This window comes from Lynx rufus, unplaced genomic scaffold (genome assembly GCF_022079265.1).
Source record: "Lynx rufus isolate CCGP_SWC_20201006 ecotype Redwood Valley unplaced genomic scaffold, mLynRuf1.p SCAF_1, whole genome shotgun sequence".
Taxonomy (NCBI): Eukaryota; Metazoa; Chordata; class Mammalia; order Carnivora; family Felidae; genus Lynx; species Lynx rufus.
This window is the reverse complement of record NW_025814823.1, coordinates 198,067,240-198,195,030: the sequence shown is the minus strand read 5'-3', so window position 1 is coordinate 198,195,030 and position 127,791 is coordinate 198,067,240. Positions and strand designations below refer to the sequence as shown.

The 127,791-nt window shown below is 43.8% G+C and overlaps 1 protein-coding gene across 1 annotated transcript; it reads right to left on the bottom strand.

The window, feature by feature from the left end:
• Positions 1-34,647: 34,647 nt before the first annotated feature.
• Positions 34,648-97,598, bottom strand: HTR4 (5-hydroxytryptamine receptor 4). Its single transcript, XM_047076935.1, has 8 exons — positions 97,575-97,598; positions 94,595-94,665; positions 84,566-84,691; positions 83,109-83,309; positions 63,531-63,684; positions 62,359-62,400; positions 59,079-59,647; positions 34,648-34,738 (listed from the first exon to the last, which is right to left on the bottom strand). Exons 1-8 carry the CDS (start codon positions 97,596-97,598, stop codon positions 34,648-34,650), a joined length of 1,278 nt encoding a protein of 425 aa, XP_046932891.1.
• Positions 97,599-127,791: the final 30,193 nt, after the last annotated feature.

The window sequence follows — 127,791 nt, the reverse complement described above, 5'->3', positions numbered from 1 at the left end:
AGACGACGATAGTGACATTTGGTCAGTGTCTATGGAATGAAAGGCTGGATAGCGATCGCCCTAGAGCAGGGGTCGGCACACTTTTCGCACAGGGCCAGATAGTAATTACCTGAGGCCCCACATGGCAGTTACCCTGGTGTTGGAGCATGAAAGCAGCCACAGAGCCTGTGTCAACCAGTGGGCATGGCTGTGCTACAGTGAAACTTTATTTGCGGACACGGATTTGAATTCCCCACAATTTTCACGTGTCACGAGATACCTTCTGTCTGCCGACCACTTTACAGAGTAAAAGCCATTCTTAGTTTACCGACCAGAGCATCTGGCCCCCGGGCCACATACCTGCCATAGACAACTGAGCTGCCCCGCCATCCATTCAATTGCTTGTCACCAGCTTGTGGTGCAGTGTCTTGGCACAGCTTTAAAAGGCTTTAAGAAACATTTTTCTTGGACGGATGACTGCATTAATGTCGGTGTTCGAGACCATCGTGTCTCTCCTCCAGTGCGGCCGGATGCAGGCCCTAACGGTCTCTGTAAATCACAGCTGGCACACAGCTCTTACGGGGACTTCACCGGGGGATCCAAGGATGTGGATGCAAATTCTAACCCCCTCAAATGACCGCCAAGTGACCTGGAGATGGTCACAGCCTCTACCCTGGAGCCTCGGATAAACGCGCCCACCCCCAGGGCACCTGTGAAGGTGCAGCGAGAGCCTCCAGAAACCGCAAAGTGTGAGGCAAGTGGACATAGTATCGCTTCCACTGTAATTCCCTTTATTATGAAAGGGGTTCTTTTTTTAGTGATCTTCACCTTCTGTTCCTTCGACCATATTCCAGGGTGATAGGAAACAGAACTGGTGAGGCCATTAAGGAAATACTGGTCCTATGAAAGCATTTTTAAGAGCATTTACCAAGGGCTTTCCGTGCATCCTCATTCTGACTTTCGGTGTGGCTGATCATTATGTCCCCTGCTTTACTGTTGGGGAAATTAGGGTTTAGCGGGTTAAATATCTTGCTTAAAGGCACGCGTCTAGGAAGTGGTGAAAGCAGGATGCTGTCAGTCTGCCTCCAAAGTCTGTGCAACTTGGGCAGAGTGTCTCAGTCCCTGGAAGGGAGGCTTGGCTAATGCCCAGGCAGGGGCTGGCTTCCTCCCGCAGGCAAGCTGCCCCTTAAACTTGAACCCATTCTGGCTGACCTTCATATGCTTAGCACAGTCCCGGGAAAACAGAGGCTGCTGATTTTGATGCGGGCCTCAGGTGCCCCACTCAGACACGGGATGCGGCCAGACGGTGACGGAATCAACACCGCAGGCCGTGTGGCATCCGTATGGCATGCACACAGCAACTAAAAAGAACCAAGAATCACATGTGTTGATGTGAAACGACGCTTCCGGTGTCCCGAAAGAAAAGCCGAGTTGCAGATCATGATACACAAGGATTATTTATGTATAAGAACAAAACAAGACCATAGATTTTTATCTGTACATTTATACATATGTGGATACACAGGACACGTCCGTGAGTTACAGAAGCCAGATAGAAGAGCGGTTACTTCTTGGGAGGGGAGGGGGATTGAGCTGGAGTCCAGGGGCATTTTGCTGTATCTGTAGTTAGAACTCCTTATAATGGGAATGGACTGCATAAATACATTATGTGTGTAACCCATCATTTATGTTGTCTAAAAATATATAATTTGTATATTTAGAAACACACGTGAAGAAGGGGAGGAAGAAAGCACTCTTTTAGAATAGAGTGGTCCAAAGTGTTTCAGCCCTGACTCCTGTGTCCTTGGGCAAAACACCTTCCCTGACAGTCGGTTTCCTTTTCTATAAAATGCTGTCAGTAATCCCTCCCCGCTGGTTGCTGTGAGAGGCCCAGGGACCTCGCTGGGAAAATGCCGAGAAACTTGTAAAGTGCCTGCAGTGGTGAGCTCTGGGGACAGAGGAGCCTGTCCAGATAGCGTTCCAGGCTCCAACTACAGATTTGGCAAAGTCAAGCTGCCTTCCGCCGGAGCCACGCCTGGAGGGTCTGAGATACAAAAGCCAAATGCTCTCTTTGGCTCACTTACCTCGTTCTCAGGGCCCGCTGCTGGCTTTTCCGTAGCCTGGGTGGCAGGGGAGTTACCGCAAAGAGGGGAGAGATCAGCGCAGGAGGGCCTTTCCTCCCCGACCAGCGGTCTGCCAGATCCCTCCCGGGTTTAAAGACAGTAATTGAGGCTCAGAGAGTGAAAGGGAACCAAAGAAGACACCAGAGCGAGTGCCAGGCAGGGGGGCACACAGGAACAGTAAGTCCCCATGCCTCTCCAGGCCCCAGGCTGAGGCTCAAAGGAACTTCCCATCAACAGGAAGGGAGGGGCCGCCCTTGCTTGCTCACTCCTCTTCCAGCATCCGGCCGGCAGGGGACAGTGGAGTGAGTTCACCCCGGTAAGGGACGAGGGGCCCGTGGTTGGGACTGCGGGCTGGGCTCGACCATCACGCAGCCCAGGGGGCGCTCCCCAGACGCACATTTTCGGCCCGGGCTATTCACCAGACCTCGGCTGAGGTCGCTCTGCTGCAAAGCCGGAGAATTTTGGGTACTTCTTGAAAGGATTTTATGAGGATTGAGATAATCCCCATAAAGCACTTAACACAGAGCCTAGCAGAAAGGAGCTCAGTAAATGTTAGCTTCTCTTATTGCTATATTATTATTTTCTGGGGTGAGCTAAAAAGAGGGGAAGGGAAAGGAGAAACTGAATCACATATAATAGCCATTAAAAGTATCGTCAGTTTCATGGGGGCGCCTGGGTGGCTCTGTCGGTTAAGCGTCCCATTCTTGGTTTCGGCTCAGGTCACGGTCTCATGGTTTCGCGAGTTCAAGCCCCGTGTTGGGCTCTGCGTTGGCAGCATAGAGCCTGCTTGAGATTCTCTCTCTCCCTCTCTCTCTGCCCCTCGCCCACTCTCTCTCTCTCTCTCTCTCAAAATACATAAACTTAATAAAAAAAATTTTTTTAATATCATCAGTTTCACTTCTCTCTATGGTTCCAAAAGGTATCGAATGCCACTCGTGATTAGCGACATCCACTGGTAAAGTTTGGAAGTTGCCCTCTGGTGACTTCTCTCACAGTCCTTCCCAGCTGCAACAGTCCCTGGTGAGGTGGGTCCACCCACCCTCCAGTGCTCAGTCAGGTCCTTTCAAACAAGGAAAGCACTTGGCTTAAGTTAGAACTTAAAACTTTGCTTTGTGTTCATTTCTCTATCTCTATGCCTGCTTTCTATTTATGGCAAGTCATACTGGTTTTCTAGTCTGGGACTGATACATTTCTTCTGAAATGAGTTTATCTAAGTGAACACTTGAATTGACTTAAAGGAAAATATTAAGCAAATCGCAATACAGGCAGGACGCATATTTGGGGAGAATCCTAACAGTGGCCCTTGGATGACCCGTGTTGGAACGCTCCCAACAATCCTAGCGGCTCTGAGAGTTTCGCCATTTTGTGGATGAGACCAGTGAGGCAAGAGCTGGTTAAAGCCCAAAGCAGCACGCTGTCCCAAACCCAGGCCTTGAAATCCATCCCTGATTTGTTTAAATTTAAGCCAGATACTCGGCCTCAGTTTTCTAGACTGAATGGAAAAGAGATTGCAGAGCGTGGCTAGAAAAGGTAAATGCATTCATGAGTCCTTTCCCCCCAAACCTAGCTGTTACAAGGAAGGACATTGACCAGAGTAGAGTAATAAACAGAAAATCAGCACTGATCTCTCCCCAGAGAGAGGCACAACAACACAGCACCAAGAAGACTTTACTTTTGTTCTTACTCCAAGACGACATGAAAGGCAATTTAGTTATAGCCCCTCCCGGAGGCCCTCCCTCACCCACCCTATGCCCACCCCTCATTTCCCAGGCCGACAGCAACTGGCTCCCGGACACAGCAAATGAGCAGCCAGTGGAAATGTTGGTAAGATGGGAAGGGGAGATCTCAGAAAGAACGGGTTTTTCTACAAATACTACTTGGGGGCCAGTTGAAGAAGTTGGTTTTGATCTCTTTTGCTTTCCAGCTGCTGACCATGAGCTGGAAGGGGAGCCCCGGGGCTTCTACCTGGACAGTCCTGTGAGCTGGAGAGTCAAGTTGAGAAGAAGCGCAGGTAAAGCCCCTTTATCTCAGGCACGGGGTAGTCTGGTTACAATGGCCGTCCCCACCGTAACTGTCCAGACCAAACTGGCAGATGTGGCCATGGGCGTATGCCCTTCTCCCCAGAAGCATCTCTTGACACTTCAAGTTTCCTGGAAGAAGGTGGTCTTCTCAGAGAAGACAGCAGAGTACGTCTCCTCCTGCCTTGGACAGGCTCTACGTCTCCTTCTCAGTCTTCCATAAACATGCTTTATTACCTGGATTCCCAGAAGCCAGACATTTAAATAACGCCAGGCTAGCAGCTGTCCAGACAGAGCTCATCTGCCCCTGTCCTGTAAACCTCCAATGTGGCTGTTGGGTGCATTGCCCACATCATCCCAGCCTTGGTCCAAAGACATAGCAAAGTTGGCTTATGAGGCCTCCTCTGCAAAGGAGATTATCTTTTTGACAATGGCAAGGGCTTCTATTTCCTCAACCATTGTCTTTTTTTTTTTAACTGGTCTGGGGTGCTTATGACCTCTACAGACTGAGACACCTGTCATGGGCTGACCCACAAAAGCGTATCCAGAAGGTCCAAAAGATAATGGCCTGATGATATAAGATTTCATTTTCCCGCATATGATGTAATCTGAAGATCCCTGTCAAATCCAAGTTACCATTTAATATGGTAGACCTAACGGCAAGAAATAATATTTTACACAAGCAGACAAGCTTGTGAAGCTCCTGGGAAAAGAAGCATTTCACAGGCAAGAAATCCTACCGTATTTATGCATGTGCGTATGCATATATATATTAAATAGTAGATACTATCAACTTCGGGGGCATTAAACAAGGCTTACCAGCTGCCTCAAAGCACTAAGCCTATCCCTCCTCATGATGATCTCTTAGTCTTTCCCTAAGAAGTTCTTTGTGCTTTGAGATCAGCGACCTCATTCAGAGAGCGTCTGAAGCCCTCTGGACCCCCGAATTCACTCAGCTCTGCCTTTTCATTGAAAAAGTACAGAAAGAATACGCAACTGCAAGGAGGTCTGTTAGTCCTCTCTGGGAGGGTCCCGTAAGTGGGGTGACCAGCCAGCCTACTTTGCCTGGAACTGAGGGATCTCCCGGGATATGGGACTTGTAGTGCAAAAGCCAGGTGTCTAACCATCCTTCCCACCACATCTGGGCCCAAAGAAAAGAGGAGTATCAGGTATGTTCTGCTTTCATGGATAAAATAGGTGATAAGGAGGCAATTGTGGGATCACTTAGGAAGGAAAGTAGGGTCAACAGACCAAGCACAAGGGCAAGGAGAACTGGTGAGGCTAGAAACTTCGGGCACATCTTTATCTTGTAAACTCCCTCCCGCCACCCCCACCCCCACAGCTGCCACCCCCACCCGCATTGCCTCTTCCTGGGCTGGGTCCCTAAGGACCGGCAGGGGATCCTTTCAATAGAATTGTTATCAGCAGTCAAAAGAAAGGCAACTGGAAAAAATTTGCCCTCCAGAGTCTCAATCTGGGGGGATAATTCACCCCAAGATAAAATGATTTGCTGGTAGCCTTGACATCAGGGTCATCATCTCTTTAGGAGCTTGGAGGAAGTGAGACACTGAAAAAAGATGTAGAAAAATGTAGTCCCAGCAGCCTCCCAGGCAGGGGGGTCAGTGAGTTTTCCCAAGAAAGTAAGCTGGTCTGTGATTCTGTCTTGGCCCAAAGTGCCCAGCCCGAGACCAAGCACTGCCTCAGCACAGGGTCTTGAACGCCCCTAACAGGTGTCTTATTGGAGCAACTTTGTTTCCTTGCAAAATCTGAGTTGTAAGACCATCCTCAATCGGCATTCTTGGTAAAGATGCAGTGCTTTTCCCCATTGTCATGGAAGGAAAGTGAATCAAGATTCATTCCACATGACCTCAAAGCCAGTATGCCAATGAGAAAATGTCATCTTGAAGCACACATATAAATGAGACCAGCTGTAAAGATGCCTTTGGGTAATGGATCCAAAATCAACACCTGAGCAGTTTCCAAATCTCTCCCCAAGAAAAAAGTAAAAAGAAATGTGCATGTCTCCCAACCAGAAAACATTGATGTTTCAATTGTCAGCACTTGAAACAGTGCTTCCAGACAGGCATCTTGGCATTGATACCAACTTGGCTTCATTGCAAAAGCCTTGATTAATTCACCCACCAAAGCATGTCCAGAAGATGGTCACAGTGGAGAAGAAATTGGGAGCTGCTTAGCTTAGAGAGAAGACTTGAAAGAGTGGGTGGATGGCAGATCAGTATCTTCCAATATCCAAGGGCTCTCGAGGGGAACAGGGAGCTAAACCGCATGGGCCCAGATGGAAGATAGAGCAGAGACAAGATTGCGTTCCAACAAAGGGGAAAACTTTCTTACAATTAAAACTTCCCTGTAATAGAAGGAACTGCATTAGGAGGTAGTGAGCTCCCATCCCTGAAGGTGTGCAAGCAGAGTTCTGACCAGCGTCCAGGGATACTATGGATGGTGCTACTCCTGTGTTGGATTGGAGGCCAGATCTGATGATGCCTGCTGGCAGAGGCTACTCTTGTGTTGGACTGGAGGCTGCATCTGAGGATGCCTGAAGTCCCTTCTCAGCTCTGAGATTCTCCATACTCTGGCTTTGGGGCCTGTCCAACACTGTGCTCCATGTACCTTCCCTGGGCCCTCAGCCCTACTGCTTCGTGCCTCCCTGGTGGTGATGAGGGTCAGGAGAGATGCCAGGGTGTCCTGTTCATGCAGACACGAATGGGAATGAACGGCTTAGTCATGAGCCACGTTCTCAGTCAGAAGCATGATTCCAAGGATTCTGGGTCATTGTGTATGGGCAATTTCTCAAGTTCCTGGTGGTGTCCGCTGTGCAGAACTGTGTACCTAGGGAGGAAGGAAGGAAAGCATGAGAATTCAACAGGCATCCTTCAAAGGCACCAAAGAGAGTACTCTCACCACTGTGACTCCCTTTCTACTGCACGGTTCTGAGAGCATGGTGAGGTAGGGCTGGGCACGGGGGTACTTCAGTAGGCGGGAAGTCCAAAGAACTTCATCCAAAAGTGAGGAACTGGAGGCCTGGAGGAAATGACAGGCCCAGGATTACCTAAAGAGTGAGTGGCAGGTCTTGGACTGGAACCCAGTTTTCTTTCCTCCCAACAAAGCCTAAGTCTCTTGTTACTCATCAAAATGGACTCTGTGTGAATACGCCAAGTTTCCTCCACGAGGAAGGGTTCTGGATTAGAAGTATCAAAGCGCTGAGATTTGTAAACCACTCAGTCTGAAAGACACTATACCCGTTATTTGTTTCTTTGATTCCTTTTGGTGACCTTTGGAAGAGTCAATCGGCTGATGAATCAAACAGCAGGCTGACTCTAAGCATCACGGTGAAATTTACACTGCCGTATCACACAACTGCACGCATCTGTTAATTGCCTTTAAATCAATCTCAATTGCAAGTGGGTCATATCATCAGTAACCCAGATCCCAGCCTCTGGCAGTTATTCTTATGAAATTTCCAGAGAGTTTCGGAGCACTACCACCACTTGCTTCCCTAAGGCCAACGTTAAGCCTATTCAGGGGGACAAATAAACACACCGGTCAGTCATTTGGCATATGCTGATGATCAACGTGGTGGTGGCTTCTGATGAATTGCATTAATTCTGAGTTTGCTTTGAATCGTAATAAATCGTGGCTGACCTGCACGGATGGACTGGTACCGTACTAAACCCTCTCCGTGCATTACCTTATTCAATCTTCACAACAGAAGATAGTATTGCACTCGTTTTTCGGTTGAGCAAATGACACAGAGATCCAGTGACTTGCCCAAGAGAATAAAGGTAACATGTGAAGAGAAAGTCAATCAAATTTCTGTCTGTCTGATGCCAGCCCCCACGTTCTCACACAGCCCGTGGACCAGGTGTGAATTTAGAATAGTGGGTCCCCACCGGGACAATTTGGAGCCATTTTTCGTTGTCATGGCTGGGGCACCTAGTAGGTAGAGACCGAGGTGCTGCTACACGTTGTGCAACCCATAGCACAGTGTCCCGCAGCAGTTACCTGGCCCCAAATGTCAACAGTGCCAAGACCGAGAAACCCTGATCTAGAAGAAAAAGTCCTCTTAGCTGGCTAAAAAGCACATGTTAGCGGAGGGACACAGACAAGGTGAAAGCATGAGTCCGAGATCTCACAGAATTGTCCACTGTGGCTGCTGCTGGTCTTGAAAGCGAGTGGAGGGGATGCGGCTTGAAAACCACAAGCACCTGCTAGAGGAGTGTGGAGAAGAACAAGGTGGAAAAGACTACAGAAAGGAAGATCGTGCAGTCTTAATGAGGGTGAGCAGGGAGGGTCCGGGAGAGAGGTATGTGAGTAGAGACTTCAGGGAAGTTAGTGTTCCAGCTACTGAGTCATTAATGCTCAGCCTAGAAACCACTCCTCTATGCTTGGCTTGGGAAGAATGCTGCAAACGGAGAATCAGTTTCCTACGCCGGCTCCAATCAGGCTTCTCCAGCAGGGGGCGCTGCAGGAGGATGGGGGCTGGAAACAAGGAAAAGGGCCGCCGCCCCTCCTGTGGCCACCATCCCATTTCTCAGTCTTTCCAACTCCTGCATAACCGGCTTTGCGGCAGCGCCCGCAGAGACATGAGCCCCAGCTGGCCAGCATTTCCTCCTTGGAGTCAGTCTACATCTCTGTTCTGTGAGGTCCCTCCTCTGCGTTCCTATGTTATGTGTGTTTGTTTGTTGGTTCCCTTGTTCTCTCATCCCTAGAAGTTGCTTCGGACAGAGCTCACATCAGTGAGGAAGATGTGCACCAAGCACCATTTTCTATAATCACACGCATTGTTCCATTTGTATCCTTCGCTCTTCACAGCCCCGAGCGGTACCCGCTGTCCTCAAGCCTATTTTATGGATGAGACAACTGAGACTCAGAGAAGGTAAGCAATTGATACGAGGCCCCCAGGGTCCGCGAGGCCCACACTCTTCACCTCAAAACACACTCCTGAACCCCTGCCCTATTTGCGGCCAATGGGTCGCTTTCACAGGCGATCCATGGCACCTCCTCCTACACCACGTTCACATGAAGAAAGTGTCCTGGTTGAAAAGCCAAACTGATACATCTGACCGTGTTAGCAAACGTGCTTTCAGGGAACACAGGCACGCGTCTGCGGCAGCCTTTCACACACCTCTCCTCAGTGTCTGTGTCTCTCGTGCTAATGAGCAAGTTGTTCAGGAATGACCAGAAAAGAGGTGTGGAACCGGAGTGGATACTCTGAGCGGAGATTCCCTTTATCCGGAGCATAGCTGGAAGCCAGCAGCTTGTATCAGACATGGGAGGAGGCAGAAGGGCACGCTCTCTAGTTACAACACATGGTGGGGGGTATCGTTTACCATGCTATGGTGGCTGGTACACACAGGATGGAGGAACTGGTCTGAGATCTCGGTGGCAGGACTCTAGGAGAGGCACTGGGTCTCCAATGGAGCCTGGCCTGCAGAGGTTGGGTGTGCATTCCTGGGCTTAGGTATGGATCTTCACCTCGGTGTTTTTCACTTTCCTAGTAAATAGCAGGTATTTAAGCAGATCTGGGTTCACCTGAATGGCCACCTTATAAACTCACACCGCTTTGTGAATTCAGGTCATTTACATGAGGTCCACCCAGATATCACGGTGACAGGGGCCAACTTTATAGAGTGTTTCTGAGGAGGACGCATGAGCTCCCAGCAGTCTATAAGCACATACAGGGGGATCCACGCATCCTCGACTTGAGGAATACTGGGGAAAAGGAAACACACGATACCGCAGACAAACAGAACAGCGTTCAAACCCTGACTCTACCATCGACTGGTTCCGTGACCCGGTCACTTAGATCAATTCCATCTACTCCACAGCTTCTTTGTGGTAATAACATCAACATCTATAACGGGCTTAGCAAAGGGCTCTACCCACAGAAGATCCACTGTTAAGGAAACCGAGGCTCAGAAAGTGTGACTTTCCCAGGGTCAGAGAAGTAGTTACATACGGAATGGTTAAGAATACAGACTCTTAATGCCTGGCTAAATCCTGGCTCTGACACTCACTAACTCTGTGAATTACTGCAAATGTTCTGGGTTGTTGCGTGAGATGAGATAACGGACACAAAACGCTTATTAGAACGGTGACAGTCAAGTAATAAGCTCTTTATAAATGTTTATTAGTACTGTTGCTACTTGATGTTGGACGTAGAACTTGAACCCAGTACTGGGTTGCCAATTCGGTGCAGAAATCCATCCTTTAGTAATTGATCAGACATTTGTTCACTTAGCAACTGATCACGGGGCTGAAAGAAACCTTCATGAAGACCTTATATTAGCTTCCTAGTGCTTTTGTACAAATTACCACCAACAATTACCACGCATCTGTCAGAGTGGCAAATGTCTGTCAGTTCTGTTTGCTGTAAGATCTTACTCGCCATTTTTGCAGCTGTGCTGATGGAAAGCAAACCCCAGAGGTGTGGGTGTACCTGGGCAGTTTCAAGTCCAGATGAAAAAACTCGCTGCCGTTTCCCAAGCAACAGCAAGGCAGGAGGCAGCTCCCTTCAAGCTGGGTTGCTTCCCCCCTTAGCATTAATTTACTCAAACATGATGGGAGCCACATTAGGTTTGGTAATTACCTGAGTCTACAATTCATTCACTGAGCAATTAGCCTCGCACTTAGAGCAGCCTGGATGCAATAATTAGCCGCATAATAATAGCCCCCTCTGCCCGCCCAGCCTGGCAGTATAAGGAAATGATTAGATTTTATTACACATTACCCCAGCCCTCCCCCACAAGGCAGTGCTCAGATGGGGTGCCTGCAAGATGTTTTAATTATTAAAATATAAGGTACATGGGTTTCAAGATATTCAACTTTAAAGCAGAGTTTCCCAAAGGCTGGAGCCCCATCACCTGGGAACAAAGACCTCATATTTGGTGTTTTCTTAATGTTGGGAGGAATGAGACCTTCAAATCATAGGCATTTATTCATTCATCTACTTATTTTTTTAATTTATTTTGAGAGAGAGAGACAGAAGCAGGACTCACCCAAAGCAGGGCTCGAGCTCACCTGAAGCGGAACTCGAACTCACGAACCATGATTTCGTGACCTGAGCCGAAGTCAGATGCTCAATCGACTGAGCCGCCCAGGCACCCCCGCCACTTATTGATTTAAGGACATGCGCTGAACGTCCACCACAGCCCAGGAACCGTACCAGGCCCTGGAGACACGAGGGCGGTGAGGACATCTGCACAGTCCCTGTCCTCCCGGAGCTCACAGTGAGGTGCAGGAGCCCCACAGGTGGCTGCAAAGTCACAGCCACAAGGAGGTGTTGCAGTGGGAGGTATTTGGGCTTGCTATGAGAGCATGTCACGGGGAGACAGGCGAGGTTGTACGTCAGGGTAGCGTGGCCCAGGAAACAGTGGAGACGAGGACTGAAGGGTGGGTAGGGGTTAAGCGGGCAAGGGGAGGGGGAGGCCGGCAGGGGAGGGGGGAGGCCCACTGCCAGGGGAGCAGGTGGGCGCCACAAGAGTAGAACAGGCTGAGCGTCAGTCCAAGACGAGCACGAAGACTCGGGGAGGCTCCGCAGCCCGTGGACGTCTGTGCTCAGCCCACAGCAGCGGGAAGCTGGCCGCGGCTGTAAGCAGAGCAGGTTCAGGAGGACTTGATGTTTGCAAGAACAGTCTAGCTGTGGTGTGTAGAATGGACTGGAATGAGTTTGGAGTGGGAACCCAGAGGTAAATTAGGAGGTATGTTAGCTTCCTAGTGCTTTTGTACAAATCACCACAAACTCATTGACTTAAAAGAACACAAATTAATTATCTTACGGTTCTGGCGGCCAGAAGCCCGAAATGGGTCTCGCTGGGCTAACATCAAAGTATGGGGTGAGCTGCGTTCTTTCTAGAGGCTCTAGAGGAGGATCCCATCCCTGGCCTTGGCGAAGGCTGCCTATGGGAGCAGTGGGCCCACCAGACAATCCAGGATAATCTCCCCATCTCAAGATGCAGAACTCAATCACATCTACAGAGTGCCTTCTGCCACGCAAGGTAATATATTCCCAGGATTTGGGGGTGAAGAGGTAGTCCTCCTTGGACAGCCATTATTTTATATGCCACAGATGATTTTCAAGGTGTCCAGGGGTGTTGGTGGCTCAGAGCTGCAGGATGGGGCCAGCGGGGGTGTTGAGAAGTCAGATTCGGTATATATCTTGAAGGCAGAGCTGACAGGATCCGCTGATGCACGGGACGTGGGGGCGACAGGGACATTCGAGGCACAGCACGGGTGAGGCAAAAGGTGTGGAGGCCGGACAGAGTGGTATGCTTTGTTTGAGGAATGGCGGATGTTCTAAGAATATATCCCACGGGGTGAGGTGGGGGTGCTGGGAAACGAGGCTTAAGAGGAAGTTGAGGTAGCATTATTGGGGGTCTTAAAAGCTGGGCTGAGGAGGTTGGGCTGAATCCTTCGGTGATGGAGACTGAAATGAACACGGGCTTCACCGTGGGAAACGGGACGGATGATCAGCCACCGAGACCAGTGTGGAAGCTCTTTCCTCTGGGAAAGATGAAGTCATGGGCAAGGACAGTAGCAGTGAAAGGAGAGAGAGGATTTTGCAAAGAGCGATGGGAAGGACGTCACCACGGATTGCACGTGAGGACCCACTGAGAAGAGTCCCTAGCGAGCCTGAGTTTAGACTGGGCAACGAAGCAGGCGCCGATGCCGCTAATGAGGACGCCCCAACCACCCCAAGCCTTCTCTTCTCCGGTAGAGACCCCTCCGGTTCCTCAACACTCCTCACGGATCAGGGTTTCTACTCTCCCCGGCTCCTTGGTTGCCCCACTCTGGACTAGCTTATCTTTGTCACTTGAAAACAGATATCAGGGGGGACTAAGGGACCTTGGCCTCAGGCCCTCCCTCCCCTTGGTTATCAGTGGAGTCAGGATCAAAATCCACATTTATGGCCCAGGTGTCCATGTTTATACCGGCATTTATAACTCTTCCCAAAGGGGGAGTGTTTCCTCTGTGTCACCCTCGTGGCCCCCCACCCCATACCGTCAGGGGCTCACAACCTCCTAAATGCACTTCCTCACCCTAGGACCAGCTGTGGCAGCAGCCCCTATCTCCCACAATCTGGGGGATGATCCCCATCCCTGCAGCGGGCTCTCCCTGGTTGGAGCGGAGGCCAACGCTAGAGCGCTCCCCTCCCATCTCCAGGGAAGATGTGACTGGGGACGGCAAGATGCTGTCAGGCTCTTACTGCCTGAGCTGACAACGGGTACTGCCTGGGGGAGGCAGGTGTGGCCCACAGAAGCAGAGGAAGGTGGTCCGCGAAGAGAAAAGAATGAAGTCAATGTGCAGTGCACGGCAGGCCGGAGACGATGGCCTTGGAGAGACGGAAAGAGGAGTGCTAATCCCTGCAAGCATCCCATTCCTTGTTTGAGCCCCAGCGAAGGCCGGTCAACTTCCTGCTCTGGAGACCCGTGACGTGTCCCTGTATCTTTCCGATAGATCTCTCTTCATTTGTCTTCAGGAGGCGTGAGTGGATTTACAGCCTGTGGTAGACCCTCGGAATCCCATTATTTTAAAGCACGTGCTTCTTTCTTTCTGACAGAGCACATCTCTCAGTAGAGGCAAAAACGCTAGATGCATTGCAGTGAAGGGCGTGGCCTGTGATCTTCTCCTGGTTGATAGGACCTGATGGTCTGTTAGGGGAGTCTGCTGAAAAATGTTTCTCTCCTGAATGAAAGACAAGTACAAGGAGAGTCTGCCTTATCTTCTAGCATTTGGTTATGGTCATGGTTTGGGGAGGAGGATGCAACGTTTGGAGCTGTTGTAGCAATTTTGTGACTGTGAGGAAATCATCCTAAAATGAAAGCTATCGGGTTGAGAATGATAGAGTAGAAAGATAAAAAGCATCTGCATCCTGTATGCTGTTGTCGAATCGATGGATTAACCAACCCTGAAACTACCCAACTCTGGACTTTCTAGCTTGTAAAGGATAAATGACCTCCTCGCTTAAGTTGATTTTAGTCAGGCATTCTAGAATGTCCTTGCAGGCCAAAGTGTTCTAAATGATGTAATGTCCACGCTGCCTGTCTTCCATGTCTATAGTCACTTCCCATATTCTGCCACATTCAAATCCTACCCACCCTTAAAGACCCAGTTCAATATCCAAAACCTTCCTTCCAGAAGCTTTCTACACCATCCATCAGCATTTATTGTCTGTAGGAATACAAATTATCTGATGGTGTCTGATTGGACATATGTCTGGCCTCCTGACACTCGTGAAAGGGAGGGTCTATATCTTATGATAAGAAGCAACAGTCTTTCAGCCCTCTGTACCAGACCCTGCACTAAGTGAGTTTAAAATATTGTTGTATTTAATGCTTACAATGACTACGATGTCAGCGCTATTATTTTATATATCTCCACTCCACGGATGAGGAAACTGAAACTCAGGGAGCTTAAGATTGGCCACAGGTCACTCAGCCAACAATGCACAAAGCCAGGATTCAAATCCACACGTGTTAGAATCCTGAGCCCTTTTTAATATTTGCTATATACCTCACAACACCTCACGGAGCGGGCAGAACATCATGAAATCGATAGAAATGGGACGGAATGAATGGGCTATAGAAGGAGACCGTCCTCCCCAACGTTTCCTGGCATTTGTACTGATTACAAAGCATGCGGGCAACTATTCTGTCCCTGATCCTCACGGTGGTCCCGTGTGTTGCACCACATTTGTGATGCTGCTTTCCTTTTTTTTTTTTTTAAATTTTTTTTTTTTAACATTTACTTATTTTTGAGACAGAGAGAGACACAGCATGAGCAGGGGAGGGTCAGAGAGAGAGGGAGACACAGAATCCGAAACAGGCTCTAGGCTCTGAGCTGTCAGCCCAGAGCCCGATGCGGGGCTCGAACTCACAGACCGCGAGATCATGACCTGAGCCAAAGTCAGACGCCCAACCGACTGAGCCACCCAGGTGCCCCTCCATTTTTTTTTTTTTTTTAAATGTTCAGTGCCATAGCTTCTGGGAGAGGGAGGAATCCCCTCCCCATTTGGACACAGACCTGCTGTGGGTAGTTCTGGTTCTCAATCTATGGGAAGGACACTGAGAAAGCCCCCTTGGCATGAAAATCACCACATGGGCTGGGGTCGTTCCCATGGAAACACCCGGGGCAGAGGAGCTGGGAATCTGAAGACGAAAACGGGTATTTTCCAGCTGGTGGAGGACAGAAGGTGTTACAGACTAAATGTGTTCCAACCCCAACATGATAGCATTTGGAGGTGGAGATAATTAGGTTTAGATGAGGTCACGAGAGTGGGGCCACCATGATGGGGTTAGTGCCCTCATAAGAGGGACAGGGACCAGAGCACTTCCTCTCCTTCCCTCTCCCCCTCTCTCTCCCTCTCCCGACCCTCTCTCTGCCATGGGAGGACTCGTAAGAAAACAGCTGCCTGCAAGACAGGAAGAGGATTCTCGCTGGGAAATGAAACTGCTGGCACCTGGATCTAGAACTTTCCACCCCCCAAAACCATGAGGAAAGAGTGTTGCGTAAGCCACCCAATCTGTGGTATTTTGTTACAGCAGCCTGAGCAGACTAGTACAGATCTCACGGAGCCAACGAAAGAATGCGCACAGAGGGACAAAGAAACAGGACCGGTTGAAGAGATATGACCTTTTGCCTCTAAGTCATTAATTCAGAAAAACCTGAGGCCTCAGGAGAAACTGAACTACCAGAGGGGGGCGAACTACCGTGTGCTTCTGTGAATCTTTTACTAACAACGCTTCATTTATCCCTGGCCTCCGGGGACCTTAACTATCCAAAGACCTGACTGAGCAGCTTTTGTTTGTTTGTTTGTTCTTTTTAAGGGCTTCTGAATCTTCAGCATAGTTATCACAAATGTGTGGACTTTTCTTAGTCTTCCTTGGTTTTTCACTCAGAGAATAGTTAAACTCAGTTTGTATGTAACTCTAGAAAGCTTCTTCCCTACAGGGCAGAGCAGAGCTTGGGGGACTGGGGTGGGATTCGCTATGTGAGCGGCGGCAGACCGACTGCATGACAAAACAGTGGATGTGTGCAACGAAAAAAGAAAGTCGACAGACGTCAACACAGCACAACCCACAGGGGCCATTTAGTGCAGAGGAAAACGTTTCAATCGTCTCTCTAGGCCATTAGTGTAGTAGGCTAATGTAATAAAGGAGAGTCAGAATCACAACTTTGAATAAAGTGGCTCAAAATTGATACTGGGGGAATCCAAATAAAGTCTGTGGTTCAGTTGAGAGTTTTGGGAAGATGCTAATTTCCCGGCTCTGATGAACGCTCTACGGTTATATAAAACGCTAGCATTAGGGGAAGCTGCGTGAGAGGTATATGGGAGTGCTCTGGACTATTCTATGGATATAAATGTGTTTCCAAATAAAATGTTAATAAAGTACTACCAAAAAGCCCTCTCATCCTGATTTAGTGACAATCATTTGTTTAGGAAAGATGAAGGAGTTCACCGCTTGCAGCCAAGGGGATGCAGGATGAATGTGGACCTGGGATGACAGAACCTCCCAGGACCGTGATTTCATGGGCTGAACCCAGCTCTGTCGGGTGTTCCTCTCCCGCCGGCCTTGGGAAGGCTGTGCTCCCAGAACGGGGAAGAAGCTCCAACCAAAATTAAAAAATGAAAGGATATAAAATGAAATAAAACTCCCAAACCATATATTATCTTTGGCCTTCAGATCCATAGCAATCAAGGTCCAGGAGGAACTCCGGGCTCAGTGGAAGACAGAAGAAATAAGCAGAGACCAAGGCCATCTTGGAGGAGGAAGTGAACAGAGAGACACAGAGACGGACTCACAACACACACAGTGACAGACTTACAGAGCACGTTAGACAGGAACTGGTCTATGGCAGGAGAGCAGGAGGAAGCTGGAGACAGAGCAACAGCCACTTTTAGTGGAAACAGAAAACGGCCACAGATGAGGGAGAGCCAAGCAGAAGTCGCAGAGGAAGAAAAGAAAACACAGAAGTCAGTGGACTGGTTGGTGATCTTAGCCTCAAGCCTCGAAGTGCCCTTAGGGGAGGATAAAGAGGGGAGCATAATTACTGCACAAGCTGGTTATGTCCCACTGTTTGTCTAAAAGGCACTTTCACAGCTGGCACCTCATGTGGGTCTCACGACAGCCTGGGAGGGTCACTGTGCAAGTTAGTTCCTCAGTTTACCAAAGTAAGGACATGGGCACAGAGAGGTAAGTTACCCAGGTAAGGTACCCAACTAGTTAACAGCTAAGACAGACTGAAAGCCAAGTGTTCTGAGTTACCTTTCATGGTGCCGTGGCTAAGGGATGTGCAGAAATGCTCCTCCTCGCCTTCCTCCTCCTCCTCATTGGCTGCCATTTATTGAGCACCTACGTGGGCCGGATCTCATCCTGCACCCTTTACGTGAATGACCCCGTGTGATATTCCCCACAACCTTGGGAGGCAGACAGTACAACCCCTATTTTCTGACGAGGAGCCTGACACTTAGATGCACTGTGACCAAGACAATCTGGCTCGTAGGATGGCAAACGTGACTGACCCCAAGGCCCTCTGACTCATTAGCACTTGCTTCCAAAATCCTGGGTTGCCTGGGTCCCCACCCCTCAGTCAGATTCTGGGCCAGGGAAGCAATGAGGTTCTTTTTGCAATTGACCTCTGGGTCCCATCCCAAGAAGGAAGAGCCATCCATGGCTCCCTCCTGGTTCCCAGAGACATCCCAAAGCCGGGTACTGGGAAACCCCATGCAAATATCTAATCCCCGTCAGGGCTCTAGGCTCTAAAAGGCTCTCTCGACTCTATCCACATCTTCCCTTAGCAAACATCACATTCCACTTCTAATGAGACAGGAGGCCAAGCAGAAACCAGGGTCCTGCGATTAGGATTTTTAAGGGCAATCTGATTAAAATAATTCACCATAAGTTTAAAAAAAGCACAGAACATACCCTCTTGGGCTCTCTTGTCTCTTCTTTAGCTCATCTCCTGTGATTGTCTATGATGAAGAATCTTTGACAATACGGTTGTGTATATATGGCCACTGCCTCCATACAGGTGTCTCTGACCATCTCAGTACGGTAATCCCTTTCCTTCTTGTGAAAAAACATCGCACTTCCTGCTTCTGTAATTTATTTGACAATATAATCTGCCCTCTGACAGCCCTTGATGTAGCTTATTATTAAGTGCAAACTGTACGTGCATTTAAGTGGAATGTTTCTAGATAAATTGCAAGCCTTTTGGGGAGAGAAACCACAACTCATTTCTCTAGCACCGTCCAGCATTTTACTGACCATTATTAACCAGGCACTGCCGGTTGAGAGGCAAACGTCCAGAATTCTAATTTCAGTTCCACTAATTAGTGGCATCTCAACCTTAGACCTCCCTAGGCCTCAATTCCCTCATCTGTAACATAGAAATAAGCAAAGCACCTCGCTGAGCAAATTATGATGAGTGGTAACTGAAGGGGCGCATGCCCCTTGTGGGCTCCTTGCGCCCGGCATGGCGCGCCTTAAACATTAGCCGGCGCTACTCGAGGCAAACTTTAAGCGAATGACGTGATTAAATGGTAACTCGGACCCCCAACTTTTTCTTCCTTCAACTGGTTCTCTCTAGCCCTTCGTTAGTGCAATCACATGCCTTGGTATCTTGCACTGACAAAGCTCCCTAAACGTTTACCGGCGGAATATATGGAATATTCTGTGAAATTCTTCAATGTCAATAAGGCAGATGCTGCCATGAAAATTTAAGAAACTCAGAAACGTTCGCTGGGCCATCAACAATCAGCTGAAGACTTAGGTGTCTGGGTAGCTGTTGGCCAGACGTGCTTTCCCGGAAATCAGACCATCAGAACCCAGCGGCTCACACACTGGAAGCCATGGTGCATTTTAAGCAAGAGTTGACACTCCTCCTTCACTCTGGGTCTTCCAGCCACAATGCTGTGCTTCCAAATATTGGTGTAGGGCTGGGATTACACAAAAGGACAAGAGAACCGTAAACTATTGCAAATAACTAATATTTGAGGTGTGTGTGTACATATATTGTGTATATATACATCCACATATCCTCAATAATTAAATTTTAACTACTCTTACACATTTATTCATAACTTTTCCTTTTTTTAAGTGCAAGCGACAACATTGCTTTTCTTGGATATAACCCTTAATGAGTCCAGTGAGTGAACTTTCGAGAGTGCAACGTGTAGGTAAGTTTATAGACGTATCTGAACATATTGAGCCAATTCTGGCCAAACACAAACAAAAAAACCAAAAAAAAACAAACGCTAAACCCCAAACCAAAACCTTTCCTTGTGAAAAATCTCAGAATAGAATAGAATTCTTACAAGCACTTTTAATGTGAGATAAAAATTTAGATTTTCAGAAATTTTGGAATTTGTTTACTGAAGACCTTATCAACTGCCCCTGTCCACGTCAACCTTGCTGAATTAACAGTATGGTCTTCCTGTGACCTCTTGCTGTTTGCCATTTTCACTAGATGGAGGGATCACATAAAACCACGTCCACTTGAATCCGTGTTTTTATGTACAGAGATTGTTCCTTACATTTGTATTGCAGACCATGGTCTTACAAAGCCCTTTGACATCCATCGTTTTATTTTTTATTCACCCCAGACCCATGAGGTTGTGTGAAGATGTGAAGGAAGAAGAAGTCACACACCCCCTTCCTCTGCCCAGACAGGGTGGGAGACTTTATTATTTTTTTTTAATTTTTTTAAAAAGTATTTTTATTTATTTTTGAGAGACAGAGAGAGGCAGAGTGTGAGCAGGGGAGGGGCAGAGAGAGAGAGAGAAAGACCCAGAATCTGAAGAGGCTCCGGGCTCTGAGCTGGCAGCACAGAGCCCGACGCGGGGCTCAAACTCTCGAACCGTGAGATCGTGACCTGAGCCGAAGTCAGACGCTTGACCGACTGAGTCACCCAGGTGCCCCCAGGGTGGGAGACTTTAGATGATCACACTAGACTATGCCAATTGGTCAGTCTTACCTTTCTTAAGTCCAAGCATGTTGGGTCCAGACAGGGCATTAGCCTGGCAGCCTGGGACAGACCCAGGAAGGAACACAATGTGAGCTGCTAGTTGGATGGTGATGTGACGGGGTAGGGATTGGTTGGTGGTTAGCCAGCTGCCTGGCAGTAGATGTTAGGACACTCAAAGCCAAGAAGACAAGGCTTGGTGGCAGGCAAAGAGGCCCGGCAGGGAGCTGGGATCCTGGAATAATGACTCAGGGTGCTTTACAACACCTGGATAGCTCCCACAACCTGCTGTGACATTCTAAGAACCCTGGCCTTTTCTGATTAGCTCCACTCCTGTTACCCTTAGAGGAACTCTGTTACTTAAAAGGCTCTTCTCCACAAATATTGAGTTAATACCTTAAAATCATTGCCATAGACTCATAAGGGAAGACTGCATCTGGCTCAACATAGCGACCCCCAGGGCTGACTTCCCCGGGCAGGGAGGTCATATTGTCCTCGTCCTCAGACTGACAGTTCTAGGTCTCCTGGACAACAGGTGCAGAGGAAGTCACCCAGCTCTTTCTAAAGCAAGGCTGACTGCCACAATCAGAGGCAGATCGTTAGCTTTCGCCGGTGTGGCAACTCCTTCTCTACAAAACGTACTTCCAGCTACTCTGCCCTATGTATCAGGGGCAATGCTGAAGCGTCTTAAGAGTCACTTTCACGGGGGCGCCTGGATGGCTCAGTCGGTTAAGCGCCCGACTTCGGCTCAGGTCATGATCTCGCGGTTCGCGAGTTCGCGCCCCGCATCGGGCTCTGTGCTGACAGCTCAGAGCCTGGAGCCTGCTTGGGATTCTTCGTCCCCTCGCTCTCTCTCTGCCCCTTCCCCGCTCACGCTCTGTCTCTCTCTGTCTCAAAAATAAGTAGTCACCAAAAATTTTTTTTTAAAAAGTCATTTTCATGACTCTTGCAGAGACAGTATCAGGAAGCACAACTCTACACGCTGTCCAACAAGAGTCTATTTGAATCTACTGCCTTAAAGAGAATCTGAGCCACGGCTGATTTACAGCTAAAGTTGGTCGGAAATGACAGAGACTCTTCTCATGAACGAACTTTGAAATGTTACCTATTTTTATAGTTACAAACTCACTCTAACGCTGTACCGCTATGAGCCTCACAACCAGCTTTAAACCCCGCTTTGAGTGTGCACTTTGCTCAAATGCGCTTTGGCCTCTGGCCAAAACTAAATAAAATACGGCTCCAATCTGACCGCACCAGCTCTGTTGTCAAAAATGTCCTGGCTCATCTCACACTTCCTCACGGCAGGGTATTACCGCTGGTCCCTCGCGGCAGACTGAAGTCTGGCACATTCTGAAGCCATCTCTGTCCTGGATGGAACCGTTAGGAGGGTGTTGGCTGCTGCTGCTGAATTTCACTCTCTGCAGCACCAACAATGAGGTCCTGCGGGGGGGGGGGGTGGTTGTGTTCGTTTGGTCAGGGCTTTTTCCATTAGGCTTGGTCATCGGCAGTTGGCTGGTTACATACGCAGTCCTAAGATCAAATGGCTGGAATCCAATTATCCCAGCTTCCTGTCTGCACAGTCCCGCCAGGGAAGAACACAGTCCTGTTTGCCTGTCTTGTCAGGCTCCCAGGATTCAAAGTATATCATTTGGAGAAAATCAACAAACAACAGACCGTCAGATGTTTTAAGGGAGAATGAATGTGGCGTGGAAAGAGGAAGGGCCGGTCCAGGATGCAAAAAGCTACCTGATCCTTATTCTGCCTCCTCCCGGCTCAGTGTCCATCCTTTTGCTTCTCTGAGCTTCAGTCTCATTTGTTAGGGGGGGATCGTAACACCGACCACTGGGTTGTTGGGAGCTTCTGGTAAGATGATGTATGTAAGAGAGCTTTGAAAATTCTAACGGTGAAGGTGATGGTAGTAACGAGGTGAGCCGACATTTATCGAGGGTCTACTGTGAGAAGGGCACCGTGGTAGGTCTCTAAGAGACGTTGTCTCATTTAATACCTGCAAACATCTCTTGGAGAGTTGGTGATGACAGTAATGATTTCAATAGCAACGGCTAACATTTCTGAAGTGTTTATCATGGACCAGCCTCCAGTCTCAGCTTAGTATTCATATTAACACGTGTAATCCTTGCCTCGTGTGCAGTAAGTACTATTATCATCCTCTCCTGACGTGAGGAAAATGAGAGACAGAAGCTGACTAATTTGCTCAAGATCATGCTCCAGTAAGAGGCCACAAGGAATCAAACACAGGCATCCTTATTCTAGAACAGGAGTCGTCGACTTTTTCTATGCAGGGCTAGATGTAAGTATTTTAGGTCATTTTAGTATTACGGGGCTGACTTCCTTGGGCAGGGACGTCATATCCTCCTCAAACAGCCTCTGTCGCTTATCCCTCTTCTCCTTTTCTTTTTCCTTTTTTTTTTCCTGTCTAGTTTTTTGTTGTTGATTTTTGCTTGTTTTTATACCCTTTGCAAATGTAAACCCCATTCTTAGCACAAGCGTTGTGCAGAAATAAGCCAATGGCTGGATTTGGCCCACGGTACTCTTGGCTGACCCTTGCTTTAGAAATAATTTTACTTTTACAAGTGCAAAAACTAAAGCTCACGTCTTTAAGTTACTGAAGTTAGGGAGCTAATCTAGTTTGTCTGCCCCCAGAAACTGTCAACAGTTTTCACATGTGCTATTAAAATGTAAGGTACTATCACTGAGTTAGGGATGCTGTACTTATCCCAATTTCCAAACAGAACAGGCTTTTGGGGGCGCCTGGGTGGCTCAGTCAGTCACATGTCCCGACTTTGGCTCAGGTCATGATCTTGTGGTTCGTGAGTTTGAACCCCGCTTTAGGCTCTGTGCTGACAGCTCAGAGCCTGGAGCCTGCTTTGGATTCTCTCTGTCTCTCTCTCTCTCTCTCTCTGCCCCTCCCCTACTCACGTGCTGTCTCTATCTCTCAAAAATTAATAAACCAAAAAAATTTTAAAAATATTTTTTTAAAAAAGAGAACAGGCTTTTTTTCCCTCTTGGAACAGACTTGGGGACATGCCAGCAGTCAGAGATGTAGCAGACCCAGAGCCTAGCACAGTGCCTGACATACAAATTGCCACTGAGTGAAATCATTCTGATTTCCAACTGGATTCGGCGACTCACCAAGATCTCAGCCATTTTCTCAGACTCTTCCAGACCTTGCACTGGAGTCTGTAAGTGAAGGCAGTGACATATTCCTTTATCTAGCTCTTGGGGAATCTGTAACAATTTATGAGATAATTGCCACAGAACTATTTGGGGGAAAGAAAGATGTTACAAGAAGAAATACGATGTTTACAACAAATTGCTGTATAGACAGCAATGGCACTGGAGGTTGTATGTGAAATAAACACCTCACTGACTGGAGGCAGGACAGGGGAAAAGACTGTGACTTCATCAATATCATCGTATCCACCAATATAACCTCCCATTAAACAGGGATTTTCGGTTTAACCTTGGGTTTCTCCCTCAGAGAATAAATGAGTTTCTTGGGAACGTATCTAAAAATCTGTGCATACGTCCAGATTTTTAGGGGAAAGGCCATAGATTTTACTTGGCTCTCAAAGAGTTTTATTATGCCTTCAATGTTAGAACTACCATAAATTTTTGCAGTGTGGCTTACACGTGACGAGGGAAAGGGAAAGATGAAACGTTGTGGTATATAGTGATCAGTAGTAGGTTTTCCAGAATCCCTTGTCAGTATGATGCTTCATTAAGTTCTCAAGATACCCACTTGGGGTCCTACCTTAAGCAACTCGCCAGTTCCCCACTGGCACTGGTGTCTGGGTCTGCACATCCATCCAGAAGATAAATCACCAGTCCAGGCTGGCTGCAGTGACCAGCACTCAGGAAAGCCAGCAGGATAGAGCAGGCCCAGTAGGACGAGAGTCTCTTCCATTTCCTATTCAGCCCCACAGTGGGGCCCACAGAGACTGCCATGACAAGCCCTGAGGCTTTTTCCCCCATTAGTAGCGCCTAGCAGAACGCTTTGTATTGTTTACAAATACAATAATTGTACAAACTGTATTGTACAAATACAATAATCCTAAAGACTATTGCTGGTGGTGGTTTTACACCCAGATGGCTGTTTTGTTTGTGGGACTGACAGCATCCTTCCTGGGAGACTGTGGTTGTAGCCCCAGGGAATTAGGTACTGTGGACCAAGACCAGCCTAACCCCCTTAGGCTTCACAGACAAGGCTTCCCCGTGAACTAGGCCTTGGCTTTGACTGATAAGTGGTGGGAGAAAAGCACAGTGGGTTGCAGCAGAGCAGTGAACAGCCACATCTGGGCCTGACTGTCGGAGAAGGCCGTGGGCCTTGGCCCATTTGTACTCGTTCTGCCCAAGGTGGGCACCGTGTTGTGGGCACAGATGACATATTGGTGAGCAACTGTGAACCACTTTGAGTTTTTCAGAAATGTTGCTGAATAGGGCACAGTTTCAGCGGATGGAAAATTGGGGACGATGCTGCTTTATTGTTTTATGTTTGTTAGTTATCGTGTATATATGTGTTATTTAAAAACTACATTGACCTAGACAGATGCAAAGGGAAAAGAATCAGAATATAGTGTAGTTACCTAGTACGAGATAATGGGGAGTGAGCTCTGAGAAGTGGCAGCAACACTAATAGAGAAACAGATAATAATTAAGATAATAATTAATAATAATGATGATGATACTTAGCATTTGTTGCCCCGTCCTATACATTTTAGTGTACAGTTTCTTCATTAAGCTCACTGGACTTAACACTTTTCCCCTGGCTTTATAGTTTTGGGGACCATTACCTTTTCCCACCTAGTAACATGGAAGCCATCAAAGGCCAATGAACAAAATTGATTTATTTCTCTCCCCTCTAGAAGCACGAAAACCTTTTGTCAAGTGAATGAAAAATATGTGGTATCTGTCAAATAGGCTGGAACACTTGTTTCATGAGAAACTTGAGGTTCAGAGGGGTAAGTGGCTTGCCAGAAGTCACTCAGCTGGTGGCAGAATTCCAGGTGAAATCAGAATCCATGTTTTTGTTCCATCACACAGGCGACCGCAAGTGAAACCATCAGCGGCAATAGGAAGGTTTGAATAGCAAATTAATGCCAGGAAATTAGAAAATAAATAGAGATTGCTCTCCACTGAGAAAGCTACTATTAGATGAGACAGAATTCTGGAATGACTTTGGCCTTTTGCTTTTATAAGCTCAATGTTTCCGGAAGGCTCTGTGTTGAGGAGAGGAGACACAGTAATGAGGTTGACCCTGATAAGATTCCCCTTTCCTGGTTCCTTCCATTGACTCATATCCCCTGGACCAACTGCCCACTCACTGGCTGGCTGGGAAAAGAGGTCCCACCAGAAATGGTGTCTTGGCTCAACCAGCCAGGGGTTTTCACTTGAAATGATAAAGCCCTGTGGCTCAACTTCCCTTTCACAAAAGCCTTGGGAATGGATGATTCACAGTCTTGTCCGTGGCAAGTTCCTGAGGATGATAAAGAGATATTGCTACAGGCTTTGGAGGAAGAATGTGGGGTGAAGAGGGGGATGGTCTGTGTTCTAGCCGAGAATTTCATCATTAAGCAATGGCATACGGGCCCTCAGCTGGACCCTGTTGACAAGAAGACCATATCCTAAAGATTATCATGCTAATTCAGGGGACCAAGGCTGGAATGAAATGACATAACCCCCTAATGTCATTGAATACTGAGAAAGACTCAATTGAAATGAAATTATCTGGTCTCAACCAAGTTTTTTTAAAAAACACAATAATGTCTGACCTTTCATCCAAGGCTCCAGACCAATTTAAACAACCATCCATCCAGGCTACAGGTTACCCACACACGTTACAAAATATCTTCTAATTTCAGAGGGAGTATCTCTTTAAATCTGATGGCCTTGCTTCTGTCCCTTTCCTTCTACACAGGCAGGAAAATAGAGTAATGATTCTCAGGATAGGCAAATCTGGGTTTGTATCCTGGCTCTGCTCATTATTACTTGTCCGACCTTGGTTCCAGAACTTAGTGTCTTTAAGCCTCATTTTACTTATCCATAAAATGGGGATTATCATATAAAATAACCATGAAAGTATTAATAAAAACTGCCAGTTATCTGCTTGGTGCTGTTCTAATTGCTACCATATACACAGTCTGATTTAAATTACACAACCTCATAAGTTAGGTAACATTAACACCTCTATTTTACTCATGAGGCTGAAACTCAGAGAAGTTAATTAACTTGCCCAAACAAGCTGGCAAGTTGGGACGTCAAGATTCAATCCAGTATTCAATCCACACTTTTTCTTTTTTCTTTTTATTTTGAGGGGCAGGGAGAGGCAGGAGAGAGGGAGAGACAGAATCCCAAGCAGGTTCCGCACTGTGAACGCAACGCTCGACCCCACAGACTGTGAGATCATGACCTGAGTGAAATCAAGAGTCAGACGCTTGACCGACGGAGCCACCCAGGTGCACCAGTCAATACTCTTTTGGAAGGTTAAATAAGATATGTAAAGGGACAAGGAAATACTTCCATATGCCAGGTGCTCAACAAAGTCGAGTCCCCTTACCTCTTGGCAGGTAAAGTGTGACTATTCCTTAGGAAACTCCTGAATTGGAGCAGCTAGAGACACTTAGGTATTCTGTGGTAAGACAACCGAAAGACAACTCCACTTCCTGTCTCTGCTCATCACGTTACATCTTCTCTGTCTCTGCAACCAATTCCCCACACCATCCACATCTTCTCCTGCACGGTGGCCACAACCTGCCCGCCCCCTTTCCAGATTAGACGACCGACAGAGACACAACCACCTCCTGCCACACTCCCCACTACCCCACGCCCGGTTTCTCAACACCTTTTCCATAGGACTCTCCATGTGGTTTCGGAATTTCAAATCCCATGGAATCCAGAGTAATAACAGTAACAGCTACACCTCAGGGAGCGCTTCCTATAAGCCAGTGACCATGCTTCACTATTTACGAGCTCACAACAACACTCTGGGCGATGCATCATCATTATCCCTGTGAGAGGAAGCAACGGAGGCTCAGAGAGGCAGGAACTTGGCCAAAGTCCCACACAGTTGGCAACTGGTAGAGACTGAATGTAAACCCATGTCCATCTAGTGGACAAAGCCAACGCTTCTCAATTTATAGATGGCAACACTTAAGCCAGAAAGGGGCAGGGACGTGTGCAGAGCCATACAGCCAGTTAGTGACAAAGCAGAGAAAAACAGGCCACATTTTCTGACATCTCTTGAGCATGCTGTATCACGCCTTAGCCTGAGCAATCTCCCCGTGCCCATTCCACATCCAAGGTCTGGTCCACCCATCATTCACTCTGTCCTCTGGGCTGTCTCAGTAAATGGTGAAACGGTGGTGCCCAGGGTTCTCTGGTATGCCAAATAATTCAAGCAACTTCAGTCTGATTCCCCACGCAGTCTACAAAGACAAAGCTTTAAGCTTAATTTCTTTTTCAATAGACAGACCTGAACCAAAACAAAACAAAACAAAAAACAAACCTTGCCATAAATCAGGAAAATAATGGTATTTTAAAACTCTAATCCTTTTGCTACTTGCAAGAAATATGACAAACATCTTGATTTCGCTCAAAACTGTCACGGAAAAATTTTCCTCTTATCAGGAGGCTGCAGCTTTTACAGTGGGCGGAGCATTAATGGTAGAGCAGCAGAGGGATCTGGACGGCACTGCCGATGCTGCAAACAATGAAAAGCTCCAAATTCTTCCAAATGAGTAAATTCAATGAATTTACTGGACAGCTTCAGTGCATAAAAACCTGTGTTGGGCGCGAGGAAAAACAAAACACGATCAGTAAGAATTGGCCACTGTCTTAAGGGAGCTCAGGAATCTGGTAGGGAAGCTTGGAATGTATATAATTGATGACCCCCACAGGAAAAACACAGACGAACAAATAAAATGCTCTGGGGTTGGAACAGGTCAAAAACCTCATGCTGTTCTAGAGGCTGGGAAAGATTTCAGGTAGAAGGTGTTATCTGAGAAGTACCACGTAAGGGAGGTTGGGAGGGGATGCCCAATGGACAGAACAGCAAGACCAACAGCCTGATGGTGAAATGCAAAGCAAGAGTAAGGGGAGGGGCACCTGGGTGGCTCAGTCGGTTGAATGTCCAACTCCTGATTGTGGCTCAGGTCATGATCCCAAGGTTGGGGGATCGAGCCCTGTGCTGGGCTCTGCGCTCAGTGTGGAGCCTGCTTGGGATTCTCTCCCTCCCTCTCTCTCTCTCTCTCTCCGCCCCTCTCCACTGCTCATGCTCTCTCTCTCTCAAACAAAAAAAAGTAAGGGGAACGCAGAACATACTGTTTGCTTTGTAGGAATACAGAGGAATAACTGGAGGTAAAACTGAACAGTAGGTTTGGAAAAACTATGCAGAGCCCAGAATTTGGTAGGCGATGGAGAATCCTTGAGGGGATCTGATCAGGGAAAGAACATGCTCCCGGTTGTGTTTCAGAGCCAAACGCCCCGGTCCTGATGAAGATAACATCAGTTGTAGAAGGATGGTGTAGGATGATGTCAGGAAGGATGGAGAGAAGGAAATGTATGAGAAAAAAGAAATCTGATTATATAACCAGATCGAATTTCCTCTTATTTCTGATACAATGAATAGTTTTCATAGGAAACCACTTTCTGGCTGGCCAAGAATGGACTTTACTTCTAATTAGATGGTATTTGGAATTAGTTTACTTAAAATCAATGAGGAACCACTGTATAAATGCATCTTTATTTGTTTGGACAGCCTACACTCCATGGAGAAAGAAGGGAGGCAAAAGGGGAAAGATGTACAAGAGGAAGATTCATCTATTTCAAGAACGGTTCTTGCTGCTAAAGAGAAAAGGCCTCAGGGAGGGGTCAGGCTCCCTCAACAAGTGACTCGGGGGAGAAAGGCTAGCCTCGGCAGGGGTCGGGACCCATTTCTGGCTCCAGGCAATCTCTGCGTCCTTTGGGAAATTTCTGGTTAATTTGTCAGCTCATGTGGGTTGGGAAAATGATACTTACCCTTCAGGGTTTAATTTTTTTTTTAACATTTATTTATTATCGAGAGACAGAGAGACAGAGAGCATGAGCAGGGGAGGGGCAGAGAGAGGGGGAGACACAGAATCCGAAGCAGGCTCCAGGCTCTGAGCTGTCAGCACAGAACCCGACATGGGGCTTGAACTCAAGGACCATGAGATCATGACCTGAGCCGAAGTTGGTCACCCAGCCAACTGAGTCACCCAGGCACCCCACCCTTCAGGGTTTAATATAAAATGCTTCCCACCGAGCCAGTACAGAATAAGTAGCTGATGAATGGTATCTAACACTACTGAATTGCTATCAGCTTTTACTGACTTCTCTTACCCCATCTTCTGCCACGTTCCCCACGTTCACTACGCACCAGCCGCACATGCTAAGCTCCCTTCTGTCTCAGTCTTTGTATTGCATTTCCCTTTGGCTGACAGGATATTCCCCCAAATCAACACATGACAGACTCCTCTTTGGCATTCTTGTCCCAGGTCACAGGGCTGACCTCCTTGAAGCTTTCCTGGACTACTCCAGATAACATACACACCCCTGCCCCATCTCGATTTTTTATGTTCTTCATAGCACTGGTGAGTATCTAAACTTGTCTAATGCACCCACATGTGTCTCCTTGGTTATTTTCTGGCTTTCGACAAAAAAGCAGACATTCTCGGTATTATTTATTAATAGGCATCTGGCAACAGACCCCTGGAACATAGTAGGTTTTCGAGAAATTTCTGTTTCTCGAAAGAGTGTAGCGTAGTTGGCAGATAAAATACAGTAAGTACTAAATCCATGTCAGTTCCTCCTCCTTGTGTAGGGCCAGAGAATGGCTGGCTCCAAAGTGAAGAAAGAAAATTTGGAAGGAAAGCAAGGAAGAAGACAGTCATCCAAGGCTAAGTCAGTCGGGTTTCTGAGGTCTCGTTCTTGGCCTGGACACAGGGGATGCTTCACAGGGGTGGAGTCTCAGATTTTCCTTTTAGGGTACAAATTTCAGGAAATGGGGCATTTCCTGTATGGAGAAAGAGGTTTTGAAAGTAGGTGGACAGGTGTGATTCCGAGGAAAATTGTCTGGAGAAATCGTTCACGGGAGTCTTACGAATGCTTTACAAAAACTTAGGATGGCGGGAAACCAAGTATCATCACGGATTTTAGAACAAAAAGCCTGACCCAGCTGCTTAGGGTTTTAGGCTGCAAAGAAGGCTCCTGCCAGGGATATCATTCTATTATAGAATAGATATAATATTGTATATTATAATCATTCTATAATAATGATTATGTTATAATATTAATGGGTAGAGATGAGGGATCCAAATCTACCTACTATGTTCCCCATTCTACTTTGACCTATGTGCAGTGGGGTTCCCAGTAAACTTGTGTGTGACAAAAGGACTCTGATTTGAAAACCTAATTCTTGTCCACCCTCTGCATTTTATATGTAAGATGATGGAGTCCCCAAGGATTAAACAGAAGAGTTGAGATGAGTACCCTGCCCCTGAATGCTTATGGCGGTCTTTCCATTGCCCATACTCAGAAGAGATTGAGCCCGGATTTCATAGACACCTGCTCTAGGCCTGACATCCTAGTGGCTCCAGGGAAAGGGAGTTAGACTCCAGACTCTTGGATGATTTGTGACATCAAGGACGGTTTCAGTAAGGAAGCACATGCTTAATAACCTCAATCCACGACCTCTGGATATACAGGTGTCATGCTGCCTTCAATGGCTTCTATAGCGTATGCCCTGAGGGTGGCTGGGTTGGATTTTTCCCGATTGTCTGCTCTTGGGATGACCATGTCAGAGGAATCTGTCCTAGTGCATGAGGCCTTGACAAAGGTGTAGTAAGGTAGAAGCACATTATCTAAGGGTCCTGGGCTTCTGGTTTTACCTTTAGAGAACCCGATATTAGAGATGGAAAATTCCCCAGCTTCAAAACACCCAAAGCTTCTAAGAGACGGGCTGGGCTACCAAAGTGACAGAGAAGCTCCACAGAAGTGAGTCATGGGATTGACTTCGGCATTTTATTATAGATTCAAAATTCAGTTATTAGTTTTGAGACTTAAGATTTCCCTCAATGTATACTTTATCTAGACATGTACAGAATGCATAAGTATAAACATATGTGTAATTTATCAATATTTATTAATAAATAGAATTTATCTATTACAAAAACAAGTCTATGTAGGTTCCTGTTTTTCCAAGAATGCATTCCTGGGAACAGCATCAAAGAGTAGATCCTCATAAAGTCGATGATGCTTTCCATAGAAACAGATTAGAGGGAGCCCAGTACCTTCAAAGCTTTTGTTCAAATAAATCATAGGTATAACTAATAATTTCATAAAACCAAAGATACAACCATCATTAAAATTTATAATCCTTTCAAATTATAAAATTGAGTTCCATGTTCTATATAACAGGCCCACATATACATTACATGTTGATTACACAGACCACTCAGTGCATTTTAAACTATAAGAGTGGCCCCACTTGTAATTCTACTTTCTTCAAAATGTAAACAAAATTTAGGTGGTTACTAAATAGCATTAAACCATAATTCACAATAATTTACATAGACTATCAGATTAGAAATAAAATCTCAGTTATCTGGTTCAGTAGCTCAGTATATACTTTATATAACAGTCTTTTCAGCTGCTCATTCATAATCAGTCCATGTTTGAGGTTTTTATTTTCACAGAATTTATATATATATATATATATATATATATATATATGTGTGTATAAATAGCATTTACAGGATGGGGATAATTTCGATGACCCAGGTCATTTTTTTCTCCAAATGAATGCTTTCAAGGCAAAAAGGCATTTGAATTTAATTTCATGTGACTTTGAGGTTCCATGAAAGTGAGGCTCATTTTTACCAAAATTAGTCTGTGGTCACCATCCCTGTCCACTGACTCCTCCACTTTGAGAACAACAATACTCCTTCAAATGAGAAGTGCTTGTAATATACATAGTTGCAGTGTGGGTGTGTGCGGTAACCAAAGGAGGAGGGATAGACGCAGAAGGAAGAACCCCCGAAAGGTGTTCCCTCGGTATTGTGTTTCACCATGGGAAGCTCCTTCTCTAGATTGGTTCACATTTTGATGAAGAAATTCTTAGTCCTTGAGAGCCCAGGAGCATCCAAAGTAATCCAAAGGAATCGTGAACATACAAAATGGCATTTGATGACGTATGAAATGTTTCCACAAAAACGATCTTACTTATCTCCACAACAACGTTGCGAAGCAGGCGACAGAGTTTCTTTCAGAGGCCAGCGAGGTTGAGGCGAGTCAGCAACGATTCAGTGCCCATGGCGCTTCTAGGCTACACCCATCCACACATCCGTGCTCACAGAGGCGACGGGCAGCACGCGCAGCAGTCAGAGCAGAGACTTTGGCTTTATCATCGTGGCTTCGGGACCTTGGGACTCAGAACTCTGCTGCTCCCTCCTTTGTATTGTAAGAAATCAGCATCCTCAAGAGGGTGGTTGCCCCCCAAGTCCTGAATGTAGTCGGCAGAGAACAGGGACTTAAAAAAGGAAAGGGGGTTGGTCCGGCCAGAGTCAAGGTGCCAGTTATGACTTTACATAAACTGTCTTCCTACTGGATGGGACGAGATCTCCAGTTCAATCTGATCCCCACTGATCAGCGAGGGTTCTGGTCTACAGACGGAACATTTCAGCATTGGTGCGATATTTCTCAACAGCATTCAGGAATTCTATCTAAAGGACACTGCTCTTTAGATGTGTTTTCCCTTTCCCTAAGGCAAGACTTTCTCCCCGATATAAGCCTTCACCGGACAGAGAAATATTTTTTTTTTGGCATCTGGGTGCTTTGGGGGCAATCTTCTCTTCCTTATTCTCTTCATTATTCCTTATTCCAGTCTCTTTGTCTTCCTTATTCCAGGCTCTTTCTTGTCTGGTTCAATTCCAGAACTAAAGTCAACATCAATGGAAATGATAACTGACACATCTTAAGCAGCAGGATCAACGTGTAGGATAAAGTCCTGGGGTGCTAGCAAATCACAGCCAAGATCAATGTTAAAACCTCACACGGCTCATATGACACAGTTGGGTTTATTGCCCTGGGACCTTTCCTCTGGGGCAGTTGGCAAGAGCCAAGGACTCAGCTTTGAAGAAAAGACATCCAGGTTAATCTGAAGGGCAAAGTTGGCAAGACCATGGGTCTAGAAGGCCCAGATGAAGAGGGTAGCTCCTTTGAAACAGAGTCAAAAGGCAGGCAAGCCATGGCTTTTCGAGGTAGCTGACGGCTGTAGCAGCATCCTGTGGTCCTAGAAATGGAGAGGGATCTTGGCGATCCCTGAGTTCAAACTTCAGTTTACGGACGTAGAAAGTGAGGCCCGGGAATGGAAGGGCGGGGGTCAAGATCTCACAGCGTGTTAGGAGCAGAGCCAGGGCTGGAACTGGGGTCCCTGGTTCCAAGTCAAGCACTCTTTTCCCACCCCAGCACTGCTCAGTCCTGCCCTCCTGCACTTGGGGAGCTGCAGTGAGTGTCGCTCCTGTGCAGTGCGAGCTGCCCACAGTCTTCTCTGGGAGCAACAAGGCCAGATTCAAGGCTTTTGAGCTGCTACCGTGGGCTTCGCCACAAGTCTATGGGAAAGATTCCAAAGTCTTTAATACACACTGCGATGTTGGCGGCCCTACACAAGGCTCTTTAGAAGAAGATGCCCGGTTCTGGTCCAAGAGGGAAGCAAGCATCTCAGAGCTGCAGGGCCCGAGGCCACGGCACGGGGGGAAGCCATCTTCAGCCAAGCTGCAAGGGTGCCACAGAGACCATTCTCCTTCGAGAGCCCTGTGCTCCCGTCTTTTCCACGGTACATAAATGGACACCGGACTTAAGGAAGAGGGAGGGGAAGTCTGCAGCTGACATGGGGGCTGGCCAGGCGAATGCACGCTTGGACCCAGACACCGGAAGGAAAGTGTATTGGTATCTGGCACAGCACAGGACGGGGAAGAGACAGCAAGCACTTTGAACGTGGCCGTAACAGATGTGAACAAGCAAGTAACGCGTGCTTTTGGAACATGGCTCTGACCAAGACAGGCGTGGGGAGGATGTGTTCTGACAACGTCTGTGAGCAGACACAGCAAAGAAGGCTTATTTGGAGACATCTATGACTGAGATAGGACACAGCGAGCGATCGTGTTTCGAACATGAGAGAGACAAACCAGGAACAGTTAGGGGACATACTGGGGACAACAGAGAGTGTGAGGCACGAGCGAGACGCCAGGAAGAGGGAGTGCTGGGGAATGAAAAAAAAAATCCCTTCACAGGGGATCTCTGGAGGAGAAACCCCAGGCAACAAGGAGGTTGTCCTGTCCCCTGACTCCCTCCAGCGCCACCTGCTGAAGCCCCAGAGGAAATCCCTGGTGGCCGTGGGCTGCCTGGCGTAAGACACGGTGGAGAGAATGGCAGGTGCAGTCCCACACAAGCAGCAGTTTAGAATCTGCCCTTTCTCCGAGGGATCGCTGTCTTCTGAGTCACTGCCCCGGGGCCTAAGTGTCACTGGGCTGAGCAGCCACCAAGGAAGAAGTTGCTGGAGGGTGACAGTGACTCTCCCATTGGCCACCACACTCCACCGCATCCCTGGAGAGGGGAGATCATAGCACCTCAGAGTTGGAACGCACATCCCCGATGATCTCTGCAGGAGTGCCCCTTGTGCCACACAAGTCATTTACCCCCTACTCGGGAATCTCCACTGACCGGCCAGGCCATTATTATTTTTGAACAACTTTAGTTTTTACAAAGAACTTATTAACGTTCAGCCAAAATCTGCCTTCGTACAATTTCCACCCAGTGGAACTGCTGTGCCTTCCGGGGCCCACTCAAAATTCTTCCCTCTACTAATTATATCCTCCAAATTTTCTCTTCTCCAGGCTACACATTCCCATTTTCTTTAATAGTTCATTATATATTATGGTTTCCAGATTATTGCTCATAATGATCACTGTTCTCTGAAAACAATCCCTATCATGATGATCTCTCTTGACATATGGTACCCAGAACCAGCACAAATCTACACAGGGAGCCTGACTTGTATATATCATGCACTTTTCATCATCAGTTTACTTCTGTATGAATGTAGTCAACACTAACAATGGCAACTTGCTCTAGGCTTACAGGGAGCTTGTTAACAATTTGTATCTTTTTTGACACAAAGAGCTGTCAATTCCTGTGGTTCTTTATTAAATGGGTGCAGAGTGTTTATTTATTTATTTGTTATTTTATTCTATTTATGCCAAAATACAGGCCATTACGTTAGTCTCAGATAAATTTCATTTTATAGGTTTGGTATCATTTTAGTCAGTTGAGGTCATTCTAAATCGCAACATTCAAGATGCGATCATTTAGCACCTGTTCCAACTAGACTTTAAGGATTTCACAAGCACACAGAAGATCAGATAATTTATTGCTACCTAGACCTTTCAGTTTAGTGTCATTCTGCCTTCTAGCTCTTTGGTCTTCAGGGAGGATCAAAAACAAAAACAAAACGACCCTGTTGATTAGGGCAGGGCTAAAACAGAATTGTTTTGGGCATAGACTGCCTTCCCCGGGAACAGCTCACACTCAGTGGGCCTGAGAATAAACCCACCCATGGAAGGCTTTATCCAGAGCTTTGCAGAAATGAATCTGCCCCGCGGTAAATCTGTCCTCATAATGAAATTAGTTGGCATGAATTGTTTTTTTAATGAAACAACGCTGACTCTTGCTCACAAATCATTTGTGTAATAGCTGTCTTAGCATTTTGGTAAGGTCTATTTCAAGCTATGAGTCTACCGTTTCTGGAGTCTAGCTTTAGTCTTTTTTAAGAACTGGGGCAATATTTACTAGTCTCCCTCCAGGTTGCCCTCATTTCCCCCGCCCTCAAAAGAGCACCAGTCAGAGATCTTATCAACTAGCTTCTTTAATCCCCTGAGACAGAATACATCTTGGCTCAGAGACAGTTAAATATTTTTCATGAATCCTGGACGGCAACCTTCTCCCTATAATATTCTTGTCTTTCCGGATGGAAGACTATTCTTATTTCAATAGAATATGCAAGATTTCTTCCCTAAATATTGAGATCTAACTATTTCTGGATTTGCTACTTGCTCTGAACATAGCTTTGATTCAGCCTTGGCTATATATTCCTTCTTCTATGCTATTTTCAAGTAAAAGCTCTCTAGATAACTCAAGATGCAACCTCAAGTCTTCATATACCTCCCTCCATTTTTATGTCTTGATCACTAAACGTATCTATTAAAAGAAAAAAAATGAATAGGAAGGAAGGAAGGACGAAGGAAGGAAGGAGACAAGGAAGGAAGGAAGGAAGAAGGAAGGAAGGAAGGAAGGAGGGAAGGAGACAAGGAAAGAAAGAAAGAAGGAAGGAAGGAAGGAAGGAAGGAAGGAAGGAAGGAAAGATTTCTCATTTCCCACTAGCCACATTTCTTTTTTTATCACACTTTTTATTTCCATCATCAGCAACAATAAAACCAAGCCAGGTATTAGGCTAAGTGTGTTATATGTGTATTAATCTGTGTATTTTGTGCCCATTTAACACACGAGGAAACCGAGTTTCACAGAGTTTAAATAATTTTCCCAAATTTACTCAGTTAATAAATGGTAGGATCAGACCTTACATTTAGGTCATTTTTGATACCAAAGTCTGTGCTCTTAATTGTCCTGATATATTCTTACTCGTTGTCTCGAGAACTGTCATAGCTAAGTCTAGTGTTCACGTGCTGCTGCCCTAGCATTTCCTTGTCCCACTGTGACAGATTCCAGGGTAAAAGGAGCATGTGCAGGGGTTTGTATTGTATCTATTCCACCTGTGGGAAGCCTGCAGGGTGATGTGGCTCCTCCTTTTACTGAAACACAGTGCGACTGGGATGTTAACACAGGACTCGTTCCTGGAGACCCCTCCTGCCCCCTAAAAGAGAATCTTTGCCAAGTGGCACATGTATATTCCATGATGGGCAACTGGGGATACAAAGCTGAAAAGGAAAAAAGTCCTGCAAAAGGCAGGAACAAAGTCAGGAGGGCATAGTCAAAGAGAGGAGCTGGGTGAGGAGACAGCACAGAACGAGGACAGAGGACGGACAACGTGCAGAAGATAAGGGCTAACAAGAGCTACGGAGTCAGGTATGTGGAAGGCTTCAGAGCAGTCAGGGAGAATGGAGGAGGTTCTCCCAGAAGCGTTTCTCAAGGTTACACTGGCTCTCTCATACAATCCTTCCAGAGCGTCAGAAATAAAGATCGAGATGACCATGGAACCACCGTTGGATGTCTGCATTCCTATTCAGGCTACAAGAATGCACAGAGTATTGCAAGGTGAACGGAAGCCAGAACGCAGGGACCTGGGAAGTAATGCCTTTTTACCGCTCATCCGCACGTGCCTCCTCTCATGACTTCCTCCTTTTCGTGTGCCTCACTTTCCCCATTCGCTAAATGAGGAGGAGGATTATCTAGAAGATCCTCTGTGGCTCTGACATTCTGATTCTATGAGAGGCAGAGATGGTGGGTGACAGATCCAGACCTTCTGATTGGGCACCAGCTGTGTGTGGGACTGTTCTCCAAAGCTGTGGCTAATTGCTTGAATTTGGCTTTTAATATCCTATTGTTAGTATCTGATACTTTATATTCCGTATGGAGGGAAGAGGTTTCGCTGGAAACACGGGGAAGCTAATTTTTGGTTTGTATTAAAGAAGCTGAAAGACCTCAATTTCTGAATCTGTGAAATCACCCTGCAAAGCTGTTAAATGTATCTGGGGAGGATGGGCTAGGACAGCCGAAATGCCACAACTTAGAATGCAGCGAGACCACAACTGTCTCTCCTCAAACATATGCTTAGGCAAAACATTGGCAGGGCCGCTCAAAATCCCTGATGGAAAACCTCATTAAGAAAGAACCTCCGACATTTTAACACGCGAGTTCCTCAAGTGCCATTTCTTGTTTTGATGGTTTTAGTAAAATCGCCTACGATGTACAAAGCATTTTCGTATCTTTTTCCATACTTAATCGTTTACACAAATCCATAAGATAGGAGGGTATGGGGTTATCATTTCAATGTGAGAAGAGGAAGAAGGTCAATGTAGGGGCATGGGCTGATGGATGGGAGAGGGGGATCCAGGACTACAAATCGAGCATTCTGCCTCCCAAACTAGGAACCCTGTCCACCGGGGAATGTGGAAGTCATCTGTGTGCAGGGAAGAGTTTTGTGGCGAAGTTGAACACGAACAGTTGATGAAACAGACCTACAATTACTTGTGTTCCAGAAGAAGGAGACTGGCGAAGTCATCTTTCGCAAGGTGGTGTCCAGAGGTTATGTGTATCAGAATTATCTTGGGAACCTACAATCAATACAGAGTCCCAGGATCCACTCCTGACCTCTGTCAGCAGGGGTGAGAGGTCAGGGGTTGGGTGGGGAGAGAAAGCATCTTCATTTCTAAAAAAAAAAAAAATGCTCTCAGCTAATTCCTATGCACATAGGAGCAGAAGATTCCCTGAGCAGGTGGATATCCAGTATTGTACTCACACCTGAGGCCGTGCTTTGGGCCAGACACTTAGGGGGCTTCAAAGGGAAAGTAGAGGTGAGTGGGAAGGGTCAGAGCTACAACATGAGGCATTCAGCGGTGGTCCACAAGAGATCAGAATGGAAGCACTGAAATGCACACAGCAGTGCATTTTAGCCAAGTGGATCAGGGGGCACTTCTGGCTTTTTATGACATTGATGATGAAATAAGACTTGGCAATGAATCATAAAAATGAGAAGTTAAAAACGCAAAGGAGGGGCACCTGGATGGCTCAGTCGGTTAAGCGTCCGACTCTTGATTTCAGCTCAGGTCAGGATCTCATGGTGTAGGAGTTCCAGCCCTGAGCTGGGCTCTGAGCTGGCAGGGTGGAGCCTGCTTGGGATTCTCTCTCTCTCTCTCTCTCTCTCTCTCTGCTCCTTCCCGACTCTCTATCGAAATAAATAAACTTAAAAAAAATATGCAAAGAGCGAAGTTTGGAATGTGTTCTTTATGTGATGGAAAAATAAAATCCTCGGGTACAATTAGCTTATTGAAACTAATTGAATTGTCTATAAACAGTGAACACACAGGCTTGCACTATGTTATCAGTAAGTTCGATCGCTCAAAAGGCAAAATGCCCTAGGTCAATTTCTTCATTTGTCTTTAGATTCATTATCAACCACAATAGAATCTTGACTATGGAGGAGCCAGTATTTTCCAAACATGGGGTGTGATCCACAGGGGAATGTGTCAAACAGTGGGCACAGAATTAAATAATCTGAATCATAGTGAGGGTGTCTGATATCTCTTTAACTTATTCTGCTTATTTTTATTTATTTATTTTTAAAACATATATTTTTAGTATTTATTTCTTTTATTTTTGAGAGAGGGAGAACACACACATGCTTGAATGCACAAGAGGGGGAGGGGCAGAGGGAGAGGAAGAGACAGAGAATCCCAAGCAGGCTCTGCACTGACAGTGTGCAGCCAAATGTGGGGCTCAAACCCCCGAACCATAAGAACATGACCTGAGCTGAAAGTAAGAGTTGGACAGTTAACCAACTCAGCCACCCATACATATTTTTTATATTTATTTATTTTTATTTTTGAGAGTCGGGGGGAGATCATTCTGCCTATTTTAAAGAAAAAGACTCAGTCGGTGCCCCCTCTGGCTTTAACAAGTTTCTAATACCTAACACATGGAGAGCAGGCCTTAGGCTCACAGTCTTTGACAAGCAATGGGATCAAGTCAAATTTTAGTGATAATAATTTATACAAATAATAACTGATTTTGTTTTCATTGCACTATATTTAAAACAATCTTCTCTATATGGTTTTGCATTCGAGGTCATGATAGCTTCCTTTACAAATACATTTATTCAGATTAAAGATGTATTTAAAGGTAGTGGTTCAGTTGGCTAAGCGTCTGACTCTTGATTTTGGCCCAGGTCACGATTTCACGGTTCGTGAGATTGAGCCCCACGTAGGGCTCTGTGCTGACAGTGCGGAGCCTGCTTGGGATTCTCTCCCTCCCTCTCTCTCTGCCCCTTCCCTGATCACACTCTCTTTCTCTCTCTCTCTCTCAAAATAAATACGCATTTTTAAAAAAATGTATTTAAAGGTAAGTAGTAGATAAATAGTAGCATGGATAGAATGCCGATATAGTAGAAGTTGTGAAAGTAGCAGGCAAGTGACAAAAGTTCTTATCAGACAGATGGGAAAACGGACTTGCAGTGAACACAGAGTCTTGGCAAGGACATAAAGTGATGCGTCTGCAGGGTGATGGCTCTAAAACCACAGGCCAGCACCCCTTCTGCTATTTTCTGCTACTCGTCGAAAAGACCCAAATAGCTGAGTTTGCACAGTTTGAAATGCCTAACTTTTGCCTCTGGACACAATGTATTCCCAGAGCTTTTTCACCCCACCCCTGGCCTCAGATGTGTCTGTGTTTCAGTATGCCGAAGTGCAAGGTCAATCAGTGGGCACGGCTTGTTCCAATCCTGAGGCACCTCTCGCCCTACCTCTCATATGCGCATATGACTGAGGTCAAACCATTCTCCTGGTGAGACCTTTTTCCCCCCTCCTTGCCTACCACAGTTCCTAAATGACCAACAAAAGGATCAGAACGTTGAGCCTTTGGGGAATCAGACTGACAGCTTTTTCTGCTGAACTATTTCTTTTTTTTTTTTTTTAATTTTTTTTTTCGACGTTTATTTATTTTTGGGACAGAGAGAGACAGAGCATGAACGGGGGAGGGGCAGAGAGAGAGGGAGACACAGAATCGGAAACAGGCTCCAGGCTCTGAGCCATCAGCCCAGAGCCTGACGCGGGGCTCGAACTCCCGGACCGCGAGATCGTGACCTGGCTGAAGTCGGACGCTTAACCGACTGCGCCACCCAGGCGCCCCTCTGCTGAACTATTTCAATGTGGCTGAACCTGAAAATATCTAGGAGAAAATGCTTTAAAAGTGCGGACCCACAAGAAAAACAGCCACAATTTATTATGTGCCATTTACTGTGCTAAACAAATCATGGGTTACCTTACATAACTTTCACAGCAATCTCCTGACACAGGTTCTACTATTTGCAGGTTCTGGTTGACTGGAATGAGGCCGAGTAACTTGTTCCAAGTCAAACATCTGTCACCAGGTGGAGCCAGGATCGGAACCGGGCGATCTAACTGGCGTCTCACTGCACCAGCATGCACCTTGAATGTGCACCTTCCGTCAACAGGCACCCTCGGGTCCTAGCCCCTGCGGGTAAGAAAATGGCCTGCTCTTGGGAAGCTGCCCAGGTGAGTAGAGAATGTGTCAGGTGCATAAGAGTACTTCCGATCCCTCGGGGTGAACTAAGCTTCAAGAGGAGAAGCAGGTGGTAAGAGAGCCCGGAGGGGGAAGTGATTAGTTATTGCTCAGAGATTGAGGGGGTGGGGACCAGGAAAGTTTAGAGAGCTCGTGTTGGAACGCTGCCTTGAAGAATGAGTAGGCTTGTCCCAGGCAGGAAAGCGAGAGAGAGAGAGAGAGAGAGAGAGCATTTAAGGCAGCAGAAATAATCCAGAGGTGGGAGAACTCACTATCTGCAGAAAGCTGATCGATCTTGCATGCTTATTACGCAGGGAGTTAGGCTGGGGAAGAGTTGAGGGAAATGAGCTGGACAACCAGGTTGGGTGAGGCCAGGAAGGCTTTCTATGCCCTTCACTATCTGTCCACTACAAGTCCCACTATGTTGCTCAAGGTTGTTCTATTAGAACTCAATCCAGCTGGCATTTACAGTTTCAAATCCCACAGGTCTGAATGGCCTTTCCATCCTCTTGAATGCTACATATGAAATAGGTTGTCTCTCTCTGGTTATATTCTACCCATTGTCCCCAAAGAAAACCAGAGGCAGAAAAAATAAATTAGAATTTGCAATACCGTCAAGAAAAGGTCACCCTCAAACCACCAAATACGTGAATAGCCTTGAGTTCAGTTCTAGAGTCCATTTTTTGGCAAGTCATGGGCAAACTGGACTGAATGCAGAGAAAGTTGCCCAGGATGGCCTGATTATGTGTGTGTGTGTGTGTGTGTGTGTCTGCTTCCAAGGGCTCAAACCATCAAAAAGAAATGGGATGATACAATCTCAATTGTGAGTTCCTTCATGGCAGGGATCCTGCCTATCTAGAAATCTGCTGTGTCCCTACTGCCTGAAACAGTGCCTGACCCACATTAAGCATGTAATAAAAAGGCAAGAGATGAATGAATCAGGGAGAAGGACTCAGAGTTCTGAGACCTGGATTCAGATCTTTGTTCTGCTCATACAGCAGAATCGTCTTAAACATCTTACATCTTGGAGCCTCATTTTCTTCTCTGTAAAATATTGGGTTCGCTAGTCTATTTCAGGCATCTCTTAACAAGACTAACAACCCCATGGAGTGGCCACAGGAGACACTGGAGGGATGGGGTCGATGGTCACGGCTCTGTGCACACACATCCCCATATAAGCATCTGTTGTGATCAAAGCAGTTATACTTTATTGTTCACACGTCCAAGGAAGATTCCATTTGAACAAAAGATTTCCACGTCTGCAAAAACGTGTTTAAAAACTACTGGACTGCTCGAGCTCTGTTATCACTTCCAGCTATAAAACTCGAAGCTTTGATGACGCTATGATATAGAGAAGTAAAATTTGACCCAAATCTGCAACCACTAGGGCTGTTCCAACAGTAAAATGTCTTGCTTTGAATAATAATGAGCTGCCTCTCATGAGGGGGGCGATTGAAAACTACTTATCAGATAAGCTACAGAAGAGACCACTGCATTAGCTGGAATATTTGGTCAGATCACTTCTCAAGCCCTTCTGACGTCCAAGAACCAAAAATTCTATATTCTTTCAAGGGTTTTCCGTTCACTAGTAAGGAGCACAGTTTGGTGGTTTCCAGCAAGGGCTTCGAAATCAGATGAACATGCGTGAGAATCCTGGTCCTAACCCTCACCAGCTGTAAGACGCTGGCCAAATTAACCTGAGTCTCAGTTTCCTCATCAGTGAAATGGAAATAATAATACCTGCTCCATGGAGTATATTAAAGATTCAGTAAGATAGTGCATGTGATACACTCCGCATAGATGCGTCACATAAAAACCAGTGCTCAGTAAGTGGTAGATCTTACGATGACGATGATAGAGAAGGAGGAGGAGGAGGAGAAACGCGAGGGGGAACGTCCAGACTAGGAAACCAAATTATTCCTAACGCAACTGGCTATTATACGTGACAATATATTATATTACGACAATATATGACATATATTATTATATGTGACAATCACATATGTATAGGTGTGTGTGCCCAGGGACGTATGTGTATACACATGGACACACACACACACACACACACACACACACACATACTCCTTTCTCCAGAGGCAGAAACTTAAAGCAGGCAAGGCCAATTCACAAACACAGGAACAAATTACATTATACCAGCCAGCGAAGGAAACGAAAGTCTGAAAAGAATAAAAGGAAGAGGAGCAGGCTCCAAATATATTTGTTTGTCACGTTGATCAAAACACAGATTCACTCGTTTCTTAGAGAATAAAAGGCTCTCCAAGAACAATTCTAACTGTGAAGTGTTTCTAAGAATCTTGTTAAAAATAACCTAACATAGGCATGGAAACAAGATGAGACGTTCAGAGATCATTTTCTGAAAAGGAGGTTCTCGGCTCTTGGCTTGAATCTAACCCAGAGCACACACACAGTTGTTTGTTTCTATAACCAGAAGCTCTTCACTGGGTCTCCTCGCGCAGGGGCTGGAGACGACGTCACAGTGCTTCTAGAAGAACGGCAGCTAGAACCTGCTGCACGCCTCCGTTCGCCGCGGCTCCCGTATCCTTGCAGGTGAGGTACTTCTGAGCCTGCTGCTCAGGAACCATCCTGCCCCTTGTCAGGAGGCTATTATGGTGACTTTGGCACCCAAGTGCTTCCCTCCACCACCTGTTCTGACAACGAACCAGCGTTCGCGTGACAGGAGGCTCGTTCTGCTAACCTGCGTCTCTGACTTGTCGCCTCGAAAGATGCTGATGCTGACAATGAGAACTCAGTTTATCAATAGCTGGTGTGTTCCAGGATCCATATGTACAGTATCTCACACAAGCCTCACAACACTTTTATGAGCAAGGGCCATTTAGAACCGGAAGAAGTTGAGGCACAGAAAGGGCCAGTAACTTGCCCAGGGTCACATAGCTTCAAGGTGGCAGGACCTGAAGTCAAACTGAGGTCTGTCAAATACCAAGTCCTATGCATTTGGTCATGATATTAAACTGCTCTACAGTACTCTGGTTCCTCCCAGGTTGGGATATTGCCTTGCTATTTCCAGAGCCTGAAGTCCTGGCCCTGACATACGAGAAATGAAGAACACGAATACCAGATTGAGGGGGATGTTTCTCTAATCTCAGCCTAGGGCTCCTTCTCCCTAAACATATTTAAATAGTAATTATGTTCATATTAAGGGCTCAAGTGATAGAAATTTATCGTGATGGGTGGATGGGACAATGTTTTCCTCACACGGAATCACAGGCATTGAATCAGCTATGTACCACGGAGCATCTATACAGCCTGGGGATAAATTTCTTCCTCAGATGCGTCTAAACTTCCTCCCGTCCACAGACCGCCGGAAGAATCCTAAACCAAAACAGAATGGCCCTTGACATTAACACTATTACCTCTGGCACATTTCTTCCCACTGGCCATCTTTCCAGAAAGTCTCCAGCTCCAACCAAATGAAATAAAATGACTGAGGTAGGTCTTGCTCCCTTCTCGAGTGTAGCTGCACTGTGGGAGGATCTCTTGCGGTTCTGTAACTCACACAACCACAAAGGAGGGATCTGAGGGCGTTTCCTTAGACCTCCCGCCCCTTCCTCCACCATGCTCATTCAAGTCAACGCTTCCAGTGACCAATGTTGACCACCACTTCTTTTTTTAAATGTTTATTTATTTATTTATTTAGGGAGAGAGAGAGAGAGCAAGCCAAGAAGGGGCAGAGAGAGAGAGAATCGCCAGCAGGCTCCACGTGGTCAGTGTGCAGAGCCCAATGTGGGGCTCAATGTCATGAACCATGTGATCATGACCTCAGCCAAAATCAAGAGTTGGGCGCTCAGCTGGCTGAGCCACCCAGGCACCCCTTGATCACCACTTCTAAGTGACTGGTGGTTGTCCCAATTTCTCCTATTTTATTCTGCTTCTTGTCTACTTTAATCCCATTAGGAACACCCTAGAAAGGCAGTCCATGCCATGTTGTGCTGAAATACGTACTCTTAAAACTTCAGTCTTTGGTCCCTACTTCTCTCCCTGCAACCTTGAAGAACAAGCCAGATCCCCTTTTCGTGTAACGGTCCTCAGATAAATTAAAAAAAAAAAAAAATGCTGATGACCATGATTTCCTTTAAGCTCCAAGCTCAGCCTCCCCTGTGCCTGACATTGTTGCTCCTAGGTCCTGAATTCTGCAAGGGAGATCATGGTGCTTACCCTTTTCTGGACACACTCCAGTCTGTCGACACTCAGTATAAGATGGAACTTTACCGCCTCTATGGGCCAGGGACCTGCATCCTGACACCGTGGACCGAACACACGTTTCCAAGGAGTATGGGTTTCTGGTGGGTCTCTTAGAGTGTTCTGGAGGCAATTCCTTCCTGAACAGCTGCTCCGACTAAATCGGGAGGGCTGTGTCCCTGCCAAGTACATGCTGTAAGAGAACAAGCTCACAGAGCCTGCCTGGTGGAAAGGGCTTTTCAGCAAGGTTACTGCCGGCACCGTAACCACAGAAATTCCGGGCCCTGCTTCGCAGAAGTGACACCAGTTATCGTGTTCTACAGGGTTTTGGTTTTTTTTCAACTTGTCTCATCTTGGGAATGGATGTGAGTTAAGAGAAGCCACGTGGCGGGGTGTCTGGGCGGCTCAGTTCGGTTAAGCGTCCGACTCTTGATTTTGGCTCAGGTCATGGTCTCACGGTTTCATGAGTTCCAGCCCCACATCGGGCTCTGTGCACTGACAGCACGGAGCCTGCTGGGGATTCTCTGGTTCCCTCTCTCTCTCTGCCCCTCCCCCGCTTGCACTCTCTCGGTCTCTCTCAAAATAAAGAAACAAAACAAAACAAAAACGAAAAACAAAGAGGAGTCGCGTGGTGCAGGGCACTGCAGTGGGCAGGTAAAAGCATACATTGTCCCCTGGCGCTGGTAAAAGACCCCTCTTGCTGTCGCCTGTCAGTGGTAAGGAGAGCCTATGTTGCGAAGCCCAGAGAATCCCTTTCAAGCAGGGTTTCTCAACCTCAGCACTATGTTGCAATTTGGGCCAGACAATTCTTTGTTGCAATGGGGTCGGGGGCTGCCCTATGCATAGTTGGAAGCTTCGGCAGCATCTCTGGCCGAAATCCACTGATGTCAGGAGCCCCCGCCAGTTAGGAACACCACACACGCTTTCGGACATCGCCACATGTCCCCTGGGTTACAAAATTGTCCCCATTTGAGAACTAATGGGTTATGCCCGCACTAGCTCAGTATTTAAGACGTGGAACGAGGCCTAAACTTGAAGGCACTTCCCTGTTCTATTGGTGCTGAAAGAAACAAGGACTCCTTGGGGATCGACACAGGCTCCCTGCTCTGGCCACCGAACCAAGGGATCTCAATACCGCAGTACTCCTGACCTCCTAAAACAGAAGCATTTCTGGTCCCCAACTGGACCCTTTATATCGAATCTCTACCAGTGGAGCCCAGGCTCAGGTACTAACAGCTCTCCAGCAGCTCTAGTGTGATCCAGGGTCAAGGGTCGGAACCCCACACCACCCTGCCTCCATTCGTGACCCCGGACCACTCTGGGCGTCTCTGGAGCTGGGTGCGGTTTCGAAGTCTGCCCTGCAGAGTGGCATGCCTGACCCGTCTTTATTGTGGGCGCCAGTCTCAGAGGGCTGGTACACGGAACCTCAACACCGTAGCACCAAGTCCAGCACCTGCAGAGCAAAAGAGGAACACCAAAGGCACAGACAACGTACGCAGCTTGTTCAGCATGGTTAGCACGTTTTAGATTGGGTCAGAGAAATGCCGACAGGTAATTTAAAAGCCAGAAGGCATATTCAAAATAACAGTCCCAACTGTTCAGCATGAGGCATAATGTACCCAGGAAACAGGTCTTGTCTCTTGTTGCTTAAACAATTATTTATAAACAGTGTGATTAATTTAATTTAATTCATCCCTGGTTTTTCTTCCAGTCGAGGGAGGGCGGCATTCCTTGCGTGGGAGCAGTGTTTAGAGAGCACAGAGATTTCTATTGACTCATTTCTTACGAAATGCTTATCAGGAAAGCTGAAAAAATAACTGGAGAAGTTTGTTTAACCAAGATATGAATGATGTTATATATACAATTATAATAACAGCAGTTACACCAGCTTCCGTTTATTGAGCACTTTCTGTGTAAGAGGAGCTGGGCTCAGCTCTGCACATACAGTCTCGTATTTAACCTTAACAAAAGCCCTAGGAGATGGGTTCTCATAGTATTCCCATTTTACAGATGAAGGAACAGAGACTCAGAAATGTCTGGTCACATGTTAACATTTGTATCAATAGTAAGTGACAAGTCTCAGGACTAAAACCCAGGTGTGCCAACCCCCCCGGACGACAGCCATTATGCGTTTGGTTTCATAACTCAAGTTCACCTCCCTCTAAGTCAGAGGTGGGAACTTTTCCTTGAAAAATGTCTCCGTGGAGGGAATAATGCTTAGGCCTCAGCACTTCGGCCCAAAAGAGGGCATCCTGGAGGGCAGCTTAAGCCACTTGATTACTAAACTTCAGGTTAAGGGGGGCTCTTCTGATGTTGTTATTCTGTTTTCCTGGTGTTCTCTCAACAAGAGCAATGTTTCCCGAGAGGTTGCTTTAGGTTGTGATTGGGAAGGACGAGGGACAGGCCAGCTTCCTGGTTGTGTGAGCAGTGCGGCCAGACAGAAACCCAGGTCTTGGTTTAATGCTCTGTTTGCTGCCATATTGAAATTCTTAGTAAGTTTATCTTTGAACCTGTGAAGTTTGAGGGACAACGGAACATGCACCAGTGATATCTGGGGCACTGGCGAGCACAGGCTATAGGTGCATGTGTGTGTCCGCCATAGTTCCTTGCTGCCTCAAAACGTTAATGATACCCCACGAGCACAGGATTCTGGTAGACTCGCCATGTCTAAAGTATGCCTCAGAGCAAATACAAGGTGAACACATCATATATAGAAAGTGTTTTTCCTGTTTTCCATTGTCTCTTGGTCAGCAACTTCTACAATATGTTTACCAGTGAGTCTTACTGAATTCCCACAGATCATAGGTCCACTAGAATCCTACGCTCATGCTTCATATCAACACGTGTACGACTGACTAACTGGGAACACAGACAGCCCTGAAGGCCACGGTTTCCATCTGACCAGAACTTGGCAAATGCAGGAGGAAGGCAGTGCTGCTCGAAGAAGGAGGAGGAACCACCAAAAAACCCTCTACCGTCTCGTATTTGCCAACCACTTCTGCTGAAAATATCAACATAGAAAGAAAAGATGAGATATGGCCAACCACGGCTCTTTTCCCTTTTAGTCCTTCTTTACTCATCAGTTAGCTGAAGGTCGCGTGTTAGTGGAATGTGTGTACTCTCAAGAGGTGAGGTACAAACACTTGCGTGAGTTTTGTGCACTGGCTGGTAAAAACAAAGTCCATAAGCACCCTTGAATTGTCAGATACGATTTGCATGGTTCGTGTCATTTTGGTGATTCCATACAAGTGAAATGCTCTCATGTTTGCATTTAAAACTGGCTTTGGGTACTATAAATGGTAAATCTTTGCTAACAATTTAAAATTAAGTTTTACTTTCCTACTAGAGGACAGGTAAATAGCAAAGAAAATATGCCATGATGAGTTAAGAGAGAAACTGCAGATTAAAAAAAAAAAAAGGCTTTACATATTAATACTTTCAGTGGAAGCCTTTATCTGCCTTTGACCAAGGGACCCTGAAAATTATGCCGCTAGCCCTGGTGGAGGCTGCAGGATACGAGGCAAGGTCATCCTCAAACCATCTTCGATTCACCCAGATTCAGTCTGCACTGGCTCAAAACAATGAGCTAACTGTTGAATCCAAGTGTAACCTCCGGAGTTCAAGGTAAAGGCCACAAAATGGCTGTTAAATGTCAAACAGCTTTCCAACATTAGCTGAAACCTCTCAGGATCCAAAGTAAGAGCACACCTAAATTATTGGCTCATCCATGGGTAATCTAGACCGCGGTGTGAAAACCTCTGTTTAAAAGGGGAATTCTGGTGTGTTGAGATTGAAAGTTGGGAAGCAGCAGCACAGTGAAAAAAAACAAGGACTCCGGTTATGGGATTCATGAATATTTTTTTTTAAGGGGTGAAAACTTATTTGAGTATACCTATTCCAGGTGGTTAACGGGATTTGATAAGAGCGTCCATCCATTCAACCAATAAGGGTATTAACTGAGCAAAAGGCTATACCCTCGGGGAACTTTCGGAAATAAGATAGACATGTAACCTGCCCTTATGTACTGACAGTCCGGCTGGGGGCACAGGTAGTAGATAATTAAACAGCAACTAAATACAAGGATAACTTCTGACCATTGTTATTTATCAAGGAAACAACAAAAAGTAATAGCCCGGAAAAAAATGCTTTTCTCCTACTGGTTTTTAGTTTTCTTTGCCTCTTTCTCACTTTTTCTCTCTATCTTCATATTTTCCTCCCCTATTGATTCCCTATTTAAACCTGAATATGTTGTGCGTGGAAATGTCAAAGACTTATATGGCGCATCCGTCAGAATTGCCTTATTTATTATTGAGCTTTGGTTGATAACACTTCGTAAGTCCGAAGGAAAGCATACGCTGCCTTATTCCAGACAGAAGGCTCACAGAGCTCTAGAGCTGTTTTCTCCAGTAGAACTTTCTACAATAATGAAAGTATTCCATTTATAACATACGGCTACTGAGTGTTTGGAATGTTAATGGTTACCCTATAGGACAACACAGCCCTAGAGATTCCCCAAGTCAACAAAAACCCCCTGTTTATCAGGCAGATTGACGGTGGGTAAGGAGGACAGCATCCAAGAGCCAAATCAGACAAACAAGAAGTTCTCTGGGAAGTGCTGGCCGAAATTCTCAGCCTTCTGAGGAGCCAGGTGAGTGTCCCAGCTTTGGGCAAGGTCTGAACCTGGAGAACCAGGGAGTCATCTCAGCCTGGCCTGGGAGCAGAGAAATCCATCCCCAAAGCTAAATTCTGCATGCCGTCTCTGCATTGCTAAGCATGCAGTCTTAGCTATTTACCTAACTTATAAATAGTCTGTTCTCATCACATCATTATCTCTCCCCTGAGGACAGAGCTTTGCAGTTAGCAAAGCAATTTCACCTCCATTACCTCGTTTGATTTTCACAATGAGGTAGTGAGACAGGCAGGCCAGGGATTATTTACCCAAGAAGCCAACAATGGAATCCTCAGTGGATTTCATGTAGAGAAAAATTTCTGTTCTAAGGTTACACTCAATGCCACAAATCCTTACTCTGCCTTGGACCATCGAGGGCTACTCTCCATAAAGACAGTCAAACAGAAGAGAAGCGAGCCTGGGGAAAGGGACAGAAACATTCCTTTATCCCTTGTCAAGCCTCACAATGTGCCAGGCCCTTTACTAGGCTCTCCTCAGAGAGGAGACTCCTCAGGCAGCAGTGAACAGCACTGGCAAGATCCTTGACATTCATCCAATGGAAAGAGAACTCCAGAACCGAACCCCCAGTGAACTCCAAATCACATCAGTAGGGCTGATTCCCATCTCCTGTCACGGTACGTGGTCACAATCTATAGGATCACACTTTGCCTCCCAAGTGGCCAGAGTCACTTGGCTTGAAAATGGCTGAGCTGAAGCCGCTTCGAAAGGAATTTCACTAGTTAACATCACATGAAACTATGACTCTGAAAGGACCGAAGAATTATATGGTATGTGTCATAACCCTGAAGCACAACCAAAGTCAGCATACACTGGGCCATTCCAATCCATGAGGATCAGAGACTGTGGTTCTCAAAGTTTAACACAGGTAAGAATCACCTTGGCAAAAATGTCATTTTCCCTAACGTGCCCCAATTCAGTGAATGGGGCCCAGGAATGTGTGTTTTGACTCCGTTTCCAGGGGATTCTAATGCAAAGCATACAGAAGGAGTCATTTCAGCAAAACGATGTAGCCTTGTTTTCTCTTGCTCACGGCGGAACTAGGGCCCGCAGGTAGACGTCACAGGGATGAAGATTTCAACTCAATGGAAGGAGACCTTTTAGATTCTAGAGCTGCCTAACCATTGAGCAGGCCCTTCAAGTAGCAATCCTCCCACCGCAGGAATTCAAGCAGAGATCGGGGGACCCTCATCAGTGATGACGAGGAAACTGTTGGTTAGGTAGCAATCCCTCCAGCTCCCAGTAAACCTTGCACACGATCCTGGTGATGTCCACTGTGCTGCGATTATTTGCTCGTGTGTCTCTTTCTTCAGTGAGGCTGTGAGCTCTGTGAGATACCGAGTCTCATTTTTCTTTCTCTACCAACCCCCTACACAGTGCATGGCAAGTCGATGCCCCGTGCACAGTTACTGTGAATCAAACCTAATAACCTACTCAGAACCTAATAAATCACCTTTCAGAGTCTGCAAACCTAGGCTTCTGACGAGTTTCCTGTAGTTTCAAAAGAAAAATCTGGATTTTTTTTTTTTTTCTTCTGCTCTCTGCAGTGAACCCTTCACAGTATCTTTGACTTCTCCTTTAGGAAAGTATTTAAGTTCCCTTCGATAAAGATCTTACATTTTTATTTTGCACTTTTTTTTTTAAGTAACTTTAGTGACTGCTCCTGTGGATGGTGGTATTTTTCCTGATCCACATTCTAACTGGTGATTTCTAGTATGTAGGAATCGCTGAATGTTGAGTTAGTTATACAGTATCTGGACATCCTTGTGAAATGTCTTCATTTTCAGTTTACTGTGGGATTTTCCCGCTAAATAACCATATTGTTTATAAATAGTCACAGCTTTGCTCTTTTTTCTAAGTTTTATACTTATTTCTCCTTTCTGTCATTTGGATTTTGTGTGCAATGGTGAACAGCACAGGTGATGAGGCAACCTGTCTTGTCCCTGACTTGAGTAGGAATGGAGTCAATGTCTTCTCACTGGGTGATTTCTTCCTTCTCTGCCATTATGTCTGATGGGAGTTTCGTACAGTGGGCAAAGTGACTCTTGTATAAGACTAAGACAGACTGGGGGGTGGGGAGAACAACTATAGAGCCAAGTTAAAGAAGTGACAAGGAGAGAGAAGCTGGCCCCAAATCCACTAAGAATCAGTTCATACGAATGATGAACCTCTTAGAATCCATTGCCCATATACTGGCATTATGCCTCTTCCTCCTCCTTCTTTTTTTTTTTTTTAATGTTTATTTATTTATTTGAGAGGCGGGGGGAAGGGGAAGAGAGAGGGAGATAGAGAATCCCAGGCAGGCTCCACACTGCCAGTGCAGAGCCCAACACGGGGCTTGATCCCATGAACTGTGAGATCATGACCTGAGCTGAAATCAAGAGTCAAATGTTTAACGGACTGAGCCACCCAGGTGCCCCTATGCCTCTTTCTAATATATGTGGGCATACAAATTAAAACTGCCCCGAGAAACATATATATGACAATAATTCATGTTTGGAAGCTATTTTTAAAAGGCTATGTAACCTACATGTCTAGACAAACTACTTCAGGAGCCAATCAATGGCATTTTCACTTCTATTTTGATCATGAGCTGGATATTCCAAAGAAGATGCTTATCTCACAGAACACCAAACACAACGGCAGACATCTCTGCTACATGGTACATTATTTCATTCAATTTGAGTGGGCAAAGTCCTCTAAGACTGTCTTGCAAAAGCTTATTTTATTTCTTTGGTTGCCCACGTGTTTGTTCAATAACAAAATGTAATACAAGTCAAAGGACTACGTGGCTAGACCTACTATTCCAAACCACTGAGGCAGACTGGCCTGTTTTTAATTCAACCTGGAAAAGCAGAATTCCATTTTCTCAAAAAGACTTTAAGAGAAAAAGGCCCCACAGTTTCAGAGTGTTGTCATGACCGGGCACTCCCCAGTGTGATTCTTAGGTCGCAGACTAACTCCTCTATACCTTATAGAGTCTCAGGAAAGGCAAGATGATTTTCAATTTTGAGTGTTTTAATATTTCATTAGCCTGAAGACAATCATGAAGACTTTGTGTGATCTTGGGCCAGTTACTCTCTTTAAACCTTGGATTTTCTCATTGTTAAAATCACGATAATTACAATAGCAGCCTACTCGGTTGTTGTAAAAAATTAAATGCAGTAATGCATTCAAAGTTCTTAAATTCAGTAACTGGCACATTTTTTTTTGAGTTATGCTCGGCATCATAATCATTATTAATAACACAGAATGACATGAATTTGTCAATGGATCCTTTGCATGAGGAAATGGAGTTGCACTTATCAAATTCCAATTTTTATTTTATTTTATTTTTAACTAATCTACTCAACATGGGACTCAAAACTCAACGACCCTAAGATCAAGAGTCATGTGCTCTTTGGACGGAGCCAGCCAGGCACCCCTGAAATTCCAAATTTTAAACACGCAGCAGGAGGTTCAGGCATCATCTACATTTCTGTGGTTTACATTTTGTCACTATGATTAGATTTTGCATTTATTTAAAAAAAATTTTTAATATTTATTTATTTTTGAGACAGAGAGAGACACAGCATGAACGGGGGGAGGGTCAGAGAGAGAGGGAGACACAGAATCTGAAGCAGGCTCCAGGCTTTGAGCTGTCAGCACAGAGCCGGACACAGGGCTCGAACTCACGGACCGCGAGATCATGACCTGAGCCGAAGTCGGACGCTCAACCGACTGAGCCACCCAGGCGCCCAATTTTACATTTATTTTAGATCGAACTCCATATTTTCAATATCAGCTGATGGGTTTTTCTTTCTTAACGCTTTCCATCTGTCACTTATATGTTAGTTCTCCTTGAGAGCCACAGAAAGTGTCCAGGTTTAGTAACAAGGTAGGTGACAGTGGTACTTTTGGAGATAGAGGAGACTCAGGAAGTCTGGGGTGGGCGGGTGGGCAGGTATATAGGAGAGTTCTGTTTAAGGGACATTAAATGTGAGATTCCCGAGAGGCACCTATGTGAGGCTGTCAAGGAAGTAAATTGGATTTTGTGTTCTGGAGCTCAGAGGACAGCTCTGATCTAGAGCTACTAATTAAAAAGAGATTAATGGCACAAAAATGGTATTTAAAGCTATGGATGGTCAAATCACATTTAAAGCGAGAATGTCATTTGAGAAGACAATGAAGAACCGAGCCCTGAAGAACTCTAACATTTAGAGGTCAGATAGAGAAGGAAGAACCTATAAAAGATACTAAGAAAGAGTTGCTGGTGAGTCAGGAGGCAAACCAGGGAAGTATACTGTCCGGGAAAATGAATGTCAAAAATATTTCAAGAAGGAAGACAGGTTAACTGCAAGAGGCCAAATAAATGGCGCTTTTGAACTTTGGAACTTTTATATGACAAAAGTCAACCCAAGTTCAAAAGCAAGCGGAAGAGAAGGGAAAATTTGAAAATTATGCAACAAGGATTAACATTTAGATGATAATAAAGAACACTCAGAAATTCATAAGAAAAGTACAGCAAAGTTGTCACACAAAGCACGATGTGTGTGAAAATGCAGTTCACATAAGGATAAATATTTGTCAACAACTTTGAAATTAGTCAGCAATTAACTTAGAAGAGGTTCAACCTAACCAACCACCTAGAAAATGCAAATTCAGTGAAAGAACATTTCTGTAATCAGCAAAATAGGAAAAGACGAGTAATGTACAGTGTTGGTGAAGGGAAGGAGTAGAGGTTACTCTCATACGCTGCTGATGAGACTGCAAATCTCTACAGCATTCTAGAAGGTCAACCTTAAAGTAAACCTAACATTTGTAAATGCACATATACATCAACAGAGCAATTTTATTTTGGGTAACTATCTAAAAGGAATACATATGCACAAAGAAATGTGTTCAAGGGCATTAAAAACAGTACAGTTAGATACAGCAAAAGAATGGAAACACCTACATATCCAATAATGGGAAATAAATCAATTTTAGTGTGTATTTTTAGTACAGAAGACTATGGAACAGTTAAAAAGAATGATTTAGATCTAAATGTTCTGAGATGCAAGGATCTCTGAAATACATTCTTAAGGGATAGAAAGCAAGGTGCAAAAAAGTACATATAAAACGACCCCATTTATGTAAAATACAAGTGATAAGAAAGTGCTACAGTTTCATACTTTTGCATGTGGCTGTTCAATTTTCCCGACACCATTTGTTAAAGAGACGGTCTTTTCCCCACTGTATATTCATTCCTCCTTTGTTGAAGCTAAACCCAAAATGGAGTAAAGACCTAAACGTGACACCTGAAACCATAAAAATCCTTGAAGAGAGCACAGGCAGTAATTTTCTCTGACACTGGCCATAGCAACATTTTTCCAGATATGTCTCCTGAGGCAAGGGAAATAAAAGCAAAAATACACTATTGGGACTAAATCAAAATAAAAAGTTACTGCCCAGTGAAAGAAACCACCAAAAAACCTACAAGGCAACCTACTGAATGGGAGAAGATATTGGCAACTGACATATCCAAGAAAGGGTGAGTATACAAAATCCATAAAGCACTGATACAACGCAACACCCAAAAGACAAACGATCCAATTAAAAAATTGGCAGAAGACACGAACAGACATCTCTCCAAAGAAGACCTTCACATGACCAACAGACACATGAAACGATGTTCATCATCACTTACAATCAGGGAAATGCAGATCAAAACTACAATGAGCTATCACACCTGTCAGAATGGCTAAAATAAAAAAAAAAAAAAACACAAGTGTTGGTGAGGATGTGAAGAAAAAGGAACCCTCGTGTGCACTGTTGGTGGGAATACAAACTGGTGCGGCCACTTTGGAAAATAGTATGAAGGTTGCTCAAAAAATTAAAAACAGAACTCCTCCTACCTGATGATGCAGTAATTGCACTATGGGGTATTTACCCCCAAAATACAAAAACACTAATTCAAAGGGATCCACGCACCCTTGTATTTACTGAAACATTATTTACAATAACCAAACTATGGAAGCAGTCCAAGTATCCATCAATAGATGAATGGATAAAGAAGAAGTGGTATGTATACTGGAATATTATTCAGCCATAAAAAAGAACGAAATCTTGCCATTTGCAATGACATGGCTGGAACTAGAGAGTACAATGCTACGCAAAATCAGTCAGAGAAAGACAAATACCCTAAGATCTCCCTTCTATGTGGACTTTCAGAAACAGGGCAAATGAGCAAAGGGAAAAACAAAGAGAGAGACAAACCAAGAAACGGACTGTTAACTATAGAGAACAAGTTGATGGTTACCAGAGGGGAGGGTGGCAGGTGGGGATGTGGATAGGGGATGGAGAGGAGGGAGTGCACTTATCATGATGAAAAAGAATAAAATAAAAAAGTAAAGTAAGATAAAATAGAATACAATAAAGGGAGAGGAATCTATGAATTTGTATGTTTTACGCAGGTTTGTAAATGCATTTAAAAAATCACTGGATTAGTTTCAATTGTGAAGGATAAAACCAGGACAAAAGCCGATTGTACTTTTGATTATTTAGGTTTTATACTTCTTGAGTCCATCGGAATTTGTTGGTGTCCTGCTTATAGGATTTTTAAGAAAAACATAAATTTTTCCTAAGGCGTATTGATACAATCGATCTAGAGAATTCACTGCACGATGTATGAATTTATTCATCAAGAGTTTAAGTTCCTAGTGTATGTCGGGCAGCATATTGGGTATTTGGTACGGACCAGTGAACAAAACAGGCAGTGTTCCTGTCCTTAGCAAGCTGGGGGCTCAAAGCAAGCTGGGGAGCCCTGCAATGGGCTCCAACAGTCGTCTCTGCATAGGCTTCCCCGCTCTTAGAAGATTCCTCACCCCCACAGAGGAGTATCTCAGACCAGTTTCCTGCAGTTTTCATTACCTCACTAAGAAATCACAAAAAATAAAGTATCGAGAGCACATCCACCAGCCACCTCTAAACTGTCATCTCTGTTTTACAACCACACGGCAGGTTTCCAAATGCGGCAGGGACGAAACACCGTTATCAGTCAGGTGGGTTTCTTGGGCTGTCCTGGAAAAGCCCCCCCCCACCCCCAGTCATAAACAACTGACACAAATTCAACTGCTAGAACATACAAGTGTAAGTCGTTGGGTGCCTGTACTGAGGCAGCTGCTGACTTAAATAGCTTTTAGGCGCCCCCCACAGAAGTTCCTGTACACACACTTTACTACATGGTTAGATTCTTCCCATGACACTTGCTCAAGGCATAATAATCAGGGAAGAAGGTGAGCCTACGGGCGCAGCCTTTGAGGCTCTTGGAGCAGCTGGCATCACCATGCTAGGCTTTCACTACAAGTCAGACCACACTCGTAGCAGGAAATTGAATTCAGGCTTCTGAGCAGTCTCGGAGGCGAAGTGCTTATATTTCACTTGCAATCCCTATTTTGCCTTCTTCTTTTCTTACACATGCAAATGGAAGTTCCTCAGTTTTGGGTTGCCAGGACAGCTGAATACTGTCATCAGAAAAAATTAAATGCTTGTGTCAAAGAAGGAGCTGCTTTTTTAGAAATTCCTATGCATCTTGGGGCAAAGGAAAGCGAATGCCGTTGACAATTCATTTGTCTTTGCCATAGGATGAATGTACTTTTACATATGGTTTTTCATGGCTGAGAAAAACTCTAGCCCGGGGGAGCCAGAAAATGTTCAGGGTTTAGAAGCATCATGACTAGTCACTGAACATTCAACTCCACAGTGACCCCCATCTCCATCAACCTACGCGACCTTGGGTAAACCACTTGACCTTCCCATGCTCTTTCACATGCCATTTCCTTCCTCATGCTGTTCTATCTGCTAGAATGACTTCCTTGATTTCTCCTCCAAGTCTCCAATTCTTAAAAAATGCTGTCCTCTGAAGCTTTCCCTGATTTTCTTAAGCCAAATCAGCTTCTTTCCTCCTCAAATCCCCCTTCTAGATTATCTCCACCTCCATTACATCAGTTATCACATGGTGTTACTGTTGCATATTTATCCTTCTATTTATTTTGTTTATCACGTTATTTTGTGGCCATCTTAGGATATCAAGCAATATGTTACTACTACTGCTCCTACTGACATTAATAATATTGTTAGTAATATCATGAGTGCTTACTATGTGTCAGTCCCCATATGAATACATTATTTCTAATTGTCACAATGGCCCTATGAAGTGGATATTATTATTATTACTATGTTTTTATAGTGGAGTAAAATAAAACCAAGGAAGATTATACAAATGATTAGTAGCAGCATTGAGTCGAAATAAAGTCTATTTTACTTTAAATCCCATGCTGCTAACCACGGCTGTAAAACACTACCTAATAAATAACAGTAGATAATATTTACTAACTGCTCACTAGGTATCAGGCTCTATACTATGTGCTCCACACACATCAGCTAATTTGATCTTCATAAAAACCCCATGACGTAGATATTGTGAATATGATCTCATTTTTTAAAAAATGAAACGAAATTTCACAATGTTTAAATGACTTGCCCAAGGTCAGAGAACTGTGGAGAGTGAATCTGAATACAGGCCAGTCTCTCCCAGAGCCTGAGTCCTTACCCACTATTCTACTTCATGACCAGAGGGTAGAATTTTCTTTAATCCTTATAAACATTGCCCAGGTTTTCAAGAATAATCCTTCTGGAAACAAAAAACTGGAGAGGTAGCCCTTCCGAGTCACGCAAGCCAACAAAATCTATCGAGCCCCTGACACTCACCTTAGCACATGCGTGGATCCATTAATGGTTGTGGTTGAACAGGGCACAGCCTGGCCCAGAACGGAGGGTCTTCGGTAGCGCTCATCATCACAGCAGAGGATGATGAGGAAGGCACGTCTAAAAGACTTATTCAAGAAGGCGTAGAGAAAGGGGTTCAACCCAGAATTGATGTAGCCGAGCCAGAGGAAAGCGGTCCACACCTGCCCGGGAACAGTGTAGTCTATGAATGGGTCCACAATATTGGTGACAAAGAATGGAGCCCAGCAGAGGCAGAAACAACCCATGATGATGCACAGGGTCTTGGCAGCTTTGGTCTCTGTCCTCATGCGATGAGTGCTGTGCTGGTCGGCCGGCTGGGGCCTGCCCTCTGAGGGGGCCCCTGCCCGTTGTAACATCTGGATCTGGTGGGCATGTTCCTTCGCTGTGACATAGATGCGATAATAGGCCAGCACCATGAGGAGAAACGGGATGTAGAAGGCCACCACAGAGCAGGTGATGGCATAGGGCTTGTTGACCATGAAGATACAATACGTAGAGTTAGAGTTCTGGTTGAACTTCCTTTTTTCTATCTGAGAGTTGGAGAGAGAGAATAATGAGGGAAGAAGGAAGAAAAGGGAAGGAAAAATTGAAGAGAAAGAAGCAGGAGGGGAATGAGGAAAATTGTAAGAAAAGAAAAAAAGGTGGAAAAGAAGAGAAAACGAGGAATTGGAAGGGAGAGAGAAAAGGAGGGGAACAGAGAAGGGCAGAGAAGGAAGAGGAAAATACAAGAGGAAAAGGAGGAGGGAAAAAGAGAAGGTTTATCAGCAAAATTCTCTTTTTCTTATTAGCCTACAGCACCGAGAATCACAATGGTAGAAGAGAAACATGATTGCATCCCGGGGCGCAGAGGCATTGTCTGAGCACCAGGGGCTGAAGGCTCCAGGAAAGAGTAGAAATAAGACAGAGACAAAATCATCCTTCATTCCCTTTACCCAGCCGATAGCAGAGTTAGCCTCTCCCTTTCCCTTCTGCCTCCACACAATATACCTGGTAGAAAAGGGCTTTGAACTCAGGCTCATCTTCCTCAGGGCTGTCCTTACATCTCAGCGTTTCCCATATAAAATTTAGAATTAGTTTATCAATCTCCATACAAATCTTTGAGGATTTTGACTGGAGTCAGTGTAGAATGATTGAGGGAAATGGACTTCTTTCCCATGGTCAGCTTTCCAATTCACAAACATGGTAAGTCTTTCCATTACTTACATCTTTTGAAATTTATTTCAGTAATATTTTACAATGTTTGTTGGAAATGTCTTGCATGTCTTTTGTCAGATTTATTCCTAAGTATCTGTTATTCTATTGCAAATGGTACCACGTTAAAGTCCTTAATCTTAATTGTTTGTTGCTAGTATGTAGAATTCAGTGAAGACTTTTTTTGTATGGCTATGTATCTAGCAACTTTGTTAAATTCGTTATTAATATTTCATTTCTAGATTCTTATGAATTTTCTCCGTAAGTACCCATGTGACCTGCAAATAATAAAAATTTCATTTCTTCCTTTCCAATCTTAACACCACTTTTCTTGCATTATTGACCTCGATAAGACCTCCAGTGTAATTTTCAATAGAACAGGTAATAGTGGATGCCATTTTACCCTCCCAGTTTTAGGAAGGGAGTTTCAATTTTTTACTATTAAGTATGATACTTGCTAGAAGTTTTTTATGGATGCTCTCTTCTATTTTCAGTTTGATGGCAATTTTTTTAAATCATTAACAGATACTGAATTTTGTCAATGAATTTCTGGCAATAAAGAGATGATCACGTGGGCTTTCCTTCTCTCTTGTATTAATATGGTGAATTACAGCGATTGTGTTGCATTCCTGGAATAAACTTCACTTGTATTAGATACAATGACAGACTGGATCTCTTTAAAAGGTTGAAAGGCTTTTCTCCCTACTATAAACTCTGTCTGCTGACAGCTCTGAGTTATCAGCCTTGTCTAGGAAGAGCCTTTGGCTGGAAAGAGCTGTATAATCCAATGACACTTCCTGCCTGAGGTCAGCCTGTATACAGTGTGAATATACACACGAACGTATGGATAACAATTATATATAATACACACATATGCAATTTTATCTGTGTGCACATTTAGTGTCTTGTCTCATGGTATATTCTAAGGTTATAGTGGAACTCCCTATTGAATTGACATTTTTCTTATAACGAAATCCCTTTATCTCAGGTAAGATGACGTGCCTTAGATTTATTTCATGACAGCTACACCACCTTTCTTTTGATTAGTATTTGCATATTATAGTTTTCCATTATTTTATATCAACCTTACTGTCACCTTACATTTCATGGGCCTCTCTTACAGGCAGCATATATTATGTATTGATTGGTTGATGAAAATATTCGGACCAGAACTTGCAGGAACCTAACTCTGTATTCCTCCTAGGGGCAAAGATATTCAGTATTTGCTAATTTAGTGTTTGTGGCAACTTATAGAACCTAATTACTGTGAATGATGAGAATCAACTGTACCTGTACTGTGAACATGCGGGTTGTGTTAGCGTCTCCCTAGGCCAATTCAATGTGCAGATGAGTGGAAAGATATGAAATGCAATCATGGCACCATGGAGCGAATACGAGGCATGTTCATAGCAACCAGGTGCCCCCATTCCCCAACTGCGGGAGGTAAATGGGGGATGCCCCCCTCTCACTCTTGAAATGAACAGCGGTTCTCTAGATTCTTTCCCTTAGAAATTCTATATCCGAAGGTAAGAGTGCGGCACCCTTTTTTAAAAGTTCTGATTCACAAAAGTTTATGCTTCCAAAGGTCTTCTCCATTAGGGAGGAAGTTTAGCACAGAGATCAAGAGCACGGACTCTGGAGTGCAGAAAGCTTGAACTTAGCTAGAGTCACCACTACTCCCTGCCAATCTGACATTAGCTAATAACTGCACCTCTCTGATGCTCAGTTTCCTGAGAACAACAATAGGATCGACTTAATAGCACTGTTGTGAGGCTTGCAAGAGGTTCACAGTAATAACAATTAAGTGAATATGGGGCTCGGCAAACAGTAAGCGCTCAACATTTGTTGGCCGTTGTTACTACTCTACTGGTTGTTGGAAACTTGAATTTCATTTCCCTTGAGACTGGCAAGGCTGAAAGTTTGAGAGAAGAAGGATAGGATTCAAGAAAATATCCATACAGTCTCCCTTGTATGAATCCCCTTTTACTTCTCCACTCCTTTGTCCCCAGCATTTCTTTCAGAAGCCCAAGGAACTCTTGTTCTGACATACCACATGCAAATCCTGGCCCAGCCTTGGCTTGGATATCCTTTCCTGGACAAAGAACAAGGCAAGATTAGGGGCTAGGGACGTGGTGGAGAGAAGAACAAGCAGCTTCTACTCTAACTGGTCTTGTGGGGCTGGAGCTTGCTCTCGATCTTTCCTCTCCAGTCCCCTTCCTACCTCAACACGGTCCTGGACCGAAGGTTAGAGTGACCGCCTGACAACTTCCTTAGGGAACATATATCGCTGCTAGTGAACACGCACCATAACTTTTGATCCTCATTGCGAGTTTGGCACTAGGAGCATACTGGGTCAGAGCTGGAAATCTCTGGAAGACCATCCGGACAGGGGCTGGCAAATGCCTGGCTCGTGTGCCACACTCTGCTCTCCTACTCTCTGGGAGACACTCCCCCACTGAAGACCAATGCACCTTCTCACTGCAGTCCTTCAAGGTCAGGGACAGAGCTGGACTCAGGGTCCAGTTCTCTCGACTCCTGACCCAGGCTTCTCTTCATTCTCTGGAAGCCTCTACCCATATGACATGTTTTCTGCTGGTCACTGGCAGCCATGAAATGTGACGAAGGCCTCTTGGGGCACATCACATGTCTCAGGCTCTCTGGTCTGAACACCAAGCTTGGAGTACCTTTTGTGCTATTTGACCAGCATGTTACTTTACGTTTTTGAGCCTGATATTCCTCATCTGGATGAGATGATGGAAGGATGTTATTAGGATTCTATGTTAAAGTCTGAGCATATTTTCTGGCATCCAACAAATATTCTAAAATGTTAGCTTGCCTTTTTTTGTTGTTGCTGTTGTCACTTAGATCACTATCAGAATCTTTCTGGGGCACCTGGGTGGCTCAGTCAGTTGAGCGTCCGACTCTTGGTTTCGGCTCAGGTCACGATCTCATGATTTGTGTGACTGAGCCTGGCATCAGGTTCTATGCGGACAGTGCAGAGCCTGCTTGAGATTCTCTCTCTGCCCCTCCCCAATGCATGCGTGCATGCATGTGCTCTCCCTCTCTTTCCCTCCCCCAAAGCAATAAACATGTACATATATAAAAAAAAGAATCTTTCCTAGAATATCCACCCAACCTGATATTGTTTATTTATTTAGAATCTCAGGCAAATAAAGTAAATCAGAGATTAAAACAGCAGGCACTCTCTGCATAGGTACTCACCAGATCAATTATGCCAATATTATTCCAGCCTTGCATTATAGGGAGAAAAGAGATAAACGTGGGGATGACCCAGCAGCCTCCCAGCATTAGCGCGATGCGCAGAGGGGTCATCTTGTTCCTATAGACCAGAGGCTGGCAGCAGATGGCATAATACCTGGAGAGAGAATAGAAGGTGTGGGTGCCACGGGAAAGGAAGAACGAGAGGGAAAAGGAGGGAAGAATAATTGAAGCGAAAGAAGAGGAGAGAAGGAGCAGAGAGGAGAAGGGGGATAAGAAGACGAAACATCGGGAAAGTGGGAAATTAGAGGAGCAAGTAGAGCATAAAATAAGAAAGAAAAGAGAAAATAATGGGGAAAAAAGAGGAAGAGTGGGTAGGAGAGAAAGGGAAGATGCAATGAGAAAAGAACAGAGGAACGAAAAAGGCAATTACACAATGAAATGTGGTATCGCCCCATGAGTTTCTGCTAACAAAAATGTAAACTTCAGATCACACCTGAGAGTCACTGTCTGGAGTTGGCCCCACATCCCTCTTCCTCTCCCCGTATATGAAAAGCCTGACACTCCCTCACCTGACGGTCTGCTCTGTCTCAGGCGTGCTTCTGAAACTTACCTTTGTGCCTGGGCATTTCAGAAGATTCTGTCCAGCCCTCTGGACTGTAGTGCCCAAGGCAACTGTAGCCTCTTCGATAACAAGGTGATGTCTCCCAGGCTTGGCCCTACATCTGAGCTCTAAGAACTGTATCTCAGATTTGTCCCCATACTCTGAATTACCTGGCTATCTTGCAGTGAAATTCTAAGTCAGTGTTCCAGAGATTCCACTCCTCCCCTACATCAGACGCACCTGAGGAGGCCCATTTAAAATGCAAATTCCAAGCATCTCCTGCATCACAGTCTGTTGACTGTTTGCCTCCTTCCATATGACAAATGGAAGTCAAAACTGCTGTTTGCTAAAAACGTCCAGCCCTTCCGGGCACATGAGCTTCCTGGCTTCCTTGTGGTTGGATGGGGCCAAGTGATTGGTCTGGTCAAGGAGTTGGAAACACAACTGACGTGCATTACCTCTGGACCAGCCCATTTAAGTGTTTCTCTGATGCCCAGAAGGTAAAAGTTCGAATTTTCCCTACTCCATCATTTCCTGCCTACTGGTGGACACCACGTCGCCCCTATTTACCAGGGTCTGCTCTTCCTCATGGAACTCACTGCTCCTGGCTTTTTGAGTCCATGTTCTGCCAATGTGCTAGCCTCCTTCTTTCCTCCAGACAGAGATGCAACCTACTCTACTCAGTGATCTGGGCTCTAACTCCCAGACTGCTTCTTGCATGCTATTCCAGTCTTGGAAACCACCACTTCCACACCCAGGCAACTGTGGGAATTTGACAAGAGGCACAATACCCCAGTAGGTCTATCGGCTATTTGCCTTTGGAAGAATCACAGAATAAGCGCAAACAGAAAGCCTGGGGGCTAGGTCTGTTCTTTAAGATTTGATACCATTTAATGATGAGACACCCCCTTATACCCATCATTTTATGCAATTTGCTTTAATTTTTCCCACCTCTTCTTTTCTTTTCTTAATTCAAAGCCTAACTAACCTAACAATGGCTATATTCTTTGAAGAGGTGGTGGTAGGACGAGTTGGGAAAGAGGGTGGCATAAGAAGGAGAGCTTGTCCTGTGTTGGAACATGAGACGTGGGGGCCTCAGGAACTGAGAGGGCAGAATTACACCTTTCCCTCCAAGGCGTCAGGGAGCAGCTGACCACACTGTGCCAGCAAGCTTCCTGTGGCCAGTAACACAGTGGGTGTCCTGACCTGCACCAGAGTGCAAGAAACGACAGACCAAAGAATGGGCGAAAGGCTCCCCTGGGAACTCATTTTCTCTATCTATAAAACTAACACGGTGACAAAATCTGGCTAAAGATAGCTCAGCAGTGGAAAGAATCATGATTGGTTAGAATTCCCCCCATGATCTTGACTTATGAGAAAGGCCAATCGTTATCAGAATGACAGGTTTTTCTGAATGGCGGTATTAACAATCATACAGATTTATTATTAACATAGAATTAATCATGAATTTGGGGTATACGAAAATATTTTTTAAAACACTTTTAAAATGTATTTATTTATTTTGAGAGAGAGAGAAAGAAAGTATGAACGGAGGAGGGGCAGAGAGAGAGAGAGGGAGAAAGAGAGAATCCCAAGCAGGTTCTGCACCGTCAGCAGGGAGCCTGACGTGGGGCTCAAACTCACAAACTGTGAGATCATGACCTGAACTGAGATCAAGAGTCAGATGCTTAACTGACTGAGCCACCCAGGCGCCCCTACTTTTTTTTTTTTTTTTTTTTTTTTTTTTTTTTTTTTTTTTTTTTTTACAAATTCTGCTCCTTTCTTCATGCACTGGAGGGTCTAGATTAGACATTTGGTTTTATCCATTTAGCATCCTTCCTCCTTTCTTTTGATAATAACATCCCAAAGCCATTGGGAATTACCTCTTCTCTGTCACTTTCATGTTGTTGGGAGAGCAAATGATGGTGCTCCCGACTTTGGCCAGGGAGTGACCCAGTCAGACTTTTTCCTGGGACTCTGGATGCCACATGCAGTAATGCAGAGATGGGGAAGTCAGCGAAAGCCTCCTGGTGGGGCTGGGAGTAACTCTTACTCCTTGGATTGTTGGGCAGCCATGATCTTGCCTTTCAGGTCCTCTTTCTTTAGCTCCTCCTTTGATTAGATAAACTACCACGTATCTTTCCAATAAACTCCCTTTTTTTTTTCCTTTGCTTAAGCTAGTGTTATGGATTGAGTTTGTCCCCTCTTCCTTTCCTAAAAAAGTATGTTGAAGTCCTAACCCTCAGTACCTTGGGATAGGACGTTATTTGGAAATCGAATCTTCACAGAGGTCATAAGATTAAAATGAGGCCATTAGTGTGGGCCCTGATCCAATATGGCTAATGTCCTTATAAAAAGGGAAATTTGGACACAGATTCAGATATGCTCAGAGACAGCAGATTGGAATGGTCTGAAGCTAAGAAGGGCCAAGGAAAAATCCTTCCCCTGTAGGTTTCAGAGGTAGCGTGGCCCTGTTGACATCTTGGTTTCAGACTTCTAGCCTCTAGAACCATGAGACGATACCTTTCTTGTTCTAAGAACCCAGTTTATGGTACTTGTTATGACAGCTCTAACAAACTAATAAAGTTGGCTAAAGTTAGTCTCTTGCCACCAAAGTTTCCTGCATCAGTAAAAATGGTTTCGAATGTTAGACATGTCCTCCATAGATACTTTAAGTAAGAATGTCTTGTTTCATTCAATACACTTCCATAGCATAGCTCAAAGTTATAACATCCCTTCATCTACCATATCAAAGAAGGCAATTGAGGGCTAAGTGTAGAACAGATATTGCCCTATCTTTGCTGTATAATTTATGATTCTTGAGGTTTGGAATAGATGTTGAATAAAGGCAACATTTCACGAATTTCGGTTGGATCTCCAGTGTCACAGAAATCCCAAAATTCAAAAAGACAAGCCAAAATTAAATACCCTGTGGGCCAAAAGGTAAGTTTGATGAAGCAGGATATCTCACCTGAGAAGAGTCTTTAAGCTTCCATATGTGGACACAGATATTCAGAGGGTCATGTGGGGCAGACAGTAGAATTTACAGAAGAGGACTTCATAATATATAGTTATATTGGTGCTCAGAACACTTTTGTGGAAGTCTCTCTTTCTAAGTCTTGCTTGGCCAAGATGATTGTCTGATTCCCATGGTATGATGAATATCCTGTGCATAAGAAGATCTCCTCATGTTTGATGTGGGTGGGAGGATGGGCAAAATAGGTATAGAAGATTAAGGGGTACCAACTTCCGATTATAAAATAAATAAGTCATGGTGATGTTAAGTACAGCTGAGGGAATATGGTCAGTAGTATTGTAATAACCATATATGGTGACCAGTGGTAACTAGGCTTACTGTGGTGGTCATTTCATAATCGATGTAAGTGTCATATCACTATGTTGTACATCTGAAAGCTATATAATATTGTATGTCAATTATACTTCACTAAAAATAGTTAATTAGATTTAATTTTATTTTTTTAAGTTTATCTTGGGGGGGGCGGAGAATGGGTGGGGGAGGGGCAGAAGGAGAGGAGACAGAAAATCACAAGCAGGTTCCCCGATGTTAGTGCAGCACCTGATGTGGGGCTCGAACTCATGAACCACGAGATCATGACCTGAGCCGAAGTCGAGAGTTGGATACTTAACCAACTGAGCCATGCATATGCCCCGATTAGATTTAATTTTTAAAAAATGAAATGGTCTGTTGTCCGGTGTCCATGTCCATGGACTGCTGCCCAATGTCCTCACTTTAATTTGCATTACCCCAGGTTACTAGAAGGTCCTGCCACAGAGGAGTCAATAGTGGTGACAGATTTCCTTTTGAAGTTCAACTTCAAGAGGGATACTGTGAATGTCGTGCACATTTTACCAATCTTTTATACATTTGATCTATATAGTCAGTGCCCTGGCCAGTGAATTCCTGAAAGAAAGTTGCTTGGACAGCTCATTCCATAGGGGTTCAGGTGGGATACATCTATGTGAAAGACGCACAGACTGTTGTAGAAATTTACTCTTGCGTGATGTGGGGTGGTTGGGTAAGCCTGAGAAAAAATCCTTTATCTCCTACTTTAAAAATCAGTGATGAGTAAAAGGAAAAAAAAAATTTTAATTTTACTTAGATTGCACTGGCCGAGTTGCAAGTGATAGATCAGGATGAATAAGAACATTGTGTCTAGGTATGTGTTTGACTTGAATCTTTCCCTCTACATCATTTTTAGCCTGACGCTACCTTGCCATAGACATACTTTGATTTTTTAAGTAGCATGTGGTGTAAAAAACATGAGATTTGTATTTGGAGCTCAGATGACAGCACCCACTTGACTGATGGGTTCAAGATTGTTACCAAAGCATTGGCCCTGTTGAGGCAGCTTCCCTGAATAAGCCACCACATATCCTTCTATCTTTCCCAATAACTTTCTAATCTTTGCTTTCTAGCAATGAATCAAGAAAAATAAAAATCCTTTCCAAGTCTGCATTCAAGAGTCTAAATTAGGTAGGTGAAAACAAACATCCCTGAATAAAATGATTAAAATAAAAATTGAGTTTGGGGGCGCCTGGGTGGCTCAGTCAGTTCAGCGTCTGAGTCTTGATTTCGGCTCAGGTCATGATCTCACAGTTCGCAGGTTCGAACCCCAAGTCGGACTCCGCACTGCACGGAGCCTGCCTGGGATTCTCTCTCTCTCTCTCTCTTTCTCTCTCTCTCTCTTTTTCTTTCTCTGCCTCTCCCCTGCTGTTCTCTCTCTCTCTCTCTCTCTCAAAATCAATAAATAAGCTTTAAAAAACTGAGTTTGAGTGTTATTTGACTAATGGAGCTTCCTTAAAAATTCTAACCTCTGTCAACAAATCAGGGACTAGACAGGAATCTGATAAGTTGATTGTCACCTGTCATGGTTACTGTTTAATTCCTATATTTGGATTATATTACTCTGCAAAATCACAAAAATATGTATCCTATTGTGAACTGCCCCCCAAACACACATATAAATACCACCAGGCAGAAGTAGCTAAATTTGCAAGTTCTTTGGAGATCAAAGTGCACCAGCTGAGTTAGTAGGTTCTATTCATCTACTTACCAAGGGCTCTACCAGTATTATCTCATTTAGTCCCCACAACTATTCATGGGACAGGAACTATAAAGGCACCCATTTCATAGATGAGGACACAAACACACAGAAGTGTCAGGATTTGTTCAAGGTAAGAGCTGACCTGGGATCTAGCTCAGGCCATTTGATTCAAGGGACAGGATGTCAACTTCACCACCATCACTTCACTCTGCCACCTTCCCTAAGCCCCCAAGGAATTATTCTAATTCTTTAAAAGCCACTTTGGAAACAGTCGAAACACTGGATCTCACAACTTGCAGAATCCTGAAATCCCTAAATCCTCTCTAAAAAAATGAAGTGTATCCAGGCCATCCTGAATGCACCAGGGACTGGGAATTCACCAAAAACCACTGAACTACTCTCTAAACTTCAGGCTACTCTAAAGTTAGGGAAGTTTATTCCAAAATTGATTCCCTGTAACTTCCAGTTTTACCCTCTCGATCAATTAAAAATCTCTCTCTCTAATTCGTTCTCTGCATCACGGTCCTACAGACAACTGAAAAGAGCTTTCCCCTTCTTCTGAAATCCTACTTTGTGCAGGAAAAATATTCCCAGTTGTATTCAACCCAGGTTGATCTCACTCACCAAGGGATGTTTGGCAATGGCTGGAGACATCTGTTGTTGTCACAACTGGGAATGGTCATGCTTTGGGCATTCAGTGGGTAGAGGTCAGAGACGCTGAAAGTCTTAAAATGGACAAGACAACCCCCCCACTCCCCAATAAAGAATCATCTAACTACAACATCCATAGTGGTGGAGTTGAGAGACCCTGGTTTAGAGGAGGTGATATACGCCAACAGCCAGGGCTTCATGTCCTCTGCATACGCCATAGTGTGCCATTATGTCTTAACTATGGATGTCACAAAGAGAGCACAATACTCCAGTGCATTCTATATGGACCAGAAAAGACAATTACATTGCCTTCCACCCTGCTCACCATAACTTAACACAGCCTGGGGGACTCCCAGCAGTATAGGACACGTGTGCCCCCTCAAAGAGCTACGATCTAGGACAGGGGATGAGAAAAGCCTACCTTACCTGATTTGTAAGTTCCAGCGACATTTCCCTTTTTACCACTGTATCCCCAATGTCTCGTACAATGCTAGATAGAGTGGATGCTCACAGAATAGGTTGAATCAATAATAAAATAAATTCTACTTTTCATTGTGGGACAAAGTTTTGGGGATGTAAAGGTCATGTTTAGTAGAGGGATGGGAAGGTTTTCTCCAGCAAGTGTCTTTTAAGTTGGACATCAGAGACTGAGTAAGGATGGTGGAGAAGAAAGTGCAATCCATGTACTATAAATAGTATGGACAAAGGCCAGGAGACAGAGATTATCTACAGAAAATAAATCCATAAACCTGTATCCATGCATCCACATAGGCATACAAACATAAAGAGAGTACAAGTTAACTGGGACATAGAGTATCTGTAAGAAAATAGAACAAAATCTGTCTCAAAAGGCCAGCTCAGGGGCAGTGGTTCTCAAACTGTAGCATACAAGGGAGTCACCTGGAGGGGTTGCTGAAATACAGGTTCCTGGAAGATCTGGTTATGGCACCCAAGAATTCACGTTTCTGTTATTGTTACTGGTTGGCAATAACTGACAACTGATAACTGATAGTAACTGATAACTGATGCTGTTGGTTTGGGAACTCCTGAGAACCTTTTTGAATGCTATGCTAGGATGAGTCTAGCAAAAGTTTTTTGAACTGGAAAACGTCCAAAAGTTCTTTGAACTGGAAAATGTCCATTGCAATCAACGCTGCTGCATGCTCTACTAAAGAAACTGAATTACAACAAATTCAAGAAAAAGGATCGTTGGTTCCCATGCCAGGTGAACAGGGTTCATGAGGGAACGCGGTTTGGTCCCATCTCAGGAACGGATTTACTGCAAGGTCTGTTCCCTAGACTTCCACTGGACAAGGCCCATTCTTCTTTCACTAAAAAACTTATACAAAGTGGTTAAATGAATGTTCAGGTGACAAGTGAGGTTCCAGGTGGCCAGGATTAACTAACATGTGGCATGGGTATTTGCAAAGAAATGTCTACGCAAAACATTTCAAACTACTGTTCATAAAACTCCATTAAAATCCCCTTTGGTAGACCAGCCACCAGCTTCCCCAAATGCAGCCATGTGGAAAAGTGTGATTAAATTGCTTTTAAATGCCTCTGGGGACACAATTTACTTTGACAACTCTTAGAAGTCAGTCATGTATTTTAAGCTCCATGCTAATCTCTACCCCACCTGTCCTACAATTAAGGAAAATTCTTCCTCCTCACTTCCTGCCATCCCACCACAGGGAAAGCAGAGGAGCAAGGAGAATAACGTGGAATCTTAGATTCTCAGACTTAGAGGAGATTTTAGCAGTCAACTTTATGTCTTTATCTGAGCATCTCGTCTTCCTGCCTTAACCAATTATTAGCTCTGTGGTCTCAGGATTAGTTATGTGACTTCTCCAGGATCCAGTTTACTAATCTGAAGTGTGGGTATCATTATGTCCACCTCACTGACTCACGGTGAAAAATGATGAGATAGTGTTCAATACAGAAAGTTTTTGGTACACAATGCTTCATAAATAGTAGTTACTATCTTTACTTACATATAAGTACAAGATCAAAGGGAATATATGTATTATACATATGAATTCAAATAGATTCAAATACATTCTGGAACCAGGGGCTCTAAATTATTTAACAAATAAAATGAAGGTCACCTGGTTCAACATCTCTCCTAGTAATAACGTGGTGAATGAGTTGGTCCCTAAAGGTGAACGGAAGCAGTGAGACCCTATTGGTTGCAAGCAATGAAGTAGATCTTGTGTAGTATCTTCTTATGGACTTAATCCAGGCCCTGCTGTCCTACCTGAAATAATTGAAAGTGACATCCTAGATGGTCCTCGAGACCAGATCTCTAGTCAAGATTAACTAAAGAAAGAAATGCCAACCGCAGGAGAGAACACATGAAGTCGCATCTGGCTGCTAAGACCCAAATATTGAGATGGAATCAGGAAAACAAACCTTTCATCACAGTCCCCTCACCCCCCACCCCCAACTCCGAATTTATAAAGCACAAGCCAATGGTCTTCAGGACTTAGGACTAGGGGGATAAAGAGCTCTGCAGAATCAATAAATTTATTAGTTATAAGGGGCATTTTGTCTTTAGCAGTTCTAGTGTCAATTCTTTCATGGATATTCTTTCCAACATTTAACAAATCACGTGACGTCTTTGGGTCTCTGTTTCTTATGGGTAAAGGGGGATTGATTACATCTCAGCTTTTGTAAGAGGTTGTAGTTGTGTTGGATTAAAGATGGCCACAAATTGTTTGACATGCTTCCCATCCAGAGGTGGGGAGTCTGCTCCTTCCCTTGTGACTGCCTTGTGACTGCCCTGACCGAGAATACATTAGAAGTGTTGTATGCCGGTCTTGAGACTAATTTTTAAGAGGGCTCTTGGTTTCTCAAGGCCATGATCTGTCATGTAAGAAATCGAACATGTATGAACATGAGATCACATATAGAGAGCTGGGACCACATGGACGGGGACAGGGGCCCAGCTGAGCCCAGCTTTCCAGATGACCCCACCAAAGTGCCATCAATGTGTATGATAAATTGTCTTGGACCCTTCAGGCTTGTCCAGTCTCCAGCTAAACACCATCAAGTGACTTTAGCCAAGCCCAGATTCCTGATGCGCAGAATTGTGAAATCTGGGAATAGTACATTGTTTTTTCAGCCATTAAGTTTTGGGGTAGATGTTATATGGCAACAGATAACTACAACTGAAATAAACAGGTAATATACAGTCTAGTGTGACCGTGGCAGTTCCCTGGCTGGACGGTAGTCCTCCCTCCAGTAGGAGATCTAGCCACATTTTGTGGCAGAGCTCTGGATGGAGAGATTTATCTTTCTCCTCATGGTAACTGGTTTTGTTACACTTCAGTTGCTCGGGTTCCCCTCTGAAGCGGCGTAGAAACAGCAGCGGCTTCAAGAGAAAGCTAAAGCGCTCCACTTCTGCTTCCCAAGGGGCTTGGCAAGCTGCCAGTCGCTTTGAGAATCAAGGAAGACGACCCCAGCAGGGATATTCATCAGGAGCCAGGAGCACAAAGTGGCGCTGAGAATGTCGCCAAGAGCAGAGGGGGAACTTCGGGTTCCAGGAAGAAAAAACTGTGGGGGTGAGGGTTTGGGGGGAGACTCCTTTCTGTCAGAGATCTGAATTGGTTCCGCATCTCTGCCCTGGTTCTTCAAGTATTTTGTTTATGTCTGTGACACAGCACATCTCCAATCGTATTATGACTGTCTGTTTCTTGTCTTTGCTATAGCTACTACTATTCACACTATACGTGTTGCCCATTTACCGAGGGCACATTATGCAGCAAGAGGTGTATTCTATAATATATCTCACTCCTATAGCAACTCTGCAAGGCAGCTCTCATTCTCCACGTTTTAAATATGAGGAGGGGTGCCTGGGTGGCTCAGTCGGTTGAGCGTCCGACTTCGGCTCAGGTCACGATGTTGCGGTATGTGAGTTTGAGCCCCGTGTCGGGCTCTGTGCTGACTGCTCAGAGCCTGGAGCCTGTTTCGGATTCTGTGTCTCCCTCTCTCTCTGACCCTCCCCCGTTCATGCTCTGTCTCTCTCTGTCTCAAAAATAAAAAAAATGTTAATAAATAAATAAATAAATAAATATGAGGAAACTGAGGCCCAGGGAGTTCAATCCACTTGCCTAATATCCTACGGCCAGGATACAGTAAAACTGGGAATTAAACCCACATCTGGCAAAGTCTGTGCCCTGGTAATGCTGGTGAATGGTCAGGGTGAGACCAAAGCAACCCTCTTTAGGAAGAAGACAGAGAACATGAGTGCCTTATAAGCTTTCTGAGCTGAGGACACGTGGAAAAAATGTGAACATACTTAAATAAATTTAAAGATGTATCTGATAAATAATATACAGGAATAAAAACTAAAAACCTACTGCAACAATCAAGAAGTGGGATGGGAGAAAAGGAGCGAAGAGGAGGAAGATGGGTTTGAGAGATATTTATGAAAATGCGTCTACGATTTGGCTTCCAGCTGGTCATGGTGGATAAGGAAAAGATGACCTCAAAGAATTGCATTTAAATGACTAAAAGATGACTAATAGATGTGCCTTTTACGTACAAAGTAGAAGAGGATATTAGTTTATAATGGAAATTTCCACTTTGGGCACACTGGATTCAAGAAAACAGAAAGAAGCTTAAGGTGAGATATTGAACAGGTGGGTAGAGATGGGACCCCAGAGCCCAGCATGGGACAAGACTGCAGGAGGGGTGAGAACAGAGGTGCAGGTGAAGCCATGGGATGGGTGAGCTCTCCAAAGGAAAGAAGGAGATCCCTAGTGCTGGAAGGCCGAGGGTCTAACCTTGAAGGACACAGCCGTACAACAGGAAGAAAAAGACAGCAACCGGTGTCTGGGAAGGCACCCACAACAACCAGTAGAAATTCACATTTGGAAAGGAGAACAATAATGGAATAATACTTGTGGCTAACATTTATTGAATGCTTATTATGTACCATGCACTGATTTGTGTTCTCCTGCATGCACTCAGTTATATTCTTCACGAACTCCACAAGGAAGTTACTATTAACACAATGTTAGAGCTGAGAAGGCAAAACCCAGAAAATTTAAATAACTTCTCAAGATTACACAATTGGTAACTGGTCAAGCTGGGATTGAATCCAGGCAATCTAGCACCCAGGGCGTCATTCTTAACTACTTGCTATACTGGCTATTCGAGAAGGGTAGAAAAATGAACACCAAAGTCAGACCAAGCAACCACAAGTCACATCTCGGAGCATCAGCTAAATGTGCCTGGAGCAGCTGCCGTGGACCAATCAGAATAGCACGAGGACAGGTGAACTCTCGTTTGCCTTGAGGCTGGCTCTCAAGGAGCTTATCATCCAGGATGAGGAGAGAAACCAATGATAACTGGGGCACCTGGGTGGCTCAGTCGGTTCAGCATACAACTTCAGCTTGGGTCACGATCTCACGGTGCGTGGGTTCAAGCCCTGCGTCGGGTTCCGTGCTGACAACGTGGAGCCTGGAGCCTGCTTCAGATTCTGCGTCCCCTCTCTCTCTGCCCATCCCCTGCTTGTGTGCGCATGTGCGCTTTCTCTCTCTCTCTCTCTCTCTCTCACAAAAATTAAAAATAAAAAATAAAAAAAACATTAAAAATTTTAAAAACAAGATGGATGATAACTGCTATGCTTATACATTTTTTAATTTTTTTAAACGTTTTATTTATTATTATAAATTACAGAATCCGAAGCAGGCTCCAGGCTCTGAGCTGTCAGCACAGAGCCCGACACGGGGCTTGAACTCTCAAACCACAAGATCATGACCTGAGCCGAAGTTGGACGCTTAACTGACTGAGCCACCCAGGCGCCCCACTGCTATGCTTATATTTAACATTCTATGGGCACTCAGAAGAAGAAACAACAAATCATGGGGAATGAAGCCCGGCCAGTGGGTAGAGACAGTGACACATTCTGTCAGAATACTGAAGGGTGAGTGTTCATCGGGAAAAGAAAAGGAACTCGAGGCAAGGCAGAACATGGGGTTATGAGGAAACATATCAGACTCAGGCTATGAGTAACAGATCACTCATGGGTTGGAGCTGAGTTAGAAAAAATAGACCGAGGACACACTGGGAAAAGCACTGAAAGACAAGGGAAGAATTTAGCCTATGGTTGATAAGGTATCACTGAAAAAAATTCGGGGCTTTGCACATGCCATTTTCTGGAAACTTCCTTCCAGAAGATGCCTCCTCTTCTTTCCCTTTACCTACTGACATTTGCATAATCCACAGATCCCAGCTTCCCTGTTACTTCCTCCCAGAGCTTACCCTGCTTTGGAGGCCACATGCTCCAATAGCTTCTTTGACTTCTCCTTATTTGACTTCAATGGCCACCGATTTCATTATAATTACCTATTTACTACCTGTTCCCCACTAGACTAAAAGCTCTGTGATTCAGAGCTTTCTCTGGTTGTTCACCTCTGCACTTCCACTGCTCTGCTCAGCTCCTGGCAATTAGTTAAGTACTCAATACATATTTAATGAAATGAATATAAAAATAAGAGTTCATATCCCGTAGCATGAGATTCAACTCAACAAGTATTACCATTATGTACAAAGTATGAACTTAGCCTCAAAGCTTATGTGAGAAAGGGAAACAGTACGCCTTCCTTTCAGAAACACATTTCAATCCCATTGGGAAAACAGATGTAACTGTGTGACACAAGTTCACAATGACAGACACCTTTTAGGTATACATTACAAAACTGAGTGGTGCCGCAGGGAGATCATTAAGGAACGCAGACACGCTTATCTCTGGCACAGGATGAAATATGCAACCTTTGAGTCAGAATCATATGTTTAACAAGTAAACCTGTTTTAAAAGAAAATCTGCGACTGACAAATCGTCGGAAGAGTTTTGCAGATAATATACATCAAGTTCTTGTGTTGCCAAGAGAAAGGGTAGGCAATTTGGTCGAACATGTCAATGAGGACATCTTGCAATCCCATAGAGAATGGCATCCTCAGTGAAGTGAACCATTTCAAGGGGAATTGCATTTGATGCCAAATACAGGACAAAGTATAGCATTGATTGGGGGAAGGGGATCAGAATGGTTAAAAGTCTAAAAAGTATGGCATATGAAGCCAGTGGAAGGATCTAGGGATGTTTGGCCTAATACAAGGAGAGTTGGGAAGGGCAAACCTTTGTGTTGTTGTGGAGGCTCAATAAAGAGATCTGAAGGTCCCTTGGGCAGCCTAAAAGAAGTTGATGCCTGCTATTCTTGTCTGCCCAACATCCTTCTTCCAGAAGGAACTGCCATTCTCCCACGCCATATACCTTTGGTAAAGCTGACCGTCATGGTGCCTCACCTCTGCCCAGCCACCATAATGTGTGAATGGTCAGTGAAAGAGTGACTCAAGCAAAGCCAGCCAAAATTCTTCCATGAGAAAGAGCATTTAGGCTTCTCCTCCTGTGGATTCACGAATTAATCAGGATGGTTTAAGACTCACTGGTCTAAGCCCAGCCTGAGACTCAATCCAATAAGAAAACAGCAAAGGGACACAAAGGACAGATATAAAGAGAGGGAAAGAGGCAGAGAGGGAGACTGACAGAGATGGAAGAGAAAGAGAAGAAAAAAGAAACGACAGAGTCAAGGAGGAGAGAGAGACAGAGACAGAAGGAGAGAGTGAGCCTCGATGGCATTGTTCAAACCCTGTAGACGGCCATGTCTAAGGTCAGACTTTTCAGCTGATTGAACCAATCGATTTATTTTCCATCATGTGTTGCTGAAAAAGATCTTACTAATATATCATCTGAGAAATGAGTTGGTCAAAACACTACATTCAGGCAATTCATTGGGATATTGGGAAAGCCCTTTTCAAAAGCTTATTTAAAACCTAAAGCCATTTGAGCAAACTAAAAATATATTCACAGAAGTCTGCTTCTTTCATGTCAAATGACTGGAATTTGCAGAGAGCTACTATGTACAGTGGTAACCTCTAGGGTATATAGCTGTGGAGGTGCAGAGGGAGAAGAGCGACATTTTTATGTTCTACTCATAAGCCGGAGGCACTTTTTTTTCACAATGCCCAGGTATTATTGTCATGCTCATTAAAAACTGTGATGGGGAGGGCGTCGCCTGGGTTGCTCAGTGAGTTAAGCATTACGCTTGGGCTCAGGTCACCATCTCATGGTTCGTGAATTCGAGCCCTGCGACGGGCCCTGTGCTGACAGAGTTCAGGGTCTGGAGCCTGCTTCAGAGTGTTTGTCTCCTTCTCTCTCTGCCCCTCACCTGCTAGCTCTCTCTCTGTTTCAAAAATAAAAATTAAAAATTAAAAAGAAACTGTGATGATTAGAAAAGAGACTGTTGAAATGGATGAGACACGAGGTCATGAATGAGGGTGGTGGGACCAAGGAAGATGAATATGGGAGTGAGTGGGAGGAAGGATCTGCTGACAGGAGACAGCGAGGGCTCCAAAGGGGGGAGAATCCAGGGCATTTTGTGAGAAAGCAGAGAGAACACGTTGGTCAGAAAGACTTCTGTGCTCTCTGCCTCGCTCAGATCTCAGAGGGAACTCCTAACACTAAAGTTAGAATGTTTTCAGTGACTGGAGAATGTGCTGGTCTAGGAGCACTTTCAGCCAAAGGCTATCCTGGATACTTCTGCACTCAAGAAGTGTCAATTTCTAGCACAGGGAAGATTCAAGTTTAAAACATATATTTTAGAGGTTAGTAAAAGTGATGGCTCCCAACCCCAATCTATCTGGTCACCTAGTCTAGCCAGGACCATTTTCAACTACCCTCCATATAACCGTTGTTAATAGTTTGATGCAATTTCATTCATATTCTCTCTCTGTCACTCACTCACTGACTCACTCACTCACCTATACCTAAATATAAATATCTCTATATTTATTTTACAAAAGTGCAATTATTCTAAACATTGAAATCTGACACTTGCTTTTCCCCCCAATTAACACACCAGTGATATCTTTCTAGGGCAACACACATAACTATTTCTCATGGGTTTTAGTGGCCAGATTAAAACCCAGTACTCTATCACAGATACTTAGTTGGTTTTCATTCACCACAGAACCTTTGATTCAAAATAGTCAACTGTACTATAGTGCTTTTAATGCACTTTTCTGGTCTCCCATGACCCATACATACTATATGATGCATGTAGCTTAATTATGCTTTGGGAATTACTTCTAATGAGGCAATAAACTTTCATTAATTGGATTCAATTCTCAAAGCACCAGGAAGCACAGTGGATGGAGCACTGTAGTTGGGAAAAAGCATTTTATAATATTAATGGAGTCCTGCTTCTTGCTTTGATCCAAGGGTCTGCCATCCGGGAGGAATTAAGAATCACAGTGAGCGTTTTTGCCTGGGAAGCACGACCGGAGATCACTAATCCCTGTAGAGTCATGGTAGCTCCAGAAACAAAGACAAACATCTTAACAGGAATCACATGATGAACAATGGGCACCGCATCCCACTGCCAAGCTCCCCCTGTGCTCTGGCCCAGCCCAACCGTCAGCTTGGACAGAGCAAAAACAGAAGCTAACTGATAAATAAAAGCTTACACTTCCAGACTAAGATGTAGTGTTGTCATGTTCAGGGTGAACCTTCTATCCCAATGAGAATGTCATGCTTGGGACAGGAGATGCTAGAAACAATTGGCAACCTTCCCAGGCTCCCCGAGGAAAACCAACCAAACAAAGCCATCTGACTCCATCTTATTTATGGTATCAGAGGTTTTGATGTCCACTATCCGAGAAGGAAATGGAACTAATGGCAGCCAAAAAGTTTTGAGAGAATTCTCTCAAAAACAGGGTTTACTGAACATTCCGTTTGTTGAACAGTGGTTACCAAGTGCCTACATCACTACTGATGCCCTTATGGTAATTGTTAGTTTCCCCATTAAAAGGTAAGTTCCAGGAGGGCGAGGACATTGTCCTTACTCATATCTTTTTTTTTTTTAAATGTTTATGTTTTGAGAGAGAGAGCGTGCAAGCAGGGGAGGGACAGAGAGAGAGAGAGAGAGAGAGAGAAAGAGAGAGAGAATCCCAAGCAGGCTCCATGCTGCCTGTGCAGAGCCCGATGCGGGGCTCAAACCCATGAGCCATGAGATTGTGACCTGAGCCGAAGATGGATGCTTCACCGACCTAGCCACCCAGGTGCCCCTCCTTACTCATATCTTTGCACTTTCTCCTCTCGGGGGAGATAGAGACATATGATTCCACTCAAATGTGTTCTATAAGAAACAAATGAGCAAAGGAAAATAAAAGAGGCACGCCCCCATTCTTAAATACAGAGAGCAAACTGGGGTTGCCTGAGGGGAGGTGGGGGGAATGGGTGAAATAGATAGACAGGAATAAGAGGTAAAAACTTCCAGTGACAAAATGAATAAATCACAGAGATGAAAGGTACAGCATAGGGAATACAGCCAATCAGATTGTAATAACGTCGTGTGGTGACAGATGGTCACTATACTTATCACAGTGAGCATTAAATAATACATAGAATTGTTGAAGCATTATGTGTACACATGAAAGTAATATAACACAGCATGTTAATTATACTTTAATAAAAGAGTATAAACGCAAAAAAAAAAATACACAATAGATTTTAATCACCACTGCACTAAGTTTTACAAAGAAGAATCAGTTTGATGGGGTCAGGGAGAGCTTCCAGAAGGAGGCAAGGATTGAGCTAAAGTCTGAAAGATACACAAGAGAGGAGGGGGCAAAGGAGTTTCCAGGTAGAGGGAGGAGCCAAGACCCTGGGACGGCTGGGCCCCGAGCACTGGAGAGAGAAAGAAGGCAAAGACAGCTTGCAGCCCAGGGAGTAAGGCTGGTGAAGGGCATCAAGGGAGGTTGGGGACACAGACAGGAAACAGATGGCACAAAACCCTACGGGCCCAGGAGTCTGGTCTCGATCTTCAGTGCACTGCACAGCCATTGAAGGCTTTTAACCGTGACTCTGGCTATGAGATCTTCTAAGACGTGAGCAGATTGGAAGAAGATAAAGTAGATGTGGGGAGAACAATTAGGAGGCTGCTGAAGCGGCTTATGCAAGAGATGGCATTAGTCTGGGCCAGCATGATAAAAGTTGGAGAGAAACAGTAGGATCTGTTTAGGAAAGAAAATCAGTAGGACTTGTTGATTAAATGCAGGGGATAAGGAAAGACCGCATGTAGCGTAACTACCTGGTTTCTGGATGATGCAGCGGCTGGAGCAGCTATTCACTGATGAGGTCCAAGTTCGGTAAGAAAAATCTTACCATGGAGGGTGCATGGACAGTTGCAGGAAACTGAGATGAACATCCACGAGCATTGTGTACTGTGCCAAGCTGGGCCAACGCTAATGCCTCCGCCGGACTATCTAACTCAATCCTAACTGCAATCCTATAGAACAGGTGCTATTGCCCCCAACTTTAGAGACGAGAAGACAGAGACTCAGAAAAGCTTGATAACTTAAGACCATCCTCAGAACTAAACACTGGCAGAGCGGGGGTTTGAATCCCACCCTCTTCAGTTCTAAAGCAGATGGTTCTTCATGACCAGACCATACTGCTTCAAGACAACGAATGCCCGCCTCCGCGGGGAAAATTCCATGATTTCTAAAGCCCCTGATAGTTCATCTGGAACTCTGAAGCCAAATCTTCCTAGGGAACCTTCAGCCCCCCTCTCAGGGCCGCTCTGAGTCAATTTTCCACACTAGGAAGATGATTCTATATGTCCCCCCAATCTACACTCCCTACTCAGCTCATTACCCAAAACTCAAGGTTACCTCCAGGTGCCACGATCACCTCAGCTCTGCCCCCTCCAAGTCCATATGATACTTTCAGTCTCAGCACTCAATTTGGCAATGACCCCATGTGGGCTACCCCTCAAGACTTCCATGTATTTTCTACCCCCTTATATTTTATTTCTTCTCATGTGAACTTTCATACAGTATACAGTGACTGTCTTAAAGTGTTTCATGTACTGAAGTCGGACTGCTGCAAACAAGCAGATGAACACGTTTCAAACCATGACATGCTTTGGGTCTGCTCGCCAACCAACAGTTCAGTTTTACCAATGTCGCTATCTGTAGTGACAGAGTCTCATTAGACATGCATTTAATTTAAGCACATTCGACTCTATGTTCCTGGTACAGCAAGAGAGAGAAAGAATTCGCACAATTTAAATAGAGCAGGCCATTACACCTGCCATTCCAATCAATAAGCACCATCCCATAGGACAGGAGATGAATCCACTGTTCCCGCAGCTGGTTTCAGGCCCTCAGGACCTTCCCCAGTGTCAGAAATTCTCTGGACAGACTCTTATTTGACTGTTTAAAGACATATTTTAGACACATCACAATCTCTAATTTTAGTCAAATGCTTTTCCTGTTCCCCAGTTAAAGAAACAGTGACCTATCTCTAGATTGGAAGAATGACTGGGTCTGTTGGACTCCTCCGAAGACAGGAAAGGCTTGTCCCATGGGAATTCTGGTAACATATTACTGGCATGTGTTATCAGAATTTGGGAACTAATCCTATGATATGAGTACTGTGATGGCGGTTTGTGATCCTGTAATCGTCTGACCTTTAGACTGCATTCTGCTTTTATGACTGAATACAAACGGGCAGGAATTGGAAAATAAAAAGTCCAAATACCACTGATTAACGTACATCTCAAATAAATAAGGCCACGATGGAAATCGTCAGGCCTCCTGAAGTCAAATGTGAAGCAAAAGAATAAAATTATGCAAAGGAATTAAATGCTAGCCGTGCGTCCCCCAAACGAATCATTACTGGGGATTTTAAAATCATCTTTAACTTTCTGGAAAAGATTCTCCACAGTTGCATGCACATACCTAAATATGCGTATAAAATTCTGACGTGGACACATTTTGGGAGAGGAGGTCATGTCGGAACATCAAACTATCCTTCTGAACCACCCTAGCTGCCTATTGGGAAAGGCATATTAATTCTTGCTCCCTCAGAGTTTGTTCGTGCCATCAGTATAAATTTAGAGCTCTACCGTAAACTGATTGCCAATACTTGTCACTCTCTAGATCGTGAACTTCCTACAGGCCGGTTCTAAGCCTTAACAACCTCTGTGTCTGCAGGACCTGAGGGAGGGCCTGACTAAAAGGGAGCCCTCTGCGAAGACTGGAGAGTGGGGGAATCAGTGAGTACCCAGAATTTATCTCTCTGAGATTCATCACTTCTGATGAGTTAGGGAAAGGAAGAAAGGCGTGGCCCAATAGCCAATCAGGTCCTTGTCCCCAGCACGGAGCTCTGCTGTCACACTGCTCTGTCCTCACCTGTCCAGAGAAATGCAGCACAGGTGAAAAATCGACGCCGTCGTGAGCAGGACGTCTAGCGATGTCCGGACCAGGCAAAACATCTCCCCATAAATCCAGATGTCCTGAACCAGCTCGATGGCACCAAAGGGCATCACCAGCACCGAGACCAGCAGATCCGCAAAGGCGAGGGATACGATGAAATAATTGGTCTTTATCTTCCTGTGAGAAGAATGTATAAGGAAGAAGGCAGGGGGAGAGACAAAGGAAAAGGTGGGAGAAAGGGGCAGGACAGTAGAAAAGAGGAGAGGGAAACAAAGAAAGAAGGGAGAGAGACAGAGGAAAGAAAAGTCAGACATGCAATGAATTCTGTGAAATTCCCTTCCCCCCTCTGTCATGCAGCGTGTGTGGTCCAGCCACCCCTGACCTCCTGCACCCCAATCCTTCTCATCTTCTTCCCTGCAGCCACACTGGCCTGATTTGAGCCCTGGTGCATGAAGCATGGCCTCTACACAGGCTTCTCTCTCTCCCCACCCGCCCTTCCCTTCAGGCCTTGTTTGGTTATTCTCTGGGAACCCTCCCAAGGCACCCTCCTCAAAAATGGTGTCAAATTCCACTGTTTTCCACGCTTAGACTGACTGCTGTGTGCCTCACATTTGTGACATGGGCCAGAACCGCGCTTTTACATTTCCTTTGCATTGTAAGTGGATTAGTGCTTAGAGAGGAAGGCTGTAGGTGAGCCAGGATTGTATCTTTTATCCCATTTTATGGCCTGGTGGCTCTCGATCCAGGCTCAACACCAGAATCACCGGGTGAGTTTTTATAAATATTGATGCCCAGGTCTCTCCCCAGATCAATTAGTTCAGAGACTTTGGGTGGTTAAACCCTCCCCCACCCCCACAAGGATTGTCAGATAAAATATGACCTCCGAGTTATAAAATAGGCCTCCAAGTTAAATGGCAATTTCAGGTAAACAATGAATAACTATTTACTATAAGTATGTTCCAGACACTGCATGGGACATACTTATGCTACACACTAGCAATTTTCAAGAGGCCTTCAGGTGACTTTAACTGCAGCTGGGTTGAGACTGATGAAGTGGAAAGAGCAGAAGATACAGGTCTAAATCCAGATCAGTCACTGAGCACCCACCCCTCTCTGAACCACTGATAAAGTGGGGAGGTTGGACTAGATAGGCTCTCAACAATTGTACATTTATAGTGATCACAACTGTTACCAAACACCTCCCCCCAACCCCTCCCAAAGCTGAACACGGGAAAAAAAGACGGGACGGAGATCCACGTAAGTGCTTACACTGGCTATGTCATCATGGGGAAATCACGTGTGATCTCTTCCCTGCTCTGTTTTACCAACATCATTTCCCTCTCATAATTTGAATTGTAATGGGAATCATAGTTCAGACCCCAGCTCTCCAGGGAGAGCCTCGAACTCCACCCCGGTTTCCTCCTGTTACTCACCTGAGCTGCCTGTCCCTGCACACAGCCACCATCACCAGCAGGTTCCCCAGGATGGCCATCAGGATAACCGCCGAGAGAAACGTGAGCAGCACGACCTTCTCCACCGACCCAAAACCCTCCTTGGAACTGGAAGACACATGCACGCGCGCGCGCGCGCACACACACACACACACACACACACACACACACAGAATTGAAGGAAACTCTGAGACACAAGGAAGAAAATTAATTTTTTCCTCACTTATCTTCAGGAAGGTAGCTTCACCATCAGCAGCTGTAATCCACATTTACTATATACACCTGGTATATGCCAATGTCTGTACTCGTCACTTTACATATTATTCTACTTAACCTCCTACATAATGAGGAGGCGGCAGCTCAGAGAGGTGAAGTTACTACCCTGCCATTACGCAGTTACTCTCTGCCAGAGAGCTTGTGACGTTCCTTCAGAGCACTTACCTCACTCAGCCTGTGCTCAGAAGCCTTATTTGGTTGATTCCTGTCGTGCGCACCTCCCCAGCCAGGAGGTAAGCTCCACCAGGCGGAGAGCCTGCCTGTTCTATCCACCGATCAGTTCAATCTCAGCGCATCACTCACCGTTGTTGGATGAAGGAAAGTTGGTGTTGGATGAATGAATGACGGTAAGCGGAAGCAGGGTCTGCATGAATACGAGGCCACCCTGTCTCCAGGACCCCACCCCTGCCCATGCAGAAGCTGCCCTGTAGAAGTGGGCTATTGCGGGGAGAGGTCATGGCTTGAAGGCTGTTCTAGCAAAAAGTGGACCTGAATAAACTGATCTCAGATTCTGTGAACTCCACTGAAAAGATAACAGCCAATCAATAGGCTCAGGGACTCCTTTCAACTGCCCTGAATCACATTTCTTTTGGTGCCCGATTGAATAGCTCACATTCGTGTTCTTGTCAATTCCAGCATCTGAATTGGTCCTGTGAACCCTGCCCTCCTATCGTAAACTCGGCATTTTGTTTTATTAACTTGGAAGCAAGTGTCTTCATCAATAAAAGCATAACATCCGTAGGTTATTAAAAAGCTACAGAAAAAAGGTTTCCGCTTTTAATAGAGTTGTAATAAAATTTTCTCTTTTAATCACGTTTCAAAGGGTCTCAAAACTCTCAGTGCCAAACCCTACATTTCAACACGGAGAAACTGAGGCCCAGAGTGGAGAACTGAATTGTCAAAGTATATTAGTGTCTGGCCTAGGAGAGGCTGCTTGTCCTGTGAGCCTGGAAACACAGGGTCCCAAGCAGCAAGAAACGGCTGTCTTGACTGAGCTACTCTGACTGAAAACCAAGATGGCTGTTGGCCCCAGATGGCAACAACCCACCAGATCCTAGCTCTGGCCTCGTCCCCAAATTGTTTTCCATTAGGCCTGGCATGGAAGACAAGGGGCCAGCTGGAATAAGGAGCCAGTATTATAGTGGCTGAAGAGCCAGCAAGCTCCTTCACTCTGCTGACAAGTGTTTGTGTTGACTGATTGAAGTCATCGTGGCTAAGGTTCATAAAAAGAAATTCAAGTTGTGTTCATCTAAACCACCCTTCCACATCCAAATTCCAACTATCGACAGGTTACAAGTATTAAACGGGGGAGATGTGATTCAGGAGGAAAAAGACTTCCACAGGGTAATATGGCTACCCCAAGCTGATCCGATCTCAGGCCATGTTACGGCAAGTAAAGTGTCCAACAAAGGAGGTGAGAGTGGGATTTCCCCTTGCTCTTCTCAGAGGCTCTGACTGAGAGCCCTTCGGAAACATGTTCTCCCCACACAGCCTCTGCCCTTGCTCTCTGCCTTCCTCCTGGAACGCTTCTTTGGGGCTGGCTTCTTCTTGTTACTCACATCTCAGATTCAAGTGAGGCCCTGTTGAATGTGCCACAACCAACAAACATTTTGCAGTTTCTGTGAACCACTTGTTATCCGAAATGACTTCTGTTGTTGATTCCTGTGGCCCATCCTCACACAATGACTTTGTTTCGCTTTTTTCACTGCAACTCCCAGATCCTACCTAGCACAGCGTCTGATCTAGAATATGTGCGTACAGGTATGTGTAGTACACAGGAAGTGCTCAGTTATTTTAAGCTAACTAAGTGAAAGAAAAAACATACTGCATTCATAACGGCGAGGTTTAGGCTTCTACATCTTTGAAGACTGATTGAAGGTACAAAGAAGATTTTGCCTAGAGAAGAAAAGACCCACAGATAAGACACAAAAGCTATTTTTAACTATCTCGAGGCACTGCCATCTGAAATGAGAGTAGATTCACGCATTCATTCATTCAACAGCATTTTCTGAGCACCTACTCTGCATTAGGCATTGTTGTACGTCTTGCGGAAGCAGATAAGCCAAACAGAGAACAGACGATGAATAGCTAAACAAGAAAATATGTAAAGTGTCAGGCTCTAATTCATGCTATGGCAAAAAAAAAAAAAAAAAAAAAAAATCTAGGAGGGACAGGAGGACAGGACTGCCAGAGGGGGTGAAGGGCTGGCTATATAATAAGGGTTGTCACAGAATGCTCTGTGATAGGGTTGTCACACTTTCTGCCCTGCAGGCTTGTGGAATCAAGTGGGACCAGTGATTGGGTTGTAAGCAGTGGTTCTCAACTTTAGTTACATACTGAAATCACCTAAGGAGCTTTAAAAAGTGCTGATGCATGGACTCCAATCTTGAAGACACTGATTTAACTGGTCTGGGCTTTGTGGCCTAAATATTGGAATTTTTAAAAGCTCTCAAGGGATTCAGATGTGCAACCAAGGTTGGGAATCACTGCCAAGAGAAAGGTAACATTTAGTAACGGGTAGGAGAACTTCCTAACAACTAAGAATGATCCTCAACAGCTTCCTGGTGTTGTTTTGAACTCCTTGGCTCAGGAAATGTTTAAGAATACCTAGACGTCAATAAAATACCGCTTCACACCTGTTAAGATGGCTATTATAAAATAAAACAAAACTGAAAAATAACACGTGTCGATAACCACGTGGAGACATCGGAAGGAACCCTTGCGCATCCTGGCGGAACTGTAAAACAGTGCCTTCACTGTGGAAAGCAGTGTCCCAAAATAAATTTTCTCAGAAGTTTCTCAAAAGGCTAAACATAGAATGACCAGGGGAGTCAGTAATTCTACTCCCAGGTATATACCCCCAAAGAATTGAAACCAGAGACATAAATACTTTTCTACCTATGTTTACAGCAACTTTATTCACAGTAGTAAAAAAGTAGAAATGACCCAAGTGTCCATCAACAGATAAATGGATGAACAAAATGTGGTATATACATACTACGGAATACTAATCAGCCATGAAAAGAAATGAAGGTCTGAAACATGCTACAATGGACATAAACCTTGAAAACATTATACTTAGTGAAATATGAAATAATTCCGACAGAAAGACAAATATTGTATGATTCCGCTTATAAGAAGAGCCTAGAAGAGACAAATTCATAGAGACAGAACACAACAGTGGTTACCAGGGACACGAAGGAGCAAGGAATGAGAAGTACAGAGTTGCTGTTAGGAAGAGGAAAAAATTCTAGAAATGGATAGTGGTGATGGTTGTGCACCATCGTGAATGTACTTACTGTCACTGGGTTATATATTTAAAATGGTTATTTTATATATTAATGGCAAATTTTAGGTTATGCACACTTTATCGCAATAAAGAAAGTTTATGTGGATGACCACAGAGAGGATACCGAATCGGGCTCCTGCCTTGGAGGCAGATTGGTCTGGCTGATTTTCGATCACTCTCTTATCTATGGACAGTGACCTGAACATATTCTTAGAACACAGATTCTCCACCAACCACATCCTTGTCATTAGAGCCATCTCCTCTATACTGCCTTTCCTCTTATAGGAGAAAAGACCAGATTCAGGGTATGTGGTGAATACCTCTGGCACCAGAGAATGTACATTTCAAATCAAATGGGAATATCAGGGTCAGAGATTCCCAAGTCAACGTTATGGTTCACTTGTGGCACACCAATTAGGAGCCAGAAATAACTAAGCTTTAAACTCAACTTTGAATGACAAGCACAATTTAACAATGGAAGGAGCTTTTCCAATTAAACAGAACTGTCCACTGAACTAAATGTAAGTCCAGTGGTAATTAAGGTAAATCAGGAACCACCTCAGCAAAATCCACGTTAGATCGTTGGGTTACCTTGGACTTCCTCCAACCACTCCCTGTCAACCACTACCAGGTACTTCTCATCAGGCCAAAGAGCAGTCCACTCCACTAAATTGGTTCTTTGATACTTATTCTTGTGATAAATTTTGCTTTCTCTTCTCTTTGGCTTCTTTCAGTGATCTCTTGATCTATTGATAAAGAAACACCACACACTTGTTGGCTCTGTGTACCATTTTCTCAGCTCTTGAGAAAAGAAAAACCTGGGCCAGTAATTCTGGGCAAATTTTTCACATAGGTCAGTGTATGTGAAAAAGGATGATAAATGGTAAAGTAAAATATCAAGTAATCATTGTGAGTTATTAGTATCAGAAGCCTGCAGAGGGACAATAGCCTAAGGAAATTTTAGGTTTGTTTGTCACATCATCGAGAACAGTTGGTTTCAAGGTTTCACACACACACACACACACACACACACACACACACATACACACACTACACTTTCTTAGGAGTCAAGAATACTTATCTCTTTTTTTTTTTTTTTTTTTTTGCACTGGCCATGTTAATAACAGCTGTGTAGCTTCTCTGAGCCTCAGTTTCTTCATGGATCTGTTAAGGAAGTTAGATTAAACGTCTCGTTGATCAAATATGTATTGACTGCCACCCATATGCCAAGCATTGTGCTAAGCACGGGGATGCAGCAGTAAAGAAAGTGACAGAGACCCTCCATTCACAGAGTTCACACTATTGATGAAAAAAACCAAGCAAGTGCACAGCTAAAGAAATATAATTGGCGATCAGTACCTCAAAGTGACACTCTCAAACTTAAAATGTTCATGTGCATCTCCTGGGGATCTTGTTAAAATGCAAATTCTGATTCTTTTCATCTGGGGTGGGGGCTGGGGCTCTGCATTTCTCACAAGCTCCTAGGCTCATGAAGAGCATCGGTGATGCTCATGCTGGTGGTTCATGAATCACACTCGGGGTAGTAAAACTATCAAGGTCATTGACATGATGGTGGATGGAGAGCAACTGGATGAGAGGGAAGCTAGGTAATCAGGGAACACGGGGAGGGATGTTCAGCTGAACTGTGATACGTGCAGAGGATCCATGAGTTAGAGGAGCCAGGAGAGCAAATGCAAAGGTCCCAGGACAGGAAAGATATTTTGCGTTTACCATCAGAGGGGAATGAGCAAGGAATAAAGAATCTGGGGGGGGGGGGGCTCTGAACACCAGCCAGAAGCCAGATCCCTTGGGCTTTGTATGCACTGCCGAGAAGTTTATGTTCTATTAGACAATACATGAGAATGCAGTGAAGTGATTTAAGCAGAAAAGTAGCCCTGCAGATGTGAATGTGAGAGAAAGTCAGTGAACCTGTCAGGGGCCTTTGCAAAGCTCAGGTCAGTGACAGCAGTGGCTTGGAGTAGGGTCGTGGCTGTGGGTGGAATAAAGGTGTATTTGTGAAGTAAAGGGATAGGTAAGAACAACAGATCGATGGATGGATAAGAAGAAGTGGAAATTACATTTCTGAATTGCTTATCTCAGTAATGAGATAGGAATTTAATGAGATGAGAAAAACATGTTGTGTGAGATGCCTATAAGACATTTAAATGAAGGGACACGCGGTTGGCTCACTCGGAAGAGCCTGAGACTCTTGATCTCAGGGTTGTGAGTTCAAGCTCCACGGTGGGTATAGAGATGACTTAAGAAAAAAATTTTTAAGACGTTCAAGTGAATGTGTCGAAGAGGCAATTGGATATGTGTGTCTGGAGTTCAGAAGAGATGGCTGAGAAGGAGATATATACTTGGGATTTTCAGCATTTGGTGGGATTTAGATCTCAGGGGAGGGATGAAATCACCCAAGAAGAGGGCCAGGGGCTTGATGAACTCCACTAGTGAGTCATGCAGGAGAGAAGAAGGAACCAGCAGAGGAGAATGAGAAAAATGCCCAGGGATTTCTGAGGAACCTCAGGCGAGTATGGTATTGTGGAAGCCAAGGGCAAAGAAAACATCCAGTGGAAAAAAAGAAGTGTCCCCTAGATAGCTCCCCGGCAATACCACAGAGCCACTTCTGGGAATGAGGGGGGAGCCAAGGAGGCAGGGCAACTCGAGAAGTTCTTCTGTTTCTTTTTATGTATTGAATTTTCCAATCAAACTCTGTTTGATAAGAGGGCTCCATCACCAGATCCATGATCTCTGGGGAATGTGCCAACTGTCCCATTCCTTGTAAGTTCCGGTCACAAGGCGGACATGTTTCACGTAAATACACATAGCACATCCACACAGGAGGCCTGGAAGTTCAAAATACTCCCGATACAAGGCTTCCTTCCCCCATCCTGTCCACCACTGCATGGTCCTCTGGATGGTGAGAGAGAAGAGAAGACAGGATTTATTTTCTTGCCAAAGGTCGGCACAAAGGGTGCCAAGGTACTCTGACTTAAAAGAGAGACCCTGACTAAAATTGGATTGTTTTTCTGGCGTGAATTGTAATAACCTTAACTGTAAGGTTCCTGGTGTTCTCAATAAAGAGAAAAGACTGGGTATTGACCACGACGGTCAATACCTTTCTGCTCGGCTTGACTAAACTTTAGATAGACTTCTCCCTAACTCTAGGTTCTGGCTTCCCTTTTCTTTCAGCATTTGCTTTATTATTTTTTTAATTGAGGGGTGTCTTGGGGTGTCTGGGTGGCTCAGTTGGTTAAGCGTCCAACTTCAGCTCAGTTCATGCTCTCATAGTGCATGAGTTCGAGCCCCACGTCGAGCTCTGTGCTGACGGCTTGGAGGCTGGAGCCTGCTTCAGATCCTGTGTCTCCCTCGCTCTCTGCCCCTCCCCCACTCATGCTCTGTCTCTGTCTCAGAAATAAATAAACATAAATAAGCATATAAATAAATAAGCAAATAAATAAATGGAGGGGTGTCTGGGTGGCTCAGTCGGTTAAGCGTCCGACTTCAGCTCAGGTCATGCTCTCATGGTTTGTGAGTTCGAGCCCCGTCTCGGGCTCTGTGCTGAGAGCTCAGAGTCTGGAGCCTGCTTCGGATTCTGTGTCTCCCTCTCTGCCCCTCTCCCACTCTCGCTCTGTCTCTCTCTCTCTCTCTCTCTCTTAAAAATAAACATTTAAAAAGTTATTAAAATCAAAATATAGTTAACATACACTATTATATTAGTTTTAGGGGTAGCACATAGTGATTCAACATTTATACGCATTACGAAATGCTCACCACCATAAGAGTAGTTTCAACCTGTTACCACACGAACTTATTACAGTATTATTGACTATATTCCTTATGCTGTACTTTATATCCCTGTGGCTTATTTATTTCATGACTGGAAGTCTGTGCCTCTTGATACTCTTCTCTCATTTCACCCATCCCCCGACCCTGGCAACTACCAGTTTGTTCTCTGTACTTCTGAGTCTGTTTTCTGATTTGCGATTTTTTGTTCCTCTGTCTGGTACTTTAGATCCCGCATACAAATGAAATTGTATGGTGTGTGTCTTGCTCTGTCTGACGTACTTCATTATACCTTGTAGGTCGATCCATGTTGTCACAAATGGCAATGTTTTATACTTTTTTATGGCCGAGTAATATTCCATTGTACATATCCCACATCTTTTTATATCCATTCACGTATCCTTGGGGAGCTTGGGTTGCTTCTGCATCTTGGCTCCTGTAACTAATGTTGCAATAAACAGAGAGGTACATGTATCTTTTTGAATTAGTGTGGTCACTTTCTTCGGATAAATACCCAGACGTGAAGTTACTGGATCATACGGCATTTCTATTTGCAATTTTTTGAGGATCCTCCATACTGTTTTGAATAGTGGCTGCACTAATTTCCACTGCCACCAACACAAGGGTTCCTTTTTTCCCACAAGCTCACCAGCACTTGTTACTTCTTGTCTTTTTGATACTAGCCGTTCTGACAGGTGTGATCTTAGAGCATTTACTTTAGAAAACTTGTAAGTGTAGATTGTGTCTCTGGCCTTTTGGGATATAAATATTTTTAAAAGCCTCTTTCCAGTTTTACAAGCCAGGACTGTCTTTCTCACGGACCTAGCAGCCATCCCTTTGAAATGTTATCATTGAGGAAGACAGAGTCCCGATCTCCCAGTTTCTGTGAGAGGGTAGGAGCCTAACTCCAATGGACACATTGCTCCAAATTCTAAAACTCCCCCCTGTTTCCTTTGGGTAAGGCCAAATAGCAAACACAGATGGCCTATGTATGATTCCCACCCCCACTCTACTCCTGGAAACCTCTCCTGTTCTCTGCTTCAGTGAAATAGAGTTCAGACTGCATCCCGGTTTCTCTCCCCAATACCAAAGCCTTGAAAAAGTCATCCTTCTCTGTTTAATTTTCTCCACTGCAGTTTTTCCTTTGACAGCATACATCATTTTCACAACTAATTATGTTGTGTGTGTACTGTCTTCATTACCTTTATTAGTTGCCATGAACAAAATCCACGGCAGTTGGAGTACACACAGGAGACTTAAGCTCAGATAATATTTGCACTGATAATAGTTCGTGTAAATTAATGTTTAAACGCCTTTTTAGGTAAAATGGAAATAGCAGAGTCCCTGGGAATGTTAACTGTTTTCCTCTATACCAATAACTTCAGAAACGTCGTAACTGTAACCTTGTCAAAGCTTACGTCATTTCCTTTAAATACGTGTGCGGTTTTGTCCTGGGTCTCTTGACGGCCTAACGTACAAACGATGGCCAGATCCTATGTAACAGGAAAACTCTCACTGCCGATATTTGCAGCAACCAGTCCAGAAAGGTCGGGACTTACTTAATGGCTCTCTTTCTTCCCTCCTGCCTGCTTCCACCTGAAGACCAACCACCGAAAGGCAAATATGACCCCCAAACCCATTACATGAGAGCCCCTCACTTCTTTGCAGTTCACCTCTTGCTTCCCTATGCCAACAACGTCTGATCAGAGCTGAAGCCCCACTGTTTTCACTATACTCTTTTCTACTCTCTTGCCTGACTTTGAGTCTTTGCAGACTGAGAGTAGTGATGGCCAACCCTCTTGCTGTAGCCTCTGTTGAATGTCTCTGTTCTATTCACATGGTCTTAGTTCCTTTCCACATTCTAGATATGTTCTAGGTGTTATTCCTTACTTGGAATCCTATATTTTCAAATATGCTGGGGGACTATTTCTTATTTGTTTTATGTGACTTTGGGTTCTTAATGGTAAGTTTTCAGGTCTTCCAGTCAGCTTTTTTTTTTTTTAAGTATGCTTTTTTCCCTTACAAAACCTTTTTTTTTCCAGAAAAAACTAAATAAGGTAATTCATATAAAACCATTCCATGATAAGAGCATCAGAGCAGTGGTGCTCCAGAATCACCAGGGAATATCAAAGCTTGGCTTGGATTTCTGGATCCACCCACATAGTTTCTAATTCCGTACATTTCTAACAAGATCCTAGGTGATGCTGATGCTGCCAGTCTGGGGACCACACTTTGGAGGCCACCAAAGCAGAGCATTGGACAGGATGCCCTCTACACCAGCCCTCATCCCTCCATTGCAAATCACTTTCTTTCGCTCCTACATTTGGAACTTCCTACTTGGAAGTGGGGAGATTCTGATGTGGCTTTATCGAGCACCTACTATATGGCAAACAATGCACTAGGGAGGTTTTCCACGCTGCCTCATTTCATCTTCTCAAGTACCACGCAATCTAATATCACGATGTCTTCTTTCTGAAGGGACCGGTGCTCAGCGTATCTGGGAAACGTAAGCTCCTACAACTATCAGGTGGGGCACCTGGGACTTAAACCTACACATTCTGATTCCAAGCCCAGTGCTTTCCCCACTAAATTTCAAACGTGCTCGTTTGAGATTGAATAACATTCCTTTAAAAAAAAAAAAAGACGTGATTAAGTTTTACTTGTAGTCTACAAACTTGATATCCAACACGCTGATGACGACAGCTTCATATGCTTTGTGAAAATACGCTGGCTACAGGAAAATGGTAGGGATCACAACATCTTTACAGGAAGAAAATTATTCAAAATGGAGTTTCTATGCAATTCCAAAAAACCTTGTTTCTCGTTGTTTCTGAGGGTGGGAGGGTGGTGCCGGTGTTTGATGCACAGCTGATGAAGGTTAGGTATTTTTCAAACACAAACTCGTGGAGGAGAATTCTAGTGGCAAGCTTTTAACAGGCTTTTCAAGAGCCTCAGAGATTACACATACGGGGCATGGGAAAAACTTCAAAGCCCAACGAGGCTCTGTCTGTAGAGTATAATGGGAGTTCAAAGATGCAAGGAATTCAAAAGATATCAGGATCGAAGACACTGTTATCTGAGGCCAAGCCTGAATGCAAAGCCAAGCCAGGACCCATGTGACAAGGTGAGATCTACATTTGGGAAGATTCTTGCTGTGGTACAGTATGTTAACTACCAGGGCTTTTTGGAAATAAAATGCTAAGTGATAATGCCAGTAAATTACACCTTAGGGGCGAGTCTCACTTTAAGAAAATCCATTCTTGGGGTGCCTGGGTGGCTCAGTCGGTTAAGCATCCGACTTCAGCTCAGGTCACGATCTCGCGGTCCATGAGTTCGAGCCCCACATCGGGCTCTGGGCTGATGGCTCGGAGCCTGGAGCCTGTTTCCGATTCTGTGTCTCCCTCTCTCTCTGCCCCTCCCCCGTTCATGCTCTGTCTCTCTCTGTCCCAAAAATAAATAAACGTTGAAAAAAAAAATTAAAAAAAAAAAAGAACTGAGCAAACAGTGTAAGAGATAATTGTTTTATGACATATTTTTTGTCTATAGGCAAATTCAGGGTAGGGTCTCTGGTTTGTTTTGCAAACATCTCTTTGCCCACAGTTGTTTAGGGCACATAATGTTCACCGGGTACAGACCTGTGTTCCTTTGGAACAAGACAAGTGTTATGTTTTCAGGATTTGGCTGGTCATTGCCTTGAAATTACTCTTGTGCTTCTAAGAAATCCAGCCCAGGGGGAAAAAAAAACCTGTGGGCCACATGAGGCGTCTCCCCGTAGTCAATCATTTACCCCAAGAATAAGGGTCCAAGGAAAAGTGGAATTTCCCATACTCTGATAACAACCTGCTCCCTATCCCTCTGCTACATCTGGCCCCTGTCACTGGGCCCAGTTGCTGATGGATTCAGCTCTACATATTTTTCCAGGGTCTGGGCTTGCTGTTGCTAAGTATTACGATTTCTCTTCTCACCCCTGCTCTGACAGCATAAAACTTTTCTGCTCAGGTGAAAGAAGAAATTGCTTGGGGGTGTTCTCCTACAGAGGTAACCAAACAATGGCCAGAGGGCCAAATCCAGCCCACTGCCTGTATTTGTGAGTAAAATTTCACTGGAACACGCTCACACTCAATCACTTTTGTATCTTCTGTGGCTGCTTTCCACTGCAAAGGCAGAGTTGAATAATTCTGATGGAAACTGTATGGACTGCAAAAGCTAAAACTATTTATCTTGGTCCTTTATGAAACTAGTTAGATGGCCCCTGTTCTTCTGGAACCGGAAATGAGTTCGGTCTAAAGAAGAACAGGGCAGGGGGTCCTTAAGATCTGTAAGAACCTCCTAAAAGAAACCTATTTAACTGGGAGTCCTGCATTCCTCTGGAGTTTTTCACTAAGTGGGAAAAAGAATCATTCTACCTGACCACACCAGAAATCCGGCATCTTACGTCATTGTTCCTCCTTTCCCTAAGCTTCTACCTACTCCGAGTACCTTGTAAATCTCTTCACTGCTCTCTAGTCCACTGTCAATACCCTAATGAGGGTCTTTCTGTTGTCTCTGCAGAGATTAGTACCGCCGTTCACATCCTACTGCCTACTCTGCCTTCAGTTATCAGCCTATCAGACAGCTTCAGTTTAACACCTCTAAAATTCAACTCTTCATTTCCCTCACCTCAACCCTGCTTCCCATCTCAATAAGCAGCCTCTTTGTCCATTCTTGGGCCAACCATCTTAAAGTGATTCTTGGGAAGCCTCTTCTTCTCATGTCTCACATACATCAACAAATCCGAGTAGCTCTACCTTCTGACCCTTTCCCCGCTCTTTAGACCATCACCAGCCTAGTTGAAACCACCTCATGCCTCACCTGGATGATGGCAAAGGCCTACAACTGGTGTTCCTGCTTCCGTTGTTTTCTATAATACACCCCACTCTTCACCCAGTAGACAGAGTGAGCTCTGTAAAATGCTTAGGTTGGAATGTGTCACTTCCCTAATCACACTCACAGTTAACACCCAGAACCCTTACCGTGGCCTAAATGGCTCCACAAAACTGGCTCTTGGCTGTCCTATGATCTCAGCCTTCACCACATTCTCCTTTTCCCATGCTGCTCCAGCTGTAACGTCTTTCTCATCATTCCCAAAAGGAGCCAACTGGGGCTCCCCCCTCAGGGTCTCTCATTTGGTGCTGCCTCCAGCTGGATCTCTCGGATCGAAACTACTCACTTCTTCATTCAAGTCTCCACTCAGATTTACCTCTGAGGAGATGACTTTCCAGGCCACCAAATTTGGCACAGGACCTCTCTCTCACTTTCTATTCCCCTGCCTTGCGTGATCGGTTTCCATAGCTGTTAGCCAGTATGCCCTCCTACACACTAGACTGTCTTGAATGTAAACCCACTGAAAGCAGGAACATGGTCTGTTATGTTCACTGATGTGTTTCTAGTGCCTAAAGCAGTGCTTGGCACATACAAGCACTCAAAAAGATGAATGAATGATTGGATGAATGAATGAGTGAATGAATGAGTCACCTTTTAATTGGTCATCTGCCTTGACTCTTTCTCTTCCCAACCATTAGCAGCACTGAAGTGAAAATGTTTCGCTTTGTTTTTTTTCCAGAAGGAACGAACTCATCTCCCCCTTTCGGTCCAAAATACCGTAATGTCCTCCTCCATTGCCATGTTGGTAAAATACCAAACGTGACCTGATTTAACCCGGGCCCTACTGAGCTCTCCGCCTCGATTTCCGACACTGTTCCGTAACCAACTCCACCACAGAGAAGTGCTCACATACCCACTCAAGGAAGTGGGACACACTTGTTAAGCCCCTTTCTCTCCCTCCCCTTCTTTACCTGGCAAGCTCCTTCATGTCCTTTGGGACTCTGTTAAGCATCCTATTTTCTGGGAAGCTCCAAGAACTTCCTCTTCCTGTGTGTTTTACAGCACCTATGCTTCCATATCATAGCTTTTGTCACACTATATTTTAATTATTTATTGTCATCTCAACCATATTGTCTTATTCATTTTGATATCCATAGCCCCAGCACAATAAATTATTACATTATAATAATAATAAATTATAACAATGAACTATATTAATAAATATATTAAACAAGTAAAAAAAAAAATGTGCAAGTTAACCCTTGCCTGAAAGATGCTCAAACCCTAGCAATCAACATAGAGGTGTGTTTTGTTTTGTTTTTCTTTCTTCAACTCAGTATTTCTACTTCATCTTATCTAAACCACTCTCTGAGTCAGTTGTACTAGGGTCACCAATCATTTCTTTGAGTTGCAACTTATATAATTGTTGACATCATATGCAGACTACCAATAGTTAGCTAGTTTCCCCAGAGAATATCAGAAGCCTTTCCCACATACTCTGAAGGCTGACAGAGCTTTTATTTTATTTTTTTAAATTTTTTTTAATGTTTATTTATTTTTGAGACAGAGAGAGACAGAGCATGAGTGGGGGAGGGACAGAGAGAGAGGGAGACACAGAATCCGAAGCAGGCTCCAGGCTCTGAGCTGTCAGCCCAGAGCCCGACGCGGGGCTCAAACTCACAGACTACGAGATTGTGACCTGAGCTGAAGTCGGACGCTTAACCGACTGAGCCACCCAGGTGCCCCTGACAGAGCTTTTAAATGTATTTTCTAGTCATCTCCTGGGCACTGGAGTTGCCCTGAGGATTAATTAAGGAAATGCATCTAAAACACTCAGGATATTGCCTGGCATATACTACATGCTCAATAAATGCTCCCTATTATTATTTATCTCTTCTGTTTATTTCAAATATACACACATGACATTCACACCCATCCGGGTCCTCTAACTCTGCACAGCCAGACATGCGGCCTGGTCGATGACTGATCATTATGACAAAATGCTGTAATTTGGCTGGGGGCTGTTGAAATAACAACTAAAAATACAGTCCAGAGAAAAGTGATAATGAGTAAGAATACACTGGAATTTTTCCAGACACAGCTAGGAGAAAAGCAGATGTGATACAGGGCAAAGAAGGAAGAAAATCTGCGGAAAGCTCACAGGAACGGGGATGGAGTTTGGAAGGTGGTGTGCAAATACAAGAGTCTGGGGGCATATCGAGCTGCCACAGGCGTAAGTGGAGTCAAGAGTCGCTAATATCTTGGCGGGGCGAGAAAGACTCCGCATTCAAGCCCACCATCACGTGCACGCCCACTCCCACCTACACACCCTGTCACGCAGTCCCTAAGAGCAGGTTGGGGAGTGATGGGGAAGGGGAAGGTAGGCGGAGAGTAAACTGGGGGGGTCACCCGGATTCTCTACCTGGATGGTAATAGGCATCCCTAGAACAGAATCCTATAACGTAAGTTCGCTTAAAGACGACTGCTTGTCATTCTAAGCTGGCAAGCCTGAGAACTGTCCTACAGTTCATAAATACACGTCCAGACTATGCTTATAGACAAATGCAGAAAGAGCCTCAAAAAATTCATGCTCCAATCATCCCACTTCTAAAATTTCATCCTAAAAAAATACATTATTAGAGCTGCTCCTAAAGACATAGGTATATTATGACTCACGATCATATTGCTTATAACTGGGAAAATTGGAACCAACCTAAACATCTAAATTTAGGTATCGGTTACATAAACAATTTCTTATTTACTTAGTATTTACATGGCCATGATAACCTGAGTTTGAAAAGAATATTTAATGACAGGGGAAAGCTCTCATAAACATTGTTCAGTGCTAAAAGCAGGTATGAAGCAGCAAAGCACGAGTTCAATTTTCTATAAAAATGTGTTTACATATGGGTCCAGAAAAATAACTACTGAGAGGTTAACTTGTGACTGATTTCTTAAAACCACAAAAAGAGACTAGTTGGAATGAGCGATTATGTTCCTCCTCTCTCCCAATAAGATAACGAAAATTTGTGTTTTATTGGCAACACTGGTTATGGGTTGTTTTGGTTTTTTTTAATTTTTTTTTCAACGTTTATTTATTTTTGGGACAGAGAGAGACAGAGCATGAATGGGGGAGGCGCAGAGAGAGAGGGAGACACAGAATCGGAAGCAGGCTCCAGGCTCTGAGCCATCAGCCCAGAGCCTGACGCGGGGCTCGAACTCACGGACCACGAGATCGTGACCTGGCTGAAGTCGGACGCTTAACCGACTGCGCCACCCAGGCGCCCCAGGTTATGGGTTTTTCAAGGTGCAGGGCTGAAGGCAGAAGCTTCTGGCACCAGAGCATAATCACCTGACCGAAAGGCAGAAACAGCCAACTAAGAACGAGGGAGGTTTGCAGACTCCAAACAGCAAGAAGGAACACAGCAGTCCCGCTCAGCACCTGCAGACAAACCACTAGGATCAAAGACCCCAGTGTCAAGGTTCACATAGAAGCAACAGGGCCTTCTGCCTTCCAGGGACCGGTACAGGTAGACAGTTATCCTGGCGATGGTGAAATGTGAAAGGCCCACTGCAATGCGAAAGGCCCAGCTTGGCCCGGAGAGAAGACGTACACGAAATGTCTGAGATTGAATTTCCCCTTGAGGTCCGCCCTGAAGGGTTCATTAAAAAGTTAACTAATGTAGCGATTCGAAGAAATGTGGCATTTTGTACACCTGAGTTTTGTGGAGTAACATTCAAATGCAAGCCTGGTAAGTAGATGTGAAATACAAACACATGTAGCCACATACATGTACAGGTAAATGATCCACATACAGTACCTAATATTTATACATGTAATAATATATACTGTATTGTATATAACCCGTACGTTTAAGTTATGTACATATATAACATAGTTATCTCTAGATAATGACACTCCAGAAAAACTTGAATTACTTCTTTATACTTTTCTGCGACTTCTCAGTTTTCCACACCAAATGTGTAACCTAGCTTCGCCCATAAAATTGCCTTGATAAGTATATTGACTCCACAGGTATTATTTCCCCAGCCAATTCTGAAACTTACCAATGTGTGCTTGATTTAAAAAGAGTTATTAACTGCAAATGTAGTTTATAAGCTGTGCAGCTTTCCTTAAAGGAAGAGATTCGTTCTCTGCGTTTGCCCATCTACCTGAGGCTGCCATAAACAAAGAATAACTTTAATGCTTTTTATGAATTTTCCTCCCCTCTTCCATGATGTTTGGGTGTGTCCAATTTCCTCCCGCATCTGACCACTTCTCATCAGTGGTACCACTAATATCCAGTCCAAGCCACCATCATCTTTAACATAGTCTCTTGCAATACACTCTCGTCTTCGATCCCCAGCCGCTATGGCCTATTTTCTACAAAATATTTTCTACAAAAGCCAGAGTTATAGCTCTGATACTTAAGCAGACGGTGTGTGTTCCCTGCCCAGTCCAAAATTCGTCAATAGCTTCCCAGCCCATGAAAGACAGCTGAAGTTGCTACCATGACCTCCTCATAAGAGCCTTCTCGCTATTTCTTTTTTTTTTTTAAGTGTATTTTATTTTATTAACATTTATTTATTTTTGAGAGACAGAGTGCGAACCAGGCAGGGGCAGAGAGAGAGGGAGACACAGAATCTGAAGCAGGCTCCGGGCTCTGAGCTATCAGCACAGAGCCCAATGCGGGGCTCAAACCCATGAACAATGAGACCATGACCTGAGCCGAAATCGGGCGCTTAACCTACTGAGCCACCCAGGCGCCCCTCACTATTTCTTAAATATGTCAAGTGCACTCTGAACTTTGCACCTGCTGTGTTTTCCTCCCAGAAGCTCACCCCCAGATAGCCACTGGGTTTCCTCCTTGCCTTCAATTAGGTCTCTACTCAAAGCAGCCTCATCAAAGAGGGCTTTCCTGACCATCCTAACTGACGTAACATATCCTGGCATTCTCAGATTCCGTCCACTGCTTTATTTTTCTTCATAGAATTTATCTAACATATTGTATGTTCCCTTTTTTTTTTTTGACGTCTGTTGACTGCCTCCTCATTAAGAGATTGTAAGCACCATGAAAGCAGAGATTTTATCTGTTTTCTTGGCACACAGTAGGTACTGTCATCCCCTCTTACCCGTGGCTTCACTTTCTGTGGTTATAGCTACCTGCAGGCAGCGGCAGTCTAGGAGCAGACGACCCTCTTTCTGACACATGGTCATAGGACAATAGTAGCTAATGCTGCATCACAATGCTGACGTCATTTACCCGACTTCATCCCATCGTGTAGGCGTTTTACCATCTCAGCATCATCATAAGGAGAGCGAGCGCAGTACAATAGGATATTTTGAGAAGGGAAGGCCACATTCACATGCATTTTATTACAGTATATTGTTGTAATTGTTCTATTTTGTTTTTAGTTATTGTTATTAATTTCTGGCTGTACCTAATGTATAAATTAAACTTTATCATAGGTATGTACATATAGGAAAAACATAGTCTATATAGGGTATGGCATTATCCACGATTTCAGACATCCACCTGGGGTCTTGGAATGCACCCCCCCCCCCCAGTTAAGGGAGGACAACTTTACTCAGCAAATATATGTTGTTAGGAAAATGTCATGTAAAATGACGAGAGATAATTTTCACCCATCAGATTGGGAAAACACTAAGTTTTCAATCATTTGAGCTGCTAAGGATGTGTCCAAAGGGCACTCACAGGACTCATTGTGGGAAGATACACTGGCAAAGCTTTGTGGGTGCTACTCTGGCAAAATCTTTGAAAACTCTGAATACACACTTCTCACATGTCTATTCTAGGGAAATGCTTGAACACTAGCTTAGGTGTAGAAAAGATGTGAGTTGCTGCACTGTGTGTGAATAATGAACACTTGGAGGGCGTCTGGGTGGCTCAGGTGGTTCAGCATCCAACTTTTGATTTCGGCTCAGGTCATGATCTCATGGTTCTAGAGTTCGAGCCCTACATTGGGCTCTGTGCTGACAGTATGGAGCCTGCTTGGGATTCTCTCTCTCCCCTCTGTCTCTGCCTCTCCCCTGCCTGCTCTCTCTCTCAAAATAAGTAAAAAAAAAAAAAAAAAAAAAAACTTAAAAAAAATTTAAAATAAAGAACGAACACGTGAAAACAGTATAAATGTCCACCATTCTGGGAATGGTTAATTCAATCACAGCACTTTGATACCCTTAAGTTTATGCAGATGTTAAAAAGAATAAGAAGGAATGCACCTACATGTAATGAAAAGTAAAGACATGTATTGAGTTGACACTCAGGAACCAGGGCAATGACTGTGGGGTGGGGGCAGGAAGGGGTAGCTATTTTATCAGGAGGACATTTTGATTGTAATTTATACCTTAAGTTGGGTCACAGGCACACAGGTGTTTTTATTTTTTTCAGTAGCTTTTGCTACATTTGCTATATTTTATTTTAAAATGCTATATTTTGGGGCGCCTGGGTGGCGCAGTCAGTTAAGCATCTGACTTCAGCCAGGTCACGATCTCGCGGTCCATGAGTTCGAGCCCCACGTCAGGCTCTGGGCTGATGGCTCGGAGCCTGGAGCCTGTTTCCGATTCTGTGTCTCCCTCTCTCCCTGCCCCTCCCCCGTTCATGCTCTGTCTCTCTCTGTCCCAAAAGTAAATAAACGTTGAAAAAAAAAAATTAAAAAAAAATAAAAAAAATAAAATGCTATATTTTATTTTAAAATAAAAAATATATACACACTCATAAATCATTTCATATATAAACAATGAAATCATCAATGAAATACCAACAAAATAGTATCTACCAGATGCATGGTTAAGTGAAAATTCGTAGACCAATACATATGATATGATACCACAAGAGTCTGAAGGAAAATGAAAACAGAAGGAGAGAGACGTGTGCATATATACAAATTCAGAGATTATGGCCATTAGAGTGTACAACCAACTGTTAACCAAAAATACTTTGGGCAGGGAGGGGGAGGGTACCGGGAGACTTTTCCACTTGGGGCATTACTGGAATTTTAAACTACAATAACATGTTTATGTATTACTGGTTCGACTGAAGACAAAGGATACTCCTCCTCCTGTGAACCCGATCTTCTCTTACACTCCTACAAACTCACAACTTTGTTGCTTCACGCTGGAAGGTTAAAGCACTGCTCCTGCCAGACAGGTCATACATGAGAGCATTAATTTCTCCCAGCAGTTGGGTGGGAGCTTCATTCTCACTAGAAAACAAATAAACTCACTGACTCAACGGTGCCTTGCCAAGGAATGCCAGCTTAGCTCTAGGCGTATGTGTGTTCACTTGTTCGTTCAACCATCCCTCTTGTCTACTCAGTCACTTGTGTATGCGCTCCAACAGAATATTTGAGGATCTGTCCTATTTCAGTCGCTGAGAAGGGAGAGGAAGGAAGCATGGCTCCTTCCCCCAGGGAAGCTCAGAAACTCCTGGAGTCGACACGAATTCAGTAACGGCATGTAGGTAAAATTACAGTTGTCGTGGAAGCTGTAAGAAGAGGTACACATTATTTATATTTATAACACGGCAGCGTTAACCCCGGTGGGAGATCAGAAGACGCTTTCCTCGGGGAGTGATAACTGAGCTGCGATTTAAAAAAGGAACGGAAGGTGACTGAAAACAAGGCAGGGAATGTCAGGACCCTGGGCCGGGTGTGCAGGAGTGAGAGTGACACGGTTGACTCCAGCAGGTGAAGGAAGACCAACATGACTGGAATGCAGGGACCCAGAGAGGCACCAGTAGATGAGGCCAAAAGGGTCACGTTGAGAGGGGGCTGGAGGCTGGGCCAAGTATTTAGGTCTGCATCATGACTTCAGTGGGGGGGGTCACAACTGTTTTAAGAACAGCGGCACAGGTGGTGACCTGATCGGAGTTGAATTTTCGCATGTCTGATGTGTAGAAGGACAACTATAGCTCGGGGGGCTTTTTTGTTTCTCTTGTTTGTTTTTGAGGATGACCTTTGGCTGTGGGAGTTTAAGAGCCTTTCCTTGCAGGCACTTCAGTCAACTTATCTAGAACATAGTTCTCAGTAAAAGAGGTACCACCCCAGAGAAGCCGTGGGAGAGATTTTGTGGGGCATGAGACTGTGGTTTGTTTGAGGAGCACTAAGGCTTTTAGGGGGACGATGGGTGACATTATGAGGGACAATCTCTCATTAAAAAAGAAATCATTGTGGGGTGCCTGGGTGGCTCAGTTGGTTGAGCGTCCGACTTCGGCTCAGGTCATGATCTCGCAGTCTGTGAGTTTGAGCCCCACGTTGGGCTCTGGGTTGACAGCTCAGAGCCTGGAGCCTGCTTCGCATTCTGTGTCTCCCTCTCTCTCTGCCCCTCCCCTGCTCGTGCTCTGTCTCTCTCTCTCTCTCTCTCTCTCTCTCTCTCTCTCTGTGAAAAATAAATAAGCATTAAAAAAAATAAAAATAAAAAAGAAATCATTCTCCATTCTCCATGATTTTAGAATGTCTTACCAACCATTTGTATAAGTGAAAATTTTGTTTAGGACCACCTAATCTAGAACTTAACTACTTTTACACATAAACACAAATACTTTCTTGCATGTTAATTTATATACACTAAATGAAGGGACGATTATGCTTTCATTTTGTTCAGAACAAGTATTCTCTGTATGTCACCAACAGCAATGCCACTCATGGCCAACACAACACGCCTGTCCTGGGCTCTGTTGGTAGTTGTTACAGTCTTGGTGATTTAACACACAAGTGCAAGTATCTGACTGCTTGATTATATTTTCTACTATAAATGAGCCTGAGCATTTACATAATGAAATACATATTCTCTTATCATAAATCACTTTTGTTTTATTGCTCTTCTGTATTCCAATTAAGGCATTATGTGGTTAATTTGCAAAATTGTGTATAGATTATATACAATCGTGGATTTCATTTCAGCATAGTCAAGGGTACGACAAAATGGTTATTTAAAAAGGGCAGGGTAGTGGTTGATCTGATAGGATTGCAAATTACTGGTCTAAAAAAAGTAGAGTTAACTTTCAAGAGCTTGGCTGCTTTCTCTTCTTGAACTTCAGCTGTCTTGTCTCAGATGAATGCACTGAAGTGTTCCTGATTTACCAATCCTGGACATACACAGGTAAAGATCAGTGAAGGTCAAAGGTTGGAAATAGCTGAGCAGAGGCAGAGGCAGCATACTACTACTCTATCAAGAGAACTAGAAAGATCTGCTCTAGTTTTAAGCTTTTCTCATTCACAGCCCAGAAGGATTTTAACAGCTATAATTCAGATCTTCCATGAAAAGCTGTATTTCATTATCTTATGAATATCTAATTTGACAAGATTTGCAAATCGGGTTTGTGGGATTCTGTGTGTGTGTGTGTGTGTGTGTGTGTGTGTGTGTGTGTGTGTGTCTGTGTTTGCGTGTTATTCCTTCTCGTAATAATTTATGGAGTAGAAATGCTTCTATGCCCTAGAAACTGCTGAGAAAGAAAATTAATGTTGTGGTTAGCTTGAAAATAAATGCTAGGCTGCAATATGTAAGGTAATGTAATGTAATGTAATATAATGTAATTAGGGTATCCCCTCAGGGTTGACTGTGGCAGCTTTCCAATCCGTCAGGCCTCCTTGGCCTCTCTGCTATAATAATAATGGGCTAAAAAATAGCTGTCATTATCTGAGTGCTGCCACGTGCCAGAAAGAATACTGTTTTTGAAGCATTCATTCCTTCTGTTGTCACAACGAGCCTATGGAGACAGGTGCTACTGCTGTATCCAATTTTCAGATGAAAACACTGAGGCTCAAAGATTTGAATTGACGTTCCCAAAGTCACATAACTAGCAAGCAGTAAATCCAGGATTTCAACTAAGGTGTCCCTCATTCCAGAACCCGTGATGTACAACGTACCTATGAGGAATGTTCTAAGATGTGAAAGAAAATTTAATAACCAGTGGTATAACTTACAAGGATAAACTAAAAGTTAAAACAGGTAATCTGGAATAAAGATGACAATAAATATTTATCTCCGAAAAAATGTTCTGAAAACCCCTTTGAGCCTTACGGGTCCCTAAACCTGCTCTCCTCCAGTGAGCTGGTGTTCTATACTTCCTCAGTTATTCATGCCAAGGTTGACTCCTTGAACTTTTCATTACCAATAACTATCACCCCCAACAATCGTGCTTTCAAATATCTCACTTTCCAACCATTTCCTATCTTTTTTTTAAATTTTATTTATTTATTTTTATTTATTTATTTGTTTATTTATTTATTATTTTAGAGCGCGTGCAAGCAGGAGAGAGGCACAGGGAGAAAGAGAGAGAGAGAGAGAGAGAGAGAATCCCAAGCAGGCTCCCCACTCAGTACAGAGCCTGATGCAGGGCTCAATCCCACAACCCTGGGATCATGACCTGAACCAAAATCAAGAGTTGGATGCTCAACTGGCCAAGCCACTCAGGTGCCTTCAACCATTTCCTATTTTTAAAACTCATCTCGTTAGCACTCTGACCCCAGCAATTCTTTGATTCTCTCAGGATATTCAGTCCATTGATCCAAATTAAACCTTTTCCACTATCCTGCACCCTAACGAGGCACACCTTAGCCAGTTCATGGGATCTTAAAGATATGGATGCTAAAGTTTCTAAAAGTCTAAGGATACCCTGAGAATTGTCCTGGATAATGATTATCTCCAAACACTCAAAAATATCTAGATAGAGTTAACCAGAATAAAAAAAGCCCTCTGAATTAATCCCTGCATCACAAGGAGAGCAGTTGAGGAAATGGGGATTTCAACCTACAGGCTAAGGGGCCCAGAGGTGCTGGGACAGCTAACTCCAATCTTTGAAACACCTCCATGTAGCTCTTAAGAGTGTGACTGGGTCGACTGAGGGGAAATATTGGAAAGTAGAATTCCACTCTAACAAAAAGAAAATAACAAAATACCTTCCTTCTCATTTCACAAATTCAGTCCACTTGTAGAGTTGAAATGCTATATTGAGAAGGTTTCTGAGAATGGGTTCTCAGTCATCATTGTGTCAGTCAGAATGGGCTAGAATACACTCTGGTAACAAACAACCTCTAATCTTCAGTAGTTTATGAGACGAAAGGTTTATTCTCACTCACTTAGCATATCCATCGTGGGTAGTCAGGGAGGCTCTTCTCATTATGTTCACTCACGAACCCAGACTGATGGAGTGGCTACCGTTTTATTCTTATTTATTTCTTTTATTTCTTTTATTTCATCTTCAGATACTTTAATATCATTCTCCTATGTAATTATAATGCCTTCATCACAGCCCCCCAACTCAACCTTCTTTTCCATCATTAAATACCCAATCGATGTCTGCATTTTCATGATTCGCCTACCCATCATCATTATCTTCTTCTTTTATTTGTAGTTTGTTTGAACCAGGATAGACATAGTCCAAGCATGGTGATTAGTTAGTATGTTTCTTTTTTATTTTTCAATTTATTTTCAAGCTATTTAACATACAGTGTAGTCCTGAGTAACCACCATTTTAGATGTTGCCAGTTGCCAGGCCAAAGGGAAAGAGAACTTGGGGAGGGGGAGGGTGCATAGGTATGTCACAAACTGGGAATGAAATGCTCCTGCCTTTCAAGTGACTGATGTCACTTCCACTCAACAACTCATTAGCCAGGATTAGTCACATGGCCCCATCCAGCCATAAGGTAGGTAGGATACTTAAACCTACAATGTGCCCAGAAGGAGGACAGCAGCACAACGAAAACCACAAGCAGCACCGTAATCAATGGCATTCCTCGTGGATCCAGCTAAGACATTGTGTCATTTAAATGGTACTTTTCATTCCTGCCGGAAGCTCCAGAACTGCCCTGCAGACCTCACGATGGAGTGAGCTCCCCAACCCCAGAGGGGTACAAGGAAAGGTCAGAAGACTTGTCGAATCGCTGGGTTGTACATCTGAATCTAACCTAACGTTGTGCATCAGTAAGAAAAAAAAAAAAACCGCTAACGTAGCATTATGTGTAAGAACATCCAATAAAGTTCCTATTTTTTTGTTAAAAAAAGAAAGAAAAATAGAAAAGGTTAGAGGGCTATGGGTCAAGGACACCACGAAAGCTATTCCTTTATCTAAGAGACGAGAGGAACAGTAAGAAAGCCACAATTCTAAGTTTCTACGTGGATCCCTTACTGCGCCGAAATACACAGAACTTGGCACTGTGCAACCCTTCACTAAGTGCAGCCAGATCTTTAGAGAGAAAGAACTAGTTTTCAAACCAGTTAAATGGCCAAGCATCAGGGTGAATTTTATTCAAAGAAAACAGACCAAAACATGGGCTGACTGTTACTGTTCCATCACTGCTTCTCTTAGACACACACACACACACACACACACAGTCAATTGCATTATCTCTCTCCCTGAGGACAGACAATGATCCGATCAATCAAACAGAAAGCAAAGCAAAGGATTTCCACTGGGAGAAACCCGGGAGCAAAATATGTAGAGCTTCCAGTATTTCTTTATAAAACCAGAACCTGACTAGCAGCCCCCTCTTCCACTACAGACAGAACAGCAAAGGGTTAGGACAGAAAATGATTTGCTATTCACCCAAGCTCATTAGCATCAGCCAGATGCTAATCAGATCAGCATCACTGATTATCTATCAGTGATAGATAAAACATCTGAGAAAAGGCAAATATGCACTAAAGGCTGTCACACACACACACACACACACACACACACACACACACACTCTCATGATAGATTTCAAAAATCAACATCTGAGGGGCGCCTGGGTGGCTCAGCCTGTTGAGCCTCCTACTTCGGCTCAGGTCATGATCTCACTGTTTGTAAATTTGAGTCCCATTGGGCTCTGTGCTGACAGCTCAGAGCCTGGAGCCTGCTTTGGTTTCTGTCTCTCTCTCTCTCTCTCTCTCTCTCTCTCTCCCTCTCTCTGTGTCTCTCTCTTGGCTCCTCCCCCACTCATGATCTGTCTCTTTCCCTCTCTGTCTCTCAAAAAGAAATACATGTTAAAAAAAAATTTTTTTAAATCAACAACTGAATTCAGCCTTCAGTTGGCAAATGCTTCCCTGGCTATTCTCGTTTAATCCACATAATTCAGAGAGATCAGGATTATTATTATTATAATCAATACTTTCAGATAAGGAAACACAGATTCAAAAAGATTAATTTCATTTGCTCACTCTTATCTAAGTAGATCTATATATGTGGTGCCCAGGAAAGTACCTGAATGGGTGTGTGCCACAAGCTGACTTTCTAATCTATCAAAGTTGACATAATGGGGAAGGAACCACCTCAGCATCCCACCAACGCTTCCCCATTGCTAGAGCTGATGATGAAATGTTGGGCTTGAGAGACCATGAGTCCTGCAATTTATGGAACTTCTTGTGTTCTCACGGAAATTATTTATCTTTGACATTCTACATTAAGTCACATTTCCACCCACCACAGAATACATTTTATTTTTCATAAATCACCAAGTGAGATAAAATAATGGTCTCTGGTTTCTTCTGTTAAAATGTCCCCATAGTGGAGCTGATCATGACATCCCAAGAGAAAGCAGGCATTATAGGATAACTAATGAGTTTGTCCATGTGAGAGTTGATCACCAATCACCCTAGAAAATGAGCCAAAGCATCTGTAGATATAATGGCTGACTGGCTGATGGAACTGTGGCTCAAGAGACGAGATTCTAGGTGCATCCCCTCTCTTTTCCTGCCTCTGTTTGTCTCTTCTTACCAATTTGGAGCCACGGCAGGCTCTTCTCCACCTCCAATTCTGGGGTTAGTACTGCCCTTAAAAAAAGGAAAGGTAAGTAACCCTTGGTCAATTACACAGAGGTCTAAACCTCAACTCAGTCTGCCCGTGACTCCACTTTGGCCCTATCCAAACACCAAAGTTACGCACTAGTTCAGCAACTGGATTCCTTTTTTCTCCTGTACTTGATGTCCAATTTCTTTCTTCTCTCTCCCTCCCTCTAGCTCCCTCTGTCTCTAGCTCTCTCTTTCCTCCTCCTTCTTTCTCTTTCTAATCACATGGGTGAAACATGAACACATTCTCCAGTTAACAAAGTTGGATTAGCACTAATTAATATCTGACCTGACCATGTGTTGACAGAGATCTGGAACAATCCGGCCTTCTTATGAACTTACCTAGTAAAGCCAGGGTGTTTACGCCCTGCAAACCACACCTAGGCACAGAACCTAAAGAACGTCAAGGCAACCTAGATAGGTACAGATACCCAAGGCAACATAGTATTCTGTAATCGCAAAACACTGGAAATTACCTAAGTGTTCAACAACATAAGAATCAAAAATCAAAAGTAGCCTACTCTGCAGGAGTGAAAAAAATTAAGCTAAACACATCACTATTGATCCGTTGTGCACATAGAACGCTGAGTTTTCAAAAAGCAAGTTGTAAAATAACATACACAGTATACAATTTAGGTAAACTTAAAAACATGAAACATATTAATGTTTTACTAACACATTAATGATTGGTATTATTTTGGAATACATGTCTATGTACTAAAAAGTATAAAGAAATGCATGGGGATAACAGACTCTAAATCCCGGGAGGCAATTGCTTCTGTGGGGGTGAACCTGGAGGAGTCAACTGTATTTGTCATGCTTTTTCCCTAAGCTGGATGATGGTACATGGAAATTTGTTCCATTATACTATGAGCTATTTTGTTGGTTTGACCTACTTCATAATACATTCTAAGTACTCTAGAAAAAAAAAAAATCAAACATTTCAAATAAACCTAAAACTCGCTTTGATTACTACCCAACACCTAACGCCCAGCACACTCCAGAGGTATCTACTGTTGTGACTTCTTTTCTACTCAACATATAGAGCATAGTTTGAACAAGTTTGAACTTTTCATATAAGTGATAACGTGTATACTTTTATATAACATCCCGTCTTGGCCATATAACTGTACCTCCCTAATTAACAAAAACAGATTTTCCTAGAAATTTAGCATTTTTGTCCCCAGGGAGAAAGGTATAATAACTAAGCAAATAGCCTTTTGAGACATGCCTCAGTTCCACTTAATGCTTACTATTTACCCCGGGCAAATTATTCATGTTTTCCATGTTTTGGGTTTCTCCTCTTTGAAAAAGAGATCATCCTAAGGACCAACGTCTTAGGATTATTTGATAAAGAAATTGTTGTGAAGCCGTTAAAGAGGTTTCTGGCACATAGTTAGCCCTTGGTAATAATAATACTTATTATTCTTTATAACTACAGTCTATGCCTTTTGTTATTATTATTTATAGCTACAGTCTATGCCTTATGAGGAAGGGTCTTTATGAAGGCATCTGGTGTACCAAGCCCAATTCATGGCCCCTCCATAGAAGAATCATGCTGTTCTTTTGCCCAATTCTGCTAATTGTGCTAACCTTTAGAAATCACTTGCCCTTTGGGGTGCCTGGTGGCTCAGTGGGTTAAGCGTCTGACTTTGGCTCAGGTCATGATCTCATGGTCCATGAGCTTAAGCCCAGTGTTGGGCTCTGTGCTGACAACTCAGAGCCTGGAGCTGCTTCAGATTCTGTCTCCCTCTCTCTCTCTGCCCTCCCCTCACTTGCACTCTGTCTGTCTCTCTCAGAAATAAACAAACATTAAAAAAAAAAAAAAGAAGTCAATTACCCTTCAAAAACGCTGTAGAACCCATGGTGATGTCCAGTCTTCTTGTTCCTGCACACCAAGTTCTATTTGTCCAGATTCTAGGCCAAGTTAACTTGGCAACTAGAGAAATACACTTAAGTATTTGTATGTCACCATTCTTTCTTTAAACCTAGAGGCATGGGCATGGCCAACCTTCCTTTCTCACGTTCACTTTAGTAACATTTTATGTTACAGAATATTTCAAGTGATTTATTTTCTCATAGTTCTGAGCATTTACTCCTAATTCACCACATCATTTGGGTGCATTTTATACCTGCCCTTAGCAATTTAAGGTATCTATTTCTTGCCTAATAAAAACTTTGGAAATTACATAATCCCCCGGCATAAGGGAGACCTAGAACAAAAGCTTTGAAGTTAGCCAGGCCGGAGTTCAAATCCTAGCTTTGCCACAGGCTACTCATGCACCCCAAGACAAGCGTGTCAGTTTTCCAAAGCAAAGTAACAAACCACTTCATACTGAATGGCTAAAAACACCTATTCCTCAGCCCACAGTCTGGCAGATCAGAAATCTAGGCGTGGTGTGACTGAGTTCTCAGCTCAGGAGGATCTCAGAGGCTGAAAGCAGGATGTAAGCAGTGCTTACTGCTTGTCTCTTTGGGAGCTCTGGGTTCTCCTTCAAGCACCCGTGCTTGTTAACAGAATTCAGATCTCTGCAGAAGGACGAGGCCCCCATTCCTCCCTGCCATCAGCTCCTAGAGACTGCCCACACTCCATGCCACGCCTGTCTTCAAAGCCAGCAGGGATTTTCCCTCTCGCATCAAAAGTCTTCTAACGCTTCAAATCTCCAACTCGCCTGCCTCTTACCTCTAGACCCCGATTTAAAGGGCTCATGTGTTTGGGTCAGGCCTCCCTGGGTAATCTCCCTATTTCCAGGTCAGCTGACTGGGGACCATAATCATGTCTGCAAAAGCCTTCACAGAAGCACCTGGATTAAGTGTTCCATTGAGTACATAGGAGGAGTGTGTACTCCAGAGAGCAGGGCATCTCGGAGGGCATCTTAGAATTCTGCCTCTCACAGCAACCCAGTCTGGCTCCACGAGCTTCGGGCACATCAGGGACCCTGGTGCTCACTGGGTAAGAAAAATCAGTTGGATACAAAGGAACAGTGATAAAAAGCTTCCAAGTACTGACTACGCTGAGGATTGGGCTCCATGTTTCACTACTTCATTTTCGGAGGAGCCCTTTTGAAATGAGACTGGTAGAGAAACTCTCTGGGTGACTGCTGTTGATTAGGCCCCCAATAATTATACATTCTATGAAAAAAATGAGGCAAAGACTACCATTACCACATTTTATAGACGAAGAGACTGGGGCTTAGAGATGATATCTATAAAGCAGCTGTCACAGGATCTGGCACAGGCTGAAAAGTCATGAATACAGCACCACCACTGTCGCTTTTATAAGAGAAAGGAAAACCCCAAAGCCTACTATAGCACCTGCCACGCCTCCACTCTTCACGTGCGCCACGCAAAGACCAGGGAGATGCTGAGCACCTTGCAAAGCATTTCTGAGGAGCCACTGTTCCCTGGGAAGATTCTTGGCCATTTTTTTTTTTTTTTTTTGGCTGCCTCTTTCAACACCCAGGGAGAGCTGTTGTTGAAGTTCCAGTCCTGGGACTGCCCACACCATTATCTACAAGCTTCCAGTCTCTTAACACCAGGTTGATGGTGGAACTTGCGCTCCTCGCGTAAAATGCATCCCTTTTCACATTTGCGTTTGATCTTTGTTTTCCGGTTACACAATGCCCTTTCTCTAATTTTACTTGTTATTTACTTTAAAGCTTTTCACCGCACCGTACCCAACTTTCAGCAGGGACAAGTAGTATTTGAAAGCTCTCTCAAATCTTCTAAGAGCATATAAAACATTTTGTGCCTATTGAACACCCTTCATTCTTTTCAAATGTCAATCCGTAATCAACACACATAAGGTCAGCAGACGATGGTGCTCAAAGAGACTTTAGATTGCATCTGGTTCAAATTCTCCACTTTACCAATGAAAAAACTGAGGAAAAGATTTTCTTACAGTCATCAGATGGTGGCCGAATCAGGACTAGATGGGGCACATGCTTTCCAATAACATGGCTCCACCTGGCATTTGGTTTATAGTCCTCAAAGCATTGCTTACTGATTAGGTTCTTCAGTGTGTGTGTGTGTGTGTGCACGCGCATCTACATAAAAACCCAAATAAATAATGACAAAGTGAAAATAACTCATCAGAGCTTAAAATTACTAGCAAGCAAGCAAAGATTCTCCGTCCTAATTCGATGGCCAGGCTGCTCTACACAGAGACTGTAGACGCTGACAACCACCTTCCCTATTGTCAACCTCTCCTTCCTGGGTGGGCAGAACCTCAGTTTTTTCGGGGCACCAATCTGCCCTGCTCCATGAGGCTGCTGCCTTTTCCAACTGTTGCTAGGGGTGACAAGATACGATTTTTTTTAAAAATTTTTTTAACGTTTATTATTGACAGAGAGAGACAGAGTGTGAGCAGAGGAGGGGCAGAGAGAGAGGGGAGACACAGAATCCAAAGCAGGTTCCAGGCTCTGAGCTGTCAGCACAGAGCCCAACGTGGGGCTCCAACTCACGAACCACGAGATCATGACCTGAGCCGAAGTCGGACGCTCAACCGACTGAGCCACCCAGGCACCCCGTCAAGATACAAGTTTGACCAACAAGCAGAGAAGTCAGCCAGGGGGCTGAGGAAGGTTTTTGCTTTCCTAAACAAAAGGATGGGCATTATTGGCTTCATCGCTTCCCCTTTCTTGCCCTTGAACTTGAATATGATGTCTGCAGCAATAACAGCCAGACATAAGGGACAACAAATGGAAAGCTGGAAGGAACATAGATCCTTGATATTACTGACCTCCTATGCCAATCTTCCCAACTCACAGGATTATTTTAAGATTAAATAAGATAATGCATATAACATGCTTATAATGGTACCAGGCACATTGCAAGCCTTCAGTATATGGAAGCCTGGTTAAATCCAGGAATCTATTCTGAAATTATTTTATTATTATCCAAAGTACAGCCAGAAGATATATGCAGAGCCAATCGAATCGGTCAGCCAATAACATGCATTATACTCACAACTTTATATCTTAGATTGCTGTGGAAGGTACAATTATCAAAACAAGACCAATCAATTTTCATCAAAGATTGCCTCAAAACCATAGAGTCTTAAAGCCAGAAAAATGGCTCGTTTATCCAGCAAATATTTATTGAGTGTCAAACTACAGTCCTAGTCACTGTAGATATGTCAGTGAAAGAGATGCCCGTTCTCATAGTGCTTATATTCCAGTGAGGGCATTCCTTCCCAAGCGTATCTGCTATGACCATGTCATTTTGCAGAGGACAAAACTGGAGCACAGAGAGGTGAAGCGACTGGCAGACTGACCTAATTGCACAGCAGTTACTGGCAGATGTCAGAGAAGAACGCAAGTCTGCTGACTCCTACTGCGTTGATCTTTTGTCTATATCCAGATCCTCCCAGAGTTAAACTTGCGTTGCTCTCTTGTCTATATCCAGATCCTCCCAGAGTTAAACTTGCGTTGCTCTCTTGTCTATATCCAGATCCTCCCAGAGTTAAACTTGCGGTGATCTCTTGTCTATATCCAGATCCTCCCAGAGTTAAACTTTTATACATCATCACAAGGCATGGCTTGCTGCCTACCACGATGACGGAAAACAGAATCTGATCCCTGTGTTGCCTTCGATGCCTACACCCCCTCTCATTCTATGTTCCATTAGCTGTGGTCTTGATTGTAATTCCTCAAGCTTGTCAAACTGTTTCCTGTCTAGGACTTTCACACTAGCCGGCCCCTCTGTCTGGTTGCTCTTTCTCCCTAGTTTTATTGGGGTGGCATTCTTTCCTTCTTTAGGTCTCAATGTGAATGCCACTTTTTTGACCATCCCTTAAAGATATTGCTTTTAAGCTGCCATTTTGAAATGATCTTACTTTTTTTTTTTTCTTCTCACATGCTTGGTCTGGGTAAAAGTAGAGATCTTGTCTGCTTTGCTCTCTGCTGCATTCCAGAGGCCAGAATGGTGCCTGGAACCAGAACCAGCACCCAATAAATATTTGCCAAACATTAAATAATGCGTTAAACTCCAGAATTGGAGGTCTCTAGGCAATCTTCATCTGTGAGCTATGCTTGGACCTTTATGTTGAATAGAATGAAAGCATGAATCCCAAAGCCATTTACTATTTAGCTTCATAGAATATAAAATGCAGACGATATTTTTGGAACAAAGGTGCTCTACTCCCTTCTTGTGAAACGGGAGGAAAGTGAAGTCAGGACTTCAAGATCCAAATTGACTGGATTCAGTCAACGTACAGGGGGTGAAGTTGGAGGCAAAATCTATCCGAGGCCACCTGTCTAGAAAGTCAGATGAATGCAGGATGAGGTAGCAAATGATCATTGACTGTAGTATGCCCTTCCCTCTCTCACCTCTTCACTCCCTGCTGCCCCAATCCTCTTAAACCTCCTGGGACTGATGCCTGAAATTCCGCCACTAATTTTCCCTCTCTTTTTTCAGGGGCTCCACACTAGTGACTCCTGGCCCAAATCCAGCCCCAGAAAACTTTTGTTTGTTCAGCACAGTGTTTATGAAACATTTGCACGTGAATGCCTTTGGGTAAGCAGACACTCTCCAGTTCCCCGACACCCACACTGTTCTCTATTATGTCACACCTGCCTGCTTCAGAAATTTATGCTACCTCCCTGATCCCTGGAAACATCGGAGTTTGCCATCTTTGCATTATGGCTAAAGTGTAATTTCCCCAGCTGTCAGCAGTAGATTATACTTGACCGTGAGTGAATAATCCAAAGTTGATTTTGTGGCATGGAGAGCAAGATCTTCTTAAAGGTATTTATAGTTGTGTAAGATAGCAGAGGTAAAAGAAAGTTGGAAATGGTCTGGTGCTACTTCTTTCCCTTGAGAATGAGGAAACTGAAGCTTAGAAAAGACAGGTGACTGGTTTCAGGTCACGGAGCAAGGCAGTGGTGGATGTGGGACAGGAACTCTAACTTGGTTATATCACAGCAGATGGGCTTGGTACAGGGCAGGGATGCTTTGAGGCACTGGGGACGGGAGCGAGCTGGGTGGTGGGTGTGGGTTTGCAGAACATCATCAAGATTCTGATGGGGTGGGCTGAACCCACCTTTTCCAGACTTTTCCTCCCAGCAGAGCTCTGAAAGGTGGGATGGTTGCTCCTCCTGCATAATGATACATTTGTGCCTTCATCTTCCTTCACTAATTTGTATCTGTATCTTTTCTGTCACTTTATATAACTAATTACTGTTTACTCTTCCCCAGCAGGTTATGTGGGGATCCAAACTGTGGGAGAGAATGATGTTCCTTTAGTGAAGCCTTTAAAGAAACAAGACAGTCTGGAACAGAGGGAAGGGCTGCAGAATCATCTCTTTTCTTGCACAGCCTCCCACCTGGGCTCCAGGGAAAGTCCTATCAAGGAGGGACAGTTAGTAATTCGGCCTCAGTATCTCTCAGCGGACATCAAAGCTGTGCTTGGAGAGCAGCGCCTCACCCCTACACTTCCTCTGCTCACCACACGCACATCTGCATGGGGATAACCGCCCTGGATTTGCCTACATGGCTCCCTTCACTATCGGCCTCTCTCTGCTACCTTTCTCACTAGATTTAAGGACCTGTGGAATAATTTTAACCACATAAGGGAAGCAGTGTGATCAGGTGGAAGAAAATAAAAAATCCAAACTCTTAAGACTCGGAGCTGGCTTTTCTACTGCCACCAACCAGCTCTGGGATTGTAAGACCAACACACCTTCCTCAGCATCTGTCTGATGTAAACACTGCACCACCTGGCATTGGTGATTAAGCTCTTCTAAAATAAAATAAAATAAATAAAATAAAATAAAATAAAATAAAATAAAATAAAATAAAAAACAATTTCTAATTATGAAACATTTCCAACATTCTAAAAAGTAGAGAAAATAATACACTGACTTGAGCAAACAAGGATGGAATGACCAGAGGTCCAGGACTAAGCAATGTTGACGCGGGGCGGGGGGCTGAGGGGGGGGCAGTGGGAGCGCTCGGGTCCAGGAGCAAGTGTGAGGGCAGGATTCTCGCAAAGTTGCCTGAAGGTTAAGCTCAAGGACAATGTTGAACTTTGATGATGGGGAAAAACCAGGTAGAGCTAAAGCCTTCATTTCCTTACCCTCCCTCCCCAGAAGTTACCTGTACCCAAAATTTGTATACACCATTCGCACATATGTGTTAGTCCTTTTATTATATACGTGTTTAGACAAAAAACAAAATACACTATTTTTTACATTTTTGTGCATTTTATTTATTTGTTATGTTTATATGTGTAATGGTATCGTGTCGATTATATCTCCTTTCATTCAGTGTCATGCTTTGGGGATTTATCTGTAGTATCACACAGACTGAGTTCCTTCACCTTAATTGGAACTCCAACATGAATAAGCCACAACTTATCCATTCTCCTATGAAGGAGCGAGAATTGGTTTCCACTGTTTTGCTATCATAAGCAAGCTGCCATAAACTTCCTTGTGCTCAAGCTCCCAATTTTCTCTAGGACAGAAATCTAGAAAGGGAATTGCTAGGCTATTGGGTGTGTGCTCCTTCATTCTGCCGCTTTCCAATATAGTTACACCAGAGTTTTACCAAACACATAGAAGCAAATTTTGCTAAACGCCTCTTCAAAATAATTATACCATTTAATCTTCCCATAAACGAGAGTTTCTGTTTCTCTACATTCTTCCAACACTTGGTGTCGTTTATTCATTAATTTTTGATGTTACTACAGGTATCCGATGGTATCTCACTGTGTGATAGCATTTCCCTGCTTTCTCGCGAGATCACGTAGCTTTCGGTTTATTCGTTGGTCATTCAGTTTTCTTTGAAGAATTGTCTTATCATTTTCTGCTTAGTTTGTTTTATCTCATTGTTTTGTAGGGACTCTCCTTATATTCTAAATACTAATACTTGGTTGGCTATATGGTTTACAAATAACTTCTCTTGTTTGACTTGGGTTTTTTTTTCACTTTGTTTTTGGTATATTTGCCATATAGATGTTTTAATTGTTACGTAGTCAAACATAATCTTTTATTGTTGACTTACAATTTTTGTGTTTCATTAAATATGTTTTTGCTGGGGCGCCTGGGTGGCGCAGTCGGTTAAACGTCCGACTTCAGCCAGGTCACGATCTCGCGGTCCGTGAGTTCGAGCCCCGCGTCAGGCTCTGGGCTGATGGCTCAGAGCCTGGAGCCTGTTTCCGATTCTGTGTCTCCCTCTCTCTCTGCCCCTCCCCCATTCATGCTCTGTCTCTCTCTGTCCCAAAAATAAATAAACGTTGAAAAAAAAAATTTTTTTAAAAATATGTTTTTGCTATTCTAATAGCATACTAGGTCCTTGTAAAACCCTTCCAATCTAAAATGCTATTTCTCAGGACTTTAGATCTACCTTGTTTTTATACCCCAAATCTTTAGTATTATTTTTATTTTATTTTTATAGAACAACAGAACAAACATTTGGTTAGCATTATCCACACGTTCATCAAATGATTTGCTTAATATCGTTTTTTTGTATTGTATTTCTACTTTGTGGTTCAATTTCCTTCTTCCTAAATTCTACCCTTAATACTTAAGTAAGGGTCTGCTATTTATAATAGCTCTCAGTGTTGTTTGAAAATGTATTTATTTCAAAATTGATATTGGGACATTTTTAACTGGATATAGATGCCCAAATTAACCTTTATTTTCTCTCAGATCTTTGAAGATAACAGCCCTGTGTCTTCTGGCCTCTCTTATTGCTAGAATGCTGCTACTACTCTACATATACTTATTCTTCCTTCTGGTAACTTTCACTCTTCTGTATGTCTTTGATATTGTGCAACCTCACTGACATGTGTTCGTAAGTAGATTTACTTTCATTTTTTTTCTACTCAGGACTCATTATGATTCCTGTACATTAATATTCATCTCTCCTTCGTCAAAAAAAATTCAGCTACAATTTCTTTGAATATTGCCTTACCTTCATTCAGCCTATTTGCTTTTGTGTCTCATTCTAAAAGTACATCGATTGTTCCTTCTGTCCTCCATGCTTTTTAATTTTTCAGATATTCTCTATAGTTGTGCTACAATTGCGCTAATTTCTTCACTTGTCTTTCAGTTCATTAACTCTCTCTGCAGCTACGATTTATCTCACATTTAATCTTCCCTTGAGGATTTTTCATCTGAATTACTGTATTTGTCCTTTTAAAAGTTCTATTTGTTATTTTGGCTTGCACAGTAAAGGAAAAAAATCAAGAACACTAAAAGGCAACCTACAGAATGGGGGAAAATATTTGCAAATGACATATCTGATAAAGGGTTAGTATCAAGAATATATAAAGAGTTTTAAAACTCAACACAGCAAAAATGAATAATCCTATTATAAATGGGCAGAAGACATGAATAGAATTTTTCCAAAGAAGACATAATAGGTGGCTAACAGACACATGAAAAGGTGTTCAACATCACTCACCAGCAAAATGCAAACCAAAACTATGATGAGTTGTCACCCCACACCTGTCAAAATGGCTAAAGTCAACAACACAAGAAACAACAGATGTTGGCAAGGATGTGGAGTAAGGAGAACCTTCTTGCACTGTTGATGGGAATATAAACTGGTGCAGCCACTCTGAAAACAGTATGGAGGTTTCTCAGGAAGCTAAAAATAAAAATACTCTACGATTCAGCAATTGCACTACCAGGCATTTACCCAAAGAATAAAAAATACTAACTCAAAGGGATACATGCACCCTGATGTTTACATCAGCATTATCCACAACAGCCAAAATATGGAACAGCCCAAGGGTCCATCGACTAATGAATGGATTCAGAAGATGTGGTGTGTTCACACACACATACACGCACATGCACACACGCACACACGCACACACACACATATACACACAATGGAATACTACTCAGCCATAAAAAAGAATGAAATGTTGCCATTTGCGACAGCATGAATGGAACTAGAGAATATTATGCTAAGCAAAAAAAGCCAGTCAGAGAAAGACAAATACTATCTGATTTCACTCATATGTGGAATTTAAGAAACAAAACAAATGAGCAAAGGGAAAAAAAACACAGAGAGAGAGAGGCAAACCAAGAAACAGAGTCTTAACTATAGAGAACACACTGACGGTTACCAGAGGGGAGATGGGTAGGGGGGATGAGTTAAACAAGTGATGGGACTTAAAAAGTGCACTTGATATGATGAGCCCTGGGTGATGTAGGAAAGTTTTGGATCACGATACGTACACCTGGAATTAATATCACACTGTATGCTAACTAACTGGAATTTAAGTAAAAACTTTAAAATATGTATTTATTCTTTTTAAAAATAGTAATCCTAGTGCAAATGTAAATTGCTACAACTACTTTGGAAATGAACTTGATATATTTTTTAAATTTAAGTATAGTTGACATACCATATTATATTAGTTTCAGACATATAATGATTTAACAATTATGAAATGCTCACCATGGTAAGTGTAGTTACCATCTGTCACTATACAAAGTTATTGTGCTAGTATTGACTATATTCTCTATGCTGTACTCTTCAGCAAATCTTCTGGGATTTATTTATTTTATAACTGCAAGTTTGTACCTCTTAATCCCCTTCCCCTATTTGGCCCATCTCCCTATCCCCTTCCTCTCTGGCAACCACCAGTTTGTTCTGTGTATTTGTGAAGTCTAGTTCTGATTGGTTTGTTTATTTGTTTTGGTTTTTATATTCCACAAATAAGTGAATATATGGTATTCATCTTTCTCTCTCTGACTTATTTCACTTGGCATAATACTCTCTAGTTTTATCCACGTTGTCATAAATGGCAAGATCTCATTCTTTTTTGTGGCCAACTAATATTCTATTCTGGTTATATATCACATCTTCTTTATTCATTCATCAATCGATGGACACTTAGGTTGCTTCCATATCTTGGATACTGTAAATAGCATTTATTTATTTATAAACACTTTGTTTATTACAATAAATGTAAGAGTGCATATATCTTTTCAAGTTAGTGTTTTCATTTTCTTTGGGTAAATACCCAGCAGTGGAATTACTGAATCATATAATATTTTAATTTTTAATTTTCCATACTGTTTTCCATAATGGCTTCAGCAATTTACATTCCCAGCAGCAGTACACAAGGGTTCCCCTTTCTCCACATCCTCACCCACATAACTGTTATTTCTCATCTTTTGACACTGGTTCTGACTAGTATGAGATCATATCTCACTGTGGGTTTAATTTGCATTTCCATGATGATTAGTGATGTCGAATATCTTTTCGTATGTCTGTTTGCTATCTTTATGTCTTCTTTGGGAAAAATGTCTATTCAAGTCCTCTGTCCATTTTTAATTGGATTATTTGTGTTTTGGGTGTTGATTTGCCTGATTTCTTTACATATTTTGGATATTAACCCTTACTATATTTTTTGCAAGTATCTTTTCCAATTCTGTAAATTGTGTTTTCATTTTGTAGAGGTTTCCTTCTCTGTGAAAAAGCTTCTTGGTCTGATGTAGTCCCAATTGCTTATTTTTGCTTTTGTTTCCCTTGCCTACAGAGGCAGATCCAGAAAAATACCGCTAAAGCCAATGTCCAAGAGATTGCTGCATATGTTTTCTTTTAGGAGTTTTACGATTTCAAGTTGTACATTGAGGTCATCAACCCATTCTGAGTTTATCTTTGTGTATAGTGGTTCAGTTTCTTTTTGAACGTACCTGTCCGGTTGTCCCAAAACCATTTATTGAAGAGACTGTCTTTTCCTACTGTATATTGTTTCCTCCTTTGTTGTTCCATTGATCTATGTGTCTATTTTCATGCCCACACCATACTGTTTCAATTGCTATAGCTCTGTAGTACATCTTGAAATCTGGGATTGTCACACCTCCAGCTTTTTTCTTTCTTAAGACAGCTTTGGTTATTTGGGGTCTTTTGTGGTTTCACACAAATTTTAAGATAATTTGTTCTAGTTCCATTAAAAATACTATTCGTATTTTGATAGAGATTACATTGACTCTGAAGATTGCTTTGGATAATATGGACAGGTAACAATATTAATTCTTCCCATCCACGATCATGGTATGCCTTTCCACTTATTTCTGTGGTCTTTAATTTCTTTCATCGATGTCTTCTAGTTTTCAGAGTACAGGTCTTTTACCTCCTTGGTTAAATTTATTCTTAGATATTTTAGTCTTTTTGGTGCAATTGTAAATGGAACCATTTTCTTAATTTCTCCTTCTGTTATTTCATTACTAGTGTGTAAAAAGAAAACAGATTTCTGTATATTAATTTATTATTCTGTAACTTCACTGAACTCATTTATTCTGATAGTTTTTTAGTGGAGTCTTCAGGATTTTCTATATAAAGTATCATATCATCTGCAAGTAGGGATGGTTTGACTTCTTCCTTATCAATATGGATGCTTTTTATTTTATTTTATTTTATTTTTTTGTCTGACTGTTTTAGCTAAGACTTCCAGGAATACAGTTGAATACAAGTGGTGACCGTGCACATTCTTGTCTTGCTTCTGATCTTAGAGGAAAAGCTGAAAGCCATTAAGTATGACTCTAGTTGTGGGACTGTCATATATGGCCTTTATTATGTTGAGGTATGTTCCTTTTACACCCATTCTTTGGGAGTTTTTATCATGAATGGTGGTTCAATTCTGTCAAATGCTTTCTCTGCATCTACTGAGGTGATTATATATTTTTTATCCTTCCTTTTGTTGATGCAGTGCATCCTATTGATTGATTTCCAGGTATTGAATCATGCTTGTATTCCTAGAATAAATCCCAATTGACTGTGGTGAGTGATCCTTTTAATGTACTGTTGAATTCAGTTGGCTAGTATTTTGTTGAGGATTTTTGCATCTATGTTCATCAGGGATATTGGTCTGTTTTTTGTAGTGTGTTTGTCTTGTTTTGGTGTCAGAGTAATGCTGACATCACAGAATAAATCTGGAAGCATTCCTTCGTCTTCCATTTTTTGAAATGGTTTCTGGATTCTAGGTATTAACTCTTCTTTAAATTTTGGTAGAATTCACCTGTGAAGCCATCTGGCCCTGCGCTTCTGGTTTTTTTTTTTTTTTTTTTTTTTTGGAGTTTTTTTGATCACTGATTCAATTTCATTACTGGTAATTGACCTGTTCAGGTTTTTTCCATTTCCCCCTGATTCAGTCTTAGAAGATTGTATGTTTCTAGGAATTTCTTCATTTCTTCGAAGTTGTCCAATCTGTTTGCATTGAATTTTTTCATAATAGTCTTTCATAATTATTTCTATTTCTGTGATGTCAGTTGTAACTTCTCTTTCATGTCTGATTTTATTTGAGTCCTCTCTTTTTTCTTGATGAGTCTGGTTAAAGGTTTAGCAATTTTGTTTATTTCTCAAGAAACCAGCTCTTAGTTTCATTGAGCTTTGCTACATTTTTAGTCTCCATTTATTTTTATTCTGATCTTTATTATTTCCTTCCTTCTACTAACTCTGGGCTTTGTTCTTTTTCTAGTTCCTTCAGGTGGGAGGTGTGATCGTTTATTTGAGTTTTTTCTTGTTTCTTGAGCTAAGCCTGTTATCTATTTTGGCTTATTCTTTATCGTGGTGTCTCATAATTTTCTTATGGTTTTGATTCCTTTATTGATTTTAAAAATTATTTTGTAGTTTCTGTCTAACTGGTCTGGTATCTGAAGTTCTCCAAGTTAAAATCTTGCTGATTTGGGGGTGTACTGACTCTCATTGAAAGCAACTTTTTCTCAGGGCTCCTGGGTAGCTCAGTCTGTTAAGAGTCTTACTTCAGCTCAGGTCACCATCTTATGGTTCATGAGTTCAAGTCCCGCTTGTCAGTTCAGAACCCACTTTGGATCATCTCCTCCCCTCTCTCTCTTCCCTTCCTTGGCTCACTGTCTCTCTCTCTCAAAAAATAAACAAACATTTTAAAAAATTAAGAAAAGAAAGGAACTTTTCCTCTCATATGTTTTGCAGGTTTGAACCGTAAGCTCATCTTTGGTGAGACTTTATCTGGGATAATTCTAAACCTCCTAAAGTCACTATGTGTCTCTCCAGAGGAATTCTGAATTTTCTTCTGGTAGGAGGCCTTCTAGACCCAATTTTATGACATTTCCTTGGCTTGCCAGTTCCCAGACCATGAGAATAGTAAGAAATTTGAACCCCACATCCACATTACAAAATAGGACTTCTATTACTTATTCCCAAATCTACTTTTCCTTCAGATTTTGTTCCAGTCAACTGGCTAAGAAACAAACAACAGCATCATCATTAATGCCTCATATTTTTTTTTAAATGTTTATTTGAGAGAGAGAGACAGAGAGAGTGAGGGAGAAAATGAACGAGTGGGGAAGGGGCAGAGAGCGATGGAGACAGAATCCGAAGCAGGCTCCAGGCTCTGAGCTCTCAGCACAGAGCCTACCTGACGTAGAGCTTGAACCCACGAACCCGTGAGATCATGACCTGAGCCAAAGTCAGACGCTTGACTGACTGAACCACCCAGGGGCCCCAGTGCCTCATATTTTCTTTTTTTTTTTTTTAATTTTTTTTTTAACGTTTATTTATTTTGAGACAGAGAGAGACAGAGCATGAATGGGGGAGGATCAGAGAGAGAGGGAGACACAGAATCTGAAACAGGCTCCAGGCTCTGAGCAGTCAGCACAGAGCCCGACGCGGGGCTCGAACTCACGGACAGTGAGATCGTGACCTGAGCTGAAGTTGGACGCTTAACCAACTGAGCCACCCAGGCATCCCTGCCTCATATTTTCTTATTCTCTTATCCATATTCATAAATCTTATGGCTTCTATCTCTACTTTTTCTGGAAAACATCTACTTCTGTCCATCTCCAATGAAACCAACTTAGTTTTTTAATCTCATACATGAAATAAGCCTCTTAGTTACTCCCTCTGTGCTAAGACTTGACCTCCTCTAATTCATTATCCTCACTGCAGCCTGTCTTGTCTTCCTAAAATCCAAGTCTAATCATGCCACTCTTCTGCTTAAAAACCTTTACTGTCACTTTACTGCCACCTTCAAAATAACCTAAAATATAAGATGAAATCCAAGGCCACTGATAATCTGATCTTTGTTTTAGGCTTTATCTCTTACCAACGCCCCCAAATGACCAATGCCTCAGTCATACTCAATTTTCAACCTACTTCAATTCCCCATAATATATTTTGAATATGCTAGAAAAATAATAAGCTGATCCATAAAGTCCAGGTGCAAACTTCTCAGCATGAATTGTTATTACACCTTTCCTGATAATGAAACTATTTTTCTTCATTATGCTTAGAGGTTAAAGCATATTAAGTTGTAGTCAGCAACAATGTTCTACTTTTTAAGCATCAGTGGAATTACTTTCATTTGTTTATATTCCAATCACAACATAATATGTATCCCTGATAATAATATATTTTATGTCTTATAAACATACTGTCAATGACAAATAGAATAACAGAATCCTAAACACATAAATGCTTGTCTTAAGGCAAGTGAACTCTTAAAGGAGAACTACGTTCTTAGATAATATAATTAGAAATTATAAGAGTAAAAGGTTTAGGTTAAAAAGGTCTTTTCCAGGGGCACTTGGGTGGCTCAGTTGGTTGAGCATCCGACTCTTGGTTTTGGCTCAGTTCATGATCCCAGGGCTGTGAGATCAAGCCTTGCGTTGGGCTCCATGCTGAGTTGGTTAGCTTACTTGAGATTCTCTCCCTCTGCCCCTCTCACCCACTCACACGCTTCTCTCTCTAAAACAAAATTTAAAAAAATTTTTATGTGTTTTAAATAAAAGTCCCCCTCTCCCCCATTCATGTGCTTCTCTCTGAATAAATTTAAAATTTTTTTAATTTATTTTTTAATGTTTTTATTTATTTTTGAGACAGAGAGAGACAGACTATGAACAGGGGAGGGGCAGAGAGAGAGGGAGACACAGAATCTGAAGCAGGCTCCAGGCTTTGAGCTGTCAGCACAGAGCCCGAAGCAGGGCTTGAACTCACAGACTGTGAGATCCTGACCTGAGCTGAAGTCGGACGCTCAACCAACTGAGCCACCCAGTCTCCCCAAATTTAAAAATATTTTTAAGAAAGGTCTTTTCCAGTTTTCTGTGACTCTGTGGTGTGTGTGTGTGGGGGGGGGCAGGGGGACAATTCAGTGGGAAAACTAATGAAATCATAGAATACTGGAGCTGAAAGGGCTCTTAAACATAATTTAGCTCCACAGATTCTCAAATTTGTTACTAGTCAGGAAACTTTTTCAAAGAATAC

What these genes read in the sequence shown, in the direction of transcription:
- HTR4 (XM_047076935.1), bottom strand. Translation starts at nt 97,598, where the DNA reads ATGGCAATGGAGGAGGACATTACG. An exon ending in TGCAGGGACAGGCAGCTCAG is followed by an intron (nt 83,310 to 84,565) that starts GTGAGTAACAGG and finishes TTCTTCTCACAG; the next exon opens with GAAGATAAAGACCAATTATT. An exon ending in ATATTGGCATAATTGATCTG is followed by an intron (nt 62,401 to 63,530) that starts GTGAGTACCTAT and finishes TTCTTTGTCCAG; the next exon opens with GAAAGGATATCCAAGCCAAG.